We start from the raw sequence: 144,179 nt of genomic DNA, 5'->3' as shown, positions 1-144,179 counted from the left end.
TTGTGATGCTTATTTGCATGTATTATGTTAGTAAAAAAAACTGTATTGAGGAAAAGAGGAAAGGGATCGATAGAGGATCATCTTAAAAAGCAATAAAACAGCTATAATCCGAAACAATGTCTAACAATGGAAAAACTCTAGCTGCAGTCCTTTCTGCAATGTCACTGATGGTTGCTGTGGAAATAACTGTCATTAATCCAAAACTGAAAGCGGGGAGCATCTGGAAACTCACAGCTCAGTCTGCAGCATCTCTAGCGTTAAATTTCTAATGTAAAAATTTCTCACCCATACATCATATTCTTTCAATCCTTTTCTGCCTCCCACCCGGCTGCACCTCCACCCACCCTACTTCAAGGCTGTACTGTTTGTGCAAGGTAATGTTCATCGCTGCATATAGTAAAATGATTCTACTTTCTGTTACCCAACAGTTCTTCTTTTTCAATCCATATCATTAATAGTCACAGAGCTATTATTCATTCTTTGAACTGCTAAAATGAGATATCACTGATAGGTTTATATCCTTAGCAACTGCACATAATATGGAGAACTGTATTTTGCTCAGCCATATCATCACATGGTCCTATTTCTGCTTGCAAACAGATTTTTGTTGTTGTTAAAGAACGGGTGTCAACAACAGGCTTCAACAGGGTATTTCATACCAGCTAATATGGACAGCATGTCTTTACCACCCCAGCAATGTTACTAGTTTGAGTGACTGCAGTCTTTCAGCCCAAAAGTATATTTCTCTACCAGCTAGTACTTATTAACCCTTGGTTCTACTGTAAAAATATACATAAGTACATATATATACTAAATACATATATGAGTTTGCCTTAAATAATTCTTCCTCCTTATATGTAGAAGCAAGGCAGATATCTTACATTGTCTAAAATATTTGATTGCATAGTGATAATTACACCTGTAAATATAGATGCCTATTTTAAAATGTTATATTTACTGTATTATAAATTCCTTCATTTTATTCCATACGCACAATAGGGAATACACCAAATAGAAGAGATAAAATTGTGACATTCTTTAAAGAAAATATAATTGTTTCAATAGTCATAATCAGGTTTATTATGTACTAGGAAATAAAATACAGGATATGCAAGAACTTTAAAAAATAACATATCTAATTTTACATACACATTTGCATTAACATACTTTTCTATAATAAAGGAAGAGATTTTGGAAGACTTCCTTCTGTTATAATAAACATGAAGGGAATTCAGTAGTGAGTTGATCTTTCAACATAGACCCAAACTGGACAGATCCCCGTCATATATAATTTATCCCTTTTCTAAGACGGTAACAATGTTCATAAATAAGGAAAGCCATAAGGTCAGAGAATTCTACAGTGGCACGACTACTTAAAAGCTGATATCTCCACTTAAGTAAATCCTCCATGTGGTAAGGAAGATTTGCCCACTGTTCAAATCTCGTGTCTTGTTTCTGGATACTTTTTGGCCAGAATTAGCAGTGGATTTCTTGCAATTCTACATTCCTTTTAGGTCAACCATGCTTCAGAAGCACCACAAGGAATCCAAAATCCACACACTTAATACAACTATTACCCCCTTACAAAGCGGACTTTCGTTCATGTGATGCTAGAGTAACGTTGTGTTCCATACAAAAACCTAGTTGATACGGTCTGCTTTCCATTTCCATATATGCAACCGTGTTAAAAAACAAAAATAAAACCAAGCCAAACAAAGCTTTAAAAATCATATGTGGCATCATTTATTACAAAATTTTGTTCCATTTGTCCCTCTTTTTGTTTTTCTTTTGCCAAACCCTCACTTTCTTAAACATTTCCGAAAGAAAATCAGAGCCATTACATCTTACAGTCAAAAATACTTTACCTGAAAAACAAAGAGACAGAATGACTTGAGTTTTGAATGAAGGATATGACAACTAGAAGATTTAGGCTTCAAAGACAGCCAGAAAAGTCCATTACCCTTTTTTCAGAGGATATTATCAATTCAGACAGCACATGGTGGTTTTCTGTAGGCCTAAGTCTTCTGAAGGAAGGCAGAAATAGGGCAGCAGGTGAGGTAGTGTTTCTTGAGGAGCACAGGGTAAAGTCAAGTCAGGGTTCTGAAGGGATACCATTCATAGCAAAATGGGATGAAGATGTGTGGGGAAGTACTTAACACTTAAACTAGAGTACATCTGTCTATATTTTTTTTAAACAAAGAAGATTAAATTACAGAGAGGACAAATTAAATAAATACCACTACCATATTGCATGCCACCCCTACTCCTCAGGTGTATATGCACCTGCTATACAGCTAACAGTGTCTCTTCAGTAGCTCTCCCCTGAAAAGAAGTATTTTTGTTTTGGCCTTGAGAGGTGGAGGATATTTTGTAATATCTCCAGCTGAATTTGTCTAACATAGATATGTGAATATATATCATGCATATATTCACACAATTGCACATACAGTCATGAATCTTTCCATTTCTTCTTCCTATTGAAAATGCTACAAAAGTCTGTCTTGTCAGTTATCTTTACTGAAAAAAGAAAAGGATTGTTTTTATTAGCAAATACTTTATTGTTATAATTGTAGTTATCCATTCCTTTAGTTAGTTGCTATTACCAATGGAGATTTTTCTCAGTCTTTCCCCAGCGACGCCCTATTTGTCACTATTCCGGGCATTAATCCAAGTCCAAAGATAGGAATGAAAATTATAGGCTCTTCCTACATAGCTTTCCTTTTTAGCAACTTCATGCAGGCTCTACATTAGCAACTTCTAACTTCTCTCAGATTTCTTCCTACATAAGTCATTCTCCAAATTGATCAAAAGTGGAAAAAAATCAGCTCAATGCTCAAAGGAATATTATGCTTTAACTTCATACTGAAAATACTTATTTTTCCTTTTTCTTCCAAATTCATATAAAGGTAGTAGATTTGGGGGGGAGCGGGGGGTTTGGGTTGTATCCTTGCAGCATTTTCTATAACACATACTACATTAATATCTGAGATAAAATATTAATGGATTTTTCTTCTCAGTAGTTTCATAAAATTGAAAATATTTTTGCCCTCATTTTAGCAGTAGAGAACTCATGAACAGATAGTGAACTGCATGTGCAACATCATAAGAGAAGAATATGCTGAAATCAGGAATACATTTCTGAAAATACAATCCTTTTAATTCCTAATTCTTGTCAGTGTTTTGGAAAATATTGCTATGTATTTTTAATTTTGTTTCATGATGTTAATTAAATGGAGTGCTGAATGCAACTTTTTTATTTGATCTATTTCATCACACCATATTAAGGGATAGAAGCTCAGTTATGGGTCATGATTTATTCTGCCAAGTGTTAACAAACAAACAAGTTGGAAAAGCTAATAATAATATGTATTAAGTAACCAATAAAAAATAGATAACGAAATTTTATTCACTCCTAGTCCAAGTTATTTGACGGGAAGTCTATTTTGAAGCAGGAGACAGAACCAAGGTGTCACTGTAACCATCTGTCATATATGCTTTGACAAAGAGGAGAGATTTGTAAGGTACATCTACATCCTACTGCTAATGGAAAAATCTCTGTATGTTATATGGAGCCCCTACATACCAGTAGAAGTATGTTGGACCAAACATTGATCTCTATACGTTTACCAAATCTCTTAGTTTATATCAAGTAGATACTTTAAAGGAGATCTACTGTTTTACTGAACTTCAAAGGAAACTATATTTGCATGTAGCTCTTCAACCTCTAAAGTAAAATCAACAGCTCTTGCCAGATACTTCTTGGCTGCATTTCACAATGTAATGTTTTCATTTAGGATTAAAATTAGCAATCAGGTATGATTACAAAGTGAATAGTGATTGGGAAGCACTTAATCACCTAACTAAGATAAAACATTAGGATTGGCAAATCAGAAAATTCTTCTGAAAGAAAAATAGAAGAGGTTGCAAATGCAGTCAAAAGAGAAGCTAAATGGCAGGGAAGTCATTAGCAAAATAATACTTGATAAGCCTGATTACCTCCTACTTGTTTTTGCCCAACCATTTAAAAATTGTCCCTTCTCACAGTCCTTTCTATCTTTCCCCCTCTTTCTTCCTTCCCCTGGCTAGTCCTTTTGGTGGAAGAAAAACTACTGTTCTTCTACTCCTTTTCAAAATAAATCAGTCTTTCCCTTACTAATGGATTCCAAACTTGCATTACTGCAGAACCAACTACAGGATACGTACAAACAACCGTGTCACACCTACAAATAACAAAAACACAAGAAGCACATCAAACTAATCCTTTACATCCTACAGGTATATGAAATTGGTTAGCTTTTCTGCTACATTCGTACAATACCTTTGAGCATTTAGGAATTTCACTACTGACTGCTCTTTGCCCAAGATTTCATCATTAATACTGTATATATAAATAATATTTTAAAATAATGAACTAGCAAGAACTTATGGGTAGTTCATAGTTTCCAAAAGGATAGCAAAAATATTCTGCCCCTTGGTACATAATAAATAAAAAATAATCATTTTACTACTTGTAACATTTTACACCATAAAAAAGTTAAATACATCATTCAAACACCAACTTCATTGATCAGATTTGCAATATATTTTCTCACCACTCTGCATAGAAATAGAGAGAAAGATGAGTTTGAAAGTGGTCAAGACTCATAACTGGACAGGCAGTTGTAAGGAATGCCAACTTGCAAAGGTGGTCCTGCACAAGTCAACAGATGCAGGAGTTTGACTAATCTCTGACACAGACATCTTAGTTACTCTACATAAGTTTTGTCATGTTTTTATAATCTATCCCTATCACTTGATTTTATATTTATTTTCCAACCCTGATAGATCTTTTCGAGCATGGCAAACCGCCCACAGTGGATTCAGCGGCTGTGCCGAGCCTTTCCTCGCGGTTGCCAGCGCGTCGGTGGAAAGCCTTTCCCTCCCGTGCGGGGCCTCAGCGCGGTGCCACAGCGGCCCCTGGTGCCCCGGTGCCGGCGCAGCGCCTCCGCCCGGGACATTTGCGGTGCCGTAACGCGGAGTTCCAAGGCTCAGCAAAAAAACTGCGCTCCTTAACCCTTGCTGGGTGAGGTGCTCACGTTATAGTTTAGAAATGAACTCTATGAGGATATACCTGAGCAAGAACCACTCCGTTCTGCAAAGAGTAATTAAAAACAAAGCAAAGAACTTCAGGAAAGAATCCGTATTGTGTATTAGGGATACAAGGGATTTGCATGTCAAAAGATGAGGAAAGGGGTCTGTTTATACTCAACAGTGTTCTAAATGAGAACAAAAATGTTGAGTAAATTGACCTTAGTTTTTCAAATAAACCAGGAACTTACCATATTAAGGGCAACATTTTTATGTTACTTCAAGGAATCAGCTCACCATCCACTTCAGAAAACACAAGATACATTCCCTAAAAAAGAAGGAAATCATGCCATTGACTAGGATTTGTTCTGAAGACATTCAATGATGAAGGGACAAAAAGTACAGCTGAAACAACAAGCACTGGAAACAGAAATTACTACTGTAACACCTATTTTTAGGTGTCACAGTATTAACAACTATTAACAACTATTACTTTGAAAGTAAAAGCACAAAAGCAGTAATCAAAGTAACTTGGTTTGCTTCATATAGGATCTGCTAAGGCATTGGAAAAATACTATAATAAAAGCTCTAGGATTGCACATGCACGTTACCAGAGAATCAGTAACACCCAGCAGAATATCAGCACATGCAGTATTAGCATCTTCTCCTATAGCTCAAAAACAGAGCGGAATCAATTAAGCCAACAAATGGGTAACACAGTGCCATAACACTCAGCAAAAATCAATATCATGCTCGAGGCAAAGAAACTAAGAATACTTCACAAAAACACCTCTAAATATAATGTAAATATAAATATGTCTGACAGATATGCCTCTATGGCCTTACTTTTGTTCTCTGAACACTGAATGCCTTCAGGCAAGCTGATGGCTAGTAAGTGATCTGTCACTTGTGCCTTACTTTCTTGTCTCTAGTTCTACTTCTCTTTAGATCCTTTAATCTAAAATCTGTTACAGCAACAGCTCAAGAAAATCCCAATTTTTGTAACTTCCTGCTCACTCAAATTCTAGCTCATACACAGTAAACAATCAAGGAGACACAACTGACTCCTCTGCTCAACTTCTCTTTTTCCCCCAACAAGGGTAGTCCAGCAGCTAAAAATGTGGTATCCCCTTTAATCCTAGAACCTTAGTTACGCACAAGCACAGTTAGCTGCTAACCCACATGCTGCCACAGCACTCATCTTCGGGTAATTGGAATATTAAACAACCATTTATTCTCATAATTACTTTCTCAATTATAGTAAAGTAACAATAGTAGAGATGCCATGATTCAAAAGTACACAAGGAAAAATCTCCTAAGCTTCTAGAAAGATGAATTAAACTTCTAGGAAAGCAAATAACTGGCTCTTTTGGACTCATACACTTTAGCTGAAGAGTCACAGGGTGTAACACAGCAAGGCAGCTCCCAAGTCAGTCAAGAGTTCTTAGTACAACTCTCCAACAGCAGTGTGCCTGCTCTCTAGGTTTCATTGTGGGTATTTGGAACTAGAAGAATTTCAGTTTTGATTTTCCTAGCTACAGATCTCATGAGTTAATGAGTCAGAGAGACAAACAGTAAGTTTACATTTCAAATTTGCAGTAATAAAAAATCATATGTTAAGCTTCAATTTCTCCTAGTTGGTTTAATGTGACACTTAAATTAAATAAACAATATATTATTTGTCACAACCAACTAGTAAGTCACAGCCAGTTGCAGTTTAAGATTTTGTTTTCCCTCCATATGCTTCCTTTGACCATAACAGTGTAGGACAGGAGGCAGAAAATGTTATCAGTAAGACTGAAGCCCCAGGATCCAGAATGAGAACCATCAACAAAAGGTTACCAACACTGCCTACACAAGACATATCAATGATAAGCTTAAAAACTCTGTTTCTCCAAAACAGATTATGGTACCTTCAACTCACAGGAGAGGAAAAGTTGCGCTGATAAGTTCCAGGTCAGTTATTTAGCTTTTTTTCACTAACTTCACAAATACTACAGGCTCTTAGGAAGGACAGCTTAGACATTTTAGGACATAAACAAACATTTTCCTCAAACCATAATTCTTTTAGGTAGTTTCTGTAAAGCTCTATACACGCTTACAGGAGACCAGGTTCTTGGTATTTATTAAGCTCATCAACTAAGCAAGACAGTCAGACTGTCCACAGCTGTCATATTAGGAGGTTGCACTCCCCTGTAGTCCTGATCCTCCATACAGGGGGCACAATATAGCTGGACAGTTTCCACTCATTGCTCACATGCATCACCAAAGCTCATTTCTCAACAAAATCTTTTTTTTTTTTAAATAGTCCATAATCTCTTCCTGGCAGATTGTTATGTATCTCACAGCTAAATTAATTTGCTGTTGAAAACATTAGTCCTTTTTTAATATACTTAACTCAAAGACAAAGACATGATTAAAAAGTAAAAGGTTACTGACCTTTTTATTAAGGACTAAAGAATCTGACATTAAAGTGTCATGTGATTATAACAATCATTCCTTACAAAAATTGCTCATTTTCTTCTGTTTTATTCCTTCATTTAGAGATAAAAGGAAATGTAGTCTTCTTTATATGTCAATTTGCATCACATGACTTATTTTTCTAGGCCTGCTTTGTGTTTACTCTCATATCTTTAATCTTATATGGTTTCAGATGATTCAGACATTCTTGGAGTACACAAAGCGCTTATAGTATTGACTCTTTGTTCTTGTTTTTTTTTAATGCCTTGTTTGCTTTGATATGTTTAATGCTTGTGAAAGATGCCAATGCAACTGGCATTTAGAAATCTAGTTCTCAAGCAATAACACTGGCAAAGCAGGAGTTGTAACAGTGCAGGCTTCTCCACAAAGCTCTGCCAACACAGCTCAGTGCCATCTCATCCGATTATTTATTACAGCTTGCACACCTTGCCCAGTGGGGATGTCAGGCATGTTTGTATGTAGTTTCCTGGATCATTCTTGGAGTTCTTTCAGACAGCCGTATTCATGGCACATGTGCCATTTTCCAATGCCACTAGTACCATTGACATTAAGCAAAAACTTAGCACTACCTTCCCCAGCCACAAATTAATTTATGATTCCAAGATGAATATATCTGATCATCCCAAATCATTGCTGCTTATATTTTCCAGTCATTCTACTGATAATTCAATTTAAGGCATTATCTCCTTGTGTTTAGTTCTCCTTGTGGAAAGGGTTTTGCCATGGAAAATTTCTCAAGATACTCTCCAGTAAACAAAAAAACTCCCTCTTTGCTTTGCTCTGGTTTCACTGTGACTGCTCTTCCCATACAACCTTAAATTTCTGTGGATCTTCAGGATTTTCTTGCAGAATTTCTGGTCATAGATACTAAAGGTACTAATAAAGATTCCTTTTTGGTGATTGTTGCTTTAACTCATTTTGGCCTCCTTAGGCAGGCCAAATCATGAAATTCATTCTGCATTTCATGAAAATTTATGGTTCTTTTTTTTTTCTTTTTTTTAGACAAAAATCCCATTGTGCTTATCTTTTTTGAAGGTGCCATCTGTTTGTCTGGCTTTTTTTTTGTAATTATCTCCAGTGTTGGCATCCTTCAGAGCTTGATCCTGCAGCACAACCAGAGGGGTAAACAATTGTACAAACTGTCCTACAGCAAACTCCCAAAGAACACAATGTAAATAGTAGATTATGATCTTGCAGTGCACCCTGTAATTTTGTTCACAATGTACTGCAAGTCTTAATGCTAAGACTAAAACCAGTATAAAGCATTCTATAAAATAACCACATTCCAAAGCACAACAAGAAGTACAAAGCAACCCAAGTAATCAAAAACTCTCATAGTGTAGGAAAAGCATCTCTGCACAATCTTTTGGGAAGTGCCAATTCCTTTCCCTAAATCACTGTTACTATAATGAATTAAAACTATTAAGTTTATAAACACTACTTGGAATCATGCCAGTGTGACCAATAGAAGTAAAATTCTAGGACTCTTAATAAGTGGATGCCACATTCAGGCACCAGCCCCCTTATGCACTATGAGCTGCATAGTGGGAGCTGTATTTCATTTGTTAAAAAAAGCTTGGAGGATGTATCTAATTAATTATAAGGTTATACATGAGAAAGTATTTGCACAAAACAGAAATTATTTTCTAAGGTAACTAATGCACACTCCAAACAAGTATTAAAACAAAATCACGTTATTCAGGGCACTATTGTAGAGCATGTGGCTGTTAGATAGAGGCCTTATGAGGAAATGGCTACAGTACTAAACATAGAGAGCCTGGTAGCAGACTGTCTTGAAAACCTACTATATGCTTTATTGCACTCTGCTTTAAGACATCTTAATTCTCTGGTTTTACACAGAATTCATTGCACAGTCCAAGAAAAAATAACTTTGCTACAAATCATGGGAATTGGATCTTAGGCCTCTCAAAGTTTCTTTGCTGAGTCATGTCATCTGACTAGTCACACAAGAATACATGTCAGCTTGTAGCTTGTCATGGAGATGATTAGAGATTTTTTTGAAGGAGCTGAACCTAATGTGCTTAAGCAGCTGAACAAAAATGTCATATATGCTCTTTATGTGCATTTTGTTCTCCATATTAAATCATATGCATCATAGATCTTTAAGGACAAAATTACTGATGCACAGCACATGTGCTTCTTTAACCACCACAGTTTACCCTAGCAAAGTATTATCAAATATAGGAGTTTTTAAGAAAGGAAATTAGTACGCTCTATTTTCTCTGCTATTTAGTTGTCATCTTTCTGGCATTTTTTTCCATAATGATTTAATCTTGTTGAAAATTTTAGGTTCACATTCTGACGATGCCCTCCAGTAATTGGAATAAGTTCCCAAAGTTAGGTAGATTTTATTACTCATGTAGGCCCTACATTTTTTGTCTGGCAATACTTCACAAAATTAATGACTGCTACAAATTTTTTATCAATGCCTAAAACTTCCTATTGGTTTTGGTTTAAGATGTATGTTTCTTTGTGTGGCTTGTTCCACATTTCCAAAGCATATTTCTGCTGGATGCTGCTTGGTCTCAGCTCACTATCTAACTACTAAACTTTCATTACTGTCACTTTGCAGCTTTTCATTAGTTTGGCCTCTTTCCATAATTTCACTAGAACCTCAGTATGTTCTTTTTCTGATTCATCACTCTTTACAGCCAAGTACCCTCCCTGAGGAGAACAGTGAGGCCTTGCCATCAGCACCGATATTAAAGAGCAACCACAAATTAGCAGCTATGACATCGGACCTGGTTTTCATTACACATCCCACCGAGAATGCTTTCCTGGTGCCTCGGTGTAAACGAGGGTTGGGTAAACTCGAAGTCGCACAAATTCAGGGCAGAGAAGCGCTTACTTTCTTGGAATGTTTCCAGTGAAGGGGCCGCCCGGAGGAGGGGCCGCCGCCTCACAGCCCCCGCCTGTCCGTGCCAGCCCTGGGCGCTCCTCTGGCACCTGACCGGGGTCCAACAGGTCCCTGCAGCCGCGGGCCGGGCCGGGTGCGGCGGGACAGAGGCACACCCGCCTTTCCCTCACGGCGGCGGAGCCGCGGGGCCGCTCCGAGCCCGCCTGAGGGGAGCCCGTGCCGGGCGCGCGGGCCGGGCGGCACCGGCGCCCCCAGCCCAGCGGCGCCGCGAGGGACGGGACGCGCCCGCCCGGGCCCGAAGGCCGTGGAGCCACCGCCGGCCATGGAGCTACCGTCGGCCGCCGCTCGCCAGGTACCGGGCGGACACTGGGGGCGGGCGAGGCGCGGGACTCTGACCGGCTCAGAGAGCCCGCCGGCACCCTCCGGACTTGTCTCTGCGCTCCGCGGCCCCCGGGGATGGGTATGAGGGGCACCGCGGCCGGTTGCGGCGGCTCAGGGCGGCCGGCTGCTGGAACGTCCCCGCTCCGCCGTCGAGCGGGCGGCAGCGATGGCCTTTCCATCTCTGTTCAGTTGTCTCTCAATTCGTAGGAGGAAGAAAGAGCACGTGGGGGGAGAGATGCGGTCTCGGGGGCCTCACCCTTGTGAAGCAGGGGAAGTGTGGCCGCTCGGCACGGCCGAAATTGGGTGTCGCGTGAGGATAGAGCGTGAGCGCCCCATCATCTCCCGCCGCGCCCGCTGCTGTCGCTGCCGTAGCGGGTGGCTTTGGCCAGCCCATGGCTCGCAGGGGGCCCCGGGAGAGGACCCTGCGAGAGGCAGACGCTCTTAGCACAGGAGCCGTTTCACCCGTGTCACAACTTTTTGCGCCCTTTCTTTTTGCCCATTTAAATATGTCCCTTCCAACTGGGGAAAGGGACCAGGGTTTAGCAATCCGCATTGTGTTAATTTCTTGTAACAACTGAGGAGAGGAAACTGGACTGTTCTATTCAGTGCAATTTCACCTGTACTGTACTGTTAGCAAAGAACATTAAAATTTCAGGAGAGAATGACAGTGATGTTTCTGTTGCTGAAATCAGTAGTGAAATAAAAAGGTATCACAAGTCTAGATAAGAAACAACTGAGCGAAAATGTTACTTATGAAACCATGTGATACAAAGAAGATAGGAAGTAGCAGTTAGTTTGCCTGTGATGACACAAAAAACTTGGGGACACCAAGAGAAAATACTAAATGGTAGATTTAGAACAAATTAAAATACCTGTCTCTTTTTAGGATGCATAATTAAAACGTAGCATTCACTGACACACGATATGGTAGGTGCTAAGAGTTATACCCAGTTTCAAAAAAGGGGAAAAATCAAGGAGCAGTCTGTTAAGAAGTATGATGCACCAAGAACACAACCGCTTTGAGAAGTCCAAAATTCATAAACTGAGGAAAGCTGGGACAGGGAAGCTACTTGCTAACTAGCTATTTCCTATGTTCTTATGCTCCTTCCTAGGCACCTTCCATGGTCATCACTCAGAAATGGGATACCACACTATACTGGCATTTGATCTGAGACAGTATTACCCTTCTTATGTTAGTGCTGCTTAAGGATTAAAGGTTCCACTTCAATGTGTAACCCTCCTGGAGGCAGGCAATCTTATGCTTGTCAGTTTATGTGTCTACCCACAGATGACTTCAGATCATGACAGATTTTTCAGTAACTTTATGTTTTTTTCCAGGAGTAGTAGTAACAAGAATCTGAGTTTATACTACCTGCTATGTATGTTAAATAGGCTTCTGCATCCATGAAATAGTAATCATACTTAGTACACAGAACAGAGACAAGCATTTTATTTATAAAATGCTTGTTCCTCTCTTGAATTTCACAACTTCAGGTAAAATATGGTCTTTCTAGTGAATAATTCTAAAATGTTCTCTGGCAGCACAGTGGTAATCTAAGGAGAGGATTATTGCATGTTTATTAAAAAGTTCTTTTATGAAGATACAAATGTTAATTTTTGAAGCTACTGGCTACATATTGTGCTATGAACTTTGGTTCTTTCCCACAGAAACTTTCTGGGACTAGTTGATTTTATAGTGTCATAAACTATTCATAATTAACTAAACCATTGAATGGCACAGAAATAATTAAAATACTGGATAAAACCTTGGGTTAGAGTATGTTAAGATCTTGGCATGCTTTACTAGGAAGTCTTGAAATTAATTTAATTTCCTGGATTCAGGAACATTTTTTACTGACCAATTTGTATTAACCAAAATATTTTCAAAAATACTTTATTCATATTTCTGCCTTTGAAACATGGCTAACAATGTCTTTATTTAGCAGCCTACCTCCGAGTTTATATATATCTCTGTCCTTCCACTTATTATTTTTTAGAGAATTACAGAAGATTATGGGTCAGACTTATACAGGAATTAGCTGCTTAATACCCCTTTGATTTCTCTCTGAAAAAAAATGGATTTATTAATCAAAATACCTCTACAAATCTGAGTCTATGACCATTTTTTAAAATTTTTAATAGACTGTGTGCAAAATCCTTGTTATCACCCATTTTTCTCATGTATAATGTTTTCCTTGTTTTTGTGAAACAGGTAGAAACAGATGACCAAACAGCCCTCCTTAGTAAGCCCAGAAATAAAGGAGGAAGCAGTGATCTGGCATCAGCTGGGTTTAACATTATTAATTCAATCATAGGATCAGGCATTATAGGTAAATCTACTTTTCTTCACTATTCTGTATTCAGCCTTGTTTTTTCATACGTGAGTATCCAACTTGGAGAATCACACTGACTCCTTACTTTCTGCTGATGTTTTTAAAGATTTTTCTATTTATTTGCTTACTTTGCAAAAATGCAGAGGTGAGGCCACACTTCAGTGAAAAATACCCTAGAGTCTTTTGGCCATAATGATCAGAGAGGTTGGGCAGATGCTTACTGAACTTCATACTTAAGCAACACTTTGTCCACTGAAAATTATCGTTTTGAGGTTATTAAGCATGCTGGTCCAAATTGGGAGATTAGTAGCATTCTTTAAAATTTAAATTTTTCTTTATTTTGATTCTCACAAATAAATATTTGGAAAGTGTCTTCTAGAATCTCTCCTTTTCTGCTTCACAGGATTGCCATATTCGATGAAGGAAGCTGGTTTTCCTCTAGGAGTACTGCTTTTGTTTGTGGTTGCCTATATCACAGGTACTCTAAAGGCAGTCTCTGTTGTAAAGATAAAATTAGCCCTTCAATATCTTAGCTGATCTTGAGCTTAATGATACCTTAAACAAGTATATCTATGACAATAAAAATGACTAATTTTTTCCTTACCTCACTAATCCCTTGAGCAGATTAGTAAAAGTTGAGAATTACACTGTACAACATATGAAGCTGCTTTTTGACTGCATTCATTTTCATAAAGCTTTAGTTTCCTAGTTGAGGTAACATTTGAAAGAATGTTCATATTTGTGCCCTCATAATAACCTGTTTGAGTCCACTGTTATGTTAGTTCACTGAATCTTGAGTTTTAAAAACAGACCACCGAATGAAAACCTTTGATTATACTATGATTTAAAGTATTTTTCTTCCAATATGAGCTTATAGCTCCTGGGTTTGGTTGGTTGAAAGATTTAGTGAGATTTCTCATCCCTGCTCTTCCTAGTGCCACTGCTTTTCTTCTTACAGACTTTTTCTTTTTAGAGTAAGAGAAGGTGAAAAGTAATCAACCACAAGTTGGATCATATTATCTTTTAACAGTAATTTTATATTTTAACAGACTATTCCATTATATTACTGATCAAAGGAGGAAATCTGTCCAACACCAAAACCTATCAAGAGCTGGTCAAAGAAACATATGGTCTTGTAGGTTATCTAATCCTTTCAACTCTCCAGTTTTTATATCCATTTATTGGTAAGAACACATAAAATATAAATGTTAAAGTTTTATAAATAACAAGCTTCTTCACATTACTTAATTGTTTCACTAATTGAATATTAAGAGCTGTATGAAAAAGGTATATGCTTCTTTGCTATTTAAAAAAAATTAAATTTATATTGTGGGTTCTGACGAATGACTGAGGAGTAATTCAATGAATTGAAGGATCAGAATAATAGAAATTAACTAAAATGTAATAGCAGAAATTAATGATCACACATACAAAAATTAATGACAAAAGTAGCTAGAAAAATAACAAAGGAGATTCTGTTCTGGGTCAGGTAGCAGAGCATAAAGCTAATGTATCTTAAACAAAAGGAAAATATGAATTTAGGAGTATACTGAATTAATATTTCTTTCAGATATGCAGTGTTATGGTAATTGGGGAAGCCACTGTTTAGCACTAGCTAGAATATTATGTGCTGTCATTGCTCTTCAAAAGCATTAGTTCAGCCAACGAGGTTCTGGGGAATTAGGCAGTCAAGACCCCGTTGAAGAAGAAATAGTAAATGAACAAAAAGGTATAATCTGGGCAGGAATTTAATAGTCCAGTGGTTAAAGTTATATTCTGAATCTGTCCCCAGCTGTAGCAGCATAATTAAATCAAATCTTAAATAATGTTGATATTTTCACACATGGAGCTGCAAGACATGTTGACTTGAGATATCAAGAGTCTGCACTTGGTGATCACAGAGTCACAGATCAAAATTCCTATTTTGGGTCTGGCTACAGGTACCTGAGACTTTTAAGGATGTCAAGTTACTGTTACTGCAGGCATTTAATATACTCCTTTGTAAATCAACTACTCCATTGATAATACAAAAAAGAATTGTAAAAGTCTCAATTCTTACCACAGAGCTATGGTTATGCTCTTGTATGTGTTTGAAATAATTTATATTAGTAGTGACTTTTTAATGACTTAAAATTTCACAACACTGAGTATTTGTGTATAGTTAAGGTCAATACCTGAATATATGCTGTCTAAATGGTGAAGACCATGGAGTGTATATTTTGTGTGTATGTATACACACGTGCACAAATTTACACACTCTTAGTGTAGAGTTAGATAAGAATGAAATATGAGTGTTAAGGCCACAGCACTTAATAATGAGAGGGAATAGGATTCCATATCTGATATCTTAATCTGTTTTCTTCTTTTTTCTGGTTTAAAGAATTTGCTAGCTTTTTTCATGAGCTAGAAAGTCCTTTGCATTTCATCGCAGAACTGATTATTAGACTACCACAGCAGATTTACTAAATAGAAACAAGCATTTGAAAATAAACTGACAAAGAATTGCTATTTGAAACAGTTATCGAAAGCCTTTTTTATCCTCTTCTGAAATAAGCTCATATGGGCTTGCTTATCAGGCTGCATTATTGCTTAGGTAGTACCTGTTAAAAAAAAGAAAAAAAAAAAAAAAAAGGAAGAATTAATTATTTTTTTTAACCTGAAACAAAACCTGTTGCTGCTATCCAAAATTCATATTAGAGGGATAGTGGCATATAATCCTGAAGTCTACAAAATGTGTGTGTATTCAGTGTTAATCAAATATTAATCAAATATTAAGTGTTAATCAAATATTTTGGATATGACTTGTACTAACAAAAAACTTATTTTCTTTAAGCTATGATCAGTTACAACATCATAACAGGAGACACTTTAACTAAAGTTTTTCAGAGAATTCCTGGAGGTAAGATGCATTTAAAAATTTTAAGAGCGGGGGATTATGTATTGCATAGAAGCATAGCGTAATATTTTTGGAATTACCTGTAATTTAGCTTCTAAATGATTCTTAAATTTAGTTCAAATCAAGAACTTGAAGCATGTGTCTATGAGTGGGGTTTTTTGAGCTTGTTTTTTTTCCTTTAATAAGCCTTTCCCAAAAAAAAACCCTATGAATCCTAGTCCTTGGCTATCAGAGGACTCAGTGTCAGTGAAGAGACCAGATGCTTCAGTGAAATACTAAGCAAATAGAAGTGTCTTCCACAGTTGTGTATTTACAAGATTATTGGATTTTGTAATTTTTTTTAGATAGTTCCTATAATAATAATAGTTTAAATAGCAAAACTGTACTTCATCTAGTGAATAATTCTGGATAAATTGCAAAAAATATAATGAATATAATGCCTTTTAACTCATGCCCCGTTCTTTCCCTTCCTGTGCTCTAAGTTTCCACAACAGCATCAGTGGAGCAATTTGTGTGTGTGTTTGATATCTACTTTAGCACAAAAGCAGCTAAGATAAAACATTCTTCACTGGGAAATTAAACTGGGAGAAAACATGTCTGTAATGCAGTGGAAATTTGTATTTGTATGAGCCGTTTCATTTCCACAGAACACTGATTTTCAGCACGTGAAACCTGAAAGGTGTGGAGGTAGTTTTAATTGTTACACTCTGTTGTTCTGTGAATATCTGATCAAATTGATAGTGACGGTAAATATCTAATAATTTATACATACTATGACTTCTAGGGGGAATTACCAGCATGGAAAATCTTATTACCTATCCAGTAGAATACCTTCCTGGAAAGAGGTGGAAAAGCATTATAATTTCCCAAAGAAAAGAGGGAACAGAACACTGAGTTTTCCATGTCAATTGCCAGTCACTTTCCAGCCATAATTATTCATCAAGTATTCATTCAAGCCAATGATTTATGGTGGCCTCACTGAAATTTGGAGATGTTTTATTTTAAGTTGTCATTGGCTTGAAAAAACCCACCAGTTACGCAAACAAATCCCACTGATTGCATGGAATATTATAACAGCACTGTTGCCTTCACATTGTAATCTACTTTGCAAGTGGAAGCTGGCTGATGACAAGAAAGGAGGTGCTCAAAAGAAATCTCAAAATGAACTTATTTTAGGCCACTTCTTATAGAACAATGCTATCCTAAATGGCACAGTAAATGATGTCAACCCAGAGTATAAAAAAAATTCTCAAGACTGAATGGCAGAAAGAAGTAGTAGAATTTTTTACTTGCAGTCTCCCAGCATTGACCCAGACATGATGAAACACGCTAAAACCAATCTATATGTAGGAATCCAGACCTTGCAATTTTGATTTAATATATCCCATATGTTATGCATTTGGTTTGAATTTGCAGAATTCTTGTGTTTATGCCCATGCTGTGCATGGCTTTCTCAGTGTTAGTTAATGCCTAGTTTTCAGTGTTACTTAGCCTGAGTAAAGGGAATAAAAGCTTGATCACCAACAGTTTGTTACTTCTAACCTTTCAAATGTAGTTAATCTTTTCCTCAAGTTAGTCTCTTAAAGAAATAAATTATTTTCTTTTTTTGCTTTAGTTGGGATGGATAACGTCCTTACCGACCGTCACCTCATAATTCTTCTTACCACCATCATCTTTACCTTACCTATATCTTTATATCGAGATATAGCAAAATTGGGAAAGGTAAATCATAACAGCAGTTGATTTTTGGTTTATTGTTCTGTATGCCATTGAAAATAAGTGCCAGTCATAACTTTGTGTAAATAATTAACAAATGCATTATACTGCCCAAAAGGACAACCTTTCAGCAGTTTACTGACTGAATTCATGTTTTCACCTTTACAGATATCTCTTCTTTCTCTGACTCTAACCATTGTCATCCTGATTATTGTGATGGTGAGAACAGTAACCTTCAGTCCACAAATGTGAGTATTCTTACACTTGCCACAGCATGAACTTTTATTCATATAAAATCTGTTATTTCACTATTGCATTTACCTGCATAGCTGTGGAGCATACCTGTTTTGGAACAGACAGATAATTGAAAAATCTCTATCAACAGTAATGCAAAATGAACAGCTAAATATCCTTCATCCTTTTTAATTTTTTCTTCTATTGGGTATAAGTAAATTTAGAGAAAGTCTCTAAACCCTTAGAGATAAATGGGAAATTATGGATGACTAATAGTAGGGGGTCCTGAATCAGCATGTGAGATTGTCAGTCATTTGAGATATTGATTTTTTCCATTATTGTCAGACTGCCTATATTTACAATCTTAAAATAGCTACTATCCTAGGAATATTTTTCTGATAAAATAAATATAATAATTTCATAATAAAAATCATATACAAAGACTGAGAATTTTAGAAAGTAATACAATAATAAAACCTTTATTTTTTCATTTTGTCTTTTTGAGAAAAAAACTGTATAATATGAAAAACTTGTACTCTGAGAGTAGTATTTAACATTGGACATTGGAGTGTTCTAGACAATTTAATACACATGCATATGTGTTGTGACAATATTTTTATGATTATATTGCAAGAAAGTGTTATGAATCTATTGTTTTTTCTTAAAGGCTTAGAAGGTCTGTCTTTTTCTCATCCTTTAAATGTATACATACATTAATAAGGATGACAAATTCTATTTCTGAATGTGCTTTTTTATTTATTGGAACAGGTTTATATGGTACTTCTTATGTTTCCCTAAGTAGATTCTTCCACCAGGATTTTGTTTCATCAGTGTTAGGCCCAATAGCTCATTAGTATTACTGCTGTGATACATGGGTTTATTGCAGGGTTTTCAGGTTTAATGGTAGGAAGATGCCTAGAATAGCAGTTTCTTAAGTTGTACCAGATGATGTTGTCTATCATCCACGAAATCTCTCTCTCAGAACAGTGTGGAACTTCCCTCCCCACCTTATTTCTGGAGCAGCATGTTTTTCTCACTGTGTGTCAAAGGGGTATTTAAAAGGTTAATCTCAAAACTCCCTGTTAAAAAAGGAAGAAGCTATATATAATAGTTACTGATAACCTTGTTACTATGGTAACATTTCATCTCCACAGTTGCGATGCAGTGAAAAATATGGAATGTGTGGTTTTATTTTTTTCTTACAGTACATGCTGTTCAGTTTTGAGTGATTCTTGAAGTTTTACTTCTTAATTCTTTAGAGACTTCCATTTCTGCCTTTACACTTCTTGTTTTCAAAAATGCATCTAGCAAGTTGATAAACAGTTGGTAATATTTTTTCCTCACTAACATTTTGTTAATGTTTATTTTTACTATCTTTGCTATTTTCATTTTACAGTTAGACATACACTTCAATTGTTAAAACTCTCTTCTATTTTGTTAGTTGTATAATGGTATGACTTTTTTTTTGCAATGAAAATAAAGAATAATGTTACATTTTAATATGGGTCTCATCATATTACAAGTGAAATGAATGAATTAACACATTTACTGTGAATTGTTATTAAAATACAATAGAAGTCAGAATTCCCAAAGAGATTTTAAAAATCATTATTATAAAAGCACAGTCCTTGTATCTGTCACATAGAAAAAGAATTCGTACAATCCTGGATAGAGGTTTGATGGGGACAAAAGTACTTAATCCCACCAATTGTTATGTGACAGAACTGATTATGTGCCTGCCATTGATGACAAGTGATTTCCAAGAACAAACTAGACAATTCCATGGTTTCCCATTCCAACACTTAACTAGCCTTTTCTCATGAATTCTTCCTAAATGTGTATGACTTCATTTCATATTGGTTGCTTCTTGGCCTAAACAAGGTGGATATGGATGGAAAACTATGCTTTTTCAAGTGCTTGAAAAACACTTGTAAAAAAAGCTGTTATTTGTCCCTCTTTGGGGGTCCCTTCTATGGACAAAACCTTTAGAGTTTCTCTTTTTGTCATTTCCTCTGCTTCTAATCATGCTCAACGGCTGCCTTAAGTTTTCTGCAAATTGAAGTGGAATCATTGTGTTCTACCTGCCTGGGATATTCACTCTGAGAAGCAGAGAAGAAAGATTGATGTATCTTAAATGCAAATGCAAATAGGTGTTGTAAGGTCCTTTTCAACTGTATCCCCTGGGGATCCCATGCCTCTGTTTATGTAACCTAGCTTAATGTTAGCCTCTTTGGAAAATAGCATGATATGATGAATGTGCCTTGAGTTTAGTCTAGTAGCAGTCTAGTAGAACTACCAAGCATGAGGTCCTCTGCAGAATTGTTTGCTGGTGGATTTTCCTTTCTTTAATACTCTTCTCAAGAAGTTTAGGATTTGTTCGTTTGTTCTTCCTGCCTTGTTCTAGCGAAGCCTTTTTATCCTCTGCATAACGGTAGAATTTGTCATTTCAGAATTGAATGCTGCTTCATCAGATAATTTCTCCATTTACCAACATATTTATGATTTTTCTTTTTTCATCCCATTCTCTAGCATGATTATGCTAATTGCACATTTCATGCTTTCCATTAAAGGCACTTTTACCTCTTTGTTCCATCATTCAAATCATTGCTGAATACATTCAAAAGTACTGGACTCAGGTCAGGTTCCACTGGTATCCCATTTGAATATCTTCCCACTTTGATAATTACTTTCTGAGTAGTAATCAGTTTTCATTTACCTTTAGATTTTTCAAAGTGAATACGTCTTTCCTTTGCGAGGTACAAGATCATTATGTGGAAATGATGAAACTTTTTTTGCTTAAATGCAATCTATTCTCTAGTTGAAAATTAAATCTTATTTGGACAACAAAGCAATAAAGGATTTATTGCTATTGCAATAATCTGAAACTTTCTGCAATGTTTTAGACCATCAGAGAAACAAAAGTAATACTAATATTTTAAACAGGAATTGCAAGGTTTTGAATGTTGTTTCTTTTTTTGTTGGTTTTCCTCTTTGTTTGCTTTGAGTTTGGGGCAGGTTGTCCAAGGACATTTTAGGAATGTTATTGTCACATACTCATGAGAAAAAAGTAAGATACCAGATTACTTGGTTTGATTTATTTCCTCTTATGACAAATATAAAACTGAGGTACTTATTTTTTTCAGTTTTGGTTATGATAACTATCATCCATATGATTGTTGATAACTGAATTACATAATAAACCTGCATATAGAGTCCAGTGTTCTGGCTTATTAAGAGTTCGTTCCCAGTATTTTAAGATGTTGGATAAAAATACGTTTTGACCTGATCTTTATTCCCATCTGCTTATGGCTGGGTATTTACTTACTGTGATCGTAAAAAAATAGGTAAGAATTAACTCAAACTGTAAAGCGCAGCATGCTAATACTGCATGGAATAACTTCATGCTTTGAACCTGAAACTAACATTCCTTGTTGTAAAAATATTTTATGTAGCTTATAAACGGAGATCATTTTAATTTAATTTGGTGTTCTTCAGCAAGAATGTTATGATGTCAGTGTCTCCATAATACATAAATGTCTATGAAAAACTTCAAGAGCATCTGCTACACATAAAGAAGATGTGAGAATTACTCAACTGGCAGCTGATCACAGGGATAAAACACCAAGGGCTCAGGAAAAACTTGAATGTAAAAAGTTGATTCTTTCCTTCATATAAAAAAATCCAGTAGTAAGGAAAGGTAAACTTTGTGTGATGAAATTGAAAAACCCAACTAAGCTACTTTATATTTACAGAACTGTTAAGTAATTCATTAAGGAAAAAAGAAGAGTAGAAGTAGCTGTGTTGGGCTGACATAATAGCTTTGCCTTGTCTGTGTCCTTTCACAAGATGACTTTGATTAATATAAAATCCAAGGCTAATGTGAGCTGTACTCATTTTCTTTTCATTGCATTGATTAAAGTTATATTTAGCATCTATGAACTTTACAGTATTTTTAAACTTTTGAAAGTCTGACTTTTAAAAGTCAAAAATACCTAGAAAGTTATTTTACCTTAGAATAGAATTAAATTGAAATGTTACAATTGATTTTCTCAATGTTTAAATCATTGAATTAAACCTGAATGAATCTGTGAGATGATTCTGGATTATATTGTTAACTGCTGGTTTGCACCTAAACTTGGCAGCTGGACACTCATCTTCAATCCAAAACAATGATAGTCTTTTGCTCGTTCCAACATGTAGCTCCCCTGTCAAACGTATTACTTTGTTCTTCTCTAGAAATGACCTTTCTTTTTTTCAAGTCAGTGTTTTATAGGCACAAGCTGTTTGAGATCAGGGATATTTATTTCTCTTGCCTTCGTTAAAGATTTTTTTTTTCTCATGCACTCTTCTGCTGCAGCATTTATATAGAAATGACTGAAAAGACTTTTGTATCTTCATTGATCTTAAGATGGGGACTATTATGCTGAAAGTGTTTTACAAGAAGCAAAAGGCCATCTTAGACTGCCAAATTTTCCCAACTCTTACTCATGATCTGCATGCTTACTCTGTTAGGATGTCTTATCCTTTGCCTGGTTCATCTGTTCTTCTCAATTTCCCTGTTCTTATGTAAATAAGCTTTTTAGAACTCATTAATTTGTTTATTATGGTACATTTTCACTTACATATACTGAAGACTGAGTAATCCTATTTTCTTACCCTCTGGGTCTTCATTGCTAAGCCTCACTACCTTCAGTCTGTCTTGTTTTTGTCTTAGTTTCAGCTAAAATTTTTCCAGTATGGGAACTCCCTTAGACTGTCCTTTTACTCAGTCTTTTACTATTTTTGTTCCAAGAACTACAAGTAAATCACATCTCAGTTTTACTTTGTGTTTCAGCTTCTATTGTATATGATAAACAGTACAGCTGTCAGCATTTAGTTCAAAAATGTATTTCTTCTCTTACCTTTCATTGTTTCATCTAAATAAAACTTCTTCAACATGAAAAAACTTCCTGTTCGTGCAGGCATAGCCTATGCTTTTATACATGAGTGAGAAATGGAGAGCTAGCTGGTTTTGTCATTAATGGATTTTCACAGCTAATGCTATTCTTGTATAAGCAGCAGTTAAAATCTTCCTCTAATAACTCCTAACAAGAATGTAGGTCAGAACAAAGGTCAAAAAAAAAAAAAAATCATCTTAAATTGCAGCAACAGGATTGAAAAACCACAACAAGTTATCCTGTATTTTTGTGATATTCTTTCAGTGTTTGTATGCATCTGCCTACAGAGGCAATATTTATGTCAATGTGTGTATGTTTACTTTGTTTACTTTGACAGATGATGTTGCCATTAACTGCCTTTTGACTTGTGAGTGATTTTCTGTAATTGTTCATTATATGGCTCTTCCATAACTCACACTTACTGTTTTCTGACAGTTTTCTCTTTCTGAGAAGTCTTTTTATGTAGTCTTATTTTATATAGACGCTTTCATGTCACCTGCACCCTTTCCCAGGAGCTTTTCATAAGTCTCTGTATACTGCAGACTGAACTTGGGGGCAATTTCTTATTGATGTGATCACAGCTCTAGAACTGTTGACTCTCAGTTCCAAACACTCAGAAACGAAATTTCTGGCTGTGTGCTTTCACTGCATGAGATCCCTCTATTCCCACAATATGAAAATGTTTTTCAAAGCACATGCAGCAGTACGAGTTACTGAAGAAAATAGCAGATCTGTACCAGCATACATGTAGGACATAACGAGCTGTTGATAGTGTTCAAATCAGGGATCTGAAATTCTTCCTCTATTTTGCAGCTAGAATGGAAGGATTTTATCTTCTTAGGCTGCTAAATAAGCAGGATTTTGTTCTTTTAGATTTTTTCCCCCAAATAATACTCCTAATCTGATTTGTCATTCATTGGTAGAGCAAAGCAGTATCTTGGTCTTTTGCATATTTCTAGTGCATAAGCTAACACTATGCAAGGTGAAAAACAGCTCCTGTGATTTGTTTTTTTTAAATTAATTGGCCACTTTACTAAAAATGTTTCAAGTGAAATTCCTGTGCTTTCTGAATTCCCTTCTTAAATCTATATTTGTAGGTGCTCATAATATAGCATTCCTCAGGATGTACCATTTTCAAAGAAATAAAATGTGTTTCAGGTGAAAGCATTCTTTTTTTTTCCTGTGCATTTAAAATATTTTATCTTATAAGGTATTAGATAATCTAACTTAAATATTACTAGGAAAGAGTCAAAGAAAACTGATAAATTCTGCTGTCAAAGAAAAGTATAAAACAAATTTTCATTTTGTATGTTTATTATCAAAGCTGACCTCTAGTGGTTACAGAATGGAAAAAGTAGAATGTTAGCTTCCTTTATACTCTTTATTTTGAAATATTATTGCAATTTTCCCAATCAGATATGAACGTTTGAATGTTTTCCTGAAAAATTTTACATTCAAAATTATTAATATTAATTTTTCAGACGCATCACAAGGTGTAGTGATTTGAAATCAGTGGCACTATAATATTAGGGGAGCTTATCTAAGGAACAACAGTAGCTGTAGAGGGTCAGAACTCCTGTTTCTCAAGATGAATACCAGACAGCTCCATTTCATCCATAGTACTCTACATCTATGTGCTGAGTTTGAGGATATTTTAGGAGAGCCATATTCAGCTGCTTAAGGCTCAAAGCAGTATGTTACAGCAGTTCAAGACAATATATTGTACCTGAGAACAAAAAAAGGGAACTTGATTTTATATTCAGTTTCTGTTTACTTCAAACTTAAGCTTTACAACTACAGCTTAAGAGCTGAAAAGTCTGAACTGAAAGTCCATTAGGTACTTTAAATCTGGGTCTTATTAATATGGAAAAGGAAGGATTGACTATTTGAACTCAAGAAATAGTAAGATATGAGTTCTGAAAGAGGAAACTGCAACTTTTTTTACTTTACTATTATTACTTTTATTTTAATCTGTTTATTTTTAGGGGCTGGAGGTGTAATTTAAACATTTGAAAGCAATGAAACGTGGCATAGCATATGCCACTACAGCTGTCAAAACCAGCAAGAGGGAGAGATCACCAAAGAGAGGGAGAGAAAAAGCTGCCATTTTTACCTTCACAGAACTGCCCTGAGTGCCATACTGCTTCCTAGGGAAGCAGGAAAAGAGCATCTTAAGGCCTCAGGTGACAGCAGCTTTCCCTCTAAATAAAAACAGAGCAATCAAAGGTAGCAGTTGAAAACTTTTTAAGAGCAAGCTTCTCTGCATTGTTTTTCATTGCCTTTGCTTTAATATTACAATTCAGTATTTAGCTAGCTTGTGAATTTCATTTGATGTTTTTAGCAAATTGTATTTCTGGAAAAGGCTTTTTGGTGTCCTTCCCTATTTTTTTATTGTGGCTCCTTATTCCAAGATGAAGTTCATGGAGTAAATGGTTTTTAACAAAGTTTGCTGATGGTCCTCCCATAAGCATTGCAATTATCAAAGGTTCAAATCAGTGAGCATATCTTAGAGGAGGAGGTGTGTGGAATATTACATTCTTGCCTGACTGTAAAAGTCTCCATGTACTTTCTTACAATTTCTTTTATGTTTTGGGAAAAGTAACAGAATCTCTTTACTATGAGGAACAGTTGGAAGAGGTGTAAAGAAAGGCAAACTCCCTCACTTGATTTGTAGCCTAGTAAAATGGTGTCTCTAGACTGCATTGATTACATATCTCAATTCAAAGATAGAAATTGCCTCTAAATAGTCGGAGGGCATTTTTAGTTGGGATAACCTTAGTCAGAGTCAGTAATAGCTTTTACCTTCTGTGTTGCTGTCTCTTGGTATATGCTGACTTGAAGAGTTTATTTACAAAACTGAAATCTTTGTTTGATTTTTTGTTCAAAGGCTGACATTTTTGATTGTAAACACTGGTTACAATGTTTCTTTTGAATCAAAGAAAGGGAGATGAGAAAGGTATCTCCCTGGATGCAGCTTGTTGATAAACACTGGGGCTATTTCAGAGAGTTCTGGAGTTGTGTCTAGCAGCAGTTCTGTATTACAGCATATTACTTGAGTCATTTTTAATAACTGATAATTGAAAAGAGGGTAATCTATTTAAATGTCTGTTTTAGACCCAAATCAGAAAATGCATGGATATTTGCAAAATCAAATGCAGTACAAGCCATTGGGGTGATGTCATTTGGTAAGTGTTTTTTGCTTTTGTTGGTTTTCTTTTTTTTCAATATTAATATTTTGAACAAGATTTTTCTTTAATCTTCATGTTAAGCTGGTATAGAAAAAAAAAGAAATTGACTGAATGATTCATATGAATGTCACTGTTATTGTGTAAGACATTAACCTCATCCATTGTCCATTTGGCCCTAGAGGTTTGCCACTGTATCAGAGACAGTGTGCACATGAGTCCAGCTCACCTGTGCAGGTCATCCTAAAGCCCCTGCATCATAGGGTTCATCCAACTGATAAACTGAGGGAGCTGGGATCATTCTGCATTCCCTTGGGTAACCTCTAGCAGAAAAGTCCTCATTCTGAAATCTGTTCCTGCCTGCAGGATCTGGTATATTATTTCTTGTACACATTGTGATAATCTGAGTCCTCCCAATGATTACTGCTGCCTTCAATGGATGCCATATGAAGTCTGAAACTAGCAAATGGCTCTGTAGATTTTTTTAAAAGCTTCTCAAATCTGCTGTTGGGTTCTTAAGAAGAGCAGGAAGAGGAAATAGCTGTAGAATGGAGATGCAGAGGGTGCAAAACGGCATAGCATTTAAGTAATGTAATCAGAGTCATCTCAGGATGAATATAAACCTTCATCAAATCAACTAAGCAAGCAAAGGTTCAAGCCATTTATCTTTGCACTTATTGCAACATTAATGTTTGTATTTAATAATGAGTGGATTCAAACTGTGCTGTGTCTCTATGCATTTATGCATGAATTCGTACATTGGCTTTAACTGTCATGTGTGTTTCAGCGTTCATCTGCCATCATAACAGCTTTTTAATATATGGGTCTCTGGAAGAACCCACATTAAAGAATTGGTCTCAAGTCACACATATGTCTGTGGCCTTTGCTCTTGTCATCAGTGTGGCATTTGCTGCCTGTGGATATATGACTTTTACAGGATACACAGAAGGTAAACTGCTTGATCCCTCAATTTTGGTGCTTGCTATAATCCTTATATTTCTGCCTTTCTGTCTGATTTTTTCTGTAAACATCTCAATGACTATAAAAAATGCAAAAACCATAGTGTATTTGGGCAGAAATAGGACATTCTTCATATTTACCTAACAACTAAAACAGGATCCAAAATGTTACCTACATGCTGATAGCTGTTAGATTCTTAAACATAAGCCTCACCAGTGGAAGTCCCCTTTGAATACTTCCACCATTAAAACACTTAGAGGACACTTGTGAGGACTACACAGCTGTGATTTATCTGCATAGTCCAGCAGCAGCGAGCAGCAAGAACAAAAATTTCATACAGGGTATCTGGTATATATCTGAGTATATTTTCTTACTTTTTTCCTGTCTGTAGTAATACAGCATCGTAGAGATATTTCCTAATATTGCAAGAGCTGTTCTGGTGTTACTAATACTACTGTCCCCTTTGTGGGTATATGAATACACATAACTATATATAAGCAATGTTGCATAATGCTATTTAACATTGTTTTCTTGAAGTGAAAAAGATGTGTTCACAAGAACAAGGTATAAATTGGTTTCAGTGCATTACTTTCTATAGGGAAAATACACATTTCATAAGCAAGTGTATTTTCTGTTACTTAATAGTGACTTTCTGGATTGTAGGAGGAGGCTTCCACGCTTTTTCCTTATCTGATGAGCAGCAGCATTTAGTTGAGAACAGAGAAATTGTAGGATGGAGACTCCTGGTTTATTTGTCCTTTTTTCCTGCCTCCAGTGCTTACTCCAGCAGAGTAAGTCACTGTCCTAGATGAACTGTAGGTAGACCAAGTTCAGGCTGGCTGTGGTCTTTCAGGTACAGAAAGCCTCTGCCTGCATTTCTTCCTCAGCTGATGCCTCTTGTGTTAGCAGGTTCCATCTCACCTTCTGTCTCCCTTTCTGTCAAAATCTTTTGGCTGTTTAAAATACAGCTTCTTCAGTGCCATTGTGACCCCTAAATTAGTAAATCATGCAACAGTATCATAATCACATAAAGGAGAACTGATAGATCATCTGGTCAGTCTTGCATTGTCTCTTGTGCCTCAGAGACCATTATTACAGATTCTTTGTGGTAAACACCAAGCAAGATGATTTGAATTTGAAGTGCTGCTTTTGTTTTTAGATATAAGAAGATTTGCAAGGTAATAATCCCTATGTTTATAATGGGCTTTTGGGGTCAGAATACTTGAAATTCTTCAGCTTATTAGCTGTGATTAGATACTATCAGGGAAATGCAGTTCTCCACAGGTAGCTTTCACCTTTTTTTATGTAATTGTTGTTCTAGGAGTTTTTAGGGAAAATTTGTCTTTTGCACATAAGCTTTCTTTCTGAATCTGTCACATATTTATTTAATCAAACACCGGCATTTCATACAAAATCTGCGTTACAGGAAAGATAACAGATGACAGACTCTGATATGTATATTTTAAAATATTTTTTGAAGATAAGTGCTAGTTGAGGTAAAAACACTGCTACCAGCAGCAGAATAAGGTGAAAGTTGCTCCTGGACATAACTTGTGACCATAACTAGTTTCTACTTACATACTTACATAGAAGAGGGCATCAGAAAATCTCAGTTACTTCAGTAACTCCAGTAACCTGCACTTCAAGTTGAAAATATAGGTAAATGTTGTGAAGTTCAAGCTAATTGGTATTTTGCTATACCTCAGGAGATATATTTGAAAACTACTGTAGAGATGACAACCTTGCTACATTTGGAAGGTTTTGCTATGGAGTTACTGTAATTCTGACCTTCCCCCTTGAATGTTTTGTGACCAGAGAGGTAAGAATTTATTACATTTTCCTTTTAACACTGTTGTTATATATTAATAATATTCTCACATCATTAATACATATTGTAGCTGAAGTCTATGATTGATCTGTGATAAATAGCAGCACATTTTATCCTACTACATGCAGTGAGTATGGGGCCATATAATGTTGTTTTACATTTATTGTAGTATTAATCAACATTAAATTAATAGTTACTTCATAATATCAGGACTGCTTAAAATTCCAAGTTTGGCATAAATTACACTGTTGTTACTGTTTTGAGAATAGCCAAAAATGCATACTTTTCATTCTTAATAGTTTTGCTTTTTAGAAGTATCTCCATATAGGAAATCCATCGATTCAATAAATAATTGTAAGCGGATTTATTTTGTAATGGGCAAATGAGAAAATAGTAAATCCTAAAATCCTACTGGTATAAGTAAGTCAATTTGGCAAGTGTTCTGCAATTTTAGTAATGATAGTTATGAGTTATTTTTGGAAGAAAATGAAGATGTTTTCTTGAAGCAAGGTAAGTAAAATTCGGCCAGTGTATTCTCACCCATTCCTTTAGTTTCCTAAGGTTAGAAGGTCTGGAGTAAGCTGTTGGATAACATAAGGAGAAAAATCAATGTTTAATATTTTGGTTCTTTCAGGTGATTGCCAATGTGTTTTTCCATGGGAACCTCTCAACAGTTTTCCATGTTGTTGTGACAGTAGTTATTGTTGCTGTGGCGACTGGTGTATCGTTAGCGTATGATTGCCTTGGAATAGTTTTAGAGATGAATGTAAGTGGACCTGTGTACTCTTTTATTTAATAAATAACTTATTAATAACTCAGAACTTTGTAAAATCCACAGCTCTACTGAAAATCTTATGTAATTTGACAGTCAGTAGAAGTGTTAGAAGAAGGAATTCTTGCTTCAAAAACAGATAACAAAAGGTGAAACCAACTTCAAGAAGTAAAATTCATATGGTTGTAAAATTCATCTGTTTGTGGAGGGTTTAGTTTTGTAGGTATGACAAGTGGCTATGACTTACCAAATGTCTTTAAGCCACAGCAGCAATCACTAAAATACTCATCCAAACTGTATAGTGGTACTGAATTTAGCATTTCTTTCTCTCATCCCTGCTTCTGATGAAGTTGGCAAATTATTAAACACTGGGGCAGATTCTAGTGACTGATTTGTGCCAAAAAGGCAAAAAACAAAGAGGGAGGTAGAAAGAAAAAAATCAGCTATTGCTAGACCACAGAGATGGTCACTGGAAATACACAATTCCCTAAAAAGCAAGCATTTAATCAATTCAGGTTTTTTTTCCTAAGCAATTAGTCAGTAAAGCTGATAAGTTTATTCAGTTACAAATAGAAGTTGTAGCCAGGCATTTGCATGGGTAGCTCCTATAATCTGGGTTTTTTTCCTTTCAAGAGAGAATTTAACAATACAGCTGTGGGTATTTATTGGATGTAATAATTGTGCTCAGAAAGATTTTTCAGTCTTGTTATCAGCATTAGGGAAAAATTAATAGACAGAGTGTTTACATACGACAGAAAGGTGATCTGTCTTTTCAGCTGTCTTTCTGTCCAGCAGAAGAGCTGTCTTTTTGCTCTTCACCACAGATGGCATTTGATATGGTTCATCTGACCCTACTTACTCTTTCCCAGCTTTCTGGTTTTAGAACAAAACACAAGCCGTTGTGTTTGCCTGGTGGTAATTCCCCAGGGAAACTATTGAGTCATATGGGAGTCGAAGAGCCAAAGAGTTTGCTTTACTATTCTTTTACTGGGATGCTGGTTCGTGTTACTTCAAAGACCTAAATCTTAATTTTCATGGAGAAGATACTTTGTGCTTATACCTATTTCTGTTGTCTATATTGATCACTGTTAGCAGGTTCTACCATACAAATATTGGAACTTTTGTACAAATGATGATGTAAAGTTATTACTTAGGCTGGATTACTATCTCACCACCATAATTAAATTGAAACATAGTGTTTGTTAAGTATGAAACAAAATGAATGTTCAAAATTTCTACATAGTGCTCCCTTTTGGCATGTAACTCATATGCTATTCTGCAGTGGCTTTACTATAAAAAGAATTTTTTTAAGTGTTTTTGTTTGTCCATTTCTAAGAGAGCATTGAAAGAGGAGCTGAATTTTTAGTGAGAGGAAAGGTTCTACTCTGTCAAAAGGAGCTTTGCTTTCATAGGGAAGTCAACCTAAATCAGGTTATAAATGTCAAAACTGATCAGAATTCTTTGAACTGCTACATGATGCTTCCACTTTTCAAAAGATTTTATTCCTTTTAAAGGCAGTGTTATATCTAAACTCTTCCATGGAATTATCTTAAATATTTTAATTCATTTCAAGTACTGAAGTACTATGTTTGGACTATATCTCTTAAGCTGAGAAACTTTGGGTAATGAGATTTAATGCTTCTTGCAATGTTAAAATGTTATTCTGTATTGGCAAAGCAAAAGCATTTCAATAAATCTGAATTATTTGAAATAGTTTAGCAGATATTTTTGAATATTATTTGGGACTTTGAAAAAAAGGCTTTCCATACAGCAACATGTGAGAAGGCCTTTATCATCTGTTTTTACAGTTGCATCAGCCTAATCACAACTGTTTAAAAAATTCAGGTTTTTGTTCTTCACATGTAAATGAACATGCTTATGAGTTTTTTTCTATTGCTCTTTCCCACACACAGGGAGTTCTGAGTGCTACCCCACTTGTTTTTATCATCCCATCAGCGTGTTATCTAAAGCTGTCCAAGGAGCGGTGGAACCATTCAGATAACCTCATATCCTGCCTGATTCTTGTTCTTGGTGTGCTGGTGATGGCAGTTGGGTTTGTCATGACTGTCTTGCATCCCCAGGAATGTAGCCATGGAAAAGAAATGTTCTACTGCTCCCCTAGTAATGTTTCTTTACACAACAGCACACTTCCACCATAGCACACATAGGCAGCACACCAACCTCCAGACTAGTTCAGGCACATCTCACAGTGAGCCATACATGTCAGTTTAAAGGAGAGTGGAACAAAGACTTTTCATGTTTTAAGATGCACTAAGAATTTTAAACTTTATAATTGTATTTACATACTTGATTTTATGCTGCCATCCTTTTTCAGGTAAGAGTTCAGTTTTAAATGTTGAAACACAAAATCTCAAAGGTGCCTTTCAGTAGACATTACTTGAATAACTTGCAAGCCTACCAAAAAGATTGCATTTTTTAAACTTAGTCTTCAATGCTGTTTAAAAGCTATAAATTAAATGTTTTGGAATATAAAGCTTTTCCATGTTTCATTGATTTAACTTAGTTTTTATTAATTTTATAATCCTTCATGTATATTTATTAGTACATTATAGCAGGGAGCTTTTTGAAGTCCTGAAAAAAAAGTCTGTCTGAATCTGTATCACAATTCTGCTATTAAATCAAAAGACCCTTTTTAATTCTGTCTTTGATTTTGCAGTAACTGTCCTTTAGTGCTGAAAGCTTCCCTTTTACAGGATCTTGAGTCAAAGGAAATTTTGTATTCTGACTGAATTGTAACTGATACAATTTAATTGTAACTGCTAAAGTATGTAGTCTTGTAATTAAAAGATACTGCCCGAATAAATCCACAAGAGTGGACTTAAAAAGATTCAACTAGGCAGTCTTTGTAAAAATTTCAAGATTGACAAAGCAGGAAATTACATTACAGTTCAATTCTTATATTTATAATGCTATTCATTATTTCTGAAACTGAATTGAAACTAACATTCTAAATCTGATAATCATTCTAGTCCTCTGTTTCTTTTCAGGATATAACTAATGATTTTGTCATGGTTTGTCAAATTTTGGTGATTTGTAATGTTTTCCAAAATTCATTTAACATCAAGGATTCATGTATATGTATGTATGTGTATAAATATACATATATACATAAGTATATATAAAAACAGACTCACGTGCCTATAGAATAGGACTAATTTGAAGCTGAGTAATATGAGTATTCTTAGTCATATCAGCGCTGTCATTCTGAAAATGTTTTGTTACCAAATCAAAATGTGTACTTGAGTCAATTTTGGCATTATTGTGATCCTTGTGGTTCCCCATGCCAGCTAGATGCATGATGCTACTTCATTTTTACGGTGCTTAATGGGGATGGGTTTTGTCTTCATCTTGCATGATGCATTCGAGACTTCTGGCTAAACAGATCTGTAAGCAAGGGTCACTAGATAGTGATAATACTTGTAAGAATAACACACTTCTTAAAAGTAGTGCTTCCAAAATAAATGCTTTAAATATTACTGGGGTTTTTGGTTGTTTCTTTGGTTGGTTTGTTTTTTTTTTAAGTTGTAAAGCTATTAGAGAGAAGTGTGAGTATTATTCTGCTTTCATTTCTCAACATAGTGTCAACTTCGAGGGTGATAATTTATTTGTTCTTCAGGTACCTGATACTGTTCACAGAGAATATTTCTCAGCAATTAAGATTCAGTAATAGCCGATTTTTTCTTGGCTGTGGGTGAATTGTTACTGAATAGATTCACTTTCTTCTATGCCAGATGGGTTAAACCCAAATAATATTTCCTTGTGACAGCTAATGAGATCTTTTGGATCAATCATAATTGATCAAAAATTGATCAAAGCTCTTTCATGAGCTTTGTTGTTCTTTTTTTTCTTATTTTTTCTTAACTTTCTGTGCTTTTCTACTTTGTAAATTAAAATGTAAAGAATTTTTTTCACCATTTTTTTTTAATTTTTGAAGTATAAAATCTGAAATAGTAATGGTCAGTTAAAAGTTTTCATTGCTGCTAAAGCTTCTCTTGCTCTTGGAAGGTTCTTTTGCCAAAACTAATTAAATTCATGTAATCATATGCTCAGTGGTTTTCATTTGTGAATTTCCCAGGTGATGATGGGGCTCTCCCAGCCATAAGTATATTGAAAAAGGGAAGTTGGGTGTCATGGACACAAGAATTTACAGTTAACTGCTATTTGTCTAATGGCTTTATAAAACCTATGGTCCCTTCCTTTCTAATATTACATAGTGCAACTTACCTTTATTGAAATGACGAGTAATAGCAATCTGGTAAATCCTTTCTTAGAACCTAGGAGGTCCAAATACAGAAAGATAATACACCATAACAAAAGTTGTGATAACCATTGTTTTTTGTAAACACTTAAGACTCCCCAAAACAAGATTGTAAAATCTATTAGGAACCTCTCACTGACCTGAGCATGTCCAGGATCTCACCACAATCTTGGTGCTTCAAGCAGGAGTGTGTTGGGAGTAGCAATATCCCCAGCTTCAAATGCTCAGTGGTGACAGAACACGGAGGCAGAAGAATGTTCCACAAGCACTTGCTGGCAGGATTTTCACATCAAAAGCTGGTAGTGTGACTCACTATTTCTCCAAGTTCCTCTCTCCAGCTGAGAAGGCATTTCAGGACACCAGATGTACAATTACCATTCTCACAGTAGCTAAGCTGACAGTTTATGGCTTTCTAGAGCAGAGTGCTTCCTACCAATCACAGAATTCTGAGCATTCACAAAATACTTTCTCCTGAAAGTTTGTCAGATGACCAAACCCCATGTACTGCCTGAGACTTCCTAGAAAATTTTCCTTCCTCCTCAAGTTTCTCTCTGGAGGGGAGCAAAATGGCTCAGGTTTGCTAAGTGGACATATTTCTATATATTTTTCACATGCAAAATCTTTGTATCTCATATAACATGCATACATTATGTATATTTTCTGCCTCTGATGGAGAAGGATATTTATTTACTAAATGCACTATTTAGTTTTTTATGACTCACTGGAGAACAAAACTTAAAAAGTAATGTAAGGATTTATTAGGAGTCTGATGAGAAAATGGGGTAAAAGGGAGAATGCAGGGAAATGCAGAAAGATGCAAGGAAACTTGAAACAAATCTTTCACTTTGGCAGCTTCTGTTGCTATTAAACACCAGCTGAACCAGGAAATAAATATAAGCATTCAAAATGCAATAGAAAATAGACAGGAAAAACAGATAGGAGTACTATTTCCTCTAATGCACACATAATATGTAGAAGTAAAGAAGTCTGGACTTCTTGGGGCAGAATTTATTCTAAAAGATTTTCTGAGTTCTGTTGCATGCTGCTTTATATTATTACTTACTGGTAGTCTGTTCCCACCTTCTTTTATTAGAGTGCAGTTCTTCCTTAGGTGAATATTCCATTGTAATTTTTTTCCCTTGGAAGACTGTGAGACTTACAGAGCCCTTCCAAAAGGGCTTGCATCTTGGAACTAAAGCAGCATGCAACAAGAAAAACATCCTGAAATTTTAGTAGGACATCAGAAGACTCCTTGAAATGAGTAAGGAACTTCGTTGAAACCTTGCAAGCACCATCAGCTGATGGTTTAGGCTTTCAAAACTAGAGAAAAAAAAAAATCCAGCATTGTTCTTGTTGTTTTTTAGTTAGATGTTAACTGGGAATTCAAGAATACGTTTGTAACTTCAGGCATTTTAAATTTCCCAATACATCCCCTCTATAGACATTCATAATTACCTGAATTCTGCTGTTTCCTCTAGTATGATGCTAATGCATGACTCGTGGGAGCTTTTTATAAATATGTTTATGTATTTATATAAATATACCGATAAGTCAATACAGACCTAATGATTATCCAGGCGTTACCAGCAATTGGGAAATTTGGTTGTTGTTTTAAAAGCAGACCAGCAGATGGTGCTCGAAAATTAGTTGCATCATAACTGAGTGGTGCATTTTCAATTCATTTTTGTTTGTTTTTATTTGTTTGGGTTTGGTTTTGTTGTTTACGGAACAGTTATTACACACATTTCTTCATTAAATGAAACTATGAATAAGGATGGAAGAACAGAATACCCAAAAATTTGTGGAATTCTGTCTCTGTGTCCTTATTGGGTCTTTTTCCTAGCAATAATTTTTGGGTTTAAGTTTTATTATATTACTTAATTTCTGTTCAAATAGTAACAGCTTTATCTTTAACCTCTGTATCTTCTCTGAGATGCTTTGTCTTGTAGATTTAAGCATAAATATAATAATATTTAGAGGAGTGATTGTAAATGCAGATGACGGTTATTAACTTTTTTTAAAAAATAGAAAAATTCTCTGCTTGAACTGAAGTTTAGCTTCAATAATACACAGTAATCTTAAGACCCTTGGGAATTTTACACACAGTCCATTAAATATAAAAACTTCTGCAAATCAGAAAATCCAGTGTTAATGTTGTATTCAGAAAACAAGCATTGGCCTGTGTTAAAATGCAGTAATTTCAACATACTCTGCCACCCTGCTAACTCTCAATCTGTGGCTGTGACAACCTGTTGACATGCTATATTGCAGATTCTGTGAATGGTATGCCCAGGTACTTTGAAACTTGGCAGCTTTACAGTCCATGCTTTCTTGGATATTTCATGCGCAGACACCTTGATGAATTCTCACTTCAGTTTATGTTAGAGTGTGAAGATGAACCTAACTTGGGAGCTGTGTAAGCCCCACCCAAGGTATAGAGCCTATTTTTAATTAAATGTATTGTCAAGTTAATGAAGCTAATGAAGATGTTTTGATTGAATAGTAAAAGCTTAACATTGGCAGCAACTGCCTTGAGCTTTAGTGGAATGGAGAGAGAGATTTGGTGAAAAATAAAAGAAGTGACAAGTGGTGTAGTGGTGGTGGCATTTTGTGCAGAAGGGATGAATTAGATTGCTCTTCGGCAGGATAGCCCTGTTGTTACATGTACTGTGCTAACTTGCATATCAGTGGAGACAGCTACAGAGTTCACTATTAATATAAGAAGTCTCTGACAAGCAATGAAGTTTGGGCTTCATAATCTCCAGGAAAATGCAAGTAATGTGCATTACACTGGAGATTGGGAAGTAGAAATTTTATGTGGGCACACACAAAAAATTAAAACCACCTGTGCATTCTTTGGAAAGCAGAACGTGCAGCTTAGAAACAAGAAAAACTTGCAAAACAACTTGCAAATGAAACAAGGTACTAGTCTTTGTCTCTTGCTGCTAAACCTATTGTCATAGACTTAAAAATAATCTTTCCATTAGTATTTCAACAAATTTGTCAGGGGAGAAAAAGTAAGGATTTATCTCTTCTCTTAGATTGCACATAAAAGGTGGGACCTTAATACGAGACTTCAAAAAAGGATTTTCAAGTAATCACAGCTCTTATAGTTGATCTGCACTCACCTTGGTTAGTTCCTGGCACACCTGAGCATCCATGAGAAGCATGTTTCTATTGGGTTTTCTGATGCCAGCTACAAAAATGGCTGCATTTCCAGAAAAAAAATAAATTGCTGAAATATAAATCAGGATTAAATTCAGAACTGTGTACACATACATACAATGTGATTTTCAGGGAACTTAAATGAATGACTCAAGACATTTGATTATCTGAGAATGAATCAGACTACCCAGAAAGTCCAAAGCAAAGTCCATGAACTTGACTGGTAACCTGTAAGAAAAGTCTTTTTGTAATTGCCATGTCACAATAATCCTATTTGGAAGTTACATATGCTATGACATGTCTTTGAACTCAGAGCTGATCAAATGGTTTTCTATTCCTCAATTCTTGTTCTACTGGCAGCTGAGGCTCCTGTATGTAGAATACCAGCCTTTGCTTTCTCAGATACAGGAATGAAGTAATTTATTCAAGTTTTTAGTAAACAGACAGGCATTGTAGTTGTGTGTACTGATTTTGTGAACTTCTGTGGCAGAGTTAGGGACAAGTACAAGCAAGTAATTTGTCTGTACATGTGGACTCTTTGTCACCTAATACTCTGCTGCATATGAAGTTCGAACTGCAGCTCATGTGCAGCTGGACGTCAAGGCCATCTATGCGAGTCAATCTACCTCAAGGCAAGATGTTTTGGGCATATTCTTATGAAAGAGGTCAGGAGCAAAAATTATGGTGACTAAGTTAAGCATAGCCACAGATCTTTCTCTGTCACCTTTTCTGTTTCTTTTTCACTGTCACCTTTCACTGTCATCTTTTTCTGTTTTTGATTGTTAGTGGTTTTGTTGTTTTGTATTTCTGGTTGCATATGACATTTACTGTGCTCCACATGATGTTCATCAGTCTTCTTGTTCCAGTAAAGACTATGTTTAAAACTTTGTTTCCTGCTCTGATTTCATAATTATCTTCAACCAGTTTTATTCACATTCATCTTTGGCTAAGGGATGAGATCATCCTTCTCTTAAACTGAGTGCATATATTTACATTTTTGTTGATCCCATCCACCGTAGACTTGGCCAGTCAGAAAACCAGCATGAATATGCTGAGATGGAGATCATGGGGCTGAGGGTCATGGAGTTCAGGCATGCAGTTGTTGCTGACTGCTGATTTTCTGTAAAGAATAGGAGATTGCTGTGACACAGGCTCTGAAACCTCTGGCAACATGTAGTGGACAAAGACAGCAGTAGGCTCAGAGCAGGCCCATACAAACCTGGTGGTTTAGCATCTGTTTTGATAACAGCTTCAACAGGAAGCTCTTTTTACCTGTTGCTTGTGTACTGTCTAACATATGCTGTCCCACACTAAATTTTCCTTTCAGGAAAATGCAGTATTGATTTTACAAAACCTGGCTCTTGCAGTAGGTTATTGAGGTTTTAGAAAGGGGGGACTGGCCTCTATATAAGAGGCCAAATGGCACAGGACTGGTTATATCCACGATATGCATCAGTTGACCTTTGATGTCCCCTGGACAAAATAGAGCTTTGCTCTGGCTTTAGGCATAATTTATGTGTGCAAATATTTAGAATTAAGGGAAGGATGCACACCACCACCTGTGACTGGTAAAGACTTATAGGAAGCATTATACAGAGTGTATGGGAAAGAATAATAGGTGGTACAGTGAAACCACACCAGGGCTTGATCTGGCTCTATGCTCCTGTCTAAGTCAGCAATATAGACACAGGCTGCCTTGGTGGCTGGTGGAAAGTGTGTGATAGATTAAAAACTGCCTATCAACAGTATCTGGAGATGCTATTGTTCCATTTAAAATTGTCAGACAGTGTCAGAGCAGGCTGACAAGGAGTAGTAGACCTGTTTATGTAGCTCCCACTTAAATGGGCAGACACAAATAAAGTCCAGAATTACAGTGGTTTTGTGTTCTACCTGCAGAGGGCATTCATTCTGTTCAATACATCATTACTCTCTATTGATAGTGAAAGTATTATTTATGATTATCTCAGTTAAGGGTGCATGAATCAGAAGCTTTATGATAACTGGTTTACTGAGCATATCTTTCTTCTGTGAAGATTGAGAACTTCTAGCTGAGTACATATGAAACAGATGAAAAATGTGGTTGTGAGAAGAGCTATAAAAGCTGTTCAGAGATTTTCCTAATCAAAAATACATTTTGCTAGCTGAACTACTTTTTCATTTTTCATTTTATTTATAAAGTGTTTTAACTTATTGTTCATTTCTAACCCTTTGCATTTTAATAATTTTTACATAGTTTGTTTACAGTGCAAAATGCTTAACCTCATTCTTAATAAAGCTAGTCCACGAAGCTTATACTGAACTTGCAGAGAGTGGCAAAAGTTACAAATATGAAAATTTTGGAAAAGACATAATGAAGTCAAGCTAGAATGTAGAAAGGTGATATTTTATTTTCTTGGAACCAAGAAGCATAAGAAGAAAAAGGTATCAAGGCTGTTAATCAAATATTTTTCAAAGCATTTGTTTCAGTTTTAAATCTATTATGAAAGTGATTATTGTTTTTGAAGAGGGGAGCATGCCCCTTTGGCAGGCTCAGGAAGTATCTTCATAAAGTATCTCCTGATCCTGGAAGTGGCAAGGACAAGGAATGTAGACTAGCTGGAAGAACAAGTCTGATAAATGGTAACCCAGGCCTATTGTATCAGACAATGGCAACTGCTGAATAAACACTGGCAGAGCAGTATTAGTCTGCACAAGAGACAAGCTGAAGCACAGAACACTTGAGAACCTATTCATAATAAAGCTGTTGATCCTTGGATGCCTCTGGAAGTGATGATGACTGTTAGAAAGTTAGCAGTCTAACAGCTGAGAACAGATCTTTAAGAAACAGGGAAAAAAGAACAAGAGGAGTCTCTGCCTCTTTTTGAGACCAGGCATTCTATTTTTGGGGATTTGCTCTTAGCACAAATTATCAGACAATATTCTATTAAGTCTGTATTCATTATGTGAAAGTGATTATGAAGAATATAATTGAGAATCCAGGGCATTGAGATGAAAATAAGGTGCTTGTCAGGAGGTCATCCTTGTCAGAAAACACACCTGGATTGCAGTATACAGAATTGCTAGAACTGCTGATTCCTTTCATGTAATAACCCAGTGTGTATTCATGAAACTGAGAGTGACTGAATCCTATATTTTGAATTCCACTGCCTGAAAGCTCCACCTTGCATGCATATATTTCTGTAGTCTCTTTATACTGTCACAAGCTGCTTGACACAGCTTTCTCCTCTGAATTCTCCTCAGCTCACTGACAAACCCCATGGACTATTCCTTAGTGAAACTTACATAATAAATATTTGAGTATGATGACTGCAGATGATGTGCTAAGACTTACTGCTCTTAATCATATTTTTAATACTGAAACCCTTCTGCTTATTCATACTTCCAGTAAAAGGGTTTATGAGCCTTATTTGAGAAGTGACTAGGGTTACAGTGAATGCCAGGTGGAAGAAATTCAAGAAAGCTTTTATTGCTGACTGACACAGATCTTTTTCTATAGAATCTATCCATGCTTATAATGGGCTCTATAACATTGGGTTTATGGTGCCTAATGCATGTATTTAGTACTCTTAGGCCTTCTGGATCAAATGTTGCTAAAGAGATTAAATTGCAGCAGTTATCTGACTTTTGTACACCTTTAGGTAGTGAAAGGGATGACTGGAGGAGCTGTTGGAACTTGCTGTTTGTTCTAAGTTTGGCAAAAGATTCTACCCACCTTTTCTGTTCCATATATTGCAGATTAAACATGGGCACCATTCAGGAAGGATCTGCTGGTAAAGTTGATATTTAAGCAGATGAGGAGTGAGATTTCTAGCAAAAAAGGGAAAAGGCATTAACACCCCATGTAGTAGTTCAGTTTTTATGATTGGAAAGGGCTGTGAAATTCATTATCACAGTCACTGTGAAGAGAATCCTCTCTTAAGAGCTGTGTAGCTAAAAGACTAAAACCTGGAAGTTCACTCTGATGACTGTGACATCAAATATCATCCAAGTAAAAATCAAGAGTACAGCACAGAAAAGGTATCCAAGTTGAGTATGATATGACAGTGAACACTAGGAACCTGTGTAATGTGCTTAAACCATAAGAACTTTAACCTGATGCTGGAAAGAAGAAAGTGAAATAATATTTCTTAAGTCCTTCTATGCAACACAGCTTATTTCTTTCAGCAAGCTGGCCTTTCCAGAGATCTCTCCAGGTTGCACCAGATAGCAGTGAGTATCACACATAGCAAAATGCCATAGCAGACTGCCATCTGATTAGAACTGTACCATTTCATTTGCAAAGTCTACTTCAGTTACAGATTAACAGAAAGGATTTAAATTATTGAAGGACAAAATTAGTAGCTGGTAAAAGAAAAGTAAGAAAAAAACATGCTGGAAACCATAGGGAAACAACAGAACTTGATCATACTATATGTTTTAGCTTTTGCATACAGTTTATCATTTTTTATGTGACCAAATATATTTTCCAGAGGTTATTAACTTGTCCAATGAAAAAACATAGATATTTAACTGAATTGTAAGTCAGCTCAAAGCCTCTGAAGTCAAGTCTCAGGCATGATGAAAAGTGTAATGCTTCCTTTTAACCTTGATAAGCACAGTCTATGTTTCAAAACAATTTCCTTCTACCCTCGCAGAAATCTAGCTTCTGGACCACTGTGCAGCTTTATCTTCCTGTTCTTTTTCATTCAATATTCAAAAAATTTTCTGCCATTGGGCCAAGCATTTTCTGAGGTGCATCTTGAATTACTTAAAATGGGTTTTGTGGCAGGGTTCAGTCTGTAAAACCAGGAGACAAGAATTCACTTAAAATGTGTTTGTGTGACTCGGCTCAAACTGATATAATTTTGATCAGAGTCTACAATTGCTTATTTCTCAAATGCAATTTCATAAGTGTTAAAAAAAAAATGCAACTATTTAGAGTGACTTTATTTACCCTTTCTTGACCCTTTCTTTCTCCTGATTCTACATCTGGGCAGCTCAATCCTGTTTCAGTCTTTTCTCTTTAGCTGTTTGGCCTAAATACACTCTGATGCATTAATTAGCATATACATGTTTATCTTTGTGAATCTCGGTCTGGAATGAAGCCCATGAACTTGTATTTGCCTATAATGGCCTGACTTTCAAGGTTCAACCCAGTCAATAAGCATTTCATACACTGCTGGAGAGAGATAAAACATCTCCTTGTCCTGATGTCATCTCTCAGGCACATTGGCCTCAGAGTTGTTAATGAGGCCATTCAGCATCACCACTTTACATAACATCTAAAATCAATACCCAAGTAAGTCATTCAGCAGAGCTGTAATTTACCTTCTAACACCACCAAACTGCCTTCACCAGCTCTTTGGATGCTTAAGTGCTAGAAAGGTGTGGTGCATTACAATGTAAAAAATAAGACTGAAGGCAAAAATCTTAAAATAATAATTACAGTAGGTTCAAAGAAACCACATACATCTACAGCACTCTTTTACCTTTATTAAAAAATGAGGTCTTGCTGTTTTAAAGTCAGACTTCCAAATATATTTAAAGAACCACAAAAAGTGAGAGTGGCCTCTCAGTGTCAGACTGAATGTCTTATCTAACCTTGTATCCTTTTTCAGACAATGTCCAAAAATGGATGTTGAGGGGACACTAGAAAAGGAGGGGAAAACATATATACTCCCATAAATATTCGTACCATCAAGCAGTCTGTGGTTCAGGAACTTCCTGAGCCAGAGAGGGTGCTTTGTATTTCAGAACTCTTGATGAATTTCTTTACTGTTAACTTTCCCAGTCTTCTCCAGGAAGAGTCAGGGGAGATAAAATGAGTTCTCTTTTAATTTTCTAACCTTTATTTCTGAGAAAAACATTGTCCCCATTCCACAAAATCCAAAATAGCTATAGCGCTGTTATAGCAGCTCAGTGGCCAATAGCTCCAGTTAGAATGATAATGGCAATTTCACATCTGCTGGCACAAATGCATGACACTGGAGCTACACATTGGTCATGGAGTAGGACTGACTGATGAATTCAAAAGCTTCTTGCTGTATTTAGATGAGTTTTTCTTTCAAAGGAAAAGTTTAAAAACACCTTTAATGAGCTACTTAAAAGCTGAATCTTCAGATGTTTTAATTGTGCACTCATACTGCAATGAATAGAACATTGCACAATCTTCTAAATCTGGTCTAATGCCCGAGTCAGATCGGGTGAGCTAAGGTCATTTCTTTTGCAGATTCCATATGGAACATTTAAAGCCCTGTTCTAGTTTGTTTATATTTTTATTTTATTTTTAATGAAAATATTTGGACAATTTCATGCAACTTTTTGTTTCTGGTTAGTATACAGTACTTAACTAGAGTGAATTGATAGATGTTAATGTACAGTAAAAAGCAATGTAAATTGCTGCCTGAATACATAGTAATTAGCACGTGAGAATTCTAAGCAACATTTGTTTTGATGCCATAGTAAACAAAACAAATCCAAACTAGATTGTTAAGCCTTTTCTTCCCTCCTGATTGTGGCAAGACATGAATAAAACTTTCCAAACTATGCCTTACTCAGTGGATAGTAAGCAGTGATTTTAGCTCAGCAATTTGGAAGGAAGAAAGATTGAAAGAACAGCATCTCTGGTGCCAGGAAGAGTGCACCCTATGGTGTACAGACACAATCCCTCCATTAAAAGCAAATAGGAAAACTAGTGCTACAAAATGCTTCAAACATTTCTTAAATAAAATTAAATTTAGCTAAAACTTAACTGCTTAACTTAGAAACATTTAATAATGCTGAATATATACACTGCAGTTTGGTACATCAATAGCAAATAGGTATGGATACAAGTTATGTTTTTATACAACATCTCACAAAGGCAAGACAGCTTTCTCACTCTCTTTTGCCAGGGGCATATTCTTATATGCGAGACTACTTGGCTGCTTAATTATTTTTTGTTTACAGGGCAGATATAGTGATGTATATACTGGTGGATTTTTACCAGAGAATATTCCTTGAGCTATTCTATCCTGTGTACCACTGCTAAGCATAGCCAAGGAGAGAAATAATTTCACTTCTACATTCTACAGAAACCTGGCTCTGAAACTGAGCTGTTAGCCTGAGCTGAGCTTCACGCATATGCTAATTTAAAATTGCCTTTGACATGTCTGCACAAGCTGTGTTGACTATGCATAGATGCTCACTAAAGAGGTAATTCTACAAGGAGACAATGGCAAACTGCAGAAAAAAAGCAGTCAAAGCTGGGCTTTGAAATTACTTGAAAATATTTATGCAGGCTCTCAAACTCAGAGCAGCAATAATTTTCAGATTAAAACCTCAAAGAATTTCTGTAACTAATGATTTATCTCCCAATGATGAAGCTTATACTAGACTTAAAGCCGCATTCAGTTGTAATACACAGCCTTGGGCTTCTGTCCAGAGTGTTTTTGAAAAGGTTGGTGAACTCTGCCAGGTACTCTGACTGAAATCTTTGTGTAAGTATATGTTCATGACTTTTATTCAAATGTTTACTGGGGGGGGGCAAAAAAATCCAGCTTTCTAAAAGCTGAGAACACTAATAATTTCTGGATCTATGAAGCAGGATATGTGCCTACAATGTGACTTAAATATACCTTGGTACAGTGTTGTATTTTTGAAACTGCCAGCATATGAAGGTGGGATGAGCTTTATTCCAAAGAAATACATTTCTTCAGGTCCTTAGAATTCACTATGTGCACATATGTGATGAAAACTATCTTTGATTTGTCTGTGCTGAAGATCTCAGTACTATCTCATGTTTAAAACAGACGTGATGTGTCCCTGGAGCTCCACTGTGGGGCCCATCCCAGCCGTAGGTCCCTAAAGCACACCTGAATAAGCACACTGCACACAGAGCAACATCACTTTCTTGTTAGCATTCCAGAGGAGAAGCGCCTCTTCCTACCCTCCTTCCCATTTGTTCAGTTGTCTAATCAAAGAACACAGTCCATATCATCTGAGTGAAGCGTTTAACTCCCTCTCCATGCTTCCAAAGCATCTTAATTTGTATGGCATTAGATTCCACTGTGTGTATGTAGCACCTTCGGGGCTGTCCAGAAAGCATGAGGCCTGTAAAGTTACCTAGGCTTGTTCTGAGCAAGCTGGCTAAGTAGCAAGATATACAAATTTGTGCAGCATAAGGCTTCTCATTGGTTAATACATCTTCTTTTCATGCCATAGTATGACCATAGCAATATATATTTCAAAAACCTAAAATAACTCTTACGCTTATAAATTAGCTATTGCTACATTTTCTCTATCTCTGTAGAAGAAATCCCCAATTTCCTTTGTATCTAAGTGTATTTTTCTAATAAGAAAAGGGGATAAGGTTTCTTATAGTGTTATATGATACAATAAAGGATAAACTAATGAATTACTTATCAATTGAACAGATATTATGAATGTATTTCTTTCCAGAAGTGATTTTCTTCAGAAATATTTTTTACTGTTTAGACTTTGCAGACTTCAGTGTTGAGGATTTTGCACACTATGTGCATTCAAAATGTGGAAATTCAGTGTATGAGAGCAATTTAGTGAACTTGTAGCTTCTTCTACACCTCAGCTAAGATTAACATTTAAGTTAATTCTCATCTATCTTACATTGCAACTACCGTGGTTAACATGTTTTGAAAGAATTAGACAAAACTGTTTAAAAAATAATTAACTCTGCAAAGATACTTCACAGTGTATGTGATTCTACACCTTATATCACTCACTACTCAGCATTGTCTGAAGCCTTCTAATACTCAATTGCAGTGTTAATCCACATGAATACCTCACTAATTGTTATTTATTGCATCCCCAAAAATACTGCTCAGCAACAAAATGACTTAGAAATCATGACTTGTAAGCAGCAAAACATTCACTTTCATGATACAAAGGCAAAAATAAAATACTATCAGTGTGAAAACAGAATGATAGTAATGAGAGTGCATCATAGTATCATTCTGCAGATCTTAAATATGACCTAAAAGGACAGTGTAACTCTAAGAAAGTAAATGCCTGTAATGTCCCCACGCACATTAAGAGTAAAAACTATTTGGGGCAGTATTGACTATTGGGAAAACCTTACACTAAAGGCAGAAATTACTTAGTCCTATGTCTGAAAGTGTATGGGGTAGTTTTTTGTGGACTTCTTTCTACTTTGTCTATCAGGCCAAAGTTGGATATGCCCCAGCACCTCAATGTCTTTCTTGTAGTTCAGAACAGAGCACAGGATTCGAGGTGTGTGCTCAGCAGCGCTGTGTACAGGCAGCAGTGCTCCTCAGTGAAGTGCACAGTTTAAATGGGCTCCCAAACCTGTCCCTGTGCCTGCAGCAATGCTTTCACTAGCTTTGTACATGTGTGTGCAGGCTCCCAAAAGCTAACCTGCCTTCTGGAATGCAAACACACAAACAGCAACTGTTCGCAACTGTTCAACAGGATGCAAAGTAAGCTGATTGACTGCTCCACAGAAGAAGAATTACATGTGGATTTAATTTTGATTTAAACAAAATGAAGAATCATACAATATTTCCTTGCTTTACCTTTATAGTATAGGTGTAAAAACCTGATTTTTATCATGTATCCTGTACATGATAAAACATATAGAATAAACTGCTTAGGTTTTAAATTTGTTTAAATACGCATTCAGAAAAGTAATTTAACAAAGAAAACACCTTTCAGTTCTGTAATCTGATACTTACTTAGCACAATAATGTTCAAAACAACTATACAGTGACACGGTATGATTTTCAGTGTACAAAACCACATTATGAGTGCATTCAGGTTGCATCCTTAAATCACAAAATGTCACTATAACCTGTTATATATTAGGAAATTTAAAAAGACCTTGTAAGCAGACATTAACAATAGTGAAAAATATTGTAGGGTTCCTGTGGTCTATTTAACACTTCAAAAAGCTTCCACCTTATGCAATAATGGGCATACCTCTTGGAAAATTATATTGTCCATTACATTTCTACAGCACCTTTCATTCAAAAAATATTTGTATTCACATTTCTGGTAACTTTTTGAGGAGAGCAACCAGAAGGACTGAAGCCATCTAGGACAACTTCTGACTGTTACGAAGAATGCCATGAGATATTGCTGGTTTTTTTAGAACAGGCAAGGCTTTGTTTTTAGTAATTTAACTTGTATAAAAATCTCATAGCTAGTAATATACCTGTAACTTCTACCTAAGGTAGAAGTTCTCCTTCAAATATCACTTGCAATTAGCAGTTCTCACTACCTGCATAATTTGAAGGTTATGCTAACAGTAATCAGAACTGGGTATTAATCTGCAAACATTTATACTAAATACACAATTGCACCAAGTACATTTACCAAGTGCAGCATGTGGCAGCTTGCCACATGGATTAATGCCTCCAGATAAATGATTGTTTTACCTCAAACCAGGGACAAAAGATGACATTATTGCAATGGTGCAATTAATAACCTACTACTTCATTAATTGTTACAATGATATCTGCTTCATGGATCAGCTTGAAAAGCTGGAGGACTTTAAATGTTTTGTTGTGGGTTTTTTTTTCCTTTGGCTATTCAGTGGAAGAGACAATGAATAGTGTGTTAACTTGGTATTCTCTGATGCAGCCTTCTGTTTATTGTGTAGAAGAGTTATGTTTGATTTGTATGAACAATGTCTTGAGCGCAGGACAAAATTGGAAACTTTATAAAAATAGAAGAATTTTAAAAAGAGCATTTGATTCTGTCAATGTCTTTTGAAACTCAAACACAGAACTGATTTTCTATTGATATAGAAACAAAGTGCCATAGGAGTCCAAAATCTCTCTAAAAACTGAGACCCTGAGGAGAAATGGTATCTCAAGTACCTTATAAACCCAACTATTATTCTAGTTATTATAAAACTGCCACTGCAGAACATGGCCTGCAGGCACTCAATTTAGAGCCTACAGTGTTTCCAGTGATCAGAATTTCAGATGTGTTTAGTTAACAACTGAGATAAGAGTAAGACATGTGGTAGTGTAAGACAATAAGCATAGCCTCTTAAAGTGAGATTGGCATTATTCAGTGAACTGCTTCTTTAGATAATCCACCAGTCTCTATTGGAAATTGTCACCAGTAATAATTTTTTTTTAGGCTATTTCCCTAATGTCACTTTTCTGCCTGGCATTGCTGAGTTTCTATTATGAACCCATGTGAGCTATTCAATAGATTGGAATTTTTGTGGCATTAATACTTGCCAAAAGAATTAGACTATCACATATATTGGCTTTCAAATGAGATTATAAAGGGAGTGTTACAACAGCTCCTTACCTACTGGTGGTGAAGCAAAATTTATTAGAAGGGATGACAACACCACACCAATACGTGTAATTATTCTAAGTAATAAACAATCAGCTACAGGGTCTTCAGTTGAAATATCATTACATCTCACACTTCTGCAGCATGGGAGTTTCATTACAGTTTAGGAGGTGCTGTCACATAATGGTTTTGCACAAGAAGTAGATGCCTGGAAGTGGAGAATTCTTCTGTACTTAAACTAATGCTACAAACTGGATGCAGAAAGTTACTATATCCTGATTGCAGGAACAGTCAACATACAAAAGAATTTATCAACCTTCATCCTAACCTAGGAAGTGGCTGAACAATTTGAGGAGTGTGAAAATAAAAAGTAGACTGTCAAAAGAGAAGTGTTTCCAAAACTTACATAAGGTTCCCAATGAAATTGCTCCTTAGATTCTCAATTAATTGAACACTGCCTCTCTGAAAACCGGACCACGGAAAATGCATCTGACTCATCAGTAATTATTTTTTTGGTTTAAGAAACATACACAGATTGATGGGGTGTGCCTGATAATGGCATGTGGTTATTCAGGGTGTGAACAGCCTCTAGGGTCTGTCACAACAGGTGGTTTCAGGGTTAGTCCCCAGTGGAAAAGCAGAAAAGCAGAAAAAAATATTTATTAAGAAGCACACTGCAGATGAGAAGGGCATATATAGGGAGAAGCAAAATGTTATTGAAGTACAATACCTCTACAATGCTATATACAATACCTATACAATGCTATATATACTGTATTGCACTAGCTAGGAAGAATATTAACATCGAGTATTATGAGTGTTCACATCGAATGGTCAATTAATTAATTTTTTTCCAGATACATAATATTAGAACTAGTCAGAAAAACAACTACGTAGAAAAAAATGAAAGGTATAAATGCTTTGATGTTGGCTATTTTTCAACTTTTGCTAAACACTGGGAAAAAATCTGTATAAAGAGTTGTATGTACTGGACAACATCATCCGGTCCCACAGCACAGCAGGAACGGCGCTCTGTGCTAGCGCAGGTATGCAGAGCGTTAGTGCGCGATCTGCTCAGCAGTTACTGCTTAGGAAAGGCGAGGTGCCGTCATGCTCAGCGAGCAAACTTCAGATCAGCCTGAACACACTCCTGTCTTGGGAGCTCGTCACCCGTGACACGGCGGGGCTCAGCCGAGCCCCGGGCTGCGCTCGGCAGCGGGCACAGGGCGCTGTCTGCCTAAGGGTGCCGGACCCCACCGCGGGGTCCGAACGCATCCCGGCCCCGAGCTCCGCGCCTGGCGCTCCCCACCTGTGGGGGTTTCGCCTCGCACCCTGGTGGCTGGAATGGGAACGGGCTGAGCCTGAGGCGGCCGCCGGGACGCTTCGCTCGGGGAGAGGAAAATTCCAGCCGAGAAGAGCGGCCCTGCCCCTGCTGGCCGCTGACAGCCCGCGGCCGGGGCCGAGCGGAGTCCCCACTCCGGCCGCAGCTGGAGGGACAGCCGGGTGTGTGGGGGCGGCGGGAGGGAGGGAGGCAGGCGCTGGGACGGAAACAGGGAGTCTCTGTGTCTCTGTGCGTGCCGGAGCGGGGAAGGTTCCGCGTTTCAAGTTTCTCCCCGCGAAGTTCGGTTTTGCTTTTTTTTTTTTTTTTTCCTTGCTTCTGTGTTTTTTTTTCCCCTACGCCCAAGGTGTGGTTCCGCGAGCGGCAGGAGCCTGGCGCAGCCCGTGACCGCCGCCGCGGGCAGGCTCCCAGCGTCCGCGCCGTAAACAGCGGGGAATGCCCGGGCTCGGGGGCGAGGCGGTGCCGGGGGCTGCGGAGCGGGGCCTCCCTCCTCAGCCCGCCCCGAGCAGGTGAGGCGGGGAGCCGCGGCTGTGCGGGCGGGTCCCCGGCTTGCGCCCGCCCTGCGCTCCCTCGGCCGCCGGCATGGACGGCCGCGCTCGGCCGGAGGCAGCCCCGCCACCCTCCGGGTAAGCGCAGCTCGGGGCGCGGGAGGGAGCGCGCCTGCCCCCGGCTCCGGAGGGGCAGCCGGCGGGAGCCGGGGCCGTGCCGGGCCGTGCGCGGGGCTGGGTGAGGTGAGGTGAGAGCGAGGGGGCAGCTCGGGTCGGAGAGGCCGGTGCCGTGCGCGTCCGGCTGTGAGGTGCGGCGCTTGGCAGGCGGCCAGCGGCGAGAGGCGGCTCCCCAGCGGCGAGGGCGAGCGTGCTCCCGTGCCCCTTCCCGGGCTCCTGCGGCGGGGGGAGGCGGAAGCCCCGGGCGGCACCGCGGGCAGATGGAGCGGCCGTTAAACGGCTGCGGGAGCGGCGCCTCCACCGCACCTCGGCCGCTTCCCCTGGCAGGGGCTGCAGGACCGGCCCGTCCGGCCGCCGCCCTCCCTGGCCGTGCCCGAGCGAGCAGCGGCTGCAGCGCCGGCCCCGAGCCGCGGGCAGTTCACGCAGGGACGAGCCGCAGCCCGCCCGCCGGCTTTGCCGTCCCGGTGCCTCTGCCGGACTGCAGCGCTGCCGGCGCGGGACCTGCCGGGTGCACGGCGCTGCCGGGATCGGCGCCTCCGGCAAATCCCTGCAGGTCGGCACTTGCCGGTCGGAGCATCCTTAGGTGAGCGGAGTCAACTTCCAGCACTCTGGGTGAGAGTGGCGGCGGTTTGGGAGGGCTGCGCCCTCCTCGGTGCTCTGGGAATTGCCGATGCTGAGGAAAAGAAAATAAACAAGCAGCATCTGTTTGGAGTAGTAAAAGGGCTGGCTTGTTTCTTTTTACGTATTGGGCCCCTCTGTTTTTATTTTGCTTTTGGCAGAAAATCTAACATTAAGGAATATATTTTTTAAATCCGAAGTAAAACTACTCCATTTATAGATCAGGAAGAGGAGGATTTTCCTTACCTAGTCAGGTAGGTTTGAAGAAAATTAGTTTACGCGGTGACTTCACTAGGAACTAGAACAAATCAAAATACTGGTAAGACTGCTGAAGTTATCTGTGAATAGAATAGCCAAAACACATGATGTATTTTTTTAACATGAACATTTTTGTGAAGCTTCCATACTATTTGCAAAAATGGATTACTTGGATTGCTGACCAAGTGGCTACAGGATAAACAGGTGCAGATGACGGGAATTTACTGTAGTATTTGCAGCAGTAAAAAATTGGTTTGAAGTCATGACTGTAGTGAGTGTGGAAGACTCATAAAGGGAGGGGTATTTATTCACTTAAGGCCTTGCACCATTCCGCATTTATATGTAGCCATTGAGAAACCATATTGTTAATCAATGTAGAAGGTATAATTACTGCATTTTCAAGACTCTGTGTACTTAAGCAGAGTTGGAAGGACTGAGTGTGGGATAATAGTGTTTTTTTCCAGGTTAGGGAGTGACAAAAACAGTATATCTTGAAAGTCTTCAGTTTTGTTTGTGAGCAGGAACACAAAAACAAGCAAAAAGACGCAAATAAACCTTTGGCTATTCTGACAGTTTCTCTAGGCCTGTTGCCTGCCATAAAGCTATTTGGTACAGTGAATTTTGGCTGCTGCTTGATGTCTAAGTTCCCTTTATGTGACTGCAAGCATCTGCCAGCATCCACTTCTCAGTTTTGAGAAACATGTAGCTAACAGTAATGCCCATTGCATTATGCCTGCAGGGAGATTTTCAGGCCTTTTATCAGTTGTTCACATAAAATTTGGTACTTAGAAAATCAAGTTGCCATACCTTTCTTGCTATAAAAGTTCTTTATTGTCAGTCTTAACTATTTCTGTAAGATGGTCTCATTTGCTCATGATATGGTGGATTTGAGGAAAAAAATGTGGATTTTTTTTCTGTGCACCAGAAAAGAAGACAACTCCCAGTTTTACTGAAAATAGTCCACAGATACATTTTTGAATAGTATGCAGTTACCGTTCCCTCCCTGAGATGATCGGAAAATTTATGCAGTCTGGGAAGAATTTCAGTTGAAATAGTGTTTTTTCTTTAAATGTACTACCAAATGATGTAATATACTGCACTACATCTCTTTTTAACTTGTCTAGCCAGGTTGTTGTTAATCTGCAGCTAAAAACTGTTTCTTAAATCGATTTGTTCTTAAATCACTGTTGGAAGTTCTGTGGAGTTATTGCTGGTAACTCTTAGCAGCTGGGAAAGCTTGTTTACACTAACTGCTAAGAAGGTAGTGTTTTGTAAATTTTCAAGCACTGATGTTAGTTAAAGCTTGGAAATCCTATATAACTTGATCACTGGTGGCTCTTTAACACAGAATTTTGTTATCAGATCTATGGGGACAAGTTTTGGGAAAGGATCCCGTCATATCTATTTTTTTTTTTTTTTTTTTTTTTGCGTGCAGGATTCTGCTTTTCTATTGAAAAATTGTTTATTAAACCCGGTTATGGATAAAAATCTTTGTAAGAAACATAAGTACTAATATGAATAGAATAACAAAACAATAACATATTAATTATTAATAATTAACACAATAGATAATTATAATAGATAATTATAACGCAATATTACAGAATTATGTAATATAATTTACAATCAACATTATTGTTAATATTAATATTATATTAACAAATATTAAAAATATTCATTGAGAAACATGCCCATGATATTCTCTCTGTACATTCAAGGTAAATAAGAAAATAATTTTTAAAAAATGGCCTTTTGGTTTATAATACGGTAAATAGAGAGTGTGCCCAGCAACTGGCTGGAATATTGGAATATGGTGAATAGGAGGTGTGTCCAGTAAGTGGCTGGCTATGACACATAGTTTCTTCTTCTGGCAGGAGAAACTTGGCTGGACAGTTAGGCAGTTTTATAGCTTGTGTATTTTAGCCTGAGTCTGAGCAGCACTCAGAGCACAGAGCTCCTGCCAGGCCAATTGACAAAGTCTGCTCCTGTTCATCACAGAGCTGATTTTACTTTATGAAATGATAGGAAGATATATGATTTGGTACATATAAATAAAAAAAGAAGTGCCTATACTTGGCATCCTAGCTTCTGAACACAATTTTTCTGCTGTTGCTGGACAGCAATCCCATAACCTGAAGTAAATACTTTTTTACATTACAAGTAGATGTCACTAGTTGATAAAGGATTTTACCATGACGAACTGTATTATGGCTTAATATGCCATTAAAGTATTGGAGCAAATGTGGATTTTGATAAATATAATATTGATATCCTTTGAAATACTAGCTTTCATGTTGAGATCTACCTTTAAATTTATTGTAATATTTCTGAGAATTTTGTGTTCTTTCATTTGTTCCCAAAAATCGTATTTAAAGCTATATGCTTACATACAAAATAACAGCTTCTGACCTACTTTACTCAAGTGAACCCCCTTTGTTTTTATCATTTTCATTGTGTGTCTAACAAAAAGGTGCTTAGGAGATGGAGCTGCTCTCCAGGAGCTGAAGATAGAGCTGGTTGTGTGGGGAAAGGGGCAGGGCCAAACAGTTTCGATTAGCTTAGTGCCAGAAACATTTCTTGTTTCTGTCTTCAGGTTCCTATTCACTGTTGCTTGATGTAGTGGATGTATTTGAAAATTTTAAGGAGAACAGGAGAAAAGTCTTTCTCACATGATTTCCAGGGCTGCCTCAGGAAGTGAGAGATGTTTTCAGAAAACCCAAGAAATTTACCTTTTCTCTTCCATGTAACTGAGTTTTTATCAAATCATTTCAGTCACATTACGGAGACATCAGCTGTGGCATAGTGTTGGCAAATATCTGGTGTCAAGCTCGGAATACTGATTTGAACTCTCTTCCTTCTCTTTCAAGCGTTCCTGTGAGTCAGCTCACAACATAGCCACAGGTTTGTTCAAGTGTAAATGAAAGTTCTTCCTGTTGCGGAGTGTGGGAAGGCAGCAAATGTGGCAATAGCTGCAAACCAAGTATTCTATGCCCCAGCCACAGCCCCAGAGTGGGGGTGGAGACTTCAGTATGCGTCTGAATTTGCTCAGTTTGGTGAAATTTACGTAAAGGTGAAGCTACTTTTTTCTCTTGCAATTAATTAACTGTTTCCACTGCGCTGTATATTGTATACACTTGTTTATCATTAAATGCAAGACCTTTTGTACTCGTGCTGCTAAGTGGTAGCCCTGTGTAGGATCAGAGGTTAGGCCATTGTGGGTCTAACAAGTAGTCCTATCTTAGATGTGCTTCTGTTTCTTAGACCGAGGACTTCAAGATAATACTTAGCATGTTCTTCTCACCCTATGACCCTGATGAAGAACAAGTAAATGAGCAATGACAAAATGGAAAGAATTTTGAGAATTTGGGACTGTAGAGCTTGCTGGATGTTTGAAGCAGGGAATTAGCTCCTTTGTGGGTGGATGCCCATCAGGAGCCACTTGAATACTAATCATTCCAGGGGCCAGTTTGCCAGCTGAGTTCTAAATGTACACATAACACTTCTTGAGGTGATTATGTTGTTATTTTTAATGTATCTGCCTAAAGCAAAGCAACCTCAAATAGTGGAATGCCATTGCAGCCATTAACTGAATGTTGTATTTAAAAGCTGTTTACTCAAACTTTGTCAAGTTTGAAGTCATAGCTGGGTGCCTATGGAAGAGTTACTGGTAATGTTCCCTGTTGGAGTGTGTTGCTGTGGGAATGAGATCAAGAAAACATTAGGGGGTGGAATGTGGATACTAGGGTGAAAAAATGTGTAGGAGGGTAATACACAAATAGAGATCAGAGTTATTTCCAGGCTTTGTCCAAGTGTGTTGATATCCTGTGAAAAAGAAAAGTGAGAGCTAGATAGTGAGGTATCAAAAGCATTTGAGGGGAAAAAAATGCTTGAGACTGGAAGGTGGGCTTTGGTGTTACCTTAGGGTAGGTTATTTTCTTTCTGCAGTTACCGGATTTTTTTTAATGTACTTTAAACGGGACCAGAGTGTTTACATAAACCTGAAAATCACTATTTGTTTTGAGTAGGCCCATCTGTGTTGGGTGGAAGAAGAGTCCATTGTAGGGGACTAAAATCTTAGATTCCAGAGGAAACTGAAGGTCTTTACAGGACTTCTGTCATCTGACTGACAAAATAATTGAGTAGGAATATTTTAAAGTCACAGACAAATTGTTTCTCCTGTAATCTGGCAACACCTGAATATGTCTCCCTTCATAAAGTGCAGTACCATTTCTGACTGTTGCTTGGAAAAAAATTTCTGAGCGTGCTGGTTTTTCAAGCCTGACTGCTGTTCTGAGCTGCCACTGTTGTAGTTTTGTGTGTGCTGGGGAACAGCAGATGCCAGATTATCCAGCCAGCCATTGGAGCTGTAACAAGGTTAGCAGGCTCAAATAAATATTTATTCTTTTATTCTAGAAATTAACAAGTCAGTATAATGAGTTGCTGTGTTAACATAGTTGATACAAGGAATGCCAGGTGTTCTCTTTTATGGCTGCTTGCAAGTTAAACCAGATCTGATTGTGCACTTTCTTTTCTTCTCACCTGGCTCTCACTTGCTTCCCCAGCAGCTGTCCTGCTACTCTGACTTAAGTTCACATAGCTGTCTGCAGTTCGAGAAAGTGTTCTTCACTGTGAGTATCACTGTGTACGGCTCTAAAAGAGCTGACATCAGGGCATTAGAGGATGACAAGAAGCCGAGATGTTGGCTCCTAGATTCCTGTAGAGAGAGTTCTGTGGCTGTGCCCAGCACTGGCACAATGAAGAGGAAACTCTGACTGTGCAGCTTGCAACAATGGAGGGCTCAAGGGGGAAAACCACCCTGCTGTTCTGAGCTGTAGCAACCAATTAAAAACTTGATGCTTCACCTGAATTCTCTCCTAAGATAAGGTCTCACAATTAAAAATGCAGCTCTTTATGAAGTAAATTTAAATACTTACCTACTGGAGTTCTAGTAGATGTGTTCTGACTTAAAATCTTCATGTGATAGACTGATATAATTGCATTTTTTTCATGGCTTAAGAAATGGGATTTTTTTATGCAGAGATGGAATACAATGGAAATTCTTACAGAATTCAGAGTTCCTGGATTTGTTTTTATTTGCTAGGAGGTTATCTGGTTTCGAAGAAGCATATGCATTTGTTTGGTTGTTGTAAATGACCAGAGTGCCACAGGTGGTTAAAGGATGAGTCCCTAATCTATCTGTGAAATATCTCATGTGGGAACTTGTTTGAATGTTAACTCTGCTGCATGTCTATGGTTATCAGGATTACTATTTTCAGTTAAAGAAAATAGAGCATGTGAATATTTTTAGCTGGGCTTAAGCTTTCTTCTATGAGAAAGCATTGGTTTTCTTGCAAGCTTTAGCTCTACAGAGGTTCTTGTTAAAGAAATAGTACAGCTTGGAAGCTTTCTTAGCTGTGTTTTAAAAATACTTTCTGCATGTTTATTTGATTTTCATTTCGCTTCTGGAAATAGAGCTACTTGCTTTGGAATCTTAATAACGGACAAATAAACCTCACTTTCCCAAATAATGCAAACTGTTGCCCTGTGTTAAACAAGAAATGTTGTGAGCTTGAATTTTCCTCCAACAGAAAGAGACAGAAAACCTCCAACAAGGAAAATACCTTCCTATCTCAAAAGAACAACATTAGAAATATATGCCCTTTTCTTTAAAATCAAATCAATTTTCAATCTAATATTCCTGAGTTACTGATGTATTGATTTAACAATGCGTTTTTTATTTTCTTGGGCCTTGGTTTTCTGCTGACAATTAGCTTTCCCTTCTGGTATTTCACCTTGCTTTGATGTCAGAACTTCAGATTAGTTTTCTTCCAAAGACTGAAGCTTTTCTGTATGTGTGGCTTGACAGGTAACTTTTAAACCTTGTGCAGTGGGAAGACCATAAACATTTCCATCTCTGCCCTTAATACAGATTTACAATTCACAAAGTTGTCTGGAGGAACTGCTTCTTCTAATTTTTTTTTCTTCACAAAACGAATCACATTTTTTTGTTTCATTCAGCTTGACTGTTTGTTTTGTTTGGGTTTTTAGTCCTTCTGTGTTCCCTCCTTCCTCCCCTCTCTGTCTGATGTGCTGGGATCTTTGCTAAATTAAATGAGTTAAATAAGAATGTTCAAAGTAATTTGAAGGGCATTAGGGAAGAATATGATGTGCCAAGTTTGATTTGTGTTTTTTTTCTCATTCACTAGTTTGCCATTTTTTTAAGTATTATTGTATTGCTCTTGACTTTTGTAAAACCTATCTCAGTCCTTCTGTACTGTCAAACTAGACTGACAAAACAACTGGGCCTAATATTATAGGTATAGGATAATCTACTGAGCTGGCTATTGTTTAACTGTTCTTGTGACAGCAATGCTGAAAGCTCTTTTTTATTTGGGAGGAATAATGCTTTGTCTCTGATCTACTAAAAAAAAGAGAAGCCAAATTATTAGTAACAAAGTTGAAAAAACAAATGTTTACAACTTGTTGTGTTGGATATAACCCTTTGAGGCAAAGATGAAATACTTCTTTACTAGTAGCTATGAACTTCAGCATTCTCTCCTTCTCATTAAAAAATAAAGTTCAGATTTTAAAATGTAACCATTCTGGCTTTGAGAGTATAGAAATTATTTGCATTGATGGATGTGTTTTTTACTTCTTTAGTTAGTAAGACAAACAAGGTGTGTGTTAGTTGATGACAGTAGTGTAGTCAATGGAATTTCTAGAGGAGGAATTTCTGATAATTTTCAGGCATGTGTATAAAATCAGAAATTCAAACCCACAGCAGAAATTTGAGCTTTGATTTTAAAAATCTTAATTTTTTTTTAAAAAAAAATTAAATTCTGAATATTTGATTCCTCATAAATCAGATGTCATTATATGTTGAAAGTTGTTCCCAGGTTCCCAGCCTTCATTATTGAGGAGTTATTGCTTTTTCCATTTACCCTCTGAAGTCTCCAGGCATAAACGTTTCTGTATCCTCTGCTGGTCTCTGATTCATGGTCTCCTACTTCCCCTTGCCTGCAATTTTGATCTTCTCCTTCCACCCACATTACAAATCAGCCTCACTAATTCCATCCTTGGCACACTCTCTGACCTATATTTACCTCATTCACTTTTTAAAGTACTCACTACTTGGAGTAAGTTCCTTTTTGGCCAATCTTAAATAAGTTTGTAAGTCTACAACTACTAATAAAGAAAGATGTACCTCATTTTTGCCTGAAGGGGTAAGAACCCAGGAAGTTGAGTGGATCTTTTAGCATTCTGGCTTTGTGCATTCTTTTAAATCTTCGGATTTAGAAAAAGCCTGGCCTTTCAGCTTGGTCTTTCTATGTGTATGTATAATTTTTTTTTTATTTTTTTCCCTCCCTGTATCCCATTCTGCCTGTATCTAATTCCTCTTCCCTGACTTCACTCTGAAACTATAAATCCTTCTTTTTATAAATACGGTTTTGTGTTTAAAAATTGTGTATTCTGTTTTACCTAGGTCAGAACATTTTATTCCCTGGTACTTATATGGGCATTGAGAATACTTTTAACTATACTTTTGAAGGGGAGAAGGGTATCCCAGGCCCTTTTATGTAACATTTTAAAGTGTGTTTTTTGCAGTTGCTGATCTTTATGTATAGTTGAGCAATGCCTTGGTCATTGCAGAACTTGAAGGTCCTAAGGCAGTCAGTGATAGCTATAGACATGAAATAGGAGTGTTTGTTTTTTTTCTTTATTCAAGCAAGTCAGAGTTTACCTATGACTTTTTTGGGCCAGTATCAGTCAATTTTATGTGAGTTTCATTCACTCATTACATGCTGTCCTTTCTCAGAATTAGATACATATATATAATTTGACATCCGTATGATAGATTAGCAGGAATTTATAGAAATGACCTGATGGAACTAGGTCAGATGTGTCTTTACTCCTTCAGCTTCTTCATGCTTCTCTCTCATTTCCTGATGGCTGTTTGGAGTAGGGAGAGGGCTCTGGTTTTCTGCCAAGTGGCATGTGCAGCGATCAGAGGATTTTGGAATCTAGATAATTTTTGAGATTTATTCTGATGGTTCTTTTGCAGTGCAGGGCACAAAATCTCCCCTGCCCCTCCTAGGTATTGTTGTGATATTCTCAATGCACCAGGCAATGCCACTTCACTTTTGTAGAAAAGCAAGGTGAAAATATAGAAGATAGGGAAAACCAAAACATTTTATAAGCACTTCTTCAGAGCTGGTTTTCAGTAGTGAGGGGTATAAGAGAGAATCTGAAGAGGCTTATTTTGGAAAAGTAATAAGAATCTGACATCACTGTATGAGCTGTTGGAATCTCTGTCTGATTTCTAAGCATCTCTCTTTGACTGTTCTTATATTTCCACTGCCCAAACATTCTTAGAAACTTTCCAGTCTTCCTCCCAAAATACACTGCTGTAATGCATCTTTATCCATAAATGTTAAGTTAATAAAGGAGGAGAGAAATGCAATGAATTGTAAATGTTGGATGAAACCTTAAAAGTACACAAGGATTTATTTTAGAAAAAAAAAAATGAGGACGTGGTACTGTGATAGTTTTAGAAATATTCAAACAAATCAATTGCTTCTTGTTTTTGTTTTGGTTTTTTTTCTGATGGTCTTCTTCAAGGTACTGCTTATAGACTCCTGGTGTTAGGTTTCCTTCCTGCTTTTGCTTGCCCCAAAATTTTCCTTGTTTTTCTAGTTATAATACGTAAAGTCTGCCATCTAACAGGTTTACAGGCAGTTTTTTTTTTTCTTGAAGTCTGCTTGCTAGTACTTAATCCAGAATAAAATCTTATGTTAAAGTTAAGGCTGCTTGGAAATAATGACATAAATGCTGAGATCTCATCCTACACTATACTACTCCTGTAGATGGAGTCTTTGAAATGACTTGGTACCCTGACTGAGTGGTCTTGTGGAAAGATCTCTGTTGTATTGGTCACCACTCTGCCCCTCTGCGTAAGAGGCAGCTGTCCTGCATTCTGTCTCCACTAGAGAAGAACAGCTGGATATTCCTTCACATTTCCTGAATGAAATCTGTGTATCTCTGACAGGCTGACACTGCCTCTTCCTGCTCATAGTGGAGATGGACAGTAGGAAATGACGTGTCCACTGAATTGTTTATTTTGTAAAGATGTTTGTCAGGGCCACTTGGAAGTGCTTTAACAACTTAATGTAGAAACGCCCTTGCAAAATTCTACCCTAGTTCTTCGAGAAGTGTGCAGTTAATTTGCTGACAACATACTCTCAGTAAGGAAAAGTGGTTAAGTATTCAAAGAGTCCTTCTGTTACCAGAAAACAAAAGCTCCAAGTTTAGAAGTACTTTATAATGTTTTAACTTTCATTTAAAAATAATTTTAAAATCCTAATGAGATCTGGAAAACTCTATCTACACTTTTTGGCCTTTCCCACATCCTGTCACATCATGTTTCACATCTCAGTCATACACTGACTGTTTCCTTTAATCAGTTTGTGGTATCATGTGAATAAATGCTCAACATGGTTGAACGATCTCCCGTGTGTCTGTAAAAGACCATGTGATCCTTTATCAAAGACAAAAAGGCATAGCTAAACATGGCATAGCATTGGTTGGAATTCTAAACAGTCATTTAACTCAACTTAAAAAACTTTTGGCTTCTGATAATAGAATGAGATCCATCAGAAAATGCGAGTCATGTTCTCAGACTGACGTAGCTGTACCACTATTGTGTGCCATTGTGATTACCAGCGACTGATTAACAAATATTTTCACTTAAATATTTAAGTGACAGCAAGAAAGAAATTGCTTGGTCTGTGAAAAGGCTGATTCATTCAAAGATCCAACACTGGATGTGGAGATTAGTTTTTCCTCTTCCCCCCATTTTTTTGGTTTCTTTGTTTGGATTTTGATAGTCATTGAATTACATGACAGAGGTTGCATACCTCTCTCCCTCTCTTCTGGACTCTCTAGGCAGAAGGAAGTTTGTGTCTTGTTCTCAGCTGAGTAGGTTTGCTGCTGCTGTTGAGCTGATGGATTCACTTTGTTGCAGCTTCATGTCCTCTTCTTCAGTCAGAAGAAGCCAGTGATAAGTTGCTGATAATCAAACGATGGAAGTCTGCGGTAGTTCCTTTTTCTGTTCTTAGTGTTAGACAGGGCTTTTGTTTCTTTGTCTGTGTTCACCTTAGGATATTGTAGTTTGTGATGTTTTTGAAGTGTCAGCTTTGAATTTCTGTATCCAAAGAGCTTTTCTGCTTTAAGCTTAACAGCATTATGCTAGTGACTTTGTTCATGTAATAAAAATTTCTAAAATTCTGATCATTGTCATTTTATGTGTGTCAGAAGAACAGTGGGATGGCCATTAGCCACAATTTCAGTCTCTTCTCTGATAGGAAGCCAGAGTTCTTTCCATGGATTTCCTCTGTTGGGAGGCATTCAAAACCCAACCCATACTTACTGGGAGAGAGAAAATGTGGTACTTGAGGGAAGTCAGTGGGCTTTAGGTTACTGACACTTAATTTTACTCAGCAAGGTGAGGGTGAACTTCGAAAAAGTTCACAGAGTTGCAGCTGAGTTTTAGTGCTCCCTTGTTTATGTCTTGTTCTGCCTTCGGTGATCTGTATAGATAGCTGCTCATTAACTTTGTATCCAAATTGACTGCTCTGGTTTTCCACTTGTTAGCTTCAGTTTTATGGCAAGAATTGAAGCACTGATCTGCTGCAGTTAAATGCGGGGAAATCATGACAAATTTTATTTCATTTTGCTGAAATCTCCATCTGGAACTTGTCCCTTACCTATCTCTACAACTAAGGTCAGGAGTAGACGCTCTGGTCAAGGTGATGTTCTGATCTGCATCCTTGTCACTTTGTCTTCTGCTGTACAGCATTGGAAGTAATTTTGCCTGTTCTTTGCCTCTACCACAGGCTGTTTTCTGGCCAGACAAATCCAAGGTTTTCTATTGCTCTTGAATCAGGGCCATTAACTCCTAAATAAGAAGTTTGCTCTATACTGGTGTTAGTAATTGCCTTTTTGTTTCTGAGAGTGTGCTGACATGCAGCTTACCACTTGCTTGAAGATAAATGGGTAAAAAATGTGGATGTCTTATAGCTAGCAAAAGTTTCCTTATTTTATAAGTTTTTAGTGATTCAATGTATTCAATAAGCAACAATTTCTTCTAAAACTTTTGAAAAAATGAAGTGGTAAAGAGTTAAGCATTCTTGGTCTTTCTATTTCTAAAGTGTGACAACATGTGAATGGCATGTTCATGAGTTACTGCATGGAGTATGAGCATGTAAATCATTCAAAATGCTATTTGGCTGGTGACTTTCATGGGTAAGAATGTGAAAACTACTGCATTTCTGACTGGATTCCAACTGTTGTGATAACACAGGATACAGAATTATTAAATAATCCATGTTAAGTCTGATCAAATGTTTTAGGCATATATTATTTTAGGCATTTTTAGGCTTTTACATTCAGGGAAAACTTCTAAATCCTGGGAGAACTTAAAGAGATGGTTTCAGATATCAGGAATTTGTGTGTTTTACAGGCTTTAGGAGGTCTGGCAGCTTAGATATTTTTGTCCTTTCCTTTGAAATCCATGAAGTAAGAAAACCCTTTTTGGCTGAATTTTCTTGGGTGTTTTTTTACAGGACTTCCTGGGTGGGAGAAATGTGTTACTGTATTTAGTTAACATTTATGAACCTAAGTCACATTGTGTCAAAGTTTGCAGTAAACATGTATGTGCTCTGTAGGTCAGGTAGGTACTGTGTAAGGATTTTTGTAAGGAAAGAACCAGGAAGATAAAATGCTGCTAAATTGAAGGGTGCTGTTTCTTATAATGACAAGGCACTCAGTTATGGGGATTCTGATAAATAAAGCCTGTAGACAAAGTGCCCAGCTGTACTTTAAGATGAAAACAGGATGTTGGTTGTGTTGCTGCAGGACTGCTGTATAAATCAAAGGATATGCTGTTATTGCTGTTTAAGGAAGCTGTACTCCCTTAGAGTGGTTCTGTATATAAAAGAATGGTAATTGCTGTGCTTATCAAGGACTGGCAGTTCTCCTTTTCCAATTGTGACCTGGTGAATCCACCTCAAGCTCATGACTTAAATAAGCCTTGCCAGTTATTTTAATCCCCTATTCAATAGGACAAACAGAATGGGGTTATTTTTATCTCTTTATGATTGCTCAGAACAAGTAGAAAACCCCTTTGCTATATATGAGTCAAAGGTGGTTTTACTCAGGAGGATGTGAAATAGTTCCCCAATGCCTGTTAAACCCTGTTGGTTCAAGCTGTGTCCAGTTAGTTGTGGCATCTGGAAATGGCCAGGTGGCTTTCACTCCATGCCACTGTCCTTGCTGGTTTCTTGGTTTTTTTCACTTGTAGCCGCTTTAATTTTTTGTTTGATAGCCTAAGCCTGTTTTGGTTTGTTCTCATATTCTCCTTTCAAGGATTTCTTTGCCCTGTTTGTACTGTTCTACTGTTTCTTAATGTCAGCTAGAATGATGTTGCCTTTGTTTTTAAAACTAATAGGTTTTATGCTTCTAAGCACTACATCCACATATATTTTCCTCAGAAAGAAGGTATGTCAAAATACTTTTCTGCTTTTGATTTCCACCAGTTTATTTTTCTCTTCAGGGAAATAATAGAATTATTTGGCCTGGAAGCAACCTTTGAAAACCTTTGAAGATCATCTACTCCAACCTCCATGGTAGATCTGTAGTGCACTGTAGGATGGCCTAGACTGGTTTTTAGGAAATATAAATAAGTTTTTCTTCGGCAAAAGTAGCTGAATCTGGAACAACATTAAGTACCTGGATAAAAGTTGAATTTGTATTCCTGTAATATCCATATTTTTATAGATTTTTTTTTTTTTGTAAGTCCTCAAAGCCAGAACCATTTTGTTAGAGTGATTTTAGCATAACAGTTTACACTGATTAGTGGAGTGTTGTCATCCTCTTAGCATTTGTACTCAAGCACAGAGTTAGCCTCCCTGCAGTAAGAATCCTGACCACCATGCTGCTGATGGAAGCAGAGGAACAGAGAAAGAATGGGAAAAGGCAGCAGTGGTGAGTCAGGTATGCAGTATTGTAAGGGAAAGAAGATAAAACTCACTCCTGAAAGAATATTTACACAGCACAAACTTAATATTGTTTTAATATCTATTGTGCTTTGAACATAAATTCATCTTTCAAAGGTGTAGTTTTCATGAAGTTTGGTGCTCATAATGACTATTCCATTATTTACCATCACTTATCTTACATCTCACTGTCAGGGAAGGATATTGCAGGAACTTTGTAGGCAGCTGTATTTAGGCTCTCGAGATACCTATTGGTATCTCCTTTTCATAATTCCTGATTCCTTATAGTACTCACTTTTCAGTATTTTTTTATCAAAAATGTTAATAAAATAACGTTATATTTAAAACTAGGGTTTGACTGTATTCCAGTAACAAGTAATGGATGTGTTTTTAAGAACTAAGGCCTCTCCAGTCTGCTTCTTTCTGTTTTCTCACAGAGGAGGAAGAAGTCTCAAAATCTTAGATATGTTTAATTTCTTTACTATTTGTAAAGGAATTAATCAGGTGGGGAGTCTTTTTTTTTGAAACACAAGGAGTTTCTGTGGTACAGATCAAGTTATATTTGGTGGACTTGGGAAGATGTGATATTACTTAAAGAAATAAAAATCTTCCGTTTAGGGCAACCTTTTCTGGGGCCAGAAACTAATTTTTGAAAATATATTTGTCAGTTATCGGATGTCCTAGTGTCTCTAGCAGTGGTTTATTGAATAAGGATAAGGTTTTAGGGTTGGAAAGTGGTTTTGGAAAATCCACATATCTAAATTAAATATAAACTTTAAATTCTAGCTGTTCATATAAATGTGTGGTTCTTTAACAGGCCAGAAGCATGGTTATCAGGAGACATGCTGTGGAATTACCCTGGTGTGACCTTGTAACTGATGGATTTGAAAAGCATTAAGCATTATTTGAACTGGTTCAGTACTCGGAAGGTCTTTTAATTGTATTGCCAGTATTCTTTTTCTTAAAACTTGTAATGAAGTGGGATGTATTCTGGAGCGCTTGTCTCAGTTAGGCACTCACACAGGCAACTCTTACTCTGCACTTGTATTGTACCTTAAAATGATGGTGATTTGTTTGTTTGGTTTATTTTAATTTTGAACAAGTGCTATGACTTTTCATCCACAAAACAAATAGCTGTTGCTTTTGATTAGTAACTTAAACCTTGGCAAGCACATAAATTCCTCAGCAGGGCACTCATTTTGAAGAGCTGCTTATGTTCCAGTGGAAAACTTTTGAACAGATTGTTTCAGAACATGTGATTTTTTTAAAACTTTTTTTCCTGCTTCTGTACTACATTATCTGCACTGATTTACTCCTTTCCTCCAGGAAACACATTTGCATTAAGGATCCGGTCTTCTGTTTATTTAGTTCTTGCTGCTTATTGCTTCCATGGGGTCCTCTTTGACCTTACAATTAACAGAAAAATAACTGATATCCTGGGAATTAAATCAAGAAGAAATTAAGTACAAGGAGCTGATAAATTCTGATGGATTCTTTCACTGATCAAACTTTTTTGACATGCTAAGATACTCAGTAGTAAAAATGAAGAAAAAGATTAAAAAAACCCAAAAGGAGACTGTTCTTCATAGAACCTTCGATGCTTCACTTAAGGCTGAAAACTACAAGAGCCAGGGATATTACCAGTTCCTATTGTTAAATGTTGGCTTTGTCATCAGAAAATGTCAGTATTTTCTGGAAGGCACTCTAATCTGCCCTGAATCAATGCTTATTGATCTGAGCTGTTTCGACTAACTGACTTTTAGGTAGAATAGTTGCATTGCACCATAACATTTCGTAGTCCCAGCTGATACACCCCGAGTTTTATTTTGATTTGGTCAGTGGATGTAAGGACTTCTGCTGCACCTAGTGCAGTACTGAAATCATAGTAAGTATAAGAGATCATTCAGTCTGCTTTTTAGCTTAATGATATACAGCAAATCCAGGAAAATACAGTCAGAGTTCTCCTTTGTTAGTTTATTTATATTGTATTATGTTATTATAATTTTGTTGGAAATAAGCAACACTGGTGAGAGATAAAGCTGTTGTATCAAAGAATTAAAAGGCCTGACCACAATGTCGTCTGTTTAATGTCACTTTAAATGTCCAGGCTTTCTGATTTAGTCTGATTTGAACGTAACAGTGTCATGTTTGGAGACGCAGGATGCCAAGAAAGGAAGCAGATTATTTACATCCCTTAAGCTTCTATAAGTGGGAGTTTCAGATTTGAATTTGGCAATAAAATATTGAGATTATTCAAAAAGAGCTAGATGATAAAAGAAGGTGGGGTACCAAGGCCTGCAACTGTATGCCTTGGCAACTAAGCTTGTATGTACGTTTGATGAAATGGAAGGGATGATTGCCTTTTGTCTTTTTATTATTAAAAAAAAAAAATAATATGAACAGGAGTGGACAACCTGAAAAGGCAGTTTCATCTCTCCAGTGGAGAAGATAACAACCTGGCAGTGTTAAGTTTATGGTTGGACTTCATAATCTTAAGGGTCTTCTCCAACCTAAATTATTCTATGCGTTTGTTGTTTCCTTCACCCAGTCACTTAGCTTCATCACTTAACACCCTGATAAAGTTATGCAGTCATGTAATTGTAAAAAGATAGAGAGAAATGATAGCTTGGTGGCCTAGCTGTAAATTTTTTCTTGAAATTTTCTCAGAAGTTTTTTGCCATTGTTACTATTCTTTGCTTTTGACCGTCACCTGATATCCTTATTAGCCACCTTTAATACCAGAAGGCTAATGGTTGGTATAGAATATTTTTAAAGGCTGTTGGGTCATATTTTCAGTTTGAGAAAATGTGTCTCACAGTCTGCAATGTTACTGTGGCAGAGGTATTCCCCATTCAACCCTGTTTCACGTCAGCAAATATGCAGAAAATGCAATTATGAGACTATAGATGATGGTGAGCTTGAGAAACCGTGTGACCTTAATGGACAGAAATAGTGTTTGGTGAACATCCATTTTTAGCCAGGTTAGGGGTTTTTTTGTTTAGCAAAGAGATTCAGCTGGGCTGCTGGTGAGTATTTAGAAGGTGAGGTCTTGTGACCTGCATCATGATTAGCAGTGGGACCCAATGAGGTTGTGTAGCCAGTGGCTGATCCTTAGATCGAGAACGTGGTGAGAGACTGGTGAACCTTTTGAAGAGGTATCCAGAGTCGCTCAGTTTCCTCTCTCTTTACCTACTGTAACTCCTAATTTGACGGGTGAATTCTGGTATCTCTTAGCAGCAAGTCACATCTTGTTTGAGGCTCTTCACCTAAATGAAGTGATAAAGATGTATCCTATTTCTCTGCTCCCTGTCAATATGTCTGAGCCAATACTTGACCAGCTTTGTCCAACAAACTAAGTTTGTGGCTGTCCCAGAACTTTCAACACAAAACCACTTATGTATTATGGTTGTGGCAGTAACATGATCACATCAATTTTCCATCCACCTTCACTCCTCTGTCCTCCTGAAATTGTTAAAGAAGTCTTCGTGACTTCTGAGGAGAAGCTGGGACAAGGACAAGATTATAAAAGTGTGATAGGGCTTTTGCATCACAGGTTTTGGACTCCTGCTGGGAGGATTATGATGATAAGAGTCAACTGTCTTAAGTTTTTAATTTGGCAGAATTTGTACTCATAAGATCATTTCACTGAACATTACAAAACTGGCTTTGCATGTGTGTTTAGCTTATGCTGGAAAGCATGCCATGTAGACAGATATTTTTGTCTCTTCTGGATTTTTTTTTTTTTTTTGATCATGTAGTATTTGGTTGTTCATTTAAAAGAAAATATTTGTGTTCTAAAAACAAATGACACACACACAGCTGCGTAGCCAAGTGACCCAGAGAAAATGAGTTCCCATGATCTATGTGTATGTGCAAGTGATGGGGACCAAAACTTGTTCTCTGTCCAGTAATTCAGTTGTGCCTGGCCTCAAGGGAACATGCAGCCCTGCTCCTCATCCTGTTAAATTTCCATGGGAATGTAAGAATGTGCCTTGCAGTGCTGGTTAGGAATAGTTGTGTGCAGGGTTTTGTTTGGCTTTTATCTTCTTCTATCTAAATTCATGTGGGTTGTGCAGAAATTTGGACTAAATATTGATTGAGGAAGAGTGTTAAATTGTGTGATACTGCAGTTTTTAAGAACTGGACATAAATGTTTTGCATTGCAGTGACAAGAGCTATACAGCCATTTATTTTCAGTCCTTTATGTTCTTGAACAAATACTTCTGTTCAAGGATATTTGAAAAATGAAGGGAAATATTTAGTCATCTGCATAAATAAATAACTTTGAAGTTCTCAGATACCCAAGATGTGAAAACATAGATTATATTTGTTTGGTTTTTTGTTCCACTGTGGGTGAGACAGGACTAGGATTGGTAGAGTCCTTTCTTTGATATTTGATTTTATGAGTCAAAATTTGGCTATTTGATTTTTATTTTTTTTTCTCTTGGTGGGATTATATGTGTGTGTGACCTCTAATCCAGAACTGAAAATTCTGTAATGGCATATCAGAGACCAAGTGGTGTTCCAGTTACTAATGTCCAACTAGGGAAGCTTAATGCATTGGCTAGTTATTGCTGTCCAAAAACATTATTCCAAAGCTGTGAGAAATATGTACAAATTAACTATGAGCACTAATATGCCTTAAATAAGGAAATTAAAAACCAGAAAAAAACATAATTCAAATGAAAGACATGCTGGTTATTTCCATATGTCTTCTTAGACAGAGCTTCCTCAAAGCCTATGCTTTTAAGGATATGGGCTTGATGAGCAATGTACCTACTTCACAAATTTGTCCACTTTCATTTAGCTTTCTATTAATAATGGCATAGATGTCAATATAGGGGCACAGTGTGGTCTATTGGAAGCGTATTAGATTGCATCCAGTGTGTCTATTTTTTTGCTTAAATAGTTGCTTAATTTAGAATTGATGGACTTCACTTCCACTAGTCGCATTCAGCACATGACCTTGCAGTGTTTTGTGTAAACAGTATCATACTTAATGTTGAACTGATGAACTGGGAAGTTCTTGTATGAAGTGTTGGAAGTACAGTTACTCAGTGTCTACACACCAACAATTCAATAGAAGCCCTTGCTCTCCCATTCCAAGCAGGGGAAATAATAACAGACAAATCTTGATAGTAGTAAGAATTTTCCATTGAGTTTTGTGGTTGGCTGGTGGTTTGTTTTGGTTTTTTGGCGTGTTTTGTTTTTTTGGTTTTTTTTTGAGAGTGAGGTGCCTTAATTACTTTTCTATTAAATACATAATTTTTAAATGATATTGACACCTGGCACTGATGTTTTGGTACCAAAATTTACTTGTTTTTTCCAGCTCACTAACTTTAATTTAGTCCCTGTCAGGCAGAAACCCTTTATTAGCATGCAGAGTGCATTAGTATGAGTCCACAAAGTAGGCAAATATGTGCTCAAATAAAATTTATATAGCTTTGGCAATCAATACTATTACATAATCATCTGCCTTATCTAATGTTAAAGTCAGAGCTATATTGGCATATTTCTTTGCCCATATATTTGTTATGCTATGTAATAGCAAAATAATATCTATATACAAACAGTTTAAAAAATATAGGGAACAGTCTTCTAGCAGAAAGAATGCCTTGTACTTGTCATTTGGAATAATTGCCAGTCCAGTCTTGAACTTATGTATGAGTGAAAAAATGAAAACTTTCTCTTCTTTAGAATCCTTGCCCTCTGGAGAAAGAAAAAATTATAGCAGATGAATTTATGTTCTAATTTATATTATGGTGTAACTGAACTAAAATATACTTTTCTGTTTATTTTTGTTTATTACTGATCATACTTTCAAACTCAAAATTTAAATCGATCTAGGACTTCAGCAACTAAAATGGTTGTGCATAGTCCTATAGTGTCTAGTTAGTTCAGAATCTACTGAAATATCAAATTTATACCTTGAAGGGCCCTTTTGTTTTATAAAGTAGAAAGTAACTTGCAATCCTGGATGACCTCCAGCTCTCCTTTGAAAATTGTTTAGTTCACTAAATGAACAGAATAGCACTTTTTGCAAATGTTTCTGCTTTAACTCAAATGGCAGGGATTTGAAATTTGGGAGAGAAGAAGCCAACAAAGCAGATTTAATAGACTTCTAAGTTTAGCTTTGAAATACAGCTGCACTAAGTTTGCATCTAGTTTGGATGAAATTAACTATTATTATTATATATATTGAGAAGGAAAGTGTTTTAAAAGCATATGATAGTATTTAATGCTGTGTTAAGACTTTTTCATATACTTTTTTTTAAAGTTAATACTGTCCTTCCTTTCACAGAGAGAGATCTGTTTGAAATTTTGCCATCTCAACATTGATAAGAAGTCATGGTATGAAGACAATCCTTTAGCTTTTGTATGGAAATGCACATGCTTTGGGAAGATTTTTTTTTCCTTGAATTGTTTCAGAATGAACTGACAAACCCAAAATAGGTAACAATTCTTAGCCTGTCTTACAATAGCATTCTTGTGTTAATGCCCTTAAATACCATTCTATGAATTTATAAAATACTTTTACAATTATGAAGTAGATGCCTCTTTTTGATGTGATTTATATTCTAGGGATATTTTTGGAAGAAAAACTACTGAGCCACTCTCCTGTTTTATACAGATGGGATTAGATATGCTCTGATTTGTCTGGAAAAAAATAAACAGCCAAGTAGTTTCAAAATACAGCCTACTTGCAGTGCCACCCTGTGGCTTTCTTTTTTCATGGCTTCTATTAAAGCACCAGTTTCTGTTGCCTCATCTCCAGCAGGAAAGTTACTTGTGAACTTAAAAAATGTCTGTGCTGCAGACCTGGTCTAACCAGGATAGTACAGAACATTTTATTGCCTATCTTTAGCGTTATTTGTCCTTGCTGAAACCTGCTTAGATGAGGAACCAGAAGGAGAATTTCTGAGCAATACCAGTTCATTGATCTATTTCATCAAGTCTCTAAGCAATGCCTGGTTTGGTCATTGAAAAGGAAAGATCAGAGTGGAGCTGGAAAGCAAAATGTGTCACTTCTCAGCAAGAACTTGAAGGACTATGATAATTGGTCTCATCGGTTCCAGCAGTGTTACATATGCAAATATTTTATTTCCAGGCAGCCAGTTTTCTAGGCAGATGGATTAACTTTAAAATTAGGTTGTCTAGGTAGACACAACAGTGCTTATGGAGGTAGTTGATTTTATTTTGTATTCAAGACGTTTGTTGATTTAAACTGAAGGATGTCAGAGAGGCTTTGTTTTTAAAAGCTGTGTTATGCTTTGAAGTAGTAGTGCTTTGCCTTGTACCATTTTACAGAGTTGCTCAAATCTTTGTGAGATAAGTACTTGAATGTTTAAGACTGGTTTTCATATATAGGAAGTAATATAATGTGGAAAATATTATACACCAAGTAAACACATAAGGAAACAACTTTTCAGCACTGCACCTGCTTGGCATGTCTTGGAGAGGAAAAGCTTTCCTTCCTCACAGCCAGCTTAGGTTTAGTAACATCTCTGCATGAAAGGCAGGGGTTTACCTGTCTGTATTTTCTTACTGTCATTCTGGCAGTAAGAAATAACAGCAGAACAGCCCTGCTGTGCCCAGGTGGGAGCAGTAACATCTCTGCTCAGTGGGGCCTCGGCAGCATTCCCTGTGCTTACAGCCACGGCCCAGCACCTCTGCCCTGCACCCCAAAGGCTGGCCTGCCACTCCCTAGGCCCTAGCGTTTGGATACGTATTTTAGTCGGTGCTCTTAGTGTTGTAAGTTTTTATTGTAGTACTTTGAACAGGCTTTCAGTATTTTCTTGCTGCAGAGGTATTTATTTTAACGAAAGGCACTTCCCACGCGTGCTGTGCTGTTGGGCCGATGGCGCTGCCTGGGTTTCGTGGCCTGCCCCAGAGCCGCTCGCGCTGCGCGGAGGCAGGGCGGGTGACTAAGGGGACAAATCAAGTCTGGGCTAGCAAAGCCTCAGCAAGCATTACTGAGACACCTCTGGGCTGCAGCGTCTTCACTGAGGGCTTTGTATTTTTCACTAAGAGAAATGAAAAATGTGAGAGCATGGTAAGTATCAAGCTGCATACTTAATGTGGCTAGGCTTTTCTGATAAGCAGGTGCTTTCATTTACATTTGTCTCCTTATTGCAAAAGTTATACTTGGTCTTTTTTTTTGAAAGTGGATGCTTCTTTTTCCAAATTAACATACTTTGTGTGTAAATTTTAAGTAGAGCTGTGTAAATGTGGTATCTGAGTTCTTGCAGAATCTTAAAACCATCAGTAGAAATATCTGATGCTACAGTCCATACTTGTAGTCGTACTGTTTGTTGGAAAGTTTTGTAGTAAAAGTTGGAAGGTCTTAAATAGTGAGAGGCAAAAGTGCAGTGTTGTCAGGAGGATTCCATTCTTTGTCCAGCAGGCTTGTGCTTTTTTTATTTATTATTTTTATGATAAATGCAGTGTGTATCTTAGGAAAATTATGAACAAAAACCTTGCAAAGAAACAGTTAAAAACTGTACTTTATTTTTGTCACAGTTTTGAGTGCCATATACTTGCAGTTAAACACTCATTTTGTTAAGTCTGGATTTCCACATAGGAACAACCAAAGGTAGAAGTGGATGTGAGGAGCAGGGACAGAGAAGTTTCTAATTATTTGTCTTTATTTAGGAAGCTTGTTTGGTCTTTCTACTGCACATCAAGCTTCTGAGGTAGTGGGGGTGTGCAAACTTAAGTGTCTGTTATTTAAGTTAGTTATTGCAGAAGTCCTTCAGGCTGCTATAGATTGCAATGGAAGGAACAAGTTAATTGTACTTTCAATTTTGGGTTTTGTTTTTAAAATGACTCAAGTACAAGTCATGGACAATTCTGATTACTCCTTCTTAAACAGAAGACAGAATATGGAAATGTACACATAAATGTACATTCTTTTGTATCATGGGTCCTGACTTGAGTCCTTTCTGTATTAGAATTTTGCCTGGCACAATGTTTCCTTCAATACATAGATCACAAAAGGGCTGTAATTGTATCTTAAGAAAATGTATTTCAAAACTTGTGTACTCTGTATCAAATTCTCATTAGTCTTCAGTATTTTGAATAAAAGCCTGTTGGTGTCTGGTGGCTTTTCACTGGGAAGGAAAATCTCTGCTCACTGTTGAGAAAGTGGAATTCATGATTGTGCTATAAGCCCTGCCATATCCTTTTGATAGTTACTTTTGTTTATGTCTGTCTTTAAAATAAAATTTAGAAAATTGTCACAAGAGCTTACCTCTGAAACTTTATCTCTAGGAACCTTTATGAAAAGACGTATTTTGGATTATACAAACAGCCAACAAGGGGAGAGGAAAAAAGCAAAAAAGCCAAGGAAAAAGACCTATTTTTGATACATGCTATTCCTTGAGTTCTGGGATATGCTGTCTAACTTGGATTGTTTTATGTTTTATAGGAAAAAATATTGCCAGAAATAGTCACTTACTGTAACCATTTGCCTTTCTGTTGAAGGCTTGCGATGTTTACAGGGCTACAGTAAAACACTGAGTCATAAAAACTCGATGTATTGTATTCTTAAGTTTAAAGCTAGATAATGCAGATAAAGCAGACCAAATGTTCTGTGACTGTAACCATAATAATGTAATGCTTTTCTAGCAGCACATCAAGACAAGACTCCTAGAAACATTTGTGAAGTTGCTATGGTGTAAGAGGCCTATTACTGCACAAGTAAATATATTCCTTTTTCTCGCTTTCTCTTATTTTTCTTTTTTTTTTTTTTTACATTTGGTAGAATTTCAGTGTTTGTAGCCCACACAACTAGAAGTGTTTGAATATTTGTATCACCTCCTCTTTTAATCTTTCTGGAGTAGGTAGAAAATCAAGGGCATGGTCCAATTATGTGAAGAGCTTTTTAAGAATTTGGAATTTATTAGTGTACAATATTTTGTTAAGCATTTCTGTGCCATTACACAGAGCAGACAGTCTGCACAGACAGTATGGCACTGTGTGATGAGCTGAATGCCCCATGCACTGAGGGAAGGTTATGGAGCAGATTATCTAGAGTGATATCATGTGGCATGTACAGGACAACCAGAGGCTCTGTCCCAGCCAGCATTGTTTTGGTAAAGGTAGGTTCTGCTTGACCAACTTATTGTACTCCTAAGACAAGGTCCAGTGAATGTTGCTTACCTGGGCCTTAGCAAAGCTTCTGATACCATTTCCCACAACATTCTACTTGAGAATCTGTGGCTGCTCATGGCTTGGATGGGCGTACTCTGTGCTGGGTCAAAACCACATGTAATAGAGACTGAAAGCACTTGCACTTCTGAATGTTAATCTAGAATTAGGGTTTGAAGCAGAACCAAATGAGCCCTTAAAATTTTTTTTTGATACAAATAATATTTTCATCATGCTGACCTGTTACATTTGACCTTTGAGATATTTTAAACTGTTTTGTAGTGGAACCATATAATCTCCTTATCTTTTTTTTTTTTTTTTTTGGCTTTGTTGATTTGAGCTTTCTTCTACAGAATGATAGAGAGAATCCCCAGACATGACTAGCTGCCCCTTCCAGAAGCTGGTGTGATACACTCCCAGTTTAGTTGTCTGTGATACTGATTCCAAAGATAGATGCTTATCTGAATTAAGGAGGTTTGTGTGTGTGCATTAAGAAAGAACACTGTATTGTTCTTCCTCATTCCTGTCTTGTGGGTGGCAGGGAACCTAAGCCATGTTCCTTCCCACATGCTCTCTTTGTAGCCATGGACTTTTGCTCACCCAGACAACTTCTTACCCCCCTGGAATGAAGACCCTCTGGTAAATCAGTTTCAGCTTCTTTAAAGCAAAACTCTTATCAGAGTTGTTTGATGTCATTATTAAAAAGGGGAGGACTTTCTATGCAGATTTTAGTATTTATCCTTGTAGTATAATTAACTGTATAATTTTTCTATTGTCTTGTGTTCACTTTGAAGAAGTACCTGAAACTTGCATGACAAAGTTTATAACTGTAATATAATAATCAATGTTTTTCTCTTTTCTTTTTGTCATCTGATAATCACAGAAACTCAAAACTATAAGAGAACTGTTGAACCAGATGCACTGGAGAATGAAGTGAGGGAGTGCTGGGTGAAGCAAACACAAGGTGTCCTTGCTTCACAAACTGCTGTTTAGCATTGAAACATTGCAATTATTTTTAACTTTTTGTTTTGGAAGGAGACGAGCGAGTGTTACTGAACTTGACCAGAGGTACAGGTTTATAAAAACTGCATTATACCGTGTGTAAATATTCAGAACAAGAAACTTGTTTAACTTCTTACTAAAGCTACATCTAAATATCTTACTGCAACACTGCCATAGAAAGATCTGTCACAGTACAGACTGTTCTCTCAAGGAATGAATATGATTATGGAAACTTGTATGTGAATCTGAATTAAAATGTGGAATTTTTCCAGAAGAAAATCATTGCAGGATCTTTATTTTGTCTGTTATTTTTTAAAATTTGCTTTCTAGGCCTCTGACAGTAATTTAAGTAAGCACTGTATCTCTGTTTGGAGCTGTAGTTCTCCAATTTCTAAAAATACTGTGGGTTTTTTCAGTTGGTTTCTGGGTGTATTTGACTGCTGAACCCAGTAGTGACATAAAGTCCAGAAAGTCTTTGCAGTACATGGCTTGTTAAGGAAGATAGTGTTGCTTAAATTCTCCTTAATGTCAAGATATATTATGAAGAAATGGGAGGGATGCAAAATCTCACATCATCATCATCATCACCATGTGTTTATTAGAGAATCCAAATTCTCTTTCTCTGTCATAAGTGATCTTGTTGGGCTTAAAAGATATTTTTAGCATTACAATTTTTAAATATTTGGATACTGTCTCTTTTTAACTATGCAACTTCAGTTACAAGTCAGGTTTTCCACATTACGTTGCTTTCTTGATGGTTTGGCAGTGGCTGTCCTCTTTTGAAGCTTTAGCACTTCAAAGAGCTGTATGGTTGTTTCCATTTGTGCTTGGTAACAAGGGTGTCACAATTTCTCAATGTCGTATTTTGGTAATGGTTAAAAAAGGAAGAAAAAAAATCAGCAACAGCACTCAATAATATTTTGGGACTTCATTCTGCCAAGGCACCATTGTCCTTGTTCTATAGACGCGTGTGTGGGTGTGGGTTACCTGGAGGTGTGGCTGCACCACCCAGCGAAGGCACAGCTGGCCAGGGTATGGCTTTGGCTGCAGCCTGAGCCTCACAGCATAAGGAGCACAGTAATGAGGACAGTGTTACCAGTTAGTAACTAGTGTGTGGTTACTAAAATCCAGAGGGTTTTTAGTGCTGAATTTCACATCTTTTACTTCTGTTTTAACCATACTGTTGATAACACAATTTACAGCTGGCAGCAGCTTAACTTGTGGAAATAACCTGAGTGCAAGACTTGTGGTGGTTCTATTTTCCTTTTCCTCTTTCTAGATCAGAGATTTAGGGACATCACAGTATGCTGCTAACCATAAGTCATATTTCAAGCTTTGGTAGATGATTATAAATTGGGATTAAAAAGAAGTTATTATTTTAGCATTAATGAATGATCTTATGATAACATTGTAGCAATAGACCCATACTTGTTGATCCTCACTTTTCTCTAGAGGGTTTTTGGTGTAATGTGTATTGGCAGAATTCTCTAAGTTGGTATCTTCAAAATAAAAACAAGCTGAAACTTCCCAGAGGCAGCTGAATTAGGCCTGTTCATGGCTTTCCTGCCCACATGCTCTGCTAAATAAAATAATACAGTTGTTTCACAAAACAAGGGAGAGCTATAAAGGTAGCTTTCCTGTGACATTAAATCTGTCTTGAGAGCTTTCCCAGAAATATGAATATAGTAATTATATGATTAAAAAATAAGGAAACTTTTTGGGTTGTGCACTTCCTCAGGCTATTAACCTAACCACTAATTAACCAACAGGAAATTCCAGACCTGAAAGTTTCATTATTGCTATACTGAACTGTGAAAATATAAGTGTGTTAATGAGGGTTTCATTATAGCCATCTGTAACTTGTTTTTGAATTGTGTCAAGGCAGGAAAAACATAATATACCATCTGTTACCTAGCTATATCAAATTGACATGAAAAATATTGGAAAAAAATCCCCAGTTTACAGCCCTGGTTGTCTCTTATTCCTTATCTTTTATTCCTGGCAACCATTAATCCCATGTCAGTACTACCTAGCAACGTGTAGTAACATGCCATTTACTCCTTAAATGATGTATTTGGTTCACTTAGACATTTCTGTATTGTAACTCGCATACCTGGGGGGGAGGAGATGCTGACTTCCCAAAATGATAATTTCTGGGTAATTAATGACCTCTTGATTTTAGTGTCATGTTCTCTCAAGTATGTCTGAATCACCAAAACTCAGAAGTTGAGGATTGTCTTGCAATTTGCAGTTCTTGTTGCTTTGAAATGAACAAAACTTCTGTGTAACATCTATTAGTATGCTCTTATTCTCTGACCTTGTGAGCATGAATTGAAGCATTTTGCTCATCAAACACTGGGGTTTTGTTGCTTTTACCTTAACCCTTGTGTTCCTCTGTAGAGCTTAACTGTCACAAGCTGTCCCGAGTCCATTGATTTCTGGTTCTCTTTGACCTTAACAGTGAGGAAAATTGTCATGCACTCACCAAGAAATAGTATGGATTCTTGATTGCCAGATGTTTGTACGTGTAATGCAAGTGGAGCCATAGGTGAGAAGAAGGTGGTGGTCCTGTGGAAAAAGTTACAGAAATTACTCTTGGAGGGGTAGAGAAAATTGGCACAGAAAAAAATACTGAAACAATTTTGGAATAGTGAGGCAGAGCCTTTGCAGTGATGAAATAATGACTCAGTAAGGTAAAAAAATATGCTAGTGTTTGCATATTAACTTTTGTGTTAGTTGGATATACAGTCTTAAAATGAGGATAAAAGGTTGTAATTAAGGTAGAGAAGTGAAAGGGTCAGGCACCAATTTATCGAAGTCATACTCTCAGCAGGTGGCCCAAAATACAGGCTTGTACTTTGGCCAACAGTTTTCTGAGTAGGTGCTCTTTTTTTCTGAATTTGCACAGCAGCTAGGACAGTTTTGTTAAGGGCTCTTGAGTACTACCTTTTTCAGGACAAACTAAATTTGGTGGCTGAATTTAACAATAGAAACCTGTTTCTCTGCAGACTCACGCAACAAGTGTATGAATCAAGAATAAAATGAGGCGCTCTTTGATGTAGCGGTGTATCTACAATGTAAATGTCTTAAGGCGGTGGAAAGAGAAAACAGTCCAAGGGCTGTGCTGACCAAATGTGTGAGGAAAAGCCTGCTGGCACAGCTATGTTTGTCCTTCAAAAGGCGTCTCCTGGTCTCTACCCCAAGGCTTTTAAAGAAACTAAACAAGCATGGCATAAGACAGTAAAACTTGCATGGTTGTATAATTTGTCCCATAATAAGAACAGTGATATGGAAATGTTCTGCTTTGAATGTGAGGGCATGCCACCTCAGAGTTCCATAGGGATTTCTGCTGGAACTCTTAGTTCAACATGTTAATAATCTAGGAAAGCAGCTGAATATAAGGTGACACTTTGATGACAGTAAAGCGTTATTATTCATTGTAATAAGAGGATATATGACTCTGAGGACTTGCAGAAAGATTTTTCAAAAGTAAATGGATAATAAAATGAGATTAAATTCGCTTTAGATAGACTTACTACAAGTCAGTTCGCCATGTGTATTAGCAAAGGAATAGAGAACAAAGGGGAAACCAGCATTTCACCAGTGTATAAATCTCTAATGACAATACAGTGCATGGTTCTGGTCTCTGCCATATCCACAGGGATGTAGTAAACAGGAGAAGGTTCGGAGAGGATCAAGAGAGATGGTCAAAGGTGAGATATGGCTTAAGGGACATGGGAACTGAGACCATGTTGTGTTCTTACATTTACCTTTTTTTCATGTGTCAATTTGTCCTGTTTTAACTGTTCCAAGTAAGTGAAAAAAGAACATGCAGCAGAATTGTCTAATGATGATGCATGAAATCCTTAAACCAAATGTTAACTAATGGTAAAATAATTAAGTCCCACTTACTGTTGAGTGATGATATAATCTAAGATCAACTTTCCTCAGTGATGTGTAACTTACATAAGAAAAAGAAGTTCTTGGTCTGCTTCCAAGCCATTTGCAAGCCTCTTGTCTATGCTCTCTTCTCCAATTCTTTTTGATTTAACAAAACTATTTGCCTTTCCCTGGAGACTTGACTGTGTTGGTCCATCACAGATGAGATGTCAGCTCAGTAGGTACAAAGCAACTGAAGAAACAGAGTATTTAATAAAGCAAGAATTTAATCTGGAAGAATGCCATTCTTACCCTGGTAATCTGTGTTTCCTGCTATTCTTGCTGCTTTCAGACTTCAGTTTCTCATGGATGATTACTTTTTAAAAAAATAATCATTACTATTTCAGGGTTAGATGAAATATCAGATAGTTTTTAAAAAGTGCTATTTTATTTATAACAATAGAGACAATAGGTTCAAAGAGTTCCCAGCTTCACAGATTTGTCCCTTTTGGGGATTTTTAAAACCAGGTAATTCTGAGCAGCTTTTCCATGCTCACATTACTGATACATGTCCATTGAATTTTAACAGTGCATTGGGCTTTTTGGAGTTCTGTTTTGAGTTTTCCTTTTTTCTCCCCATTGCAAAGGTACTAAATGCTCTGGGTAATAAAGACAAATGAATCTGAAAGTATTAAAGATCTAAAAATGAGTACTGGGAAAGTTTTGGATTATTTTCCTCACTAGTACATACAAGTCTTAAGCTTTTGTTCTTGGAAACAATTCTATGGATTGAAGAGCCTGAGAGATCTGTACTCAAATGTGACCTGTACAGGGACCTCTTTGTATTTTTTTTTTTAATTTTGTTTGGAGTGTTTTGTATTTAGCCCTATAATATCATTCTATTTAGCAAAATATAATTATTTTGCTTCTTTTAAATATACACACTAGAAATCAGAAAAGAAATTGCAGTTTATGGTGCATTCACATATATTGCCTTTCATTGCTGATACTATTCAGTTGATGTTTCAGTTTTAGGAAGTGTTGCTAACAGCAATGCCAGGATTTGTAATTGAAGTAGATGCTTTATGAAAAAAATGAGAAGCACATTAAAATTCTAAACAAAATTCTAACAAAACATTTAAATTCCATTCCTTTATATGGTGTTTTTCTTATCATTATTTTTTTTTTTTTCCCCTAATACCCTGTGCAAGCTCTCCTCCTTCCTCATCTTTTAAAGTTCTTATAATTTTACCTTTCACAAGTATTCTGGGAGCTTAAAAGACAAAACCAAAACCACAAAAACCCAACCCCACAAAAAGCAAGTAATCTGTGCTGAGTGATAGTGAAGAAAAAGTAAAAGTACCGTCTGTCAGATGAAGGGAAAATGGCCAGGTACATACTTAATCTTTCTGTCCTTTCAGGTTATCTGAAATGTTGAACACTTGATTGTGGTTGGTAGTATTAAATTCTGTTGGTCACTCCCTGAATGAAAGCTTTATGATTTTTCAACAGGGATAAATTTACTGCCTAATCTATGAAAGCCATAAGGAGGCTATTGCTAACTAGATTAACTGTATGTAAAATAACCACAAGATAACAGCAGGACCAAAAAAAAAAAAAAAAAAAAAATCAGATGTTTTATTACTGTGAGTATTAACTGTATATTTCTAGCTGTAGCCCTTAGACCCGGATAAGAATTACTGCCTCCAAGTGAAATTCTCAAATATTGTGTCTTGTGTGGGACATACCAGCCACAGGCAATATGTTGGTGTTTTAGCCAACATTGATACCCTGTATGCACCAAACTTTTCCTACAGGCAGTCTTGTCCTGCCAGCCTGGCTGCCTCTGCATTATTGCCTTCTCCAGCTTATCAACCAAGTGAAAGGACTTTTATTCTTCTATTGTTAACTGTTGCAGTTTGGTTGCAGAACACAGCTGATTCATCTAATGGTTTAATTCAACCGTACACACGTTTAGGCAAAGCTGACTTAGATTTCTGTTTTGTCTGGCATTAGTGTGGAATGGATGCTGGTGATAGGACTTCTCAGGTAGGAAAGGTTAGATAAGGAAACGTCAGTAATGTTGTTTACTCAGCACACAGGTACTCGCACAGATGTTTTCCTCTCACTGAAGCAGTACTCAAGCTACTTTGAAACACACTGTGGCCTGATACAGATCTAGAAGCAACACTTACCAATGATTGAAACCTGCAGGATGTTGCCACTGATGACAGCACTTGCCCAAAGTTTGTTGACTGCATTCCTTCCCAGTCCCTAGGCAGACTCAGCTACAAGCAGCCCTCCCATGGCTGAACGCATTAGGGCTGACTTTGGGAAGAGGTAACTGAATCGAGAATTGTTTTTAAGCTGCTTTTAAGCAGCTTCTGGTTTTAATTGACAATGAGGTCAAGCTTCTGTAAATTATCCTACTTTAAACACTTCTGAGCTGTTTTTGGTTTTGTGATAGCATAAATATTGTGCTTGGCTTGTGAAATTGATTTGGAAAAATCTTAATTTTCAATAGTTTTGTAGGTAGTGCTGATGATCAAATTAACTGGATGTAAATGGGTATTTGCCTCTGTTGTCTAAATATTCCATTAATCCCTAGAATATGCTCACCTGAGGTGCTTAGTTGGCTATCTCACAGGAAGAGGAAGGCTAAAAAGCATGGATGGAAGGACTAGTCCTAATGCTAAGAATTCCCATTAAACTTGTTTTGTGCAAATATAAAGGGGTGCGGAAAACAGGATTGGATTCTTTTTATGGTATAAAGCCACAGAAGACATAACAAAGCTACTTAATACTCTCTTTTGAATTGGCTGCAGTAGATATGTCAGGATTACAGGCTGTACAAATCTCTAGATGTACTCTGTAGGCTGTTTGGTCAGGTGGTGGGATTATAAATAGGTAGGCTTACTGATGTCAGCAGTAGCGGAAGGGAGCAACAGTGAGCTTGCCATACACACACACACACCCTCCCTTCTACCTCCATATGCTATTGAAGGAAACTCACCTCATATTAATGGAGAAGAACCACCTGTGCTATCTTGGAGGTAAGCAGAAAAGCGGTGTAATCAATTTTAGCTATTATTCTTCCTTCTCCTTGTTTAGTGGCTGAGCAGAATGGCTTCAAAGTAATATTTGTGTTGTGCTGTCCTAACACTTGTTGTGAGGAAAAAATATTTACCAATAATTATATACCTGCAGTAGCATATAAATCCTTGCCTCTTGGAGAGAACACAGAATTCAGGTGTAGGGCAGTACATAAATTACCAGAACTTAAATATAGGCCTGTATGAAGAAAGAGGAATTAGTGTCTGTTGTCCTTTTTCAGACAAAGTATGGAATAATCCTCCAAAAGGTTTTTATAATCCTATCTCTGGCTAAGAGATGAGGGTGTGTAAAAAGGTTTATCCATGTGGACAAACTGCTGAAATTTCTGTGGTACATTTCTGGGTATAGAAGCTGTTACCTATTTTATTTTAAGTTGATATTTGGTGCTTAGAAGCTCAAATGAGGTTTTTGAGATTATTTTAAATGAAGAATGCTGTTATTTCATGCAAACGGTAGAGCTTTTCTGATTTCTTTGATTAGCATTCATCAGATTTTGATTTAATTTTTTTGGGGTGAAAAAACCCCCACTATTGCTTGTAGTACCTTGTAAAAGTTGATTCTTTTAGTGTCTAATATGGTAGAGTCCTTGCTATGTATTCTGTGTGTTGTATACTGGTTTCATTTGTCATGGAAAGCATTAGAATATTTTGTAGTACCTAAATAGACTGAATTCCTAAATAACTGCACAGTGCCAAGATGCACTTTGCTTACAGCAACAAAGAAAGATTTTAAGAAAGTGAACTTCTTAAGTGAAGTTCAATTGAACTTCTTGTAGATGTCAGTAGGTTGCTGGCACTATATCATCTGTTACCATGTTAAAAACTCAGTGGTGAAGTATATTGCTGTAAACTGGCTGTGGTAGAGAAAGTTGAAAAGAATGCAGGGGTGAATGTAGAAGTGAAGTATAGTAGTTAGAGCAGAGCATTCATTAGGAAAGTTTCTTTACAGAAACAGACCAGACTGCTGATGATTATAATAATTATTATATAAATAAGATTTTTTTTTTCTCTTTTATATTTAATGCTGAAGCCCTGTATCTTTTTATGGAAAGTGCAGAGGCTTTCAAATGGAAGTAGCTGGTCATCCAAAATAGCTGTGGTGTTACCATCATGAGGGGAGCCAGCTTTCTTCAAAGAAATGTCTTCTCTCTTCCTTGCCTCTTGCTCGTTGCAAGAATCCAGTAAGAGTGGATCCAGGGGATTTTGAGCATGCAGATATAAGCAGAGAAAGGGGATAATGACAGCCCTTGTGTGCAGATGGGGATGAGTTTGAAGAAAAAAATAAGAGCATTCATTTGGGGCCCTGAGCTGCCAGCCAATGAGGGAGGTAAAGTTAAAGTAGGACAAAGGGGAGGGAGCTCCTGCTGTCAGTGGCTGTAAAGGTGGCCATGAAAACTTCTGGTTGGGTTTGTGCTGTGCAGGGAGCTGGGATGGGACTTGTGGCTCTGCTTCGTAGTGCCCACTGCCCCTCACAGAGTGCCTAGTGCCTGAGATGAGGCTGGGGCTCCAGCAGCAGCACTGGCATTTGAGGAGGTACTAAATGTGACCCTGTTCTGGAAGGTAGAAGGTTTTTCCACTCTGCTTTCTGAGGAAAATGCAGGCAGGAGAGTGAATGCTGAGGAGGCAGCTGTAAAGGATGAGCAGGAGGATGTGGTGGCAGGTGGGTACTCAAGGCATTTGTTAGTGTTGCAAGCAGTGTTAGCCCAAGATGCGCAGTGTTTCTGCTTGGGGAACTATAGCTGCTGTCCTCATACATTGGGATAAAACTCTTTATTACATCAGGCTTTTCTGGATACTAACTGCCAAGATGCTTCTCTTGAAATCTAGTAAATAAAATGCTTGGTTTAGTAAAATTTCTTAGCCTAAACAACTCTTTTTTTTTTTTTTCCTCTTTTCTTTCCTGTAATGAGCAAGGATGCCTTATTTGCTGACCTGCTTGTGTGTGTAGGAACTCTATACATTCATCATGTGTCTCATAGCATCTGTGTATAAATGCACACAGATATACACACAGAGATATTTATATTTAATCTTGCTCAGGATAAGAAACTCTTCCTGCATCCCATTCCCTTCCAGTACTTAAAGTCATCTCTGTTCTTCAGTTTAATAAATTATTCTACTTCTGGGTTATGTGATTGTATCAAAGATTTTACATGTTACGAAACTCTAGATAAAAGGTATAACTGCTAAGAGAGAGTTTCTCGAGAATGAGGAACTTACTAAAAGGGAGAAAGCTTGTTCTATTCAAAACACCTGCAGGAAAAATGAAAATAAATAGCAGTGCTTTCTAAAGTTGCATTGCTATGCTTTCTCAGTTATTCTTGCTGTATCTGAATTTTCAGCTGGGAAGTGCTACTGTTGTAGTTGAACCCAGCCTTCCACAGCAGGTAAAAGGAGAGAGGTTGGATTTTGCCTTTCCTGTTAGTGTAGAGCTTCTTAGCTGCTGTCCTGCAGCATTTGACTGTTACCCACCTACATCTACACCCACGTACCGGTATTTGAGGCATGTATGTCTGAGGGAAAAGGGAAGGGTCTGTATTAGCCTCTTTCCTGGCTTCTGTGATACTGAGCGCCTCTGCTTTTCTTTTCCTTACCTTTCCCAGCCTCTATCTGTCCAGTCTCTGCCTCCAGTGTTACTTCTAAAACATGATTTTGAACAGGAGAAAAAAGCAGCAGCAGCAAAGCTCAGATAATTGACAATTTTTACTTCTATTGATGTTCAGAATAGCAGCTGGAAAAGCGAGGAGCAGAGCTAGGTGCTTCATCTGCAGGCTTTGAAAAGACAGTGGCATTATCCGTGCTTTCATGACTGGGGGTAACAACCAGAAGGACAGATTCAGGTTTTGTTATATTTGAGAGCCCTTAATTGAACTTTCTTACTAGTCATGGAAAAAAAACCTCAGCTGTACGAGCAACCTTTTTAGCAGTTCTTGATAAAGATTTGAGGGTTCATTTTAGTTTATTTTTACGTTTGCTTGAGTTTTAAGTATTTGTTAGATTTATTAGTGTATCAAAGGTTAAGCTCCCCCTTTCAGATCAAGCTGCTCTTTGTGTTCTTTTCCTGTTTATTCAGCCAGTTATTTATTACTCAATTACTGTTACAGATTTACTGCTTTCTCTTCCCTGCTCTCCTTGTTTTCTGTCAGGCTGTTTTTGTAACTGTAAATATAATAAAGGCTAACTAAACCGTACAAGGTTTCAATTGTTTTGAATGCCATTCAGAATTTTTCTTCTTTCTTTTGGTAGCAAATCTAGGTTACTTTTTTGCATTTTTTACTTTGAGAAAAAGTTGCAAAACCAGATAAGTATCTGCTTTCTGCAGCGGTGTGTCACACATGGACATGCCAGGATTGTATTTGTATTTTATATTAGCCCTATTTACTTTAGAAGTCTAAGTTCTCAACCTCTTTAGAAGTAATGTCATTGGAACTAATTTTCCACATAATTTTATTTGTTAGTTTTTTTTTGTTTGTTTTTTTTTCGAGGAGAAAAAGAAGCACTTCTCTTGGCACAACAGAATTTGTTGTAACAAAACTTTTGTATCAGAACACATTTCTATAATCCCTCAATAATAATAATAAACAACTTTATGCTAATTCAGAGGAGAAAGTATTTTTCATTTTTTTTATCCTCTCTTGCCTGCTAGGATTCAGAGCTTTTGGCTCTCTTCCAAAGAGCAAAGCGATTCTTAAGCCTAGAGGGGAGCTAACTGTGTTTTGTTGGATGGTACAAGACAGCACTAAGTTAGCAGCTTTCTGTTCTCAGGAGTTGGATCTTTCATATGTTGTAAGTGAGCTTGAATAGATCATTGTACTATTAGTTATGATTTGGCTTTGAAGGGCAATGAATTAATATTTTTTTTCTAGAAAAGTTTTAAATTTGTACTTCAATGAATTAAATTATATGTTTATACCAGAGTTAGTGCCCCTTTAATGCTAAGAGGGGCAAAATTAAAAACATGCCCATAATACCAATTTGTGCTTATGTTTTCTCAGAGATGCTTCTTTTTCCTTGTAGCGATAGAAAACATTTAATGAATTATGGCTCAAATACAGTCGCTTCTGTTTCCAAGGCCGTCACTGCCATGGGGACAGATAATCAGAGGGGGCAAGTGTCTGTTCCAAATGGTCTGGAGGGAACTGAAGGATTCATTTTCTGCTTTCTTGCTTTTAGTGTGAACCAGACATCCAGAGATTCCATTGAGCTTTCACCTTACTGTCATGGTTACTGTCCCAGTTCTGTGATTTATTTCTCTCTCGGGTAAGACTTAAAAAAAAATCTTCTGAGCAATGAGGCTAGCTAGGGGGTAAATCCACACATCCCGTTGACTAGAGAAACTTTTTCTCTCACAAGATCTTTGAAAACATGTCCTGATTCCATGGATGCCTCCTTTTCTTGATCCACTTTATTTATTGAGAGTGGAAATGCATTTTACCTCTTTTTTGCTTTCTTTATAGCAGAATAAATGTTTGAGTAAGAGAATATCTGCAGATGATTTGTTGTTTGTTGGAACCTCACTGACTAAATCCATAGAGATAATGTTCAAAGATCATCTAATTAGTAATATTATCACCCATAGCATTATTACTGCCATGTCAGTTGATATATCAGTTGCGCTATGAGTTACTGTGTTGGCAGAGATATACGTCTCTCAGTGACTTATTTTATGCGGTGTTATTTTTCTCTATTATTTTTAAAATTCCAGTGCAATTTACAATATTTGTATCCTTTCAGTCTTGGGAATTGTACATAGAAGTGCCCTGTAAAATCACCTGTTACCACAAAAGATTAGCAAACTATTCCTCTCCCTGGAAATTTAAATTAAAGTGTGTTTCTGAAGTTGGTTTTTTTCTTGGTACCTATTGAGCCACCTGCTAGACTCAATATCTGTACAATATGACCTCCCATTTTTCCCCAGATAACTAAACAGATGAGTTTAGAATCTGAAAGATCATATTTCTCTCTGGAGCAGATACAGCAAGTATTTTTCCTTTATATCGTCCTACATGTATCATAAGCCTGGCTTGAAGGGATAACCTAAGAATGGACATTGTTTGACTCTCATTGATCCGTACCTTGATCTTAACATCTAACTGGTGCTTTTATAGTAGAAATAAAGAGAGAGCTTGTATATCAAACAGTGATATTGATGTTGAGATGAAAGCCCAGTATCAAGGCTGATAGTCATGTTACATTGATGCTCTGGGGCTGGCACAGCAAATATTTGGGCTGCTTAACAATAAGGAAAAAATTTAGAATACTACCATATGTCTAACTTTAAAGTAACCTTTTTTGAAGCACTTAGTGGCACCCCAAATTTTGTATAGAAAACTGTGTGCCTGGTAATAATTTAGTGAAGATGGATAGAATTTATTTTTGAAGTATTTTTTCATCTATACTTAGGCCTGAAATATATAGGAGTGATTTTTTGAGTGACCTGCCTTGACAGCTGCAGTCATGTGCTGGACTATGAGGAGCAGATCAGATAGTAATGCTGCAGTTGTCTCCAAGCTTTTTCCTGGCAAGTAGCGTTTGATCTTGAAGACTTGCAGTGGTGATGCTGTGAAACCATTATCCACAAAAAGGGAACAGAATAAACTCAGTCTAGAAGACAAATTTGTTCTGTGAGCGTTAAAGATGAGTGTTGGGCTGGGGATTCTTATAGATATAACTAGGAGCCTAAATATTTTGTATACCTGTTGGCCAAAACTGATGTATCATTGTTACAAAAACCAAATCAATGCTTTTAATATAGGCCTGAATTCTTGTTCAGCTGTTCCTTGTTAGAGAAGATTATGTGTGAGTGTTTGGCTGTCTGCTTCTATGACATGGCAGTGAAACAGCATTATTGTAATAGTCAGGAGAGCATTATAATAATTGCTTTGGATGAGAGGTTGAAGACAAAAAAATCTCTGGAAGAAGCTTCATTACAGTGGACTTTTTCCTGTCATGATATGATCTTAGTAGAGTTAAATCCTTTTCTGACTCTGAGTGAAAATAAAACCAAGTGCTTCTTGTAATTTTGGAAAATACAATTTTGTAAAGTTTGATTTAAAAAAACCAACTAGTTGCTTTTTGAATAAGCAAGTGTTCTTCATAGTGCCTTAAGTCAGATTAACCAACTAAAGTGTATCTGTTGTGCTTAGATTTTTAATGCACTTTGTTTAATGAACTATTTCACTACCTGAGAGATGACTGACTTGCAAGTGAGAGCCTTATGACCTTTCCTGTCCTAGGTGAATGCTATAGAAAGTTCTGAGAAAATGTTCTGATGTTAGAGGTTAGATTCAAAATAATTTCAGTGAGAGTGCTATCAAGCTGTCTTTGTATAATCTCATGTAATTGTGTTCCAAATAGGAAGTTAAGTGCTGGAGACAGTAATATTCCTTGATGCTGTAGCCTTTGATTGTACACTAATCTAGCAGATAGATTTCCTCTTTTTTTTTTTTTTTTCCTTTTTTTGGGAAAGAGGTTCTTATTGAAAGGAAATGCTGGTGAAAACTGGAATACCCAGGTCACTGTAAGTTCAAGCATTTCTCATTATTTTATAGTGCCTTCCTCTAGTTACCTATAGTTAAAAATATTCTGCTTCTAACTTCCTAACAGCATTTTTTTGAATATCAAATAAATGATGCGTTATTTATTTACTGTGTCAGACCTTTGTTTTAAAAAGGCTTCTATGCATTGAGATCATTGACACTTTTTTCTTTGCAAGGAAGAAAGTTATTGAAATCCAGCAATGGCATTTTATTCTGTTGAGGTGGGATCTGAAGCACATAAAATGTTGACCTCGCGGTCTTGGATTTGATTTCAAGATGCACTGTTTTTCTTAAAAATTGTACTCTTCTATTTGCTTTTAGCTGAAAGAATTCTTTAATACAGGAATTGCATTGTCACACAGACTGGCAGGAATTGTAGGTGGGACTTTGGAAATTTAGATTTCTGAGAGATATTAATCATTTTTCTGGGAAACAATATAACTCCACTAGATAAGAACCAGCTGAATGCCTTGGCATAAAGCAGTGGGCTCCAGGTGCTGTGGCAAACAAGTGAAATAGAAACTCTGCCCAGGCTGCAACACCACAAGGTGGTTTGTGGGTGCCAGCGAGGCATTGTGGATGTTCCTCTGACAGCCTTGTCCAGGGCTAGGAGGGTTAGCCAGTTGTTGGGACTGGGACCCACAGGGACAAGGAATGGGTGAGGACCCACATCCTGTAGGATACTGGAACACAATTTCCAAAGGAGTTCATATTGTTATTGAGTTGTGACCTCATTTGATTAAAATTTCTCTTTGAATTCCCTCTATATTAACTAATTCATAGCTAAATAAGCTGCACTTTGATTCTTCCTGCAACTTTCCTGTAATTCTATAGTAGCCATGAAAATTAAGACCATGGTTTTGGTTGTTCTAACTTCTTCTACCATTTATTTTGAAAATGAGAACAGGTTGGCTTAGGTTCTAGTACATCTGGAAGCTGTCTGAACATGAAAGGTGCTATGAGTAAGACCACTTACTGAGCACTTTTTTTCTGGCCTCTAAAGTGTTATTTTTATATGATGGGGAATTACTCTCTTTGTTATGATTGTATTTTGCCTTACTAAAAATAACAGGTTTTTTTTAGGAGAAGAAATTAGATTAACACCCTTCTCTGTCTTTTTAGCAAAATCATTACAAATCAGCAGCTGTCCTGGTTTGCTGAGTACGTGGTATAGGTTCAGAGGCGAGAGAGAAACAGACTTTTGATGGTTCTTTATGATGGAGAAGTATTTGCATTGATGGTATAGACTTGGAGGTACTTTTGGTGTTGGGATAAAATGATTTGTGGAGGACACCTTGGTGAGCAAATCACTTACATTGGCTTCTTGAATTGCAGAGTAAGGAGAGGAGGGTTTGTAAAAACCACCTCTGCAAGTGTATTTCCATCATCACCTATCTATGTAATCATGGTCACCTGAATTGTTTGTGTTACCCAGTACCAGTTCTGGGGCTGGGAGTGCAGCCCAGCCTGCCTGTCAGGCAGCTGCTCCCCAGTAAGGTAGAAACAAGCTGAAATAAGGAAAAAGCCATGAGACCAAATGCAAATGCTTTGGGCTGAACAGGAGAGATGAGAGAATTAGTGAGAACTGAAGAAGAAAAAAACAACATGGCATCTGGAAATAGAAAGTGAAAGCATTGGATTCCCAGTTGTTTAATAAGAGGTTGCCAAAAACTTGGCATGACTTCTGAGAAAGTACGCTTGGGATTTTTCTTCCTTTGTGTGGGGTGGGACAGGTAAGCATAACTAACCATAAACACATTCACATTTTCTAGGGGTGGGTGGGGTAGGTGGTGCTGCAGTGTGGGACACAAGACTTCAGTGGCCTTGTTAGACACCTGACCGTGTGTGTGTTCTTCATAAATATGTGGAACTTCAACTGTTGCACATGTGTTTTCATGAGAGTATTTGATTAGTTTTAGCTCTCTAAGTTAGACGTTGTATGAATAAAGCACATTTATTTTTGTGTGTTGTTAAGCACTCTGGTGGTGGTAGAGTTCCAGTGATAAAATTGCATTTGTATACCTAGTGGAAAATAGACTCCACTAGCATTTGAAAAGAAATTTTTCTGTGACACTTCAAAGATTAAATTCTGTGATAAATAGCTTTAAACAGTCATTTGAAGTTAAAGATGTGTGAAAGAGCAAAGAAGGGACGACAAGCAGTACTAGTTCACTTTGGGGTTTTTGGTATTAATGTTATAGGGTAAGTTTTTATGGTTTTGGGATTTTATTTCTAGTAGTTCTACTGATGCTCTGTACTAGCTAATAATTTATATTTGGTTATATGAAAACTAAAAATCTTGCAAGAAAACCCCCAAAGAAGCTGGGGAGGAATACAAAGAAGTTTGATTTACGCATTTTGCAATGTTCATGTTATCCTCAAACAACCCAGGCACACTGCTGTAGAGACCAAAGTCAAATTTTCAGCTCATGTTGCACATCATATAGAACACACCAAACTAATTTAAAACATTGAGAGAGGAGGTAAAAATTTTGAATGTGGATCCTCATTCAATGTTTTTGGAGGCCTGTGAGTACTCCCGATTAGCTCGGAGGGGCTGTGAATAGTTAATTATTCAGCACAGAGTTCTGAAGTTCAAAACTCTAAGCACTTTCAGCAACAGATCAGTCATGTGAAGCCTTGTTACAGTTGTTTTTTACAGTGCTGCTGTGGACCTTGTTTGTTCTACATTGTGAGTGCCTTTAAACTTTGTTTTCTCAAGAGAGGTGTGTGTTTCTAGTCTTATGCTAGGTTTTTTTGTTTTAATTCTGTAGGACAGTTATAGGGGTTAATTTGTTTCCTTAGGTTTAAAGTAAACAAACTTTGATGTAGCTCCATCTAAATGATGACCATATTTTTGGAATCTTTGTGTATTATATTGAAATGTATTTTAACTTTCTGGTAATGTTGCTCCATTCAAGAATGTTTATAAGAAATTCAAAAGCTTTTATGAGGTAATGCATCTTGACTGTGTTTTGGTTTTGTTTCTAATGGCAAAATTCTTAATAATAGTATATTTTCCTTCTGAATATATTGGTTAATGCAGGGAGTTATTGAAATAAAGGGACATGTTGGACTCGATGTTGTAGGACATGAGAGTCCTGCATTCAGAATTTACTGTAACATACATATATTAAGATATATAGAGGGGTTTATGCTGTTTTCTAATTTTTTTAAGTGAAAAAAATGCAGCTTATTTAGTGGTCAGTCCTTGTGCTCAAGAGTAAACTGGTCACTGACATGGAAAAGGGTATAGAAAAAATTAAAACAGGAGATCAGCATAGGTTGAGGGGAATATATGAAAGCATATCGTGAGTGAAATATTACAACACAGTAAAAATTGGTTATACTTTTAGTTTATTATTGTATAGAAATTAAATACTGTAGAACTGGTAGGATTTCTTTGAATAATTTTAATAACCAAGGGAAAAATTTGAGGAGGAAAAGTGTCACTATTCGGTCCAGTATCTATCCTGTATTAAGCACATTGGTAGTACATTTGGCTTCATACTGCATAATACAATATTTCTGTTTATACTAATCCAGTAAATCTCTTTGGAGAATGCACAAATAAGGGTCTTTGCATAACCCAAGGGAGAAAAAAACAATCAACTAATTTAGTCTTTATGGTGCATTAAAGAAGTCTTTGACTTGATGCTTATTGGGCCTTTTTTTTTTTTTTTTGGTGATGGATACCTTAGCCTGTTTTGTCTTCTGTCACCAGTGATAGTCTATTTAAGATATTCTCTTATCCCTTTGTTGCATATATTACTTCAGGAAACACTAAAGTGTCATTCGTTTCTCTTTTGAGACTTGTTAGTTTGCCAGTTTGGAATTGTATGTGTAAATGCATATTTGATTTTTAATTTTTAACTGTTTATTTCAGAAGAAAATCTAAAGCACCACCTCCTCCACCTGAAACAAAATCCATTGCTGTTTCTCCGTTTAACACAGAGCCAACCAACCTCATCATGGAACAGAAAGAGAATGTAATTGATAAAGATATTGAGTTATCAGTGGTCCTGCCAGGAGATGTGATCAAGTACACTACAGTTAATGGGAGGTATGTTACACAGAATGATATTTTTGTTTAATTTTCCTTTTTTGGCTCAAGTTTACTTCAACCTTCATCCAAGTTATAATCATTTGGTAGAATGCATGATTTGTGTAAGCTTGAACATAAAGTGTGTGCAAAGAAGAGGAACAAAATGAGGTGTCAGGATCACAGGTCTTAGGAGGGTTGGGGTTACCAAGGGAGCTGGGGCTGTGTAGCCTGGAGAAAAGGCTCAGGAGGAAACTTATGACTCTGCAGCTACCTGAAAGGAGGTTGTAGCCAGGTGGGGTTTCTGTTCTCAGAAGTAACGAGTGATGGAACAAGAGGAAATGGCCTAAGAGGAGCTTTAGATTGGATATTAGGAAAAATTTCTTCATGGAAAGGAAGCATTGGAACAGGCAGCCTAGGGAAGTGAATTAGTTGCCATCCCTGGAGGTATTTAAAAGGTGTGTAGATGTGGTACTTAAGAACGTGGTTTAGTGGTGGACTTCGCAGTGTTTTGTTAATGACTTGATGATCTTAAAGGTCTTTTTCAACCTAAATGGTTCTGTGATTCATCTATGATTTTTGCGTAGATATGGAAACATAATCTTTATACATTTACCTACCATTTCAGAAAGACTGTTTTTTTTAAGATTCAGAAATTCTGTATGATACCTGTCAGTATGTGTAGCCACATCTGTTGTTTTTTCTAGTCACTAAAAATCTCCATATAATATTAATTTGTATGATTTAGTGAATTTTCCCACATAAGTTTTGCTTTTTAAAGATGAGTTTGTTCAATCTATTTGGCTACAAAGTTGTGTTCAGCATTTGCTCAGCATTGCTACCTGTAGACTACCAGCAGTCATCAAAAAACATGTCATTACTTCAGCCGAAATCTGTAATACTTCAAAAAAAATATTATAGCTACAGCTTTGGATTTCTTTTAACAATTATGTTTTGCTTAAGCTGGTTTTAGTTTGAAATGCGTATTTCAGACTGTTAATTGGTAGGATAGATTGCACATGGAACTCTCAAGTCACCTTTTGTTCAGCAAGACCTGAACATTTACTGGTGAGCCAAAATCATAAAAACTGGGACCTAAAATGTAAGTCTGCTATGAAGGGTCCTGTGCAAGGCTGTGTATTGATCACAGCAATTTGGATGCCAGTTAGTTGCTATCCTAAGCTGAAATAAGACAACCTATTTATATCTTGTCCCTGTGTTAGTGTATAGCCTATGTCTCTCCTACTGAAACAAAGCAGGCTGAATTATTTATTCATTCAAACCAGGTACTATAAATGTGTGCTTATACCTCCTTCTCAGTGAGAGATGAAATCTGGCTTGAGTCTGTTAGCACACTGTCATTTGCTGGAGTTTATGAGGTTGTTGCTTAGACATCAAATATCAGCTTGTTCACCAGAGCTGCAGTGGGTCTTTTTACACCTCCCCCTACTCTGATTTTCAGGATAACATAAATGTGAGATTTTATTTCTCCGAAGAAATTTTCTGAAATAATGTAAGTACTTGATGCTTTATGCTGTTTTTTTCAGCACATTTAAAGCAAGGAATATTGCAGTCTGTAAATATGATGCCTTCCTCTGTTTTTACACCTTCTTAGGCATGAAGGCTCCATGTGTACGCTGTCAGGAGCTTCTTGTTCTTTTTGCTCCCTTTTTCCACACTGATGAGTACCATGAGCCCTCTCTCATGCTTTGCTCAGAACAAAGTGCGAGAGAGGAACGTTGCATCTATTTTCACTTGGTCAGATTACATTGTGTATAATTACTCAGTTATAAGAACTCAGTGTTCAAGACAGGCCTTACAGGCTTATCAGGAATTGCACTTGTTTCCCAACCAGTTCTATTATCCCACAGTTAATCTACAGGATTTTCAATCAAGATGCTGTATGTGATTGATTTCATAAGTGACTGTCTTGCAAAGAACAAGTATTAGCACTGCTCATCTCAGAATGAGGGGAGATGTACAGGACCTGCAGTCCACTTCAAATAGATTTCAAACCACCTTTTGTTCTAGCTTTGCTCTGTCTTTATAGTCATATCTTGTGAGCAAAATGATCCCTCTAGAAATGACATAAACAGACAAATTGTTATTTTGCTTCTTTCCTCATTCATAACTGGAGGTGAGCAGCACTGAAGGTCCCAAGGAGAGAACACCTTTTAAATCTCATAGTAGAAAAAGATAAATGGTGAGTTTTAACAGCTGCGTGCTCAAATTCCATAGTTCACTAGAAGAAACTTTTTCAGATTAAGTTGGGTTGGTTTGCTCCCTGCTTTGGCATAGTGGGTAGCAAGAACTATGTAGCACAAAGCAAGGTGTTAGTGATATAAAAATCCTCATTATGCAGAAGTCAGAAAATGTCGAAGTACATTTACACTCAGAAATTTCCAGAAAACCTAGAGTAATTTGGTGAAGTTAAGTTACAAATAAATATTTTACTGAAGTTAGATAAAGCAGGACAAGCAGATGATGTACTTCTCAGGTGGCTGATGGCCTCCTCTTGGTGCTTTGCTAAATATTAATTAGGGAAGCTGTTAAATGTACTGTGATATATATATTCTTCTACCTATAATTCTTGAAGGCTTTAGGAAAAAGGAATTTTACAAGTTTTGGGCTTTTTCTTATGGTTACAAGAAAAGCTTGTTTGGATTTATTTTTCATCACTGAAGGAATATCTTTCTAAAGCAGTTGTTGAAGATATCTTGCCTTCAGTGGGGTCTTAAAAGTCCGTCATCCTCCTGTCAAGCAGTTTGTTTCTGGAAGCACCGATGGAAAGCAAATTTGCACTGAATCACTGTTCTGGTGTACTAATCTGCATGTGCCTGTTGTTTGTGAGCAGCTGTTTCTCACTTATCATTCTCACTTGTCAGTCACTCAGTGTGACTGATTAACATGAGGGTGTGCCCCTGTCGCTGTGGTGCATTTCTATAGGATGGCTTTCTGGGATCCTTGCATGTCAGTTCTTGCTCTGGTCATCTTTGATATTCTTACTCCCCTCCAGTAACTGAAGGGTAGCTTTTAAAGACAGTGTATAAAAATTCACCAGAAAAAAGGTAATGAGTAACTTATTGGGTAAACTGGTAACCAGAAGGGTCACTACAGAAGTGGGGTTTGCAGCCTCCTCTGGCTTCCTCCTCCCTGGCCCTGCCCTGCTCTGCCCCCAGTGAGATGGGGGAATGATGAGATTTGCATTTGCAGCCCTTTTCTTCTTACGGTGGGATGGATGTACTTGTTTTATTAGGGATTAGAAGTACAAGAAATGAAGTATTCCATCCTCTGTCTTGTAAATGAACCAGGCTGTGCTATATACAGGAGATGCATTGAAATAAACTTTGTGGTTTAGCAATGTGAAGAGGGAGGAGCAGTTATTATTCTGCATTTCTCATGGTATTCTTCAGGCTGTTACATATCATCTAGGTGAAAGCATGAGTGTTTTATATTCTCCTGTACCTCTTCAGACCATGTGATAACTGCTTTTTCACACACTGGAAGCAATCAAATGGTATGTATTAATACAGGGTTTGGCTGGTATGGCTTTATCGGAAATCTTAAATTCCACATTTGGCTGTGCTACCAGAATGCTTGACTCTGTTATGAGATTACATCTAGAATTTAAGATTTCTGATAAAGCCATACCAGCCAAACCCTGTATTAATTTTCTCAGAGACACTTCAGCATTTTTTTCAACATACCATTTGATTGCTTCACAGACTTTTATTTTCATAATATCCTTGTGAGACAGAGCAGGTGATGGATTTCCTTGTTCATAGCTGTAACTGAAAGATTCAGAGGGTGTCACAATGAAATTGTCCTTACCCGAGTTGGGTAAGAATAATTATTGAAGAATGATCTGATAGTGCTATAACCTGATTCAGTTCCATAACATGCAAAGTTAGGACATTTGCCTTACTTTTGGTCTATTTAAACTTCTGTAGCATTTCTGTTTATAGTACGACTTTATTAAATGTATTTTAGTAGAAACTGGAAATACTCAGCCTATCTTAATACTCTGTTCTGCATGTTCTTCATTAAGCCCTGAGGGAACAAGGACATACAGGTGCTGACTACTGACAAATTCTGTTGGCCATTCTTCATTGTGGGAAGGACATCTTATCACACAGAACTTCTCAAGAAATGGCATTTGCTACTATATTGCCATTTAGCTTATTTCTCACTGTTTGTATTAAGCACCTAGATAATTCTGGAACCCCTAATGCAAGACTTGCTTAAAATGTGACTTTCTCAAACTTTATTTCTCCTGCATCTTCCAAGTGGCACATGTACAGGCCTCCTGAAAATAAAGTCCCTTGTAACTCAAAATGGAAATAAAAATGCCAAACTTTGCAAAAGAACTGTTCTTAATGAGTAACAGAGTATTTATCAACACTGTTAAAGTTCCTGCTAAATGTCAAATGAGGTAACTAATCCACATGTGCCTGGTGACCTCAGGAAAAGCTTCACACAACAAGGAGTTCCCACTCTGTTCAAGTATTTGGCATAATTTTGTGCAAACTGTTTTCATTCTCTTTTTAGTGGCTTTTTTTGAGGGTTGGCTTTTTTTTAAATCATGTTTTTTAAAGCTCTAAATATATTTAAAGTTGGTGTCTAACAGTAGTTATTTAGTCCTAGAAGGGAAAGGACGACTTAAATTAAATGTTTAGCAGCATGTCTTGTTATAGCCTGCTTAATTGTCATCTGTTGTGACAGTTCCATTTGTCTTTTACAGGAAGCCCATGATGGACTTGCTGATCTTTCTCTGCGCACAGTATCATTTAAATCCATCAAGTTATACCATAGAGTTGGTATCAGCAGAAAATAGCCAGATTAAATTCAAACCCAACACGCCAGTGGGAATGCTTGAAGTGGAAAAGGTGATTGTAAAGGCAAAACAAATGGATAAGAAGAAACCTGCTCCAGTTATACCAGAGGTGAGAACTAAAATTAAGCATATTGAGAAATTAGAATTACTGCTGTATTCAACAAATTGAGCTCATCCTCTCGTTTCAGTGTTTCCTGTTGTCTTGCATCTTCTCACCATAGAAGCTCTGTGAAATGCTTTAGTCTGTTTTTGATAAGCTTCTCTTAGGTAAAATACAACTCAATTTGTTGCAGCAAACATATTTGCTGCTGAAAGAAGGAAATATCACAATATTATTTAAGATCCCATGCTTTATCGGCATTTTGAAAAATTCTGCAGATGAAGTGTGGCTGAGTACAGCCTTGAACAAACTGAGAATCAACATCTTGTACCATCTGTCATGCTGTGATATACGTACCCTTCTGATTGTATGTTCGTCTCCTTTCAATACATACTGTTCTCTCTCAGCTTTTTTTATATACCCTGAAGAGGGAGGAGCTTTAAGAAGTACTAAACCATTTTCTGGATGTTGCCTAAATCTTTCCTTCCACCTTTGTCGTTCTGCTATGTAGAAGAATACTGACTTTTAATTTACCTGAAGCACTTACAGAGGGCCAGGAGAGCTCTTCTGCCCTTCTGCTTCCCTCCTACACACGTGTTCACAGGCAGTGGCTTGTGGCTCATCACCTGAGCTCCACAGCTGCCCAGGATAACCCTCCAGGCACACACCCTGCTGCACAGGCAAATGGCACTGCTAAAGGAGAAAGCAGTCTGCTTCACGTGTCCTTTTCTCGAGTGGGAGGAATAGCAAAATAGTTCTTTGTTTCTTATGTAATATTTCTGAACCTGCAGCACTGGTCAAGTTGGCCATAAGTGTAATTCTGGTGATTACTGTGAGGCTGTTGTAAAGATGCCGTTTCTTTTGGAATTGGTGCTGGTATTTATTGGCATTTTCTTCTCTTTAGCAAACAGTAAGGGTAGTGATAAACTACAAGAAGACACAGAAAACAGTAGTAAGAGTTAGTCCACATTCACCCCTTCAAGAACTCGTACCAATTATCTGTAGCAAATGTGAGTTTGATCCTTCACACACGCTGCTACTGAAGAGTTACCAGTCACAAGAACACCTTGATATGACAAAATCTCTTAATGAGCTCGGACTACGAGAACTGTATGCCATGGATGTCAGTCAAGGTAAGATAACTTTTGTAAATTGCTGTGTAATATGAAAGATAATAATTGTATGCGTGTTGTTGGGTTTTTTACTTATGAAAAATATTTTCTAGAAATTTCTATCTCATTGGTCTTTGCAAAACTGAAACTGACTCATTTGTACTGGGACTTTTATTTACAAAAGTGCTGTATAAGAGTTTTATTTTCTAACCAAGTGTTCACTACCAGCAGAGTTAGCCGAGTACAAATCCTCACTTAAACGTAAAGCCTTCTTTGCTTTCTACCCTCACACCTCCCTCAAAAATTTCAACAACACCCTATTTCCCTTGGCTCCTATATGATATCATGATGACCAGAAAAGAACAGAAAATGTTAGAGAAAATTAGTTTCTTCAAAACAATTAAAAATTTTCAAAGCATTAGAGTATTTTAACGGTCTTTATGTATATTTCTGAGTACTGCTTGGTAATTTTCTAGATTGTGAAGGTATAATAATTATCTTTTTAATTCCAGTCCAACAGGGACACAATGTACTGACTTTCTAATATTCGTACAGATATTTCTAGGCCAGATTCTAACTTCATCTGGAGAGGTGACAGGTTTACTATACTGTAATTAAAAAATCTGTACAGTGTGGCTTGTTCCATTTCAGACATTTCTTGCAGGAAATTTTACCTCAGTGTAGAAAGCAATAATATTGATTGAGTTGCTCCTAGTACTGACTACTGTTTTATTTGCTTGATTTAATTTCTACATAAATCTTGTGGGGCTTGTTGGGGCTTTGTTTGTCTTTGCCCCTCTTTCTACTTAAATCTGGACTGTTTGGTGGTTACAGTTTCAAGAGTTCTCTCAGTTTACTTGCTAAAGGTCAGAATGACAGATTTGGACAATATTTCATTTTCTATAGAGCAAACAAAAATGAAATACTTTTCTACACTGGAAACCAACATATTTTAACTTGTCTAAATGTGTTACTTTGACTACGTGTACTCCCAAGTGCATTATTTGTTTTTTGGTCTGGTTATTTACTGCTTTCATCTACACATTGGAAAAGTTGCTTTTTGCATGATATGATGTATGTTTCACTTGAAGCAACACCCAAAAATCCTTAGGAGGGCATACCAGGGCATATATGCTTTCTACACAGCAGTGCCCTACTAGGAAATTCAGATATTTTTCAGTTCTCTTAATATGAAGTAGTTCAGCATTTCAATTTTACAGGAAGGTTCAAAGCTGTGAATTTTCCATTATCTTTATGAAAGCAAATGGTGAGGTGCATCTGTTACTTAATAGAATTCAAATTCAAATTTTATTTTATTAATACTATATTTTAATTATATATTTCTTTTTGTTTTCCAAGTTTGGACTGCCTAACCATCCAAACCAGAGCAAACTATTCTACATACTGATTTTTCTCATTGCTTCAGAAATATGAGTGGAGCCTCCCTATTTATGTACACACATGCAGTCTGTGTTGCATATCTTCAGGCTGAAGTTCTTGAATAATTTAAATATTAGGTGGTAAAGATGTCCATTCTTTTACTTCTGCAAAGAACCCAGTTAATTTTCCCTGATGTTGAAGATCCAGCTTGGCTTCTTGTGTTTGTATGTTGTCACTACATCCTTGATTCAGATTCACATTTTCTGTCTTTCTTTTTGTCTTTCTGTAGCTGCATCACCAGTTGATTTAAATTTACCATCTTTTCAAGGTATGATTTACTGAAATAGGCAGTGAAACTTAGCACTTACACGCCATTAGCACCTGCTCCTATTATAGCATCTGCTTAACTGTAACATGAGTAATATCTCTGTCCTATCTTAAATGCATATTGCAAATGATAGTGCAAAATTTGGTATATAGAGCTATATAAAAAGTTTTTTTGTATAGTTTTACCCTAGATTAATTTATTCAGTATAGGGTTATATCAATACTTTTACAAGACTTGCTGATTTCTGTTGCTCATTACATGTACATTCAATGGGATTTCTTTAAGAAAGTTCACTCTAGTAAATTTAAAAAAAAGTCAGTCATGATATTTACAAATCCTCTGCATGAATAAAGCAATTTAAGGAGGATAAATACTGCAAGATAATATGACTATCTTTACTATGGCTGCCATGCAGTTACGTGTGCACTTGATTGAGTGTTTGGGTGATCTTTCTCCATAGTTACACCGTGTGCAGGCTGGGGCCTGGCTTGTCCCACTTCACACTTTGCCATAAATGTAAGCCAGTAGGAACGGAGAGCTGAGAAGTCTGATGCTCTTTTCCCCTTTTACTACCTTTGTGATATGAACCATAGCATATGACAAGTGGGGTGGGCTGGATTAAGTGCTGGTATTAAGACCAGCTGAAACTCATCTGCCCTGAGTTCTGAGAAGGAGAGGAAGAACATGGAGGATAGGCAAACTGCTCATTTTGCAGCACCTAGAAAAAATGTTAATAGAGGTGATTTCTGCTATGTTTTGTGTATCTTTTCAGGAGGTTTATCACATGGTGAAATAGTAAGAATGCAGACAAATAATCTCGGTATGAAATAACGTCTACAACTATTGTTCTCTGTTTCAGGCTCCTACCAATCTGAAAACATAGATGTTCTCAAGGAGAAAGAAAACAAAGGATTTTTCAGCTTTTTTCAATGGAACAAGAAGAAAAGAGAACAAGTAAGGTGTAACTTTGTATAAGGAAAACTTGTAGAAACATATTGAGATTGATCAATTAATACTGCTGATTATTTCCCGCAAAATATATCCAACTTGTGTTTCTTTTTATTTCCCACACCTCAAGGCTGCCAGTGCCCCAGCAACTCCATTGATGAGCAAGCCAAGGCCAACATTTATCACGAGATCTAACACTATCAGCAAGCAGTACGACTCAAACACTCTGCCAGCTGAGATGCCAAAGAAACGGAGAGCTCCTTTGCCGCCCATGCCGAACTCTCAGAGTGCTCCCCAGGAACTTGCACGAGCCCAGGCCAGACCTACATCTGATATTGTGAAATCTAACAGCTTTGATAGGAATGAACAGGTCAGAATAGATTTGCTTCACTTCTCTTAAAAAGTACAGGCACCATAACCTTGATAACCTTGTTGCTAATACATGATGAGGCTTGAAATAAATGGAAAATAAAAGTAAAATAATTTCTTTAAAAAAATTTAGCTAGAAAATAACTATAGAAATTGAATGATGCATTCCTTTTAAACTTTATAACCAATGTAGTTGCTGTATTTTGAAAAGGTAAAACCAGCTTCTCATATAAACTGATCTTGTAAGCACCCTTTTGTTCTTTTGGATGAATACTCTATATATTTAAGTATGAGAAGGTGGTATCACTTTATTATAACTAGTAATTTGGGTTAATTATTCCTGTTAATTTTAAATGCTTTAGTTACACGGGATAATGAGTAGTTTGTTCTTTACACTATATTGTAGAAAAAAGTGGACACGGGGAGCAGTCTAAACATTGTTCCCAGCAAGTCAATGTAAGATTTTTATTTTTAAAATTGGGCTATATTTTATTGAAACTGCGAGGTCTGGGCTACATATTTGAGTAACCTGTATGTCCCATGAGATACAGAAATTCTGCCAATAGAATTTCTGAGAATGGATGCATTAACTGCTCTCCTGGTATAGCACATATTGTCAATTGTGAATTCCAATTAAAGATCAAGGTCAAAATTTTTGTGATATATATATTTAAATTTATTTCATACTTTGCTTTGAATACAATATCTATAGGTGTTCTTTAAATATGAGGTTATTGACATGCTAGAAAAATTAAATGCAGAAGTAAATGAAATCCATGTCTGAGGGATTAATTTTGAGTTCGACTTGGCGAGAAATTTCAGACTGTGACTACCTTTATCTTTATACAATGATTTAGTCTTTCACTGATGCACAGAACCACAAGAGAGCACTGTTTAACAGAAGTTCTGCCTTTGTGTATTGTGTCCTGATGAAAAGCTTTATCATTTGAAGAAGACAAAGGTTTCTTTCTGAATTTTTGTAAAAGAAACCTTTGGGGAGAGTAAGAAAATAATGATTTTTTTTTTTTTTTCTTCACCGTGTTTCTCTTTTAATTTAATTCAATTTATTAAAAAATAGCTTATTAATGTTAAAATGCTTTAAATTATTAATATCCTATTATGTCTAAAAGTAATGTATGACTGCTTGGCTGTCACTCAAACAATTGCTTATATTTATTATTTTGTACTGACATTTCTTACTGATCTAAAGTGATCTGACTGAAGATGAATAGCTTACAAAGAGAGGACATCCAGATCAAGTTATATTTTTGTGTATACTTTCTTCATTTAAACCTTAGAGGCCTTTGGCATGGTTTTTTTAAGGTGACTTCTCTCTCATTGGGATTTGATTGCATTTTGATTTATCAAAAACTGTAGTGCTTGGGACTTAAATGTGGACAAATATTTACACTTTCCTTTGAATTTTATTAATTCAAGTACAATATTTTGTCTTTTGGTATCTACCTATCACCTAATGAATTAATTTGGTATGTACATATTGCTGAACTTGACCAGGGAACTCCTCATAAAGATCCTGTGGGAGACTTCCTTGGAGAATAAAGTTGCTGCTTGGAAGAGTACTGAGATATTTTCAGAGACAGCCTTCCTGCAGTACAAGAGTAGTCCATTCTCCTAAGTGGAAATAGGAATAGACATAAAAACAAGCACTTAAACGTTTTTAAACAGTCTTATTTAAATGTGCTACTGAGAGAACTCAAGTAGGGGGCAGAACAATTCCCAGAAAGAAATACATAGGTACTTCTTGGACATGCAGAGGTTCTCTTGGGAAAGCAAAAGCAAGCCTAGTGCTCCAAATGGCAGAAGATGTCAAGAAATTTGTAAATTAGTGGCAAGCAGAAATCCAAGAATAAAGGATGAGGGTCATCTACCTTTTATTTTAGCAAGGTGTTTGTCAGATTGTACCTCAATTTTTTTTATTGAAAAAGTGAGAAACCGGACAGATGAAACACAAGATAGGGCTAAAAGCAGCTGCAGTTCAAACAGTGGGGGTAATGACTCTAAGTCAGACTGGTTGTAATGTGGAGTTCCTAAGAAGTTGGTAGTATGGCCAACACTGTAAATATATTTATAAGCAATCTGCATCATGGAACCGAATCCACCTTCAACAAACTTGAAATTGGCACTGAAATCAATGGAGAGGTGGGTACTTCAGCCACCACTCAGAGAGGCAGTGGCAGGCTGAATGAGATTTAAAGGAGATGCATATAAAATTCTCTATCTGCATCGAAGTAATCCCAAGCACCAGTACAGGCTGGGATCTGGTAATGTCATCACCTTGAATCCAGTGTGCTCAGTAATCACTGCACTAGTGTGTCCAGATTTGTTTCCTGCAGTTCAAGACAGAGATGGAAAACAGGATATAACCTTTGTTTAAAGATTAAGAAAATGCTGAGAAAATAAATGTTTTAATGGAAAGAAGGCTCAGATAGTATCTAATCACATTCTTCTGATATCTGGATGGTGTTAGAGGGAAATCTGGGATATATTCTTTACAAGATTGCATGTGGCAGGATGAGAACCAGTAGACATTAGCTTCTCCAGAGGAAATTCCATTCAGACTGAAGAACAAAACACTGTGAGTTTCACCCATAAGAAATGGCAGAAGCTTCTTTGCTGGAAATGTTTAAGATGTTCTTTGATAGGCTAGCAATAATCAATAATAAAGTGGAAGAACTTGTTTTCAACAGAAGGTTGGACCAAATGATCTCAAAAGGTCTCACTTAATCCAGGTCAGCTCTCAGTAAGTGAGGCCAGTACAATGGTCACACTAGATCACAAGTATTTCGTTGTAAACTATATAAGAATTTAGTCTATCCAATTCTCTGCTGGTGAAAATGTGTGTCCTGCTGGTAGGACAGTCTCTCTCAGGTTGCTCAGCAGGCTGATTGGTGTGTTCTCTGGGATATTTAGTATGTCTGGGAATTTCACTGCAACTTCAGTGTCCAATGAAGTTAATTTACAGAACTGAAGATAAACTTTTTTTTTTTCTTAAGGGTTACTTTCTACCTCCTTTTGCCTTACAAGAAGCATTTCATTGCAAATCATACTGCTTTTAACAATGCCTAAGTTCTGTAACCTGCCCTTCAGCTTACTTGTCAAACTGGATGCATACTTTATTTCTTCTATGCACCAGGATGACCTTCTGTATAGGCCGTATTATGGACAAATCTCTTTTTGTAACATCCACAAGGAAGACAAAGTGAAATGTCAGTTTTGCCTGGATGAACTGTCTGCCTAGTTTTGAGAGAAATGTGTAGTAACATCAGACACCAGTGAAATGAACCAACTTTAAGGGAACAGAGTTCTTACTGTTGTCTTTCTTCAAATTCTCAACATATTGCAGTCCAGTTTCTCAGAGTATGAAAAAGGGTTCTAATGTTTACCACCTACAGCTTCTCTGCTACTTTTCCATTAAAGAAAACTGCTTTCTCTTTGTGTGAGTAGTTACATTCTGATATGAAGGCTGGAATTTTTTCTGCCTCCATTTCAAGGTGGTTACTGAATTCATTTTTAGGGACATGGTCCTATTTTTAGGGGAGAAAATAGTACAGTGGATGTCAGGGTACCTTTAACAAGTTATTACATAGCATGATTTGCTTATGTTTCTACATGAGACTTGAAAGATGCCTAGTAAGCTTAAATGGTTAATGTTTGTCCAGGAAATTTTTATCTTCAATCAGGTGGGAAATGAGCATGTTAGTCTGTAATATTGAAATCCCTTATTTGCCAGTTCTAGTTCTGAGCAAGATGACTCTTGTCAGAAGCATGTTTAGAACTAGCAAGTTTAAATACACTTCCAAGTAGAGAGGACTCTCAAGGATTTTTGCAAAATGTTGTTGTATAATTTAGTGTGTGTATCTTCACAGTTTTCATAAAAGTGGTTGCAATTTTCTAGTAATAACCCTTCTTTAAAAGAAAAGCATTTGAATATGCTCAAAATGCCACAGCTGATTTTCTTCCTACTGCTTTATTTATAAAAGCTAGACTGATACATCTGCATTTTATCCCATTAATTCTCTCTACCCTGTTTACAGTTATTGTTAAAAGCATGCATAAACTATGCTTGGGTAGGAAAAATTAAGTGGAGATTTTTAGTTAAAACATTAACAGTTTAAAATAATGGATAGAACTTCTCAACTGTAGAAATACAAATTGCTGTTACTTACACAACCGTAGCTCTTAAAGAAAGCTAAATCTCCAGGCTACCTCTTAAAAAAAGAAAGGGAAGAAGAAGATGGAGAAGGGTGGGAAGCAGCTAAACCATAAAGTACTTCTGGAAAGATTTTTTTTTAGCCATTGTCACAGGAAAGGTTAGTTAGGATTTCTGTGAGGGGTGTGTTCCATGCTGAAGAAATTAAACCAGAGGCTTGCTTGCCGGCAACTTGATGGTCAGCTCTTTAAAGAAGTCGAGCAATGATGCATTGAGTGCTGTGGAAGTAGGGATATTTTGACTAGAGTCAGAGTTACCAGGGAGAAGAGAGTGCTCAGGGCTGCCTGAAGTTTCCATGAAGGTAATCGGATATTATTCTGAGATGTTTCAGAATTGTGGTGAATGTTGCATGCATCCACTTTTCAGTATGTCAAATACATAACTTCTTTATTGTATTTGCTTCTCTACCAGCAAGATAAATCCTAGGAGAAAATAGTCATATTAGTTGTTTGGACAGTATATCACCAGCTGAGTTTCTCCAAACATATTCTATATGTCTTTTCTTTTCAATGGATCAGAGGTGTAATACTTCCTTTGTAGTAGTTAGGATAAGTATTTTGGGAAGCTTAAGCCATGTAATGGAATGTAATGGAAATTGAGTGTATCAATCACTGTAGGAGCAAATACATATTTTTTGCTGTTACTCCTTGGACATTTTGTATGTTTGCCTGCATACACAAAGGGAAGAAAGAAATAGTAGCAATATGAGTAGCAATGTGATTTGCTGTCCCTACAAGGTACAGTCACCCATATATCTCTGTTAAACATAGGTATGGAGCAGAACAGGGAGGATGTGGTGATATGAAGACCTCTGTCCAGTGACCCTTGGTATGAAGTAGGCTTTCCAGCACACTGAAATGCTCCACTACCGCTTATTCCTTCCCAAATGCTTTTTGGCTTTTTGCTTCCATTGCAGCTTCAAAATTACTGTGCCTTAATTACCTTTATTTGCTTTTTTGAAATGATAAGGGCAAGGCACTATGTCTGCCACTGCTTACAGAGGCTGGGACTTGGGAAGCACTGGCATCTACTAGTGTTTGCTTTGGGTGGGATTTGGTGCCAAATTTGAAACTAAAGAAGTTTTCATATCCACCCTTGCTTTTTGCAGGATGAGGAGACTGTATGGTGTTAAAAGTAGAACTCCTGCATATGTTATAGAAGTTGTGACAGAGTTCACTGGTGTTTCTGCATAAACACAGCTAATTACTTTAGTGATCCTAACAAGAATTTTAATTTAAATGTAACTGATAAAGCACTGGTTATCATAGGCAGTTGGTATGACACATGAATACCCAGATGTATATTCCAAAGCTTTGTCAGATATGTCTTAATAACATTATTTTAATTTTTTTCCATCTGTTTAAAGTACTATTTTCACATTACAGCCTTTGTTAGGATTTGAAAGCTCTTAATATTCATATGTTGAATAATTCCTGAGAAAATCTGTTCAACACTTGAACCTTAACTGGAACATTTAGTACTTTCTTGAAATCTCTCTTTGCAAATTGTTTGTTTCTTTGGATGCAAAGGGCAGTAGAAAGGCTTATAAAAATCTTCTAGTAGCATTTGTGCTCTTATGCTGAGAACATTATTCCCCCCCTACACACACACTTGTTGTGTGCAGAAGGGAACTCTGGTGACATCTGCTCAGCCGAGCGAGCGTGCGCAGAGCTCGGTGCCAGCCGAGTCGCTGAGGGAGCCTGTGTGAAGCACGAGAGGTGCAGACCTGGGAACAGGGAAATGTGGCTTTGTGCAGAGCAGAGAGGCTGCAGCCTGAGCACAGCTGCCAGAGAGACTAACACAACTGCCCAACCGCGAGGAGGAAATACTTCAGCCAAAAAAAAAGCCTCATTGGGGGAAATAATATTCCATTTGATATCCTCTCCTGAATACATTCAAAGGCTGAATACTATTAATTAATTTTACTTTTTTAAGAACTATTTTGGAACTGTGAATAAGAAATTATAAAAGTGTAAAGTGTTTTTTGTTGTGTGACATTGTAATCTAGAAACTCGGTTAAAAATTACTCAAGCATGCAAGTATTTTTAATTAGGAGTGCTGTGTCCCTATCCTCTGGTGTTCTTAAAAGAACATTTCACCTTGTGCTTTGTGTTTTCGCTCTTAAACCTTGACTTGCTTTGCTGTAAAAAGTTTGAGTTGGTTGCTTTGGCATCAGAATAATGGGTAGAATTGTGTGTATGTTTCTGGGCAGTGCTGCTCCTTATAGTGCAGTATCTGTGGATCTGTTGTACCTGATACCAGGGTGGGACAAAGCAGACGACTGAGGGTGCCCAGGGTGGCTCAGAGGATAGTTTTTTGTTCAAAGCCCTCTTCATTCATTCATTCATTCATTCAGGTATTGTTCTGCAATCTCATGGGAACTGCCAAACACTGCCTGACAGACACCTTGTGCTCATATATTTTCTGTTGTAATTTTCTTTATAGATTTGATTGTATACAGCCAAATACTCTAGCTTTTGGTCTTTAATATCCCACTTACTGTGGAATCTTTGGGTATTTGTTCAGTGGTAGCTTTCTAAATGATAAGCATCTTTTTCCATGGATATTGACACGGTCAACAATTCTATTGTCTGATGTTTTTGAAAGGATTTTCAGTGAAACAAGAACATGTAGGTGTCTTTATGCCTTCTCTGTTCCTTGATATTGTGCTTTGTGAAGTGGGCTGGTTAATTGAAGCACAGAGAAGTTCTCTGGAGATGACCCTACACCCAACTGCTGTGTGGATCCTTCTAAACAGAAATGAATGTCACTGCAGGATTTTATTATACTGTTGAGTAGACAAGTGATAGGAATCAGAATTACTACAGAAACAGGCAGCTGTGTCCAGTTCCAAAATATATTCCTTTATTGCTGGGATCCTGAACATTGTCCATTTAGTACATGTGGATATAATTTTTTTCAGCATAAGGCAAACTGTTGAGAATGGCAGGCAAATTTACAACTACTGTCTTTCTTAGATAGGGAATGTGTTTCTAAAACAGCTTAAAATGCTATTGGACTGCTGTATCATTAAAATATGAGGTGTTCAGCAGGTATCCTTTGTCCATTTTTTAATTGTTTTGATTATTTGTGAATTAAGATTTTTTTAATTTTGCTGCAGTAATGAGGACATTACTATGCTGTAGGTACATCAGTAGGTACTATAACTTCAGTTTTGCAGCTTACCGAATTTAATTTTGTTAAATAAGACAGTTGTACTTGATAAGTTTTTGTTTTGTTTTAAGACAGTTGTACTTGATAAGTTTTGAAAGCAGGCATTCCAAAATTTTTTCTGAAAGTTCAGGTATTTCAAGGAGGGAGAGACATTCATAATAATTATGTATACAGGCCAGTTAGGACTGCTGTTGAAAGAATAGAGAAGGAAACACTGTGTTATATCATTGTGGTGGGGTGTAGTTGAAACTTCTTTCCACAATGAATTTAATTCCTTTTAGAAAAGATTAATTTTGGGTTTTTAGAATAGCCTTTGGGCATAAAAGTATTCAAGTTCTTTTAGACTATATGTAACAACTGATTTTCTTTTATTGCTCTATGTTGCACCTCTGTGAGTATATTCAATTACTTGAGAAAATTTTTTTTAAAAACAACTCCTTGGAGGAATTAAGATGAAAAACACAATACGTTTGGTAATATGTTCTCTCTTTCCCAAATGTATATTATAAATACTTTTGGAGAATAATTACTGGAGCTATTTCTCTATTTTTCACTGATTGCTAATAATCTTCCTGCCCTGTCTCCCTTGGCAGGCCCCTCTGGGATTAGTGCGGAAAGGCTCCCTGCCGCTCAGTGACACTGCTTCCGTGAACTCCTCTCTACGCAGGATGAAGCGCAAGGCGCCCTCACCACCCTCTAGAGCACCAGAAGATCAAAGTGAAAGCAATAATGAGCCTGGTAATCTTTTTATGCTGTTTAATTGGAAGGCAACAGAAAGTATAGCTGGCTAAACATTAAAGTAATGCCACCTTATGAGATAAGAACCTCAAGCGAGCAACCACAAAACTGCGAATGCAAAGAATAAATTTACTTTTGCTACCTCACCAACTGGGGAAGCCTCGAAGCAGCAGCTGGGCAGAGACACCCAAGTGGGAACACCGGCACTGCAGAGCTCGCTCCGTGCCAGACGATTGCCAAACCTGCTCCCTTCTCTCCGTGTCAGAGATTCACACAAGTGTATTTACCACAGTGCTTTGATCTCTCCCACAGCAGGGCAGGAATCTCCAGCATTTCCCATAAGATGCCTCGTAAGTCTATCACAGGCATATATTATCTGAACACAGGTGTTCCACTTGTCAAACACACAAGATTAAAGAGCAATTAATATCATATATGTGGGGTTTTGCACCCCTACTGCAAGTCACTTGAGTGTGATTACAATCCTCACCAATCTTCTGTTTTTTTCCCACAAGTGTGAGAAAGAGAGGTATTTAGAGCATGCAGATCAGAAAAAGACCCAGACAGTACCAAATTAATTATAGTTAGGTTAAGTATAGAATTTTGTTTATGTTACTCAGGTGGCCTGCTTGGGTGGGGAGAAAAGATTAGCTTCTCTGGATCAGAGAGAGTGTAATAGCAAATGCACTGACTAGAAATATCTTAGAGAAAGTCCACTTGTTTTTTTTTGCAATTCTTCCTTTTGATCAAAAATTCAGTTTTCTGTTTCAAAAATACCTAAGAGTTGAGATTAAAATATCTGGAAAATCTGACAGTGAGCACTAGTTGCTTCAGAGGAGTTTCTTGAAGAAATCACTAGTCTGTATGACCACAATCTGACATTTTATCTGCAACTTTTGTTGGTGCAGAAACTAAGAGGTGATAAGGGTTGTTGCTTCACTTTTTGCAGTAACGGAGTCAACAGAATCAGCCTCCACTAAAGCGGAAGGAAGAGCCACTGAAATGCAGCCTGAAACAGGTTGGTTCTATCTACAAAAGTATTGATAAAATTTATTTAATAGCAAGTCACTATAATTCATAGCAATAAATTACTATGCTATAGTAATTAGTGTTAGTATAGAACTAATTTTAATGCTTCAGATCAATTAAGTTTTCCTTTGAAGTAAAAACAGGGCTTTCTAAAATAAGGGTATTTTACCTTTGTTGTCTATGGACACAAATACAATATATTTTGTATTGGTATCTGTGTTTTACATTTAATAAACGAAACATTATCCCTGTTTTCTCTCCTTCCTCACAAGTTACAGAGAAGAACTATCCAGAATTTCTGTGATTTTTTTTTTTTTTTGTTGGTACATAACAAGCTTTTCAAAAGCTAAAGCCCAGTGTTGTTTTTAGAGTCCTGCCTTGTGCTGCCCTTGACCTGCATAACGTAGGGGCAGGAGCAAATCTGTGCCTGGCTTTTGGTTGGCATCTGAACAGCCTTTGAAAACATAAGTTGTAAATCTAAACTGAATGCATAAATAGTTGTTTATACATTAAATTATTTGTTGGGTGCTATGGGAAAAATGTGATATATGAAAGTATAGCTGTTTAAAATACAATTATTTAGCTGCTGAACATAATGCTTTTTTAAATTTATGCAGTTTGTACTGTGAAATACTGTTGTTTGTAAGCACCAGACTGTAGGGTTCAGTTACAAGATACAACATCTAGAAGTCTTCTAAAATTTGCAAAAGCTTTTAGAATAATCAGTGCCAGTGCAGTTTGAAAGAATAACTCTTCAATGCATTTAATAAGAGTGAAGTATATAAGTGCTAAGCCTGTTGAGTGCCACTGTCATTATATTAGGCTAAGCACTCAGTTACTGTGCTAGTTGACAGGAATTTTTAAGTAGTTTTCCAGCTGTTTTATTCTGGATGTCAGTCAAATTGTTTGGAGTGGTAAAACAAAAATGTACCACAAGAGCTGAAAAATCATCTGCTAGGATGCTAGGTGTCTGGCAAAGGGGGAAAAATAAAAAATCAGTAATCAGTAGACTTGGGATTTGTTTGTGTTTAGGGGAATTCATGTAAATTATTGGAAAAGACATTAAGTAGAAGCAATATGTAACATAATAAATGGGAGTATGAACCTATACTGTGGAGCCTGGGGTCGAAAATCTAACAAAGTTGTAACCTTACCTTGTCCTAGATGTTGTAGCAGATGAAATAGAATAATCAATTCTGAGTGAGTGGTTTGTTTATTAGCACTGAATTTTGTATGTTGAAAACTGTATTCACATGTAATGGGTCTAAGGTGAAAGTGTATCATACTGTGATTTTAAATCAAGTTCTTTTGTTTTCTTGTACTTGTTTCTATCTTAAGATTGTTGATCTGTGCTAGAATTTTTGCCTTTCCCATCACTATAATGTCCAAGTGCTGTGTAGATAAACAACCCTGCACAAGAAATGGCTTATTTATTTTTCCATAGGTATAGAAAATTCTGCTTGAGGCATTTGAGTCCTGTAATTAAATATTTTAATTTAAGCTGTAATGGAAAGAAATAGAAAAAGGTAATCATCTTTACTGGGCTTAAAGCAGCCTGTGTTGAGCCCTTGGATTTACCTCTGCAGTTAGTGACAGTCTTCAGTCTCTGGTTTTCCTTGTGTCTTCACACAGTGTCCTTTGCTGAAGACTTAATGTAAAGCAGTTCTTTTTTAAATGTACATACAAGTCACATAACACAACTTCGTCGATTTTTTTTTTTTTTTTTTTTTTCTCATGGGATACTGCTGCTCTCTGGTGGCATCTCTGAAACTGTCGTGAGGCCTGTGTATAAAGGGTCCTTTTAGCAAAGCCCCTTATGCCATGAGAACCAGTATTAACCTGCAGCAAAATCAGATGCAGTACACCTGTCCTATTCCTAGTCTGAAAATTATCCATGTTTGGATATTGTTTTAAATGGATAAAATAGTTCAGTATCACTTAAATTGCGAAGTTGGACATAATTTTAACTTTACAAAAACCCAGGAGTTCCTTCCATATGGATTCATATTGCTTCGATTGTCAGGCGTCTGGGAAGTATTGTGAGTTTTTGTTCGGTTGTGACTAGAGTGGTTCTGTTACGCAGTGCTACTTCAGCAAATAAGCAAAAAAACCCTAAGCTGCAAATACAGTGTTACCTTTTGCTCTAAAATGAGCCATTGCAAATGTTCAATTTGGTGTCTATTAGCTTTTCACTACGTAGACACATATATTAAGTGTAGCTACCTAGTAGCTACATATTCCGTTGCTGGAATAGGCAACATTTCTCCTCTGAAATGACAGTTTTCCCATGGTGTAAAAACTGTGTGTACCTTGACAAAAGTAGTTTGAAGACATGCATCTACCAGCATAAGCATTGGCAAAGAAGTAATGTGAACATTTGGAATTATAAACAACAATTATCTTTATCAATTATGATTTTTGTTCACCTTCCCAAAGTTTAATTAATGTTTAATCTTTATTTTTATAGGGAAGGTGGTAAAACGGTATTCAAAACAAATTTTGAAATTAGAGATTTTTAGAAAAGTTTCCATCAGACAAATCCCTGGATATAATCCTATTGGTTACAGTATTTCTTAAGCACCTTGTTGGGGGCTATAGAGTCAAGAGCAGATTTGCAGGATGTAGTCAGGCTTTCCGGCTCTGGTGCTTACAAGCATGAGAGCTCACAGAGTAGCACCGTTCTCTGCTGGGCAAAGTGTATTCTTTCTGCTCAAAACAGACTTGCAGATGGCATGTCAGTCATCAGGGATGTGTGTATATATATATATATGTGTGTGTACACTTATCTATATATCTACCTTCACAGTGACACACTATAACTCTGGCTCTATTGGTTTAGGGCTACTTAAGACCCAGTGACTAATGTTTGAAAAGAATAAACTATATGCAAGTAGAAATGCAATTTATATTACATGTGGAACTATGGATAGGGTGTATGAGCAATAAGGCAACAGTATATACTCAGTTCTAACCAGAAACATGTTGCATATAGAAGTTACAGACTGAGGGTTTGGAAACAAATCAGAATCTGAACTGCTGCCCTAGGGAGTTACCTGCATGACGTAAGTGAAGGATGGTTGTTAAATGTTGTTTGTATTCAAATGTATTCAGATTTTATTCTGCTGCAGCAGTGACAGCCTGGGTGTGGAATGAGACTCAGTAACAGATGAAAATCCACTAGCAAACAAGGCTGATCTTATGCTGACAAATGAGGTAGAGCATTTTTGAAGAAGTGTGAGGGCTGTTGTTTTTGTTTGGTATTATCCATTTGTAGGTCAGTTTAGTCCACCCCAACGCTTGGAAGTGTTTCTAGCACAGCAAAGAACAGACTTTCACATAGCAGGAATGTCAGGAATGTCTCCTACAAACCCAAGCTAAGTTTCCATCCCAGGACTATAGATACAACTCAGCCTTTGTTACACTCCTCTCCAGAGTAAAAGCAGTAGAGAAATGACAGCAGTGCCTGGGCACAAAGCCATAGCAGCTCCAAAATGCTTCCATTTCTCTTGTCAGAGTCCTGGATATTCTTTGTTGTATAATTCAGGTTTCCATAGAGTATTTAGACTGAAAATGTCAGTCTTTGTTCCTGTAGCTGGTGATGGCTCAGGCCCATGGCATAATAGGTCTCACCAGTGAAAGAGGCAATGTTCTAGAGAGCCATTTATGGGCTGTGGGACAATCTGAGCTGGTTTAATGTTTGCTCACATCCTGCTGTGCTTTGTTCATTTTGACATATATATTTGACTTGTCACGCATGAAATCATACTGCCATCACTAAAATGATCCCCCAAAGTATGAGGCTGCTGGGTATGAGCTTTCCCTAGGTGGAAAAGGGGTTGGCGGATGATGGAAGGAAGAGAAGGCCCTTATGACTAGTAAACCTGTGGGAGTCCCTGTAGTACGAGTATGACGTATTTGTATGTACCTGTGCTGAAACCACATGGAATGAGCTCACCTGCACCACTTTGCAGTCTTGCCCTTCTTTCCTTGGGGATCTAAACTGCTTCTGCATTCAGCTCAGGCAGGTGTTGATCACATTGCTTAATGTGTAACTACAAAGCACTGTTACAAGATTGCAATATAAAGCCAAGAATTAAATAGTTAAATGTTTGGCTTTTGTAGTTTTCTGTAATTCTGAATGAGTAGCTTTGGTTTTACTGAACTCTTAACTAATGACCTTATTGCAAACATCAAGGTTTTTGTTCTGTACTGAGCTTTTCTCCAATATAGATATCCTCTCACTACTTTTCTGTAACACTGTACATCTCTAGAGGTGCTGGAAGCATTGTGGAATACCAGCTGCTAAAAATGTCTAACTGCTTGTTTTGTTTAGTTTTGTTCTTGTACTCTGGGATCTGTGAATTTCCAGTATTCCTTTTTGTTTTCTTTGTTGACTTTGGTTTATACTTGGAAATTTATTGATACCACTTAGACTGAAACCTGATTGTCCAAGTGCAAGGCTCGTTCCTAACAGGTGTCAGTGCACTCAAAGCTGATGGAAGAACCCCAGTCAGGTGTACTTATTAGTTCAAATTTAACTACACCGATTTATCTGTGTCCTAATCCAGCAACTCAACCTTTTAGTTTAACTATGCTCTGGCTGCAAATGTCAGTATTTTTATGGATTAGCACTTTTCCATGAACTTTATTTTTCTACTCTAACATGAAGCTACGCACAAGACACTCTAATACACTTGTGATGGTTATGGGAAATTTTTGATAATGATAATGAAACTTGTCCAAACCATGGGCAAAATTGATATTTGTGTTGCTCTTTAGTTCTTGAAAATTCCTACTATGATATAGAGGAACTGTGTGTTTTAAAACTCTCTGGAGAGCTAATGGAAGTACAAGAAGTCTAGGTAAAAGCAACAGTCCACCTCCATTAAATTTAGGGTTATGAGATGAATAAAAATATATTTAACAGTCTTAATTCAATACTTGGATTAAATATGGAAAATGTTTTACAGTAGGTAGAGATGCAGAACCAGATGGACAGTAGCATAGTGATCAGCATATTCTTGTGTCAATAGGGAGAATTGAAAAGAACCAGAGAATTCTGTGAAATCTGGATGAATCTCTTTTTTAAATTATTTTTTTAAAATTTATCTGAATTATGAAAAAAAGTCAGTTTTCCTTCTTCAAACTATTTAGGCTGCCTTGAGCAGTCCCTTTTAATATACAAACTGCATTTTGAGTTGTGGGTTGGTTTGGATTTTATTGGTTTGGCGGTATTTTTACTTTCTTTTCTTTTTTTTTTTCTTTTGTTTTTTTTGTGAGTGTAGATGTGCACAACCTGGAAGAAATTGATGAAAGGGAAGAGATAGGTGTGCAACAGGGAGAGGACAGTGGAAGTACCAATACCTCTCCTGGGATAGGAGAGGTTACTGAAGCCTTCAGCTCTGCTGAGGTACCACTGGAAAATGACAAAAATGATCCTGCTTCATCAGCTCCTGTTCCTGGCAGTGTTCCCACAGACAACTTGCAGAGCTTCAAGGAAGAAAAACAAGAAAATATGAGCACAGATGGCAAGTAAGTACGTTTTGTGACAAAGAAAGGAGCATTGGGGGGACAATGGGGGAGGCAAATAAAATGCAGAGTGCTGTTTCATTGTGAAGCACAAAACAGAGAATTGTGAGAGAGGAATGAACTTTAATGTGCTTAGCTTTCATTGTAGCACTCTTCTGTGCACAGTAATTCATGAAGCTTTCCAACAAAAATGACAATGAAATGTTCTGCAGTCTATTCTGTTTAATCTTCCCTTTCCTTACTACTCAAACAGCTGGAGCCCAGAAAAGCTGAACCCAGCTCTAAAATGCCCAGTGTGTTTACTAGAGCAGCATGCTGCAAAAAAATTTGGATTGATTAGTTAATGAAAATATACAAATTCATTCTTGCAGATGGGGGACAATAGATACATCAGCCATTCCTGTTCTTTTGGGCGTGATTCTTACTGCCTGCGTGTTTGTTTTCACTTTAATTTTTATTTTTTCTTTTCCTTATATGTGGTCTTGACCTGTCTCAATCCATTTGCTCTCAGGAAAACAAGTTAATTCAGCTTTTTTAACGAATAAACACATTAGTTTCCTTAACCGCTCTTTTTCCCTTCTGGTGATGCTGTACCTTTGCCCTTCAGCATGTTTGTTAAACTACCTGACTCAGCAGGTTTCCAACATGAGTTAGTGCCTGCTTGAAATAAATGTTGATTGTCCAGAGAAGTCCCATTGTGTTAATGTAATTCACTATTTCTCTGTTCCCTGGGGCAACTAAGCTGGCTACTGTTCCCAAATTAAATTGAAAGAACTATTTCGATTGTTGTACTGAAGCCAAAACGTGTGACTGCCCTAGTAGCCAAGAACTTTCAAGGTAGTAAAGAGAGGTTTAACTTGTATTTGAAGGGACGTTTTTGTCAGTCCAAGGCCAAATGTGGCTTTGCAAAAGTCTTTGATACTCTGCCCTTAGGAATATTGTCCCAGTTGCTTGGATGTTTCTTCTCTTTGGGTATCTAATAAATTGTCATGAATTTGTAATTTATCAGGCCTGTGTTATGGGGCCAGTTTGCCTAATTGTCCAGGGGATGTTTCTTTCCCTTCCTCCCTAAGCATTGGTAGCAACCTTTCATATCTTACAGTCTTGGTGACAATCAGCTAGAAGGTACGGCAGGTAAAGCCAGAGGGCTTTAGAGTTTGGCAATTGCTTCCTGAAATATCTTGGGGATTCCAAAATGAGGAGTAGAATTTCTCTGACATGATATTTCTGGAAAACTTTAGATCACTGTGATCTTATATATAAGATCTAGTTACTATGAGAAGTGGGTTTTTTTAATCAAACCAGAGATATATGCAAAATACTCCAGTCAAAACCACTAATTGCTATCATGATAATCCATGGTGTTTTGGGGCTTTTGGGTTTGGTGGGTTTTGATGTTTTTAAAATTCCTATTAAAAATCTAGTTCAGCTTGTTGTTAAAAGTTTTAGCTCAGTCACCCAGCTGTGTTAAAAGGAATGGAGCTAAGCAAGAGTACAGAGTGCAGGACTGAGCTTTAACCTTCTTGCGGCAGTAATTTTGAGAGCATGTGCTCCTGTTCAGTGGTTTATGGCACACTTACACTATGTTTGGGACTATACAGGCAACATGAGCATGGATGGTTATTGAGAAATGTATCATTTTCAATGAATCAAAGCAGGTGTGTCAGCTCAAGGCACTGATTCTGACAACTAATGCATTTGATGTGGCAAATAATTTGGAATCTTCACAGTATACCAGTATTTCTAACTACATATTATAAAAATATCTTGAACAAAGTTTGATGTTTTAATAACTTTTTATTAAGAAATTATTTTTGCCTTTTTCATTTACCTTTTGAGGCCAAGGACTTAATATGCCCCACTCTGCCCCCGAAAAGATGAGTTGCTTATTCAGCATTTTTGCAGTTCACTTGTCCCCCATGAAATAAATGAGGGAAATAGAAATTGTATGCATTTCCAAGATGTTTAGTATGCAAGTGTGTTTATTTGCTGTTTTCTTGAAAGGGACTACTTTGAGAAGTCTGTACTGCTCAGTTCATGGGTTCATACACAGCCAGTGTCTCATGCAGCGTGGTGCGGACAAAGTCAGGGATACATTTTGGATTGGGGTGTGTCAGAACATTTTATTATGAGTGAAAAGCATTGTGGCTTCACTGGAATGGAGTTGCTATTGGAAAAGTATCGCATCTCGCCGGAGCTTATCTGGCTCTATCACTTGGGCCTTCGACAGAAGTGGGTCACACCCCAGGAGCAGGGTGATCCGAGGTGTGAGTAGAGCACTTGCTCTATGGCTTTTTGGCTGTCAGTCTGCACTCTGAGGAGACAAGGACAAGAGGGAGGTCTTTTGCATGGGATAATAGAGGATTTATTGCTCTGAGGAATCTTGGGGGCAAAAGACAGAAAATGTGAGTGTGCAACAGCTGAAATAGGGAGGTGGTTCAAAGCATCAGCTAATTAGAGATATCCTGGGGAGGGTAAAAGGCAGGGTTCACAAAATCATCATCCAATGAGGGAGGTAGGGGGGGAAAGTTGGGTCACATGGACTAATCATGCGTCGAAGTTTAGGGGATTTCCAAAGTGGAATTCCAAGCATGTGGTGGGCCTAAGAGAGATTGACAGGAGACTCAGGGTAGATTGACAACGTGGGGTGGGAGGGTCTCATTTGGACCAAATCAAACTTAGGTAATAACTGAACATACCATTAACAAGAAACACACTGCAACAGAAAGTGGCTTGTTCAAACTGCACATGTAAATAAAAGGAGGGGGAGAAGAGAAAGGAAGACTGATCATCTGCTTACACAGAAGCAAGTAGAGCTGCATGTCATTTTGGTAAAATATCATGGCAGCATTTCCTCATGTTTTTTTTAAAAAAAATCGATTCTGTCGAGTATTCCAGTGTTTGGCAGAGTGGTTCTGTCCATCTGTGTTTGGAGAATATTGCCAGTTCTCTTGCATCATTTCTTGTGTTTACTGAAATGAATGATACCAGCATATTTAATGTACTGTTGTGCTTTGCAGAGGACTACAGACTAAAATAAGCAGTGAGGACAATGGATTTCAAACAGACAGGAAGCTTAAAATTTTAGATCAAAATAAAACTGATGGTGAGTAGTTCCCACTTGTTGTTAATACTTGAAGCTTGAACTTTTTTAATCATTTGAAGAAATAGTTATATAGTGAACTCTTGAATTGTTACCATCAGATTATCTTTACATGTGCTTTAGCTCTAGTGTATTTTTTTTGAGATGAGTTGGCAAGAATTGGCTGCAGTTTTGGTTTTTTTTGGGTTTGTTTTTAATATAATTTTGTTTTAGCAGTAGTTAAAGCTGCATTGTGCTGTTATAGGATGGTGTGGGTGGGACAGTGCTGAGGAGGGGTGGCTGGACACAAAGGTAATCCTGCCATGTGGGGTGACATGGCTTCCACATCCCACTGGGGAAGAAGAAGCCATCAGTTGTTCTTTGCTTATGAAATTAGGGTGAGTTTTCTACATGAAAATGCAAATATTTTTAAGCACAAATAAAAGAAAGTGACACACTGATCTGAAGCAAAATGACGACATCCTGTGCATCTAATGGGTCATAAATTTCTCTGTGGATTCAGCGACCTGAGTGATTTATTTTACTCTTTTGTGACACTGATTTTCAGATTTATATGTTAGGCCTTCTATAGTCTTTTACACTCAGTACACCTCTGTTAATTAATCATAACAACACAAGTCCTTTGTATATGTGTTATAAATTTTAACTGCCATTTTATAGCATGCATGAAATGAGGATTTTTTCCCCCCCACAAAATACCACTCCCATATAACTATTCCTGAAGAATTTAATTTTTTCCAATCTTGTGTTTGAAACAATTTGACTAAAATATTCATGTGTTTGGAAGATGACCACATGTTTAGTCCAGGGGTAGAAAACTGAATTATCAGACCAACAAAAGCATAGGAAAAATAGGTTTGGCAAATTGCTCTTGTCCATATGTTTTTCAGTTGTTTCCTTGTACAAATACATAAGGTATAGTTGACAAGATTTGTAACACTAAAACTAAAGAAGCCACAAATATGTGGAACTTAATAAAAACTGCATCTAACTTGATATCGAGTAGTCCTTGAGCTCTTGAGTCAGTGATGCCTATATAATGAATTGAAATGCATTAGCACTTTTTAAATTGGTCTGGACTAGTTTTTTCTATCAAGTCAATACATAGCATCTGTAACCTGTTTATTAAGGAAGAATACCTGAATTAGAATACAATATTTGGCAATATTAGTCAAATATAAATATATCTTTAAATAGCTTTTAAAAGAGAAAATTAGGGAAAATGTTAGCATCAGTGAGACCCTAGTCATTGTTATTAAATAACACTGAATGCAGAGCTTCCTGATGGAAGTAATTGAATCTTTTTGGCATTTGTATTAATTTTGGAATCTTTCTTTAACTTAAAGATCACAGTGATACAAAACTCCTTCCAGCAACAGAAGAAGGGAAAGAACTTGAGACAGCTGAAATTAAAACAGTAGATTTTAGAGAAAATAACAAGCTTGAAGTTGACAGACTATCAAACTGCCAGGCATGTAAAAATGACATCTCTGTAAGTCATAGGAATTATCCTCAACTGATTTCAGAAAAGCAAGATGACAAAACAAATCAAACTGGCTTGGACACAGTGAAAACTCAGGATGTTGGAATCCAGACTTTGGATAGCAATTTGGGAAGGACTGCACAGAAGGAAATGATTGTTCCTCAGGGTGTTGAATCATCCACGTTTAGAGAGCTGGTCCCTCAACATAACAGAGAGAAGAACAACTCCCTTGTTCAAGTGATGCACAGAATGCATCAAGAGAGTGAAGATACTTCAGTAGAACAAAGTCTTGAGACACGAGAAGTTACTCATAAAAAAGTAATTCCAATAAAAGACCAGAGTCACATCTGTATAAATGGCAGTGATTTTGCTTCACGAGAAACAACTGCTGAAACTCCAGATGACTCTCCTGTGAAAGGTCACCCTTTTTATAGACAGGACACCAAACCTAAACCCAAACCTGCTAATGAAATTACAAGGGATTACATACCAAAAATTGGGATGACTACTTATAAGATAGTGCCTCCAAAATTCTTAGAAATGATGAAGAGCTGGGAATCAGAAGTTCTATCAGATCATAAGGATCAAGAGGTATCTACTTTGGAAGACCCCAAAGAATTAATAGTGCAAAGGGAAATTCATCTGTCAAAAAGTGTGGGTCCTTTACAGGTTGGTTCACAAAATGAAGCTGCAGCAGCAAATGGTCAACTGCAGAGAGTGAACAACGTTTCTGAACATATTGTGACCTCTGGAGCTGACATTACTACTGAGAGCAACCAGATGGAAAGAGAGTCTTTCAAGCAGCGTGTCCCACTGATGCTAAACTTGGATAATACAAATGCTTCTTCTGAGACTCAGGACAAGTCAAATGCATTAAGTCCATTAAGTCCTACAATGAAGCCTAGTTCTTTTTATCTGCAGATGCAACGAAGAGCTTCAGGTCACTATGTGACATCTGCAGTTGCCAGAAGCACAGTTTGTGCTCCTAATTCAATTCAAAATGAAGTTAAGAATACAGAGATGGGTAAAAAAATCTCATCGCCTGATTTGACTTCTTTGGCTTTACAAAAAACAAGTATTCCCTCTCCTCCTGCAGATCAAGAAAACGCTGATGATGGAAAAAACACTGAATCTTCCACTTCTCCTGTTAAAAGCAGTAAGCCTTTAAGTTTTCCCTCCTGTCCTCCAGCACCGTTGAATCTAAAAACTCTCAGAACTTTTGCAGTTCCAAAGCCGTACTCCAGTTCAAGACCATCCCCTTTTGCTCTAGCTGTCTCATCTGCAGTCAAAAGGTCACAATCATTCAATAAGACACGTACGATCACTAGCCAGTCACCAAGAGAGGAATTTCCAGTGGAACTCTCCTCTGTCCCTTTGGCAGCTGGATTCTCCTCAGCTACCTCCGTGCCTGAAGTGAAAAGTCCTTCCTTACAGACCATAACAGCGGGGTCACAAAATAGTCAAATGGATAAGGTAAACTTTATTTGTAATACTAATTGACTGGACCCAGTGCCATCAAGTGCAGCCAGTGTAAAGGCTTGTTTCTCCCTGCTCCCTGGTCAGAAAGCGCTGTAATTGTGCAGGGAGAACACCCTGCCGTGTCCACCAGTAACACAGCATTATAATGAAGTGCAGGAATACAGGGAATGTTAAAAATGAGAGCAGCTTCATTCAGATGATTGGAAATAATAATTTCCTGCCATAATTAGCATTCCCTACATTAAAGAACTGTAAATTAAATAGTCATCCTGTGTAATACTTATTTTTATGTTTGAAGCACTTACAATTTGTTCTTTATAGTTCTGTGTGTTGGTTTCTTAAATTTAATTCTGAATGGTGTGATCCATTCGCCTCCAAATAGTCATGCTACAAGCACACTTGAATGAAAATATAAAGTTTTGTTGGCATAATTACTTGAGAGAAACTATGTGCTATGCTGGTAGTGTGGCTGATCTCAGAAATCTTGAACCAAGCAAACACTAGAATGGCAGCAGTTTGCTATGCACCCTTGTGCCAGGTTGATTCAGATTTCCATTTATAACTAATTCAGATTAAAATTTTTTGGCTTCTTTTCGTTCCACTTCCTCCCTTTATAGAAAGGCAGCCATGTGCACAGTGAGCAGAAGAGTCAGGCGCAGTCAGGTGCTTCCCCTGACCACCCACACCCTGTCACTAAGAGACAAACCGCGATGACGCTCCCGCGCGCTGACCCCGAACAGATCCACCAGAGCTTGCTGGCTGCAATCCGCTCTGGAGAAGCTGCTGCCAAATTGAAAAGGGTGAGTTTTCATCATTGCATCCAAAACAAAGAACTCATGGTACTTCCTTCAAAATTACCATACTAATGTCTGATTCTAAAAGCAGTTAGTTTTGGCACATACTGCTGCCAGGAGGTCTCTTAACGATGGGAAGGGAGGTGGGGAAGAGGGTCAGCTTTGCAGAATAAACTGGTGAATGCACCCACAGAGCTTCAAATGTCTGTATTTTCTTACAGTACAAATGTAATCAAAATCTTCCTGAAATGAAATAGAAATCTCTAGGTTATCAGTTAAGTATCACATCCATAAAATCTGACTTGTGTGTGTTTACACGGTTTGAAATGGTATGGCTTTACAAACCTGCTGAGCAGCTTTGTTCTGACCTGAAGTGGCTGCAACTTTTGGAGGCAGATAACACAAGAGTTCTGAAGGCTATTTTCCTATTTATTAGACTTTATCAGGTCCTTAATCTTTTAGGCATCATAACTAAGATATCTCTCAATGTTTTGTCAACAGTCCTGGAAGGACCATCTTCCCTCACCCTACTCTGGTTAAAAACTTTCTCTCCTGAAATTAACCTACATATCTCTCATTGTGTAAAAGAGTCACATTTCTAAAATTGTGCTGTTTTAAGGTAGCAACCAGACAATCATAATCCCACCAAGTTTTCTTGACCTCACATTAGTATTTTGCATTCTGTTTTGAGGAATAATTTTTCATTGCAGAAGGTCAGGAAAAGTCAGTGGTTTTTTGTTTTCCTTCCATTTTCCTCTTGAAAGAAACTAGTGATGTGTGGTAGGTGGATACAAGGGACATTTTTGTTTGTTTTATGGAAGTCTTTGATTCCCTGGGGTCAGAATCTCACAGTAAGTGGTCAGATAGTGGAACATTCCATTTCATAGATTTTTTTTCAGTGTAGTAGTGCAAGAGCCTCTCTGAGGCTTGTAAATCTCCCATCCTTTCTACGGTGAATAGGAAGACTGGGTTTCCTGGAAAAGTCGCGAGCATGCTCAAGTAGCGTTTGATCTCTAGTCAGGAAAAATGGTATATAATACACTGTAGAATTGCTTCTAACTACATGTCAATAATCATAATAAAAACAGAATAAGATTAAGCAAATGCTGTATTTTTCAGAATCTGTTGTAGGTAAAATCTGTTCTACCAGAAATACTGTTTGGATTTTATTTGCGTATATTTTTAAGAATATTTTTTTTCTTCTAGTGCATAATTACATTCTGAATAATATGACACTTCATTTGTTTATTCATTCTTTTTAAAAGAAATGTTCTTAGTTTAACATTGACCCATATAGTCTTTATCAGTCTAGGTACAAGAATGGCATGGGGAAGGAGGGAGAGAGATAATGACTGGAATTGGTTTTCCCCTCCTTTTCTCTTTTGTGGATGGGAGATGTGCTTTGTCAGTAAATTACATGTTGAGACTGGGGTGATGAAAGGGCTGTACTTTTTAAGAAGAAATTATAATGATGAAGAAGCTGTAACCATAAAGAAAAGCAGTCTGCAGCACAGAAATCTGAACCAGGCTTAAAAAACCCCCTGGAACACAAACAAAATGCAGTGAAGAACTCACTGAAGTTTTGCCAAGCATAAAATCGTACATGCTGTTCTTTTCAGTCTCAGAGTGCATATGCTGTGGTACAGGTATGTCTGACAGCAGAAAGAGATTTTTTTGGCCTAGAGCAAATTTAATAAAAACGTGGTCTCATTTTATGTTTAACACAGAGAACTGGCCATAGGAGGACAGGGAAGTGAAGCATTTTGTATCAATAAGTTATTTGCACCCAAAAGTGCTTTTGAGAATTGAGAGGACTTGTAGAATGCATACACCTCATAGCTTCCAGTATCATGCTTCAGTCAGGAAAAGGAGTAATAATTTTATCTGTTTGAATAATGAGAGATGTCTGTCAGGTGCTTGCTTCTCTTTTTACCTGTCACCATACACTCTCTCCTTGCAGCTCTGAGAGTCATTTGAAAAATAAAATCCTGGCACCACTTGCCAAGTTCTCTAATTTTTTTCACCCTCTGTTTTACTTAATACGTTGTATGTAGTGCTGAGATCTGTGGCCTTTTGTGTTGCTGGTCTTTCCTGTTCAATAGAGGCCTCAGTAATTACTAACCTAAAAAGGGTCAAGTGAGGTTTCTTTTTAACGATTTTTCTCTTGAGAATGTTTTCATTGTGTTTAGTAAACCGTGTGCTGTGGTATGTGGTTCTTATGGCTGTGGAGCATCTACAGCTCCCATTTACTTCAATTGGAGCTGTTGGGTTATGCAATTCCACTGAAAATCAGGCTTTGGCTATCTGTACTAAAAGTGATGGTTTGCTTCTGATAAAAGAAACATTACCAAGGTATAAAGAAGTTTTAGAAGATTTATTAAGAAATGAGGTCTATTCAACATTTAATAAAAATGTTTGGTTTAGTGATGTTTTTTCAAGTACTTCTTTGCAACCAGTTGTGGAGAAGGACTGAAAATTATGTATCTTTTGAATTGTTACACATGAAATTTTTTGTCAGGATAAAATATGTTTTTAAGTAATGTCTTCTGTTTCCACTTCTGTAGAATATATGCTTAGTTAAGAAATCATATAGGAGGTCTTCCACTGGAATGAGAAAAACACTAAATGAAGTAACAGTGTGTAACATATTAGAGATATAAAAATCTGGAAATTTAGGTTAACATTTCTTTAATATTTTTTTCTCTTTCTTTTTTTTTACCCCACCCTGCCTCCAGGTTGGTCCTCCATCAAACACCATAGCTGTCAATGGAAGAGCCAGGCTTAACCCTTTGCATTCTACAGAAGCTAAGGCTAATCCCTAGACATTATACCAAACATTTTGCACTTTACTACTGCTTCATAGGCCAACTTAATACTAACTACAAATTTTTGGAAGTGTAAATGCAAGTATATGTTAATATATTTTTGTCAACAGTTATAACAATGTCAGGCTGGGTCTTTTGATGCCTTTAAAAGATTATTAGAATATGTAAATTATAGTAATAATTTGCCTTTTTCTCTTTATAAAGGTGACTATGCTGCTAAAAAGTTTTAAGACGAGGTGTAGGTGAACTTTGCTTATGATAGAATGAGAATTGAAGATTCTTGATTTTAGCCTTCAAGACTGAACAATATGTAGCACTATGCTGAAATTACAGATTGGAAGCCAGCTAAAAGTTTTAAATCAAATAATTAATTTTTGATTGTGTATTACTTTAACAGATTGTATGAACTTAAATCTACCACATGCTGCCTCCATATTACTTCATTAAATTAAAATTGTGATTATTAGAAATCTTAATTCAATGCAATACTTTGTTTCTGTCTTAAAAAATAGATGTTTTTGTTCCTTTAGCAGAGAGTAATTGGGATATGTATTTTGATTTTTATTTTTTTTTTTTTTACTCTCCTGTAATTTTTTTTCCTAGTAGCGTGCACACACAAAAAATCAGGACATAAATTATTGGAAACTTTTGTACTATTCAAAACCTTTTCTTAACAGTAGCACTACATGATGTTTCTTAACTGCTCTTTAAATATCTGTATATATATTTACCTAGCATCAGATAAGCAATAAGTAGTCATCAACATATAGTCACTTACTAGTACAAAACAAATTCCAATTTTGATACTTAATGAAATAGAATATTTTTTTCACTGCAAGTATGACTAAAAAATGAGCTGCTTTGGACTTATTCCTACAAAATATTTTAATCTTAAAACAGCACAAAAACACATAAATCATGCTTGTATCAGAGAACATCTATTTATAGATTAAGCATTAAATACCAAAATGGGAATATATATTAAAAGAAAATGTTTCATGTTATATTTTATCTATTTTGAGTTTCTTGTAAAGATTATACATTTTTGGGGAGGGAGTGGAAATATGATCATATTCGTGATGAAATAGCTACATTAGGGATGCATGCAGCAATTATTGCCATATTAAAATATTTTTTTGCTGGACTTGATCTAAAATTAAGCAATTATATTTAGTTTCTATTCTTTAACAATATATATTTTGTACTTTAGAAACACTATGTAACTCAGTTTCAGAAACTGATCTTTATGTGCATTTTCAAATTGTTTGCTGCCAGGTTTTTGTGCAATAATCTCAAAGAGGTCTAATTACTTTCCTAGTACAGAGTCAATTACCAGTTTCAAGTTATGGTGTTAACTTAATGCTGAAACCCTTTAATGAATGTTTTAGTAAATAAAAATTCATAAAGAGATCCGATGAACATTTTTTTCATTGCTGTTCTCTCCTGTTTTCTCTCCTGTATCTTAGTCCCTTGCCAATGTGTGTTACCACTTCCATCTTCTCCTTGTTCTTGCCTCCAGTCAAGAGTTCGTTCCGAGGGTGGGGGAAGCTCACGTGTTAGTTCAAAAGACCTGTTTCAGGGTCTGACTGCAAAAGAAATTTTCAACCTTCACTTGAAAATAGTGAGATAGAAGATATAGATTTCTAGTTTCTAACTGGGGCTTACATTCTAGATTCCACTGTGTCTTGAGAGACAGACTTGAAAATTGTAACTTGCTCCCTGGATTCTTGTCTGTGCTCATTGTGATATTTGGAGTCTGTGTTTTAGGCATTCCTATCCACCATGCTGATCTGTATCTGCCAGAGAAGGGGATGCACTTTGAAAAAGAGTCTCTTCCTTGTACTTTGGGTGTGTGGGGGTTACAGGGTTTTTTCCAAATGTTGGTATTCTCTGCTAAGGTGACCAAAGTTATTTCATAAAGCTTTTTTTATCTCCATCTGTGTTAATACAAATGTATGTGATGTTTCACTTCTTCAAACAAATCAACAAAGTCCGTTTTTTTGTTTTGGGGAAAGTTTAAATAACTGTACTTTGTTATTTTCTTTAATTTTGACTACAAAACTGTACTACTGTATGTTTCTTAGTCCCATAAATTAAAAATAAACTGCCTTTTCGTTTGAACTCCTGAAGGCAAATATCATCTTATGTGACATAGATTAAAACCATCTTGCTTGAATTTTAGGGTCTCTTCATTGTGTAACTGAACTTGCTTAATAACTAACTGAAATGTCTACACATGCTATATTACTGTGAAACTCTTCAATGAGACTTTTTCTTACTAGCTGGCAATTTTGTTTAGCAAAACTTTCTCTTTCCCTCTTCTTCCAACATGTGTATGTATGATATTTTTTAATCTTGCTATTGTATTTCTACAGATGCTTTTTTTCTTACACTCTTTTATTAAAGTCTACTAGAGAAACTCTTGTTGATGAACTTGACGTGTTTATTCATTATTCAACCATAAAAATATTTCTGCTCAAGTAACAAGTAAGTGTTTCTAGTAACTGCAAGCCCAAGCTAGACAGCATTTAACTTTTATTGTGAATACCTTACATGCAGGGTAAACAGACTATTTTTTGAGCCCAAGAATACTTACAGTTTGGACAATGTGTATCACAGATATCTTCCAACAGGAGGAAACTAGTTATGCCATATCTCTTATAATCCCCTTGCTTTTGCATGGCAGTCAAAATGTGTAGGAATGAAAGTAAGGGTACTGAAGAAAATGAAATGTCAGTGTAATTGTCCGGACAAAACAGCAAGCCCCAGTGAAGGTGCCTTATGACTTACTGGTACCAGTTCTTTGAAGAAGCAGAAGGTATCCATATAATACAGTGCACAGTTCAGACTCCAGGGCTCTCAAGTTAAGGAGGGCTAGCAAAGCAAAGAGAGATAGTAAAAATGATCTTAGCAATTATAGAAGATACATTTTTAAATTTATTCTACAGAAGAATAAAATTAAGACTACAGATGTAACTGGAGAAGGGAGAAGTTTTGCTGGGACAGCATCACCAGGTAACTTTTGGAAATACGTGACTAAAGGTTGCAAGGCCAAGGTAAGAGCTCTCATACTTTGCAGCTGCAAGATGTTTGACCACTCAGTGTCTCTATTTTTGGGACGTATGTTCAGTAATCAGTGCCCTAGTTTTTCCAGCTACTTGTAATTGTAACATACAACATCAGGATCTCCACAGAAGACATGAAAATTATGTGGATATGGACCAAGAAGCATGGTATCACACATAACAGCACCTAATACTTTGTTTATTACAGGTAGCTGTTACCAGCCAAAGCAAACATTTTCAGTTGGAGCTGCTTAGAATCCTATTTTAAGTTTCCAAAAGGTTTGCAATCCTTCTGTTAAATAGAAACAAGGAAAAAGTGCTGTTGAGCAGTAGGGTGTACATCCTTGAATGCTTGGCCAGACTGCATCCTATTAGGTGTTGGACAACTACAGCAAGGTAAAAGACTAAATGTAAATGACTAAGTAGGTGGGTTGGTAGTCAAACAAACTGAGCTCTTTGAAGAAGGGAACACGCCTTGATTTGTCTGTGTAACTGTGAGGCTGAAGTCGAAATGGTGTGTTTGGATTGGAGCTGCCACAATCAGGCACAAAACTGGATGCTGTGAATGGTCTGAGGCTCTGGAGCTGTGGTGTTCTGTTAGTGCTTGGCTGCTAATGGTGCAGCTGAAATATCACTTCTTGTAGACAGATTGCTTATGAAGTCTATTTTGGTGATAAAGCTAAGCTGTAGCAATATCAATGGAAATGTTTCACGGCTTCTAATTAAAAGCAGGCATTCTATGGGGGATTATTTTATACAACCCAATTGGAAATCACAGCTAAGATGGATGTTTTTTTCTTTAAAATTTCTGATTAGGTAGCTTTGTGAGAGGGAAGGTGTCCATGTTTAAATGACATGAAATTTGCAAGTAGGGGAAACTATGCTTGCTAAAAACTTAAATACTTAACTTCATTTTGTCTTCCTTGGAAGAACTGCGTGGTATGGGAACTAACACAGAAACTCTTTGTCAGGAGTCTATTGCAATATATTGTACATAAAGTTGCATTACTTTTTCACATCTGTTCCTACTTATTAACACAAGCAATTTATTATTTTGGTGGGTTTATGTCTTCAAGGAGCATATTTGGAGGAGATGTACAGTTTTCTCATTTTTAGCTGTATTAAACCTCACATTCACTAGCAGTACAACAGCTAGAGTTTAAGGGAAAGAGGAGATAAACACTTCTCACATTCCTCCATCACCTTGAAAAGACCACCAAAACTGTTAATGGACTAAATTATTCCTAAATTATTCAAGACAGTTAAGAGAAAAAAAAAAAAAGTAATGGGAGGGGGAAGGAGAAGGGAAGAGGTAGAGATAAAAGGAATTTTGCTTTTTTTGATTGGCATGTTCCACATTTGTCAACATGGTGATGAAAGAAAATCTCTTAACATTGGGAAAATGAAAAATAAATGTATGCAAAAAGGGCTCTAATAATTTAAGGAAATTTCAACTTAGTATTATTAGTATTATTTCAGAGTGATTGTGCATGTTTGGACCTAAAAATAACAATGGCTGTATCATTCCCAGTTGAAATAAAACTCTTGAGCCAGAAAGAATACCAAAAAGTTTCATGGGAATGTAAGTTGCTAATTCCTCTGTGAACTTCCCAAACTTTGAGAACAGTCTTGTGCCTGTGACATAGCAGTGTTATTATACACAAATGCCAGTGGTGTTTGCTTGTTGCCAGTTTGTGATTGTACAATGAGTGTATTTTTAGTAGCTGTTTTGTTGATAGCAGCTGTTCTGGGTGAAGAACAACTGTCTTCTGTTTCAACAAATCTGCTTGGTGATTTCTAAAGCATTAGTTTCCATGAGTGTCTGGGCATTCCCAAACAATGCTTATAACAAGAGTTTAGGGGTAAGGTGGAAAGCTTATTCTTAAGTTTACCCTTAGTAAAAAGTGTACCAGTTGTTCTGAGAGTATTGAAATGACTGAGAGTTGGGTCACTATTAATACAAATAATATACATGATGTGTAAGCTGCCATTGTTAAGACAATACTAGAATGCATTCTTCAAAATTTCCTAGTCTTACAGACTGATGGAATAAATTTTCTTCAGCCTCTTCATCTATTTTACCAGCTGTTCTCAGTACTAAGCAGGGCAGACTTTGCATGCTACGTCTGATGTCATCCCAGCCAGAGTAACAAGAACCTGCTAAAACCAGATATCCAAGGAAATCTTCACAAGTGACAGAATAGTTTAAGGAATGTGAATATTAAAAACTAGGCTTGTATATGTGGTGATGAACATCCAAAGGAGTAAAGGAATTGAAGCATACAATCAGCTTAGGGCAGAGGGAGACTTAAGTTCACAGAACCTGTAACAGCTGTTAAAAAAATTTTGGCCAACAGTGGCTGTTTGCAAGTGCTAGTGTACTCAGTGAGCTAGTGCTGGTGTACATTAACCACTAGAGTACTCACTAATGGTTAAAATATTTCTAGTTTAAAAATATTTAATAAACTGTAACTGGACTCAGAATTTTGTAATTTCCCCATAGCTGTATGTGTCTGTCTGCTTGTTTGTAATGTCTCTTTCCTTTTATCCCCCCTATGTGATCCTGACCAAGACTACAATCTAATAGACTATCACGCAATCTGAAGTGGCAAAGCAAGAAAAAATGAATTTATTTCACATTTGCTTAAGGCTTTATATGGTGCTGATTTATCAACAATACAATAAAAATAATATTTTAAATAGTTAAGCTGATTGCAGTTTTCTAAATTAAATACTTGAACTAAATGGAGAGATGGAATGCAGAAGGAGGTTCAATTGGTCACCTTTGGTTAAACAGCCTGATTGGTCTGATCAGCAGACACTATTCCATTGCTTCAGTTGCTAAAAGCTAATTAAACACTTGCATTCTGCTAACTGAAGTGGCTTTGGCCACCTGCAGTTTCAAAGTGCATGTACCAAAAAGGAAATCCCTATGCTATGAATGCAAGCTGCTGCAGTGCTAAACTTCAGACCTAAGTGAAACAAGGAGGTGAAGCAAAGGTTGAAGAAGTAGATTGCAGAAAACATCCTTTTTAAATTGCAGAGGACTGGGAGCAAGCTGGGCACCCAGGCAGCTGCACAGGTTAGGTGCCTTACTGTCAAGGATCAGCAAACTGTTAACCCTTCTCAAAAGCAGCACTAGTGCCAGGGTGGTTCCTGAGTGGTCAGAAGGCACTTGAGCTGCTGATGGCCCCAGCTCTTTCAGCATGTTTTGGCCATCTCTTACACATCTGTATAACCTCTACCTGAGCTCTACTGTGAGCTGTGTTGAGAACTGTCTTCTGTTTAACAGAAGCTACCGTGAGACACAGGCACAGGCTCTATATGTCAAGTTCACCTAGGGCTTGGCCCCTCAGGAAAAGGAACTCCAAGAGTGGGAGGTCTGGGGGATATGGGCTGCAAGGTTCTACCTGTAAATGGTGACTTTAATTTTTTTAATTTTATTCAAACTCTGCTGTTGTGTTCTTTTAAAGATAATTTTAAAAAGTATTTTAGACAGTCAGGTGTGCTTGGAAGTTCAGTAGACATAAAAGACATAGTCTTTGCTGCCAACTAAAGAAAAAAGGCTAAAAAGGTGTAAGGAAGGGTCTGTTAGACCATATTGTCAGGAAAAGGAAGTAGGTGGTGTGTCTTGTGTAACTATTACATAACTTTAAAAACATAATTTGGGGATGCTGTGAAATATTAAGTTGCTTGATTATCAGTGGGAAAAATAACATAAGCAGGAATCAAACAAATCTCCAAGTGAAAAATGAAGACGTTAAAAGCAGCAGAATTTTAGAATTTTGACTCTTTAGATTACTTATCTAACAGTGGAACGCAGTTTGGGTGAAAGAATAAAACAAGACCTTTAGAAACCATGTCAAGAGAGGTTAAAGGAATGGGGTTGCTTTAGCTAGAAAAAAAAAACCAAACCGATTAGGATGACATAAACATGTTTCAACACAAAAGTTGCTACATAAATGCAAGTGATTAATCATTGTATCTTCAAGCAATAAGCTGCTCTAGCTTTAGAGCATAAAGGAAGAGTATGCTGGGTCAAACTAGGTTTATGTATTTATTTGGGTTTTGACAATGATCAAAAGTATATGCTTAGGGAAAGACATAAGATTATGAAACACACAGAGTTATACTTACCCTCAAGATGCTAAAACTTCAACAATTTTTAGCTCTGAGAATGCCAAAGTGAAGATGTATTTAATAGTCTTAAATAGTCTTGTTCAAGAGCTTGGCAACTTATTTTTTCAACTCCCATAAATTTTGAACAGTGGCACATTCCTGTGTGACATGGAGTTCTTTGACCTAATGATACACTGTCTGTAAAACAATTTTTTGTCTGTTGTGAACTTCTACTTGCTAGCCTAATTTAATACTCTCCAATGCTTTTCCTGAAAGAGACGTTAACTCATCAATCCCCATTCATGCTCTGTGCCATTCATATCCTTACATAACATCAGGAGTTGTGCCATAGGCATTTGAGGCTTGCACGCTTTTGCCATTTTATCAGCTATATATTATCGAGATTTGCCAATATGTAGGTTTTAGCCTGCCTATGCTTTATTTCTCTCAATATCTTGGGAAGAGGATTTTTTTCTCTTACACACATTTTTTTTCAATGTCTCCTTTTGCTATTTGTTATTGAGTTACCTACAGGATATACCTATCCTGTACAAGAGAAAAGTTTGTGTGCCATGCTTCCAAAGCACTAAATATCGAGCTGAATAGAATCTTATAGTCCTATTTATTCATAGATGTGATCACCCAATTTGCAGGTGAACTTTTCAGTTCTCTGGCAGTGAACAAAAGAACTTAAAACCTTAAGGATATTATATATACTTGTTCATTAAATTCAACTTAAAGACCATGTACTTGCATGATAAGTACTTTTGTCTGCAAATACAAGTAGTTGGCCAGAAATCTGGAACAGGGCAATGTATTGCCTTTAGTTCAAACATTCTAGTCTGGCTTGTAATCAAACACTATTTTCCCTCAACTGTTTCTGCTGATTCGTTGTTACCTTCCTTTGTATTGCAATGTTTAAGTGAAACATGCTGCTTTAACTGTCTTTACGTGAACTACCTTTGTGGCAGTGTTTTTAGATGGCTCTTTTGATGCCTTTTTAATGGTACATTAAAACTTAATGAATGCTGAGTAACACTAGAATCCCTATGGAAGCACATATGGTATCTACATTAATACTGAATGAATGCATAATGATCAGTAGAATTTCAGTGATTTCCACATGAATCAACAGTGATGAGCCACTTAGTGTTACACTCAATTACATCATGTTTAATTTATGTAGCATTGTTTGGACATTATGTTTAAAATGTCTTTAGTAAATCATTGAAGCTCTAATTGAGCCTCCATTTCAGGGACAAATTGCAGTGCAAACAAAAATTCATTTTTTTACACAACAATTAGTTTATGTTGAAGCCCACTTGCAAAGGGTCAACAATTTGATATATTCTCACTATTGCTCCCTGAAAAATGGAATCCTAGTATGAAAACAAATTGCAATAGCTGTTAAATTGTTTCTATTCCCCTAGTTATGAAGCGATCAGACACTGGAAATGCATTAATTCTCTGAACTCTGGGAACAGTGGCAATACCTCACTATTTGACTGCTGGCAAGCGGTTCAGAAGACCTTCTCAGGTCAGAGTATCTTGCCCAAATCTATGCAGCAGACTCAGAAGAGTTATCCACAATGGCTGACTAATATCACACTATCTCTTGTGTTTGGGAGGCCCTTCTGGCATATTCATGACTCCCTTGCAGCAGTCTGTACCAAGAGCTTTAGAAGAGTGACCATGCCATCACCTGCCAGAGGTAGACAAAGAGATGGTGAGGGAACCTGCACCTAAAGCAGACACTGTCTTCCAGCTGTTCTGCCACCTTGTGCTGTGGCACCAGGGAGCAAACATGGTGTTGATTGCCTGTGCAGGAGAATATAATTTTGCCTCACTTCCAAAGCATCATAGAGGTATGAGGACCTACTGCCTCACTTCATCTCCCCTGTTCCACATTGTAGCACACTGAACACGGGCTGTTGGTTGGCCCTGGGGTGAAGGCTGGAAAAAGCTGCCAGTGGCAGCCCTCCACTGGAGTCTTCCATGGTAACCACTACAGCAACAGTCTTTAAACAGGGCCCAGACTTACCAAAGGATGCTGTGCTGGACTCCACCTTTCCAGACTGACTCCACGTGGAAACTAGAGATACACATATATCTGATCATAGAAAAAAATAATACAAATAAAGGTGCTTTGGAAGAGAAAATGGAAATAAAAGATGCATACTTCAACCCTCCCTAGGAACAGTAAACTTTATGGCTTCCACTTTTCCTGATACCTTTTAGAAGATAACACACTGACACACTGTTTCTGGGAGTGTCTGCTTGAGCTGGTTTTGGACAGGCTCCATAGCAGGTCTGTAAAGATTCAGTCATAGAATAAAGTTGAGTTTGCCTCTTTTCCTCTATCAGCTCAGTTACTCAAAGAGATATTGAAATTGGTCTGTCATGTGGCAGAGAAGACACTGCCTTCCACCACTTCAGAAAGGATCTTGCACACTTCATCCAATCCTACTCACTGGTAGTTCAGGCCAGCAAGGTCTTATCAAGGGTCATTTTGGCTTTAATATTCATCCTTAAATCCCTGTTCCAAATACAGTAAGAGGGAGAGGTCTTGGCCTAGGGGAGTTTCAGTTCTGTGAGGTTGTCTGGTCCAGCTACCTCAACAAAAAGAACTAGAGGGAAAGAGGCTGATAGGATCTTGTCTCTCTGTGTTAGGAAACAAGATCCTATCAGCTATTTACAAACAAATCCATTAATTTATTTTTAGCTTCCCAAGTTTTTCTGTGTTTGCTTCTAGCACTAGGCAGCACATCCAGTTACTTTAGTTTGTAGAGGATTTAACAGCTGACTTTACAAAGCTATAATTTTAATATGCCATTCTTTTTAATCTGCTATAAGATTATTTGTTGACTGGCAAGGCATCTAACAAACAGCTGACCAGCAACTTTGTTAGAATATCCATAGACAAAGAACTTTATAATGATGATAACAATGCCTGCTCTAATTTCTCTGGATTGCTGAAAAATGCAAATTCAGACCTTTAATAATTGCAGCTTGGGCTTTCATTTCTGACAGCAAAGTGAGAGAAAAAAAATCTTTTCCATCCTAAGAAACTGTAAAAGTGATTATCTGAGGGTTTTTGTCTTGTTTTACTTTTGTTTTGTTTTTAATTATAATTCAGTTCATTCTTGTTAAAATAGTTTAATAAATGAAGAGAGAAAAGATACGGAGAACCATTTTGTTTATGGTTTTTTTGGTTTATGTTGATCATTTCAATAATTGCTTTCATGATTCAGGAATTCTATGCCATGTTAATTTAATTCTGTTTTAATCTGAATTGAATAAAATATATGCTAGCTTGCTGGCTATGATGATAAAATGCATGTACTGATTAAAGAGAAAGTGTCCAAAATATACAAAATAATCTGAAACTCACTTCTCTTCAATGTATGCCTAATAGATTTTAATGAAGTAATTATTTTTAATTTTTTATGTTGCTATATATTTTTAGAACCTGCCAACTAAGAATATTTTTTAGAATTAGATGTAATGAGGTTATAATATTGCTATAGCCTTTGGAATAACACCAATATAAGGAACAGTAGAAGAAAATAATTGAATGTATGCCTTGAGCTACATGATGACTGTTCAAACAGACTTCACAGAAAATTAGATTTTCTTGACTAGTGTTGTGGTTACAGTGATATAATTCATGTTTCATAACTCTGAAGAAATAATGAAGACATTATAACCAGAAATGTGTCAATTTGAATAAATTTATTATGAATTGCTTTGGTTTAAAAGCTCCCAATATGTTATAATAGAAGCCTACGTTCTTGCTCGAGAGCCAGCCAAACTAGGGTTTTAATATGTTAACAAATCACTTAATGGTAGATTTTTCTCTCCAAATAAACAAAACAAGAAATGTTCTGAAGGGACTGTGATAATAAAAGATATTAAAATATACCTTTCTTACTCTCTAGGGAAATTCAAACAGCTTTTGCCTGAATCCAAGTTGCAATTAAGCAAAATTCAGCCCATGCAAGAATTAACTCCCTTCACCCATTGCTGAACTGCAATTACATTTGCATCAAATGCAATTGATATATGAAGCTACTCTACCTGCAGCTACACTGCAAAGTACCTTCTCCAAATAGAACCATGCAGGCTGGGAATGTTAATAGGAATTTGGTTAAGGACCTTGCACAAAGTTATCAGTCAGTAAGTTTCATATATCACCCTCAGCAATACATCTTGGCTTTAATATGATTAATAGGTGGCATTTGCTCTGTGGCCAGGGCTTGACAAAATGCTGAAATGGGCTTGAGGCCCTGAAGAGCTACCACAGGAAAAAGAATCCTCAAACCCACTTTGTTATTCCAATTCTTTAAGAGACTTTTAATGGTTTGAACTTTTACCAGTAGGCTTTTTGCCAGATTAGTTACTCTCTGTCCTCCCACAGCCCATAACGAGAACACAAAAACCATAAAGCTACTACAGATTCTTTGTCGTGTGCTGTGGCAAATTTGACAGAACTGTGCCTGTGTGCTTAATTCATCTGTGGGATGGATATATCATCTTGAGTGACCCAGTAGCACAGGAATCCAGTCATAAGAAAGTATACCAAGTTTATGTCTAGTGTGGATGTATAAAGACCTTAACATTATAGAAGGTGGTTCTTCTTGATGGATAGGATGAAAGCTCAAGTGGATTTGAAGTCTGAAAACTTCACTGTTGCTGTCTTATAAAGTAAGCTCAAGTAGTGTAAAAAAGAAAAGGAAAAAAAAATTCTGCTTTCTCATATTATAATTCTGAGACAAGTATAATGGGTTGGGGTAAATTTATGGAAGTGGAGGAGAACACTGAAGATGGAATTTGAAAGCACTGAGCAGCTATAATAATTTTCTTAATTTTAGGTTTGATCTCAGTTTGCACTCTTTCTTCCTAAATACTCCAGATACACCAAATGTTAAATTTCTTTGAAGTCAGGTGCAAATTATTTATGAACTTGTTCAGTAGCCAGCATTTTTCTCATTCTCCCCCCTGCCCATCCGCCCCCATCCCAAGGGAAATTTTGTAAGACTTTTCAACTGTTAAACAGAATTTCTAAGGTCATTATGTGTAACATAGTTGTCTGAAATTATCTTCTATGTTGTTATTCATATATTGTGGAGTATCTCCTTCATAAATACACAAAAGCAAACTAGGTGGTTGCTGACATTTAGCGTTATGAAATTGTTCTATTTGTCATGATAAAATTATGACTATTAGAAAAAAAAAAATTTTTTTTAGTTTTAGTAGGTACTAAGCAACTCCAGCTTCAATAAACACAAAATCAAAGGAAAAGGTACTTTTTTCTCCAGCTCAAAGGAAAAATGCCTTTTGGACCAGATTTAAAGCTGATTTACCATTTGAAGTGGCAAAGTATTAATGCATTTTATCTTCTTTTATTTTTAGAAACAAGAAGCCTTCATTAAACAAAGGACAGCCTGATTGTTAGAGTACTAATTTTGGACTTAGAGTTTGCATTTCTTACTGAGCCACAAATTCCATTAGATTTTGAGAAAACCACTTATTGCAAATTAACTGCATTGTCAAGTTTTCAACACCAAACAGAGATGTTTAAGTCAGAAGGCAGTTCTCCTAAGGCTTTCTATGTATTCAGAGGAAACAAAAAGTTGTTCTGGGATGGTTGTCAGTGCTAAACCCCCTGCATTTTTTAATTGATGTCTGGAGTCATCTGTTTCTCTCCTTTGTGATGGCCAAGCTAACATGGTACAGTTGTCTAAAGTCAGCTACTCTGAATAACCTCTTAGGGTTATTTTTTAAACATGTTCAGGCAAATAAAGATGCAAGCATTTACTCATCTGTATGAAGGGAATAAATACATTAAAATGTTAGGTGCGCTGATGTTGTGATAATTAGGTTTGTAATAAGTGCTGAGATTGGCATTGTTAGGGTTCTTGAATTACAGAGATTTGCATTAATAATTTTTAATATAATAACTTCCAAGTAGTCAGCACAACGCTTTGAAAATATGAACAGTAGGTTGGTTTTTCAAAGCTTTGTTGAATATCTCATTTCCCAAATATAGATTTCTTGGAATAACTTATGACAGAGCAAATTACCTTCTCTGTGTGATTAATTCATTCCAAAGAGTGCTAAATGTCCTACCAGGTGATGTATTTAAATGGTGGTAGGTATGTTATCATAGAGTGGCACTACCTCCAGAATTCCAGCTGGACTGATGAGCATTTGTTTGGTTTCTGTCATTTGGCAGAAACATAATGACTCCATCATCAGGGTTCAGCACAGCTTTCCATTTCAGAGCCCATTTTTAAGGCATTCTGAATTGCACATGCACAGGTAGATTGATTTCGAAATTGCTTTGTTCAACCAGGGCTGATGCAAATTTGGGGGTGCAAATCTGGGCTAGATTATTCCAGTGATTTTTGGAGAGAAAAATTCCTCCTTCCCTCACATGTATGCAGATATGCATATGAACACATTTCAAATTTCTTACTGTTCCCAGAATTATCTCCTTAGATCTGATGAAAGCTTTCAAAATCCAGTTTCACGCTGCAATATGTGTGATGTTCCTAGACTTTGTTTCTTAAACCCATGGCTAGTTCTTTGCAAGCTGCATATTACAGAAGCAGAAAATAAATAGAATGAGTGAAGTTTAGGCACCTAAATACAAGTGACTGGTGATGTATTTAATACCCAATAATATCTGAAATATCCCCACAGGTCAGACCTATGTGACATAGGCTGAACAGGAAATCTATGCCATTTTAGGGCATGGTAGTATAGGGATCTAAATTGGTACGAAATGTCTGCATTTAGGCAAAAAAATCTCTTTACGTGAATTCTTCCGAAAACAGAATTCATTTTGTCTTTCAATCACATACATCAGCCTCGTACTCTGATAACAAAAGTGGAATGCTGCATGCCTTGAGTCTCACCAGGTATGTAGTTTCTTTAAATCCAAAAGAAGTTTACATTTGTCTTCCTTTTTTGCATGTATCTGGAGACTCTTACTGTACTTTGTCTGGTTCTATGGTTTCAGTGTCCTTGGCAGCAGCTCAGAAATGGCTGAGACTTCTGAGTGGTGTGGCTGTTTGTGAAAAGTCATTTTAGCTCTACATTTCTTTTTTTTGTCTTTTTGTGGTTGGTTTGCATTTGCTGGGGGGTTGGGGTTTTTTGTTGTTTTGTTTTTAGTTTGTTCTTTTTTAAAAATATTTATATTTTGTTTCCCACTCTACAAACTTTAAAACTCTAGTTTTAAAGGATCTTGTATCTGATTTCTCAACAACTCACATTACAGAAACTAAACTGCTATGTGCTGGATAAACACATGGAATACCAGATAGAACAGTCACCTGCAACCTTCCTTCCATAATAATTACATGTTTTTGTGCAGCATTCTGAAGGCATTTGAGGTCAGAAATTATGTTTTTTGTGTAAGGTGGAGTTTCAGAAATAGGCCTGTAAAAAGTATCAGCAGTACTCTGCTGTTGTGAAACATCGCCTGTTTAATTTATCTAAATGGTTAATAATTTATGTGATGTTTAAAGTCATCCACTTGTCAATTCCCTTCCAGAAGATTACATCTAGTGCAGTAGCTGTTGTGGTACTAGGGGTAGTTATGGACAAATGAACCACATAATATACTGCTGCAGTTATTTCTGGAAGTGAGCACACAGCCTCCGACTACCATTAGATGCAGATGTAGCCACCGTAACCCCCACGTATGTAACACTCACCCTGGGCCATTACAGTTCTCTCTAGGAAGGAACTTTAGGCCTCAGTTCAAGGTTGGCCAGCGCAGATTGCATCACCTAATGCATCGTTTATTACAGACGTTCTGTGTGACTGATTTCATGCAGCCCTAGTGCGAGGGAGCAGAAGCCAGCATGTCACATGTCTAACCTGCAGCTCACAAACCCTACGTGCCACTCAGTCAACCCTGTGCTGAACTTCATTATCTGCTCTTGGCTATAATAACACAGCAGAAATCACAAGCTCTTGATTTGATTTAATTTGATTGATTTGAATGGTATAATTCTTATTCTAGAAAAAACCCATAAAACTGCACAGGATTTCATTCCAATCTTGTGTTACAGTTCAAGGCAAAATTCCATCAGGGGATGTTCTGACAGAGCTATCATGGGGAATCACAGAACTTGCTATTGAAGTAGCAAACACTGTTGTCAAAGCTGGCAATAAAATCCATCTCTCTACTCAAGTTTTTTACAAAAGTATGCTAAAGTATTCATGCTTTTCAATTGAAAAAACAAAAGTCCTAAACCAAACAACAACAGAAAACAAGCGCAAATCTGCTTCTTTATCTAAAGAGAATGTAGTCAGGGGACACACTGGAGTGTTACTGTGCTATGGTTTGCGTAGCTGTACAATCTGAGTTTCTGATTGGGTTAACAAGCAGCTTGGGGAAATGACTGAGACTGGTGGTACTGATTTAATCCCTTGGAACCTTTTCCTTACATGCAATAAAAGATGCACATTTTAACAATAATTGTAAACTTAACATTCAGTGAAAGCTGTAGTAATAGGGAAGACTCCTCACAAAACATTCAACCACAGATACTTTTCAAAGACTTACTCACTACTGCCAGGAAGTTAGCTAGTGGTATCTCCATTTGTGGTCACTGGATAAATTGGCTCTCATGAAGTACTTGAGCCCATTTTCAAAGTTACAAATGGGCTTTTGAAATGCTCAAGAAGGAGCAAGAATGCACAGCTCATTGTATGCAAATGATTTGTTCAACACATTTTAAGTCCATTGAGATTACAAATACACATAAACTGGGGCATGCCTTTTTTACTGAACGAATTACTTTTTTCTTAGGGTGATCTTCAGCATTACTGCTGATGAAATTTATTTTGGGGGGCTTTTGGAGAAAACTTATGGGGAGACAAGGCATGCCTGATTGTAGCTTTGCACTGGAAAAAGTAGCTCTTTCTGTGGCTTCAATCTAGCACTTGAATAGAAATAATTCCTTTCTCTACTACTGTAGCTACGGCAAAAGATGGTGTAAAGGTATGATATTAGTTCTCTTAGGGTGGTGGAGCTTTTTGTGGTAAAACCATTATACAGACATTGTGAGTATTTTGATGAAAGCAAGGGGGGATGTGTGGAAGGGTGGCAAAAAAAATCCAACAAATATCCTCTACAGTTTTCAAAGATAATCAGAGGTAGTTTGGATTTTTTAAACCTCCATTTTGTAAGTAATAATTGTGAGTTTAGTCTAATTAAAGGCATAATTTTGTCACATTAATCAAGTGTTGTGATTCTAAATAGCATACAGGCTTTTGAGAACTGGAGAGCTTGATTTTCTGGAAGTAGGGTGCATACTGAATAGCTTGAATCTGTTGCAATTTTTCTCAATATATATTTTAATTTTACTTGATAAACGCCTGGACCTGATTATGACTAAGAAAGGTAAAATTAAAAGAGGGGGGAAAAGCCTACTGAGTATTGAAGAATACACAGAAATTTAGTTTTAGGGAAATGGTAAATCTTAGAACAACTGTGCTGCACAAGCACAGTAATTATCAAAAACCACACTAGACAGCTTAAGTGTATTTATGGTGAGAAGGAAACCAAGTCACACAGCTCAACAAATGTTTTGGTGTTGGGTCTTAGCAGAAATTTCCAGTCTTGTAATATCAACTCTATTAACTGTTCAGAGATTACTGGGTTTGTATTTTTTCAAAGAAGGAGTTAAAAAGGTTACAGTTGAGTAGATTCTAGGTCAAATGCTCTCAGATATCTTTAGCCAAGCTCAGGACACCATTTTTATTCTTACTGTTGTTTGCAGAGACAGAAAGGCAGGAGAACCTTTAGTTTCACGTTCTCATGCATGCAACATTTCCAATGCTACACTGGAACAACCACATAGGTCCTTCTGTGCCTCAGTATTCCACTGACTGTATTTCCCCCATTCAGTGCTATTCCCAGAGAAAGCACTGACAGCAGCAAGCATCAGGACAGACTGAGATACAGAAAAAAAAATTAAGTCAATTTGTTTCTTACAACATGCAAGTGAAATTATAATAGCATTACATTTTTACTGATTTTTTTCTAGAAAAGCCATTGTTGCTGTCATGACTAATTAGATAATCACCAAAGTTATTTTGAAAAATAAAGTATTTAATTTATTTGCTATTATTCATTACAATTGTGGTTTTTATTTGCCTGGCATTTTAAAACAATTACATGATTATGCCAAAGACACAAAAACACACCACGTATGTCAGGTTGCAGCTGTGTAACACGTTGCACAGAATAGGTGAAAAGTCAAAATATATTCTCTTTTTGCAGCTGAACTTTTTAAATGCTGATGAATATCAGCACACAATTGCCACTTGCAGGTTTTAATCTCTTCCCAATCTCAGTTTTCTACCTAGAGCACCTATACCAGTTGTCCTGCCTTCTATTCTTCTGAAGACAATGAGGTTTAACATGCCACAGTTATGGCAGTGAATCAGTTAGGCAAAAAATCCCAGTGGCCTGGTCTTTGTGGTTTT

General features: G+C 37.0%; 2 protein-coding genes across 11 annotated transcripts; both read left to right on the top strand.

Annotated features, from left to right (window-relative positions):
• The first annotated feature begins 13,022 nt into the window (after positions 1-13,022).
• On the top strand, positions 13,023-31,827 carry SLC38A11 (solute carrier family 38 member 11). The gene is made up of 11 exons (XM_058840179.1): positions 13,023-13,137; positions 13,544-13,618; positions 14,190-14,324; positions 15,974-16,039; positions 17,652-17,758; positions 17,921-18,000; positions 26,038-26,108; positions 26,896-27,057; positions 28,775-28,887; positions 29,531-29,662; positions 31,582-31,827. Exons 2-11 carry the CDS (start codon positions 13,558-13,560, stop codon positions 31,825-31,827), a joined length of 1,173 nt encoding a protein of 390 aa, XP_058696162.1. The 5' UTR covers positions 13,023-13,137; positions 13,544-13,557.
• A 17,946-nt stretch (positions 31,828-49,773) lies between these two features.
• On the top strand, positions 49,774-128,922 carry COBLL1 (cordon-bleu WH2 repeat protein like 1). Of its 10 annotated transcripts, none has more exons than XM_058839585.1 (14): positions 49,774-49,880; positions 92,878-93,054; positions 97,775-97,976; positions 98,872-99,100; positions 100,749-100,787; positions 101,647-101,741; positions 101,866-102,105; positions 110,103-110,247; positions 111,197-111,265; positions 116,562-116,808; positions 119,826-119,911; positions 121,255-122,864; positions 123,488-123,670; positions 126,400-128,922. In XM_058839585.1, the coding sequence occupies exons 2-14, from the start codon at positions 92,963-92,965 to the stop codon at positions 126,484-126,486; spliced, it is 3,324 nt and encodes a 1,107-aa protein (XP_058695568.1). In that variant the 5' UTR covers positions 49,774-49,880; positions 92,878-92,962; the 3' UTR covers positions 126,487-128,922. The 10 variants fall into 10 exon arrangements, with proteins under 10 accessions (XP_058695568.1, XP_058695571.1, XP_058695570.1 ...); XM_058839588.1 differs by having other exon boundaries at positions 49,855-49,880; positions 92,946-93,054; XM_058839587.1 differs by lacking the exon at positions 49,774-49,880 and adding an exon at positions 50,037-50,342 and having other exon boundaries at positions 92,946-93,054.
• The last annotated feature ends 15,257 nt before the right edge of the window (positions 128,923-144,179 follow it).

The sequence above is a fragment of the Poecile atricapillus genome, chromosome 5, assembly GCF_030490865.1.
Source record: "Poecile atricapillus isolate bPoeAtr1 chromosome 5, bPoeAtr1.hap1, whole genome shotgun sequence".
NCBI lineage: Eukaryota > Metazoa > Chordata > Aves > Passeriformes > Paridae > Poecile > Poecile atricapillus.
This window is presented reverse-complemented; position numbering and strand designations above follow the sequence as displayed.

Excerpts from the sequence above, each read along its gene's own strand:
- SLC38A11 (XM_058840179.1), top strand. The coding sequence starts at position 13,558 with ATGAAGGAAGCTGGTTTTCCTCTAGGAGTACTGCTTTTGTTTGTGGTT. Across the intron at positions 18,001-26,037 it reads GTAACCTTCAGTCCACAAAT|ACCCAAATCAGAAAATGCAT; the intron begins GTGAGTATTCTT and ends TGTCTGTTTTAG. Across the intron at positions 27,058-28,774 it reads TTTTACAGGATACACAGAAG|GAGATATATTTGAAAACTAC; the intron begins GTAAACTGCTTG and ends GCTATACCTCAG.
- COBLL1 (XM_058839578.1), top strand. The coding sequence starts at position 50,642 with ATGGAGCGGCCGTTAAACGGCTGCGGGAGCGGCGCCTCCACCGCACCT. Across the intron at positions 100,788-101,646 it reads AAATTTACCATCTTTTCAAG|GCTCCTACCAATCTGAAAAC; the intron begins GTATGATTTACT and ends TCTCTGTTTCAG. Across the intron at positions 101,742-101,865 it reads ACAAGAAGAAAAGAGAACAA|GCTGCCAGTGCCCCAGCAAC; the intron begins GTAAGGTGTAAC and ends CCACACCTCAAG.